The following is a 144,179-nucleotide window of genomic DNA, read 5'->3' on the forward strand; positions in this document are numbered from 1 at the left end:
ATTAATCAAGGTATTGAGTGCAGGAGTCAAGAAGTTCTGATGCATCTCTATAGAACTCTGGTTAGGCCACATTTAGAGTATTGCGTGCAATTCTGGTCACCTCACTATAGGAAGGACGTCGAGGCATTAGAGAGGGTGCAGAGGTGGTTTACCAGGATGCTACCTGGATTAGAGGGCATGTGCTGTCAGGAGAGGCTGGACAAACTTGGGCTCTTTCCTCTGGAGCAGCAGAGGCTGAGGGGTGATCTGTTGGAGGCGTATAAAATTATGAGGGGCATAGATAGGGTGGACAAGCAATATCTTTTTCCCATTATTGAGCGATCCAATACCAGAGGCCATGCATTTAAGGTGAGAGGGGGTAGGTTCAGAACAGACGTGAGGGGAATGTTTTTTACTGAGACAGTGGTGGATACTTGGAATGCGTTGCCTGATAGGGTGGTGAAGGCAAACTCATTGGGGGCTTTCAAGAAGGGCACATGAATGAGAGGAAAATGGAGGGATATGGGCAATCTGTAGGTAGGAGGGAATAGCTATGTTGGCACAACATTGTGGGCCAAAGGGCCTGTTCTGTGCTGTACTGTTCTAAGTTCTACGTCCAAGGGCTGTTAATATGAGCTCACAGCTAACTGGGCTGTAGCACTGAGGGTGCCCTTACTCTCCAGAATGTTTCTACCGAATATCTTCCCATTCATGGACCAGTCCCTCTGGGGGACAGGGCGTTGTTGAGGGAGGTTGTGTGTGGGGCTTTGGGGCACTGGGATTTGGCAACAGTAGAAGGTTCACATCAATGCAGGATCTGGAGGCTGGGGCAGTGGTGGGTGTGGGCTGCAGGGTGTGTGGCGGGTGGAGGGGACTGAGGAAGTACAGAGTGCAGGAGGTGGATGGGGGGCAGTGACGGGGTGAGGGAGCATTGGGGGTGTGTGTATGTGTGAGTCGTAAAGGTAGATGGGGGTTAGGGGTGAGTTCTGTGGGGGGGGATATGTTGTGTTGGGGTTGGTGTGGGGTTAAATTGTATCGGGGCGAGTTCTATGCGGAGGGTGTGGGAAGGGGGAGGTGAATAGTTTGGGCAATTTTGGGGTGAATCTTATCAGGAGTGTCGTGTGGGAAGGTGACCTGTGGGGTGATGTGGGAGTGGGGTGGTGTGGAGGGTTTGGTGTGGGGGGGGGGGTTGGGGTGAGGTGAAGGTATGGGATGGGGGGTTCAGTTGTGGGGTGCTTTATTCAAGGGGTGGGCGTGGGTGGGATAGGGTGGCAAGTTGTGTGTGGGAGATGGGACAGAAGGTAGGTTGTGAGGGAGTGGTTGTACTGCGGTGTAGGGCTGTGTGATGGGACAGAACCGTGTATATGGAGGGGGGAGGTGAGGGTACAATGTGGCTGTGATGGTGGGGGAAGGGGTGTGGGATCGTGTGGGATGGGGGTGAGTTGTGTCGGGGGTGCACTGTGGGCATTGGGTTGTGTCAGGAGGTGTGCGGACAGTGTGGTGTGTGAGGGTTATGGGGACAGTATGGTATGTGAGGGTTATGGGACAGGGGCTGAGTTATGGGGACGGTGTGGTGTGTGAGGGTTAGAGATGTGGAGTACTACAGCATGGAAGCAGGCCGTTCGGTCCAACTTGTTTAGGGTATCCTGCACTAGGACCCCCAAGTCCCTTTGCACTTCCGAATTTTGAATCTGCCTGTTTATTTCTTCTTCGAAGATATCTTTATTAGTCACATGTACATTGAAACACACAGTGAAATGCATCTTTTGTGTAGCGTGTTCTGGGGTCAGCCCGCAAATGTCGCCACGCTTCCTGCGCCAACACATTTCTCAACATTGTATCTCCTCTGCCATTTCTTTGCCCATTCTCCTAAACTGTCCAAGTCTCCCTGCAACCTTCCTGATTCTTCAACGCTTCCTGCTCCTCCACCTATCTTGGTGTCATCTGCAAACTTAGCCACAAAACCATTTATTCCATAACCTAAATCATCGATATGGTGTAAAAAGAAGCGGCCCTAACACCGACCCCTGTGGAAAAGACACTGATATATTATGGAGTCACCAGAAACAGCCTACTTTATTAGTTATTGTACAAGTTAGAAATGTATTAAAGACTTGGGCCTGTGAATAATTTATCACAGGTAATTGACCATGAATATCAAGATAAAGGTTTAAATTTTCCCCTCCTGCTCTTAAGGCAGAGTTCAGTCTACAGCTAAAAGTGCTTCAGTCAACTTTATTGCTGTAATTCTTATAACTGAGATGTTTTCAAGGGGGTCAGACGGTGCAGAGGCAGACCCTTTGGCCCACGAGACTGCACTGACCATCAAGCAGACATTTACAGTAATCTTTTTTTTATATAGTCTCCTCATCAACTCACCCGCCTTCCCCACATTCTGCCACTGACCTACACACTGGGGGAAATTAACCCCCCAACTCGCACTTTTTAGGGATGCGGGAAGAAACTGGAGCATCCGGAGGTAAGCCACGTGGTCGTGGGGAGAATGTGCAAACTCCGCACAGGCGGCACTGGGGGGGGTGAGGATTGAACCCGGGTCAGTGGAGCTGCACGGCAGCAGCTCTACTGGCTGCGTCACTGAACATAACATGATTACCTTTACCTCCAGGTCAGAATTTGAATGAGAAAACAGGACCACAAAGTTAATTATTTCTGGTTTACTGCCTGTGTCATATGCAACTTAGCAGGGAGGCAGGGAGATTAGGTGAGCAAAACATGCTGGTGAGGGAAAGGGATACTGACACTAACACACGAGCAGGAGAGAGGAGCAGTGATAACAGGCGCTCAGAATGAGCACTGGATAGGGACAAAAGGGAGGTGGGAGAGGGCTTTAACCAGTGAAACAAGGTTGATGTCCAAGAGATGTAACAAGTATAAATGAAACTGGGTAAAAACAGCACAGAAAAAACTAATGGAGCACAAAAGTAGCCAGAGAGTAAATAAAATTAAACAACAGTTGGATAAAGATATATGAAAAGATAAAGGGAAAGGAATTGCTTTTAAAACTGAAATGAGTTAATAGGAACGTACGTGATGTCTGTAATAAAACCCGTGACTGAGGCAGTGACACGTTGTGAGGAACCAGATGTGACCGGGATTACTCAGACAATAGAGAAAAACCAGAGCTGGGGTTTAAACATGAGGTTAAGCAAAGAAAGAGAGAAAAAGGGAGGATTAGATGTAGTCAATGGGGATAACACAACTTGTTCAGTTCTGACCAAGGATCTCTGACCTTGAAGCATTAACTGCTTCTCTTCCCACAGATGCGACCTGACCCGCTGAGGGTTTCCAGAATTTTCTGATTTTGTTTGAGATAACACAATGGTTGGAGCCAAAGGAAAACAATTCACGCAGAGCTCGAATCCATGTGAGTGGAGAGAAGCCAGAAGGAGTGTCCTTGTTCACTTTGCTTTCAGACTCCGCTTCCAAGTTTCCCCGGACTTCACCTGAGACATTTAAACAAAATAGTTCCTCTAAAGTTAGCCCTGTTTCTCCACAGCTGTTGCCTGACCAGATGAGCATTTCTAGTTTTAATTCCGTCAATGGCGAAACACACGGTGAAATGCATCTTTTGCGTAGAGTGTTCTGGGGGCAGCCCGCAAGAGTCGCCACGCTTCCGGCGCCAACGTAGCACGTCCACAACTTCCTAACCCGTACGTCTTTGGAATGGGGGGTGGAAACCGGAGCACCCGGAGGAAACCCACGCAGACACGGAGAGAACGTACAAAGTCCTTACAGACAGCGGCCGGAATTGAACCTGGGTCACTGGCGCAGTAATAGCATTACACTAACTGCTACAATATCCTGCCTGCCCCTAAAATTTTCGGATGAAGAATAGAAGAGGATAGAAGAAGAGCAGAAGGATGCTGGTCTTGAATTATTCTTCAGTCAATAAGCAGAAGATCTTGCCATTATTTTCTTGCTGTTGGTGGGATGTTGCTGTGCATAAAATGGCTGCCGTGTTAATGGCTGCAAAGCTCCTTGTGAAGTTCTGAGGCACAGCAGATGTTAAAGTTCCATTTTAACTCTAAACTCCTGAAACTTTACTGGGCTAAAATCTCTTCACTTTCCTGGAGTATGGTTGGCTGTTCATTGTTTCACCCCAGTCACCACCCTTCATTGGGGTTCTTTTTTTTTAACCCTTCCAGTATAGCTGTTTCCCATTTCCTCCAAATCTCCACAGGGTCCCCAGTCCCCATCACAGCCCAGTGTTGGCAGGCTGTCCCTCCGCCTCAACCTCAGAACATCCAGCGCTGAATGTTTCAGAAGGCAGATGGTGAGGCTGCTGCGGGAGATGACCAAGTCCCTGGAAATTGCATCATCTTTGCTAACAGATTGAGCAGGTAAAACCACATATTTCATCACTGTCTCAGACTGGTTAAACCGTAATTGCCTCCCAAGTGAAACTGAATTCTCACTTGAGATCTCAGACATCTCAGCACTGCCTGGTTATCCAACTAAATGGATCATCACTATGGATGTATATTGTTCCGTCCCTGTTGTATGCACATTGAGCTTTACTTTGTAATGAGGAGATGTAGGCCAGTGGGTTTAACTAGTTATAAATTCAGTAGACTCATAGAGTTATACAGCACAGAAACAGGCCCTTCGGCCCAACTCACCCATGTTGACCAGCGTGCCTTCTTCAGCCAGTCCAATTTGCCCACATTTGGCCCATATCCCTCTAAACCTTTCCTATCCACGAACATGTCCAAATGTCTTTTAAACATTGTACTTGTACATGTGTGCCAGTGCACTCACTGGTGCAGGAGGGGATCTTTCTGGCGAGTATACATGTGTTTGGTGGTAACGTGTTGGTTGCCTTGCTGGAGCACATTGTTGGCTTTTCTGCTGTATATTGGTACGGTTATTACGGTGTTCCTGAGTATCAGTGAGCTTTAAAGGGGTAAGGCTGGTGAGTGTTGAAATAGAATCACAGAGTTGTACAGCACGGAAAGAGGCCTTTCAGGCCATACGCGTCCATGCTGACCAAGATGTATATTCAAGCTAATCCCATTTCCCAGAATTTAGCTCATATCGCTCTAAACTCTTGCCATCCATATAACTGTCCACATACTTCTTAAATGCATCTAATATACCTGCCTCAACCACTTCCTCTGGCAACTGGTTCCATCTATCTACCACTCGCTTTGTAAAAAAGTTGCCCCTCAGGTTGTCATCATGGCCCACCGTAGGAGGCTGTATCTCAGATAGCAATGAGTCGGGGTACAGGAAGGAGATAGAGAGCTTAGTGACATGGTGTCATGACAATAACCTTTCCCTCAATGTCAAAAAAACTGGTCATTGACTTCAGGAAAGGGGGCGATGTACATGCACCCATCTACATCATGGGTGCTCAGGTCAAGAGGGTTGAGAGCTTCAAGTTCCTAGGAGTGAACATCACCAGTAGCCTGTCCTGGTCAAATCATGTAGATGCCACGGCCAAGAAAGCTCACCAGTGCCTCTACTTCCTCAGGAGGCTAAAGAAATTCAATATGTCCCCTTTGACACTGACCAAATTTTATCAATGCACCATAGAAAGCATCCTATCTGAACGCATCACAGCTTGGTATGGTAACTACTCTATCCAAGACCGCAAGAAACTGCAGAGAGTTGTGGACACAGCCCAGCATGTCACTGAAACCAGCCTCCCCTCCATGGACTCTGTCTTTACCTCTCGCTGCCTTGGCGAAGCAGCCAGCCTAATCAAAGGCCCTACCCACCTGGGTCATTCTCTCTTCTCTCCTCTCCCATCAGGCAGAAGATACAGGAGCCTGAGGGCAAATACCACCAGGCTAAAGGACAGCTTCTATCCCACTGTGATAAGACTATTGAATAGTTCCCTTATACGATGAGATGGACTCTTGACCTCACAATCTACCTTGTTGTGACCTTGCACCTTATTGTCTACCTGCACTGCACTTCCGCTGTAGCTGTGACACTGTATTGTTATTGTTTTTACCTGTACTACATCAACGCACTCTGTACTGACTCAATGTAACTGCAGCGTGTAATGAATTGATCTGTACGATCGGTATGCAAGACAAGTTTTTCACTGTACCTCGGTACAAGTGACAATAATAAACCAATACCAATACTGGTTGGCCCATTATAGGAAGGATGTGGAGGCTTTGGAGAGGGTGCAGAAGAGGTTCACCAGGATGCTGCCTGGATTAGAGAGCATGAGCTATAAGGAGAGACTGGACAAACTGGGGTTGTTTTCCCTGAAGCAGCGGAGGCTGAGGGGAGACCTGATAGAAGTTTATAAGGTTATGAGAGGCATAGATAGAGTAGACAGCCTGTGTCTTTTTCCTAGGGTCATAATGTCTAATACTAGAGGGCGTGCATTTAAGGTGAGAGAACTCGAAGCTCTTTCCAGTTTAACCGCATCTAAAACTCCCAACACAATGAGCTTGTGAATTTCCTCTCATGCAACACTGAATTTCTTCTCATCTGTCCTTCCACAATGGGTTGAAACGCTGCGAATCTCAGTGGGTCATGCAATGCCTGTTAGGAGAGGAATGGAGTTAACATTCTGAGCCAATGAACTTTCATCAGAATCTAACCAATCAGATTATCAGAAATGATGCTGGCAAGTGGAGCATTTGTCCCACTGAGCCGGCATTGTTGGGGGCTGTAGCAATGGACGAGCTGAGGGAGTGGAGCTGGGCAATGTTACGGAGGTTGGCAGTGGAGACGATAGTTGATCAGAAAGTATTCTCAGTGCAAAATAGGGCAGCAAGTTTGAGGACAGTTAATGCAGCCTCAATTATCAACAAAATGAAGTAACGTGTGGACTGTGAATCAGGAAATTTATCTACACAATAATACTGGAGGAACTCAGCAGGCCAGGCAGCATCCGTGGAGAAAAGCAGGCGGTCAACATTTCTGGTCAGGACCCTTCTTCAGGACTGAAGGTAGGAAAAGGGGAAGCCCTATATATAGGAGGGAAAAGCAGAGCAGTGATAGGTGGACAAAAGAGGGGAGGCGGGGTGGGCACAGGGTGGTGATAGGTAGATGCAGGTAAGAGATGGTGATAGGCAGGTGCGGGGGAGGAGGGGAGAGCAGATCCACTGGGGGGTGGGTCAAAGGTAAGGAGAGAAAACAAAAGGGGTAGAAAAAAAGAGAGGCTAGGAAAGGGAAGAAAAGAAGAAGCATGGCTGGGGGGCAATGTGGGGATTATTTAAAGTGGGAGAATTCAATGTTCATGCCGTTAGGCTGCAAGCTTCCAAGACGGAAAATGAGGTGCTGTTCCTCCAGTTTGTGCTTGGAATTCTCCTGTCAGTGTTGGAGGCCGAGGACTGACATATCTGTGATAGTGTGGGAGGGGGAGTTGAAGTGACTGGCAACGGGGAGGTGCAGGTCGCAGTTACGGACAGAGCGCAGGTGTTCTGCGAAACGGTCACCTAGTCTGCGTTTGGTCTCACCAGTGTAGAGGAGGCCACACTTGGAGCACCGAATGAAGTAGATGGTATTAAGGGTGGTGCAGGCGAATCTCTGTCTCACCTGAAAGGACTGTTTGGGTCCCTGGATGGAGGTGGTATAGGGGCAGGTGTTGCACCTATGATGGGGGCAGTGGAAAGTTCCTGGGGTGGGAGCGGGATGGGTGGGGGGGGACGGGGGAGGAGTGTAACTAGGCAGCCGCAGAGAGAGTGGTCCCTGCGAAAGGTAGAAAGGTGTGGGGATGGAAGATATGCTTGGTCGTGGGGTCCTGTTAGAGATGGCGGAAGTGGCGGAGAATGATGTGTTGGATACGTAGGCTGGTAGGATGAAATGTGAGGACGAGGGGGACCCTATCGCTGTTGGGTCTGGGAGGGGTGCTGTAATTTATCTACATCTCTAACCACATGTACCTATGCAAATCAATAGAGATAAGTCATTGACCCAATTGTTAATCTGTGAAGAAAGAGTTAACATTGGAGAAACTGTTTCATTCAAATGTCTTGAACCATTAAATGTTTGGAAATGTACTGTATTTTAAAGGGCAGCTGCACAGAGACTTACATTTTGAGCAGATAATTACTTTCAGTAACTGTTTTCATAATTTCACCACCTCTTCCTGTAGTTCTGTCACTTCTGTTTGTTTTGATTAAACCCTCAAAGGGGCTTCCCCAACCAATCCCCACTTCCAATGACAGGTCAAACCAAAGCCCACCTTTATCTTTCAATTTTCAGCACATTGAAAATATATTCAATTTTCTTTCTACCCTTCAATTCTTGTATTTAAAAAAGTTAAACAACTGTCTCAGGAGCACTTTAGATACACTGTGTGTGATCAACTGTCTCTATGGGTGAAGTTGGTCAAAATAAGTCTTTCTCTGAAGTGGGTCTCTTCTGGGGGAATTTCTCTATGGTGCACCACTGGTCCTAGGAGGGCATCACTCTCTCTCGACTGGGCTTGCTGAGTCTGCTCCCACACCTTTCCTCAGATGGAGTGGAGTAGGAACTCCATCTACTCAAAGAAGTAGGAACGGTGACCAGGGAGAGTATCTCTGACACTGTCTTTCTATGTCTATAGAGTGGGGCCGGTCTAGAAGTTACACACATACTCTCTCTCTGGGTGCAACTGGGTTGGCCTAGGAAGGTTTCCCCATCATGAGTCCCCCTATGATCACTCCCTCTGGACCTGCCCTACTTCAGGGGAACGGGCAGAGGTTTCTCTTTTTTTTGAATGGAGTTGGGGGGGGGGTCAAGGGGACCCCCTCTCTCTCTTTGGAGTGGGACCAGCCTAGGGGAGACTTCTCTCCCTCTCTCTCTCTGGGTGCAGCAGAGCTGGTCCAGGAGAGGTTCGTCTCTCCTTGACGAGCCTCCTTCTCCCTGGACTGGGTCAGGGGGAAGACACAGAGGTCTCCCCAGTTTGTACATGGAGTAGGGGTGGTCAGGAGGGCAATATCTCCCTCCCTCGGTGGGAATGGGGTGGGACAGGTCAGGGAGAGGCACCTCTGGCCGTGAGGGGGCTCCTACCGCCTCACCCACCATTTCCAACACTCTCCATCCCTCACCCCCAGGCCGACTGACCGCCATGATTGATGCTGGCGGGAACCGGCTGCCCTTCGACCGAGCTTCACTTCCGGCGTCCGGGCTGCGGCCAATCAGGTCGCTCCACGAGCCGCTAAGCGGTGATTTAAGCGCCTGCGCGGCCGGGCGCTTCCTTCTGCCCCGTCCGCTCGCGTCGCCGCTGCCACGTTCCCGCCCGAGGAGCCCCGGCCTCGCCCGCCCGCCCGCCCGAGGAGCCCCGGCCTCGCTCGCCCGCCCGCACTCACCGCCGTCCAGTCCGCTCCCGCTCCGCCATGTGGCCCGTGCGCCTGCTGGGTCTCGTCGCCTTGGCCCTGGCCGCCGACATCCCCGAGGAGGACGACGTGCTGGTGCTGAAGAAGGACAACTTCGAGGAGGCGCTGCGGCAGCACCGGCACCTGCTGGTGGAGTTCTGTGAGTGCGGCCCGGGGGGAGGGGGCAGGGTGGAGAGGGGAGGGGGCAGGGACAGGCCCGGGGAGGGGGGAGGGGGCAGGGACAGGCCCGGGGGGGTGGGGAAGGGTGGAGGGGGCAGGGACAGGCCCGGGTGGGAAGGGTGGAGGGGGCAGGGACAGGAGGGGGGAGGGGGCAGGGACAGGCCCGGGTGGGAAGGGTGGAGGGGGCAGGGACAGGAGGGGGGAGGGGGCAGGGACAGGCCCGGGTGGGAAGGGGGCAGGGACGGGGTCCGGGGGGTGTGGGGTGGAGGGGGCAGAGACGGGGGGGGGGGGTGGGGGTGCGGGGGAAGGAAACGGGTGGGGGTAGAGTCACGGGGGCCTACCACTGGCAGGGAGAGGGGATGGGGATAACGTGGTGTCCCGGGCCTGAGGGGTGGGTGGAGTGGCGGGACAGCCCTGCCCCGGGAGTCGGGTCACTCGGTGGGGTTCAGTTGTGAAATTAACCACTGCATTGCTTAACTAGTTAAGTTAGCGGCGAGTAAGCTAGCTTCCCCCCCCCCCCCCCCCCCAAACTTTAAAAGCAGATGCTCATCTCCCTGGGGTGACCAGAACCGAGACTCGTGCCTCCCACCACGGGGCCGCATGGCGCTGCTTCCAGCTGGGCTGAGCTGCAGTGTTTTGTCTTTCAGTATGGTGACGGTGGTTAAGTGGAGGCTGTGGTTATGGCAGCTGCTGTCCGGCTGGAGTAGGGGCGTCTGTGGGGGTGCCCATGAAGCTTTCGCTGTCAATCTGACCGTCTCTTTTCAGACTCAAGGTTTATTAAAGAGGTGTTTTTCATGGTGTTCTGATATTTCTTTGCATTGTTTGTCTGCATGCCTGGGGGAAGGGCCTAATTTGGGAAGGGCAACTAAATGATACTGGATTTTTAAAAATGAGGCATATGCTGGAGATGCTCAATTCTCTTGGGATGTGAAGGAAGAGAGATTTCGTTAGAACCGAGCTGATTGCGTTTTTAATTCAACAGTTCTGCATTCTTCCCATACTCGGAATCTTAATGCTTCCTTGTGGTTCGCATACAATGCATTTGCGCCGAGTCGCACGTACTCGCAGCGGGGGGGAAGCTGTCGGTGTAAACGGGAGGGACCGGGCTAATTGATAGCTCGAGTTGTCCACTAGCGATTCGCAAAAATGGAGGGGGCGGACGTTCTGCAGCAGCTTTAAGTTGACGTGTGCGAAGACCAGTGGCTCGCTTCCTTACCCTCGGATTCCTTGGCGATTGCGGGAGGGTGTGTCCCTCTCGGCTCCAGTGTGCTCCGAGTTTGAATTGTGCCAAGCTTTCTCAGAAACCGCAAGAATAACGCATGATTTGAGACGTTAGCCATCCACACTTCAATGATAAACCGACTGTCGATTAATTTGAAATATTGGTTAATTGGTTACTGTAAATTTATCTCCATTGTAGGTTAAGGGGTAAGGGATCGATATTGTTACTCGGAAACTTGTCACCGCCTCGATAAACTGGCTTTTGTGATAGGCGATACGAGAATGTTTGCCTTTTAATGAACTTTAGTGCTGGTGAATTGAGGATGGAAAAATCGAACGAAGGTGTTTAAATCAAGGGTGTATGTTCATGGGGATACTGAGGTCTTAACTGGCTTCAAGCTTGCATTTATAACAACTAGCCCCAGTGATCTGTTAACTTTAGTTTGTTAGGGCAGTCATAGTGTACGTGATTAAATCATAGTATACATGATTTAATTACCTGTCAGTTTTTGAAGTGTGCTTGGGTCAGTTATAGACCATACATCATAAGGCGACCTGGATACTGCTCCAAACTGGGGAAGAGATTTGATCTGTTGCTCTGAAAGTACTTGCTTTCTGACTTGTGGGGTTGTCTTCTGGGCATATTTTGTAACCTGGAGTTCTAGTGCCCTGACTGCTCAAGCAGCAGCTATGTACAGTTGTTGAAAAGTAGATGGTTGTCCTGCCCTGTTGAACAACAAATCACTTGAATTAGCAAGCCCATCGTTATAAGAAGCTAACAGTTTTGGGCAGCAGCCACCAGGTTGTTTGCAGTGACTTTTTTGTGTAGAAATAAAAAAAACTTGATATAGTATAAACTGTTGGAGCGGCTTTAAAATAGTTAAGTGCGAATAAGATTATTGCCTCTTCATTGGTATTGGTTTATTATTGTCATTTGTACTGAGATACAGTGAGAAGCTTGTCTTACAAACTGTACAGGTCAATTCATTACAGAGTGCAGTTACATTGAGTTAGTACAGAGTGCATTGAGGTAGTACAGGTAAAATCAATAACAGAATACAGAGTAAAGTGTCACAGCTACAGGGGAAGTGCAGTGCAGGTAGACAATAAGATGCAAGGTCACAAGCAAGTAGATTGTAAGGTCAAGAGTCCATCTTATCGTATAAGGGAACTGTTCAATAGTGTTATCACAGTGGTATAGAAACTGTCCTTGAGATTGGTGGTATGTGCCCTCAGGCTCCTGTATCTGTGGGTTGTATATTTTAAAGTTTGTCTCAAAATCAAGTAGCATTCAGGAGAAATACTTTACCCAGAGGAGTTGGAATAAGGAACCTGCAGCAACTAATTTTTGAGTAGTGTAAATTCATTTAAAGGAACTCTCAAGATCACAAGATAAGGGAGCAGAAGCAGGCCATTCGGCCCATCGAGTCTGCTCCAAGGAAAAGGGAAAAAGAAATGGGGTGGGGAAAAAAAGAGAGAAAAAAAAACTATTCTAATCCCATTTGCCAGCCTTATCCCCATATCCCTTGATACCCTGACTATTTAGATATCTGTCTATCTCCTCCTTGAATACCCCCACTGATCTGGCCTCCACTGCTGTGCGTGGCAAGGAGTTCCACAATTTCACCACCCTCTGGGTAAAGAAACTTCTCCTCATCTCTGTCTTGAAACTGTACCCTCTAATTCTAAGATTGTGCCCTCTGGTCCTGGACACGCCCACCAAGGGAAACAGCCTAGCCACATCTACTCTATCCTTACCTGTCAACATTTTAAATGTCGCTACGAGGTCCCCTCTCATCCTTCTGTACTCCAGCGAGTACAGTCCAAGAGCCGACAAACGCTCATCATACTTAAGCCCTTTCATTCCTGGAATCATTCTCGTAAATCTCCTCTGAACCCTCTCCAACGTCAGCACATCCTTCCTAAGATGCGGGGCCCAAAACTGCGCACAGTATTCCAAATGAGGCCTCACTAGCGCCCCGTAGAGCCTCATCAACACTTCCTTACTTTTATACACTATACCTCTCGAGATGAATGCCAACATAGCATTCGCTTTCTTAACCACCGATCCAACCTGGTGGTTAACTTTTAAGGTATCTTGTACGAGTACCCCCAAGTCCCTTTGTACTACCGCACTATCAATCTTCTCTCCTTCTAGATAATAATCTACCCGCTTATTTCTACTTCCAAAGTGTACAACTGCACATTTCTCAACATTGAATCTCATCTGCCATTTCCTTGCCCATTCTCCTAAACTGTCTAGGTCCCTCTGCATTCTTTCTATTTCCTCTATGCTCCCTACTCCTCCACTTATCTTGGTGTCATCCGCAAACTTAGCCACACAACCATTTATTCCATCATCCAAATCATTGATGTACAAGGTAAAAAGGAGAGGCCCCAACACCGACCCTTGCGGCACACCACTAGTAACCGGTAACCAACCAGAACGAGATCCTTTTATTTCCACCCTTTGCTTCCTGCCAACCAGCCAATTCTCCACCCATTTTGCTACCCTGCCCATAATTCCATGACCTCTCATCTTATTAATCAGTCTCTTGTGAGGCACCTTATCGAAGGCCTTTTGAAAGTCTAAATACACAACATCTACCGCCTCTCCCTTATCCACCCTACCTGTGATTTCTTCAAAAAACTCCAATAGGTTGGTCAGACAGGACCTCCCCTTCACAAAACCATGTTGACTAGGTCCTATCTTGCCTTGCGCCTCTAGGTATTCGGTAACCTCCTCCTTGAGGATAGACTCCAATAATTTTCCCACCACTGACGTCAGACTAATAGGTCTGTAATTGCCTTTGTGCTGCCTCCCACCTTTCTTATACAACGGAACTACATTCGCTACCCTCCAGTCCTCCGGAACCATGCCAGAATCTATCGATTCCTGAAAAATAATCGCCAACGCCTCCGCTATCTCCACAGCCACCTCCTTCAGAACCCGGGGATGCACCTCATCCGGTCCGGGAGACTTATCAGCCTTAAGCCCCTTTAGTTTTCCAAGCACCTTCTCCCTATTAATTTCAATTGAACTCAGCTCCAATTCGTGAGACTCCTGACTAATGGGCACATTGCTTATGTCCTCCACGGTGAAGACCGATGCAAAATATTCATTCAATTCCCTTGCCATCTCACTATCATCCATTATAATACCTCCTGCACCGTTATCAATTGGTCCTATGTCAACCCGTGTCTCTCTTTTATTCCTTATGTATTTAAAAAAACTCTTAGAATCCTTCCGAATGTTGTCCGCCAGCTTCCTTTCGTAACTCATCTTTGCTTTCCTAATGACCTTCTTAGTTTCTCTCTGCAGATTTTTAAAATCGTTCCAATCTTCTGTTTTCCCACTAATTTTTGCTACTTTGTACGCCGCCCCTTTTGCTTTTATTTTATCCTTCACCTCCCTCGTTATCCACATCTGTGCCTTTTTTCCATTCAAAACCTTCTTTTTTCTTGGAATGTATCTGTCCTGCATTGTCCTTATTTCCTGTAGAAATTTCTTCCATTTTTCCTCTGCTGTCCCTCCAGCTAACTTACTCCTCCAATCAATTTGGGCCAACTCATCTCTCATACCTTTGTAATTTCCCTTATTCCACTGAAATATCGATACACCAGTTATCAGCTTCTCCTTCTCAAACTTGAAACTAAACTCAATCATATTGTGATCACTTGTTCCCAGTGGTTTCTTTACCTTTAGTTCCCTAATCACCTCGGGTTCACTACACAGCACCCAATCCAAAACAGCCGATCCCCTGGTGGGCTCCTCAATAAGTTGCTCCAGAAAAACATCCCTTAGACATTCCACAAACTCACTCTCCTGAGTACTACCTCCTTGCTGCATTTCCCAGTCCACCTTCATGTTAAAATCCCCCATAATTATCTTCACATTGTCACTCTGACATGCTTTTTCTATCTCAATCTGCAACTTATGGTCCACTTCCTGACTGCTGTTCGGGGGCCTATATATGACTGCTATTATTGTTCTTTTACCCTTGCTATTTCTCAGCTCCACCCATAAGGATTCCACCTCCTCTGACCCAATGTCCTTCCTTTCTATTGATTTTATATCGCTACTAACCATCATGGCCACACCCCCCCCTCTGCCTACCCTCCTATCCTTCCTATATACTGTATACCCCTTGACATTCAGTTCCCAATCACATCCATCATGAAGCCACGACTCAGTGATTGCAACGATGTCATATTTATTAACCTGTAGTTGTGCCACTAGGTCATCTACTTTATTCCTGATGCTACGTGCATTTAAATATAGTATGTTTAGACTGGTATCTGCTATTGATTTTATTGTACCTCTATTGATCAGCAGATTATCCTGACTTTCTACCTGTCCATCCTTCTTACTATCTTCGCTACCTACTATCTTAGACCTGTTGATGAGTGGCAAGATAAGGGCACAGGAGGTCTTCATCCTGTCCAATCCCTACTGGCTTTGTTTCCTTCAAGTGCTGTGATTGAATTGTGTCTGCATTCCTTTAAGCTCTGCAGGCTGTAATTGCTTGCGAAATGATTCTGATTCTTTTGGCAGTCATGAAGTAGACAAGAGAAGGGTAGTGGGGTGCAAAAGGATTAGTGAGTACAAAGTACACATTTAACGTCTTCAGTGCAGCACTTCAAATTTGGGTGTGATTATGGGTGCCATCAAATGAAAGGAACATTCTGAAAAGTGGGAGTTCTCTTGCCAAGACCCTTGTGTGATGAGCAGTCTCATTCCTGTTTCTAGGCAGTGTTAACCAGATGAAAAAATGCCACCCAGATGGATATAATGGTCTGTCTGGTAATTGAATAAAGGAAGCACGTATGCCATCTCTTGCAATCACTTTGCTCATCTCATTGGTTTCCATGGATCAGATGGCTTTCCTCCTGATGGTGTGCTGTTGACGTGGAGGACTGCAATCCCCTGGTTATTTTTACTGTAAGGATCAGGAATTAGTGCGGCTTTTCCTCTAGGATGAGGCCAGTTGTTCTGGGAGAGGTCCCTTTAATCACAACAGATTTGGGAAATAGTTGGTGCTGAACAGCTTTGACCCATGAAGTATTAAATTTTAGCCATTTTTAGGGTGGTGCTTCTGATGCTAAATTGTTTCCTATTTGCAAATGATCATTTGAAGGGTAGGGTGCAAAATAACTCCCATGTGGTAATGAAGTTGCAGACATCTAAGTGATTCTATGAATGTGATCTGTGAGCTGGAATGAGGGGAGATGTGAAAGAAGTATATAAAATGAAGGAGTTGGATAATGGGAGACTCCTTGGGGTCAGACTAGAAGTCATATTTATCAAAGGGGAAGGGATTCAAATGACACAGAACTTTTTACATGTGATGGTAAGATATGGGAGCAGAATTAGGCAATTCGGCCCATCAAGTCTGCCCTGCCATTCAATCATGGCTGATTTTTTTTTCCCAACCCCATTCTCCCACCTTCTCCAAGTAATCCTTAACCTCCTTACCAATCAAGAACCTATCAATCTCTGCCTTAAATGCACACAATGACTTGGCCTCCACTGCTCTCTGTGGCAATGAATTCCATAGTTTCACCACCCTCTGACTGAAGAAATTCCTCGTCATCTCAGTTTTAAAGGGATGTCCCTTTATTCTGAGGCTGTGCCCTCAGGTTCTAGACTCCTACTATTGGAAACGTCCTCTCCATGTCCACTCTATCCAGGCCTTTCAGTATCCTAAAGTGGTTGGAATCTGGAATGCTCTGCAGTCTCTACTGTGTCCTTAAGAGGGTATTAGACTTTTTGCATCACATCAACCCTTGTAACAGTGCAGGACTGCTACTGTGCTGTTTTCGTGGGCTGACTGAAGATGGCAGAGAGACCGGCACACTTCATTTTAAGGCACTGTTCATGAATGGCTAGATTAAGCAACATTGGCACATCAAATACAGAAGTTGTGTGGTCCAGAATAATAAGCACATTTCAGCATACCTAACTGCCATTTTTCTAGTGTTTATCTTTGAGTTTCTGTGGTTAATTATTGCTTTTGCTGCAGCTTTTAAAACTTTTCCTGTTGTGCATATATTTGCATTGCCCAGGAAGAGTCTCCTTCCCCCCCCCAAACTTTGGGTCTTTTCATCACTGATCCAATTGAAAACTTGCCCCCTGACGAGTTACCATTTGCAGTGATAATGATTAGGTTGTATGTTGTGTTATCATTTTTTTAGTTCTCAGATTAAGTGACTAGTGGTGGATGTGCCATTAGGATACACTGGTCCATGGTGATTTGGCTAAACTTAGGTTAGGCCAATAGTAAGGGCACTATCATTGGTCATGAGGGAGTCATCTGGTACCTTGGCCCCTGTTCTGTCTCGACAGTGCATGGGTATAGCTGCCCATTAAAGATGGGCCTGATCTTTCAAAGGTTGGTGAAAGATGTTTCCTGATTTTAAAAAAAAGCATCAGAGCAGTGGGGGTACCAAACATCCACCAATCTTGAGGGGAGAGACACATGTAACAGCAGGCTTTGCTGCCAGCTGCTTTCAGGAAGGTGAAAGTACAAAGCCAGTTCTGGTACTGAGTGGCATTTTATGGTTGCATTGAAAATGTCATTTTCTCAGAATCCATTGTTAATTACTTGGCTGCAGTTGCTTCTGGATTTATCAGCTACAGGGAACTGTCTTCTGCATTGGTTGCATTGCCTGGCCAACTGCCTCAATCTCTTCATTGATGGTTCTTGTGTGTGGTATGGTGGTGTAATTTCTTTGGCAGCTATCTACCTAGCACAAGCTTGTTTGTAAAAGATCATATTAAAATGATTCTTGGTAAGAGGATGTGTGATTTGGGATCAATGGTTGCAGGTGTCAAGGCATTACAAGCTGCTTGTGCCTCTGGAGTATTTTCGGCAGCTATTTGAATTGAGCTGAATTTGCAGTGGTTGGGAAGCATGAGCACTCCAGTAATATTGGGAAGAATTAGTGCTGGAGGGTTAATCAAAATGCATATGCTAGAAATCTAAAATAAAAACAGTGCTTGAAATACTCAGCATAGCAGACTGCATCTGTGGGAAGAGACTGTTAACATTTCAGTTCGGAGACCCTTTGTCAGAACTGCTGAGTATCTTGTGTTTTTATTTTAGTACAGCAAGGTAACTTCGGCAACAGTGTGTGGATGCTGTGGCTGTTTTGAGCAATTGCTGCACTAACTGAAGATCCTTTCCAGCCTTGTCTGCAGTTTTGTCTTGTTAGAAACTTGGGGTATTTTCTCATTTTCAAGTCCATTCCAATTTCATCTGCCCTAGATTTGGCACTGGTGGAAAACTATGAATGCTGTATTAGAGATTTGCCTTCGTCATTGGTGCTAAAGGGAACACTGTGCAGCAAGTTTTTCACCAACATCTTTTGATAGTGCTAGGGGTTATCCAGCAAGGAGCAGATATGATACTCTTACTTAAGAACGGTGAACTTCAAGAAATTTCAACAAGCTTCCTGCACCACATTTCTTGCAGTTTGCAATGACAAAGCTTTGTAGTACCAAAGGAATGCCCTGCTGTAGGGATGCAAGTGCTTGCCTGTCTACACCTACATTTCACAAGACAAAGGAGCAGAAGTAGGCCATTCAGCCCATTGAGTCTGCTCCACAGAAAAGGAAAAAAGAAATGAGAAATTGGGGGGGGGGGGGGGCAAAACAAAAAACCTAACCCCAATTTCCAGCCTTATCCCCATATCCCTTGATACCCCGGCTATTTAGATATCTATCTATCTCTTCCTTAAACACCTCCAATGATCTGGCCTCCACTGCTGTACGTGGCAAGGAATTCCACAAATTCACCACCCTCTGGCTAAAGAAATTTCTCCTCATCTGTTTTAAACCTGTACCCTCTAATTCTAAGATTGTGCCCTCTGGTCCTGGACTCACCCACCAAGGGAAACAGCTTGACCACATCTACTCTGTCCAGTCCTTTCAACATTTTAAATGTCTGAGGTCCCCTGTCATTCTTCTGTACTCCAGTGAGTACAGTCCAAGAGCCGACAAACGCTCATCATATGTAAGACCTTTCATTTCAAGCTGTACCATGTTGCTGCATGATAGCACAGTCAAGTTTCCTTAAAAAAAAAATTAATCTTTTCAGCCTAAAAATCTGGCTGAGTGCTGTTTGAGTTCAGCAATATTGCTGCACCATTTCTGTGAAACCGTTCTAGGAATTGATAGCTATAACCTGGAAACTAACTTTCAACCTATTTGCATCTTTGTCTCTGTCCTGCTCCTGAATGTGAAATGGACAATTTTCAAATTCTTTGGCTTTTGATGTGTTCCCAATGTAAGCTTTTCTCATGCAAATATTTTAACATGGGTTTGGGAACTTGCACTGGTGGTGGTGAGATGCGCTGATGGTGTTTGCATTTTAAACACTGGAGTATGTTTGAAATTTAGTTTGGGTGACCCTGAATTTTAACTCTACATTTGCTGGTTCTCCCTACAGATGCCCCCTGGTGTGGACACTGCAAGGCTCTTGCTCCAGAATACAGCAAAGCTGCTGCAAAGCTGAAAGAAGAAGGCTCTGAGATCAGACTGGCAAAAGTAGATGCCACTGAGGAATCAGACCTGGCACAGATGTTTTCAGTCAGGGGATACCCAACCATTAAGTTTTTTAAAAATGGAGATAAGAACAACCCAAAGGATTATGCAGGTATGGAAAATTTCTATTGTAATATTGCAGTAAATACACTTAGAAGAAAGCTGTACTATCAATATTTTAAAAATGGTGAAGGAGCCAATTTGAGTCATTTCATTTGAACCAGTTCTACTTCCCCTAGTTGGTCTGTCTCCATCCCCCACACCATATGCTCTGGCTTGTTAAATACTCATCAGGCACTTTTGATGCAAGATTTTTGCTTCCATCTCTCAGTTCCAGTCCCCAGACCATTCTATGGATGAGAACATTTTTCACAACTCTCCTGCTTCCAATTATCTGCCTCCAGATATTGACCTCTAAGGAAGTGGACCCTAATCACCCCCTCTAGGCTGATTGTAAGTTTATACACTGAGTCCTCCCTCAACTAAAGTAAACAACCTTTTGCCTAGCCAGTCCCCATGTAACTAACATTCATTGACCATGCAACTTCCTGCCACGTCTCCTCTATGCTCAATCTTGTGTCATCAGTCTTTTCCGCAATGTGAGCAGAATTGTATGCCATACTTGGCAGTCACTTGAACCAAAAGTGGTTCAATTCTGCTGGGGTATTGCTTCGACTTATAAAGTGTGCAGTTCCATGACATACAGCATCATGAAAGCTGACTCTGCTGGCTATCAACCACTTATCTACACACCAGGAACAATTTAGAGGGCAATTAACCTGCCACCTAGCAAATTGAGGTGAAACCCAGACAGACAGATGAACTCCACACAGACAGCACTGGAGATCAGGATTGAATGCCGGTTGCTTGGGCTGTGAGATGGCAGTTCTTCTAGCTGTGCAACTGGAGTCCCAAAATGTATGTTCCTTCAACAGTCTTAAACTGTCAATACTTTCTGCAGATGTTCCAAGGTCCCCCTCTCTTTTTCCATATACTGTCATTTATTCATCCCCTTGCCTGATTTGCCTTCCCCAGATGTCTTGGACTTCTCTAATTTTCCTGCCATATTGGACCTCCCAAATCAACAACTTTGAGGACATGGGTGGCAAGCTCACGAGAACATCACATACAGGTTGCCCTTCAGATTGCACGAGGTTCTGACCTGGAAGTGTATGGGTGTTTGTTTATTGTTACTGGGAATATCCTAGAACTTCTGCTGCCTTCTTCCTTGACACAATAGGTTGCCCTCGATGACTCCTTGTTACCACAGAATTCAGCCATTAGTCAGACTTTACCCGTGTTGAATGTGATTCTTTATTGATGTACTTTTTCTAAATGATTTGTACTGTTTTGTTTTTCAATAATCCTCTGATTAGCAAATTGGAGTTACTTTTCACTTGTACAAACTACTGACAGGCCAAGATTTGGCCTTCATTGTCCTCGTGTGGTTGTGTTCTATTGGCAAATTATGTCCCAAAATTGTACTGAATCCTTGCCCTGAAGTGCATTTGCTTTGTACTTGCTCATTTTGCTACTATAATTTGAGGGGGAAATTAGTGGTTATGTACTGTTCAGCTTTCTGCTGGCTAGAGCTGTGGTACTGCAGGAGTGTGGTTAGTTTTTGTTCTATACTTTAAGATATTAAACTTGGGTTCAGTTTTCTTCATTGTGGGTATGCATAGTCTCTGGGTCAATATCCTCGATTGCCTTAATTTTGCAGTCTGGGTAGCAAATTCATACAGACGTTTTGTGCTTCCATTGATGGGGCCTTTCATTTCTTTGCTGCTGGGTCACACTGGTGCAGATGTAGTTGGTCTACATGAAGACAGAATATTTTGATGTTTCCTTTCTAACACTCAACTGTTAAGATTCCTTCAATCTGATAACTTGGTCAAGATTGAGTCTAAATTCTGACTTTAAGACATTCCATATTTGAAGCTAAATTGTATTTTGGTGCAATGTAAAGCTTTAGTTTTGATCTGTTTGATTAGTTCTGGGTGGGAAAATTTGTTCTTGTGGGTTTCCTGTAGACTGTCTGTGACTGAAACTGAAACGTAACACTTCCTTAACCTACAGAAGTCTGATGTAAAACAGTCTCTGGTCAATAACTTTACTGGTTTCTCTATAAATATTTGTAATGTATTTATAGAAATTCTCTTCTGCAGTGATGAAAGAAACTGGTCTTTTTCATCGGTTGAGTTACTGCCTCTATCACTCAAATTGTAACCTTGGTGTCAACACTTGAGTAATTTGCATCCTGATCCCTGCCTTAAAACCGACTAGTCTAGAGCAGTGCTGTTTTGAAATGCTTTTGCAACAGGGATTTCTTGCTGAGGATAAATGGTAAACTTTGTTTAGACTGCTGCCTGTACAGTCAGTTTGTTGCATTGGTCAAAGGTGAAGCAGTACCCCAACAGACACTTATTGTCCCATCTGTTTTGTAAAGGGCAAGACTGAGCACAGGCATTGTTCAGATGATTAAAAAGCAAGAAGTGGCAAATACAAGAAATCTGCAATTAAAACAAGGTGCTTGAAATGTTCATCAGGTTGGGTAGCATCTTTAGCTCGATCCTTCAGTTGAAAGCTGCTTCAGATGCTGCCTGATCTGCTGAGTACTTGGAGCATTTGTTTCCCTTTAAACCTCCACAGTTGGTGACTGTGGCTTTTTGATGGCAGAGACCTTGCACTGATACTCCTCACCAGTGCCCAGTTGTGATTGGTGAGTTTTATGTTTGCTGAGCCCTAGGAGATCTGCAATCTGATTTGCCAAATGAGCTGTATTGCCTTTTTGTGACACATCTCGCCAGTTCAGTGCTTTTACTGATGTATACACTGTGGACTGGATTGACCTTGCTCTGTTTGGCCATCTAAAGTTTAGGGTTCTTTGCCAGCTGACCCTTGAAGTCCTGGTCTCTCCTCCCCCTTCTTTCCCCACCCCCCACCCCCAACTCCTCAAAAGAGTAGCTAGGTGAACATCAAACTCAGATTTATAGGGAAGCTGTGCTATTTTTAAACTGGCCTTTAAATAGTGTACTTTTTGCTTTGGGCTTAACCAGCTAATGATAGTTAGGAGCCACACAGGCTGCTGCTGTGGCTTCAGGAACCCAACTCTAGTGCAATAATTTAATGATCACTGTCTGAGAATAGACTGCTGTTTGCAGAGATGTATGAGGTGGCTGGTTTTAACAGAAGGTACAATTGCATATTTCTGTGTAAATGTACACCACTCAAAATGCTAATGACAGAAGTAGCTTTATGGGGAGTCATGAATTTTGCCACTGAAATCTGTAATTTAAGAGATTATAAACTTGGAATTTAACAGCTCACATCTTCCATTAAAATCCCAACCACGATGATTAAAGGGTCTGGGGGTTGCAGCCAATTTACACTACAGTGAATCTGTGGAATTAGCAGTGCTAACAAACCATTTGGTCCAGGCAGTTCCAGCTGGTGTTTGTGCTCCATAGCAACCTCCCTTTACATAGTTATTTCATCTACCCTGATTAGCATATTCTTAAACTCCAATTCATAGCAGATTTTAAGAATAAACAGCAGTGGAAGAGACAGGCAGAAAGGTAATTCAATGGATCCTGTCATCTTTTCACTCGGTGTATCAGTGTTGTAGGTTATTCCTCCAAAGTGCAGACTGCACTAACCTAGTGCAAAGCAACAAATGGCTTTGGGGACCTCAGTGGGTCAGGCAGCATCTGTTTGAGGGAAGTGTACAGTTGATGTTTTGGGTTGATACCCTTCATCTAGGCAGGGAGATGGCCAGTATAGAGAGGTGAGGGGAAGGGGTAGAGGAAGAACTGGCAAGCGATAGCATCCAGGTGAGGAGGGGTGGTAGGTGATAGAGGACAGAGTGGAGATAGTGACAGTTGTGCTAGTCCTGTCTCTGCATTGCACTAGTCTAGTGCTGTTTATCTCTGGGTTTGAAGGTAGTTGTAATGAGATTAGTTTATCCCATGAAGAACACAATATTGGATTCAGTCACTTGGTTATTGAGGAAAGTACAATGCTTACTAGTTTAAAGCAAGAATTGAGAACTAGAGGAACAGGAGTAGTTAAAATCTTGTCCATTGAGGTGTGCTCTGCCATTCATTATCACTCACTTCAGCTCCATTGTCCAGCACTATCCACGCCTCCCTTGATTCTCTTGATATCCAGAAATCTCTTCAAATAAGTACAATGCCTTTAAAATGTTTGACTCTCTTTAGCTGGAAGACAGCATGAAGATATTGTGAACTGGCTGAAGAAACGCACTGGACCTGCAGCAGACACCATCACTGAGGCAGATGCTGCTGAGAAGCTGGTGGACTCCTCTGAAGTGGTTGTCATGGGGTTTTTCAAGGTACTGATTATTGCTTCAAGATTTGTGAAACATGGACAAGCTAATGCAGCTCTGCCACAGTGAGGGCGCTATATAATGCTGGTAAGGGAGCTGTACTGTTACTAGCTACCTGTTTGTGTGTGGTGTACGGTAGATTCGGTGTCTGTTAAGCTGCCATGTGCTTGAATCATTTTTACAAGCCGCTAACTACATTTCCCACAACTGTCTTTTCATTGGTCAGGAAATGAATACTGTCTGTGGGGAGAATGGACTAAAGTATTATACAACACATACCACAAATGCAGTTGGATATACTAAACTGGACAGCTTGACTTGCTACTTAGCACGTAGGATTGTTTGTGTAGAATTGTATTGGTATTAATGTCTTGTACAACTTCAACATATCTCAACTCCTGTATTCAGTGCCCTGATTTATGAAGGGCAATGTGCCAAAAGCTCTTTACAAGCCTATGTATGGATCTGGAGGAAATAGCAGAGGTACTTAATGAATACTTTAGTATTCACAATGGAAAAGGATCTTGGTGATTGTAGTGATGACTCGCAGCAGACTGAAAAGCTTGAGCATGTAGATATTAAAGAGGATGTGCTGGAGCTTTTGGAAAGCATCAAGTCGGATAAGTTGCCGGGACAGTATGAGATGTACCCCAGGCTACTGTGGGAGGTGAGGGAGGAGATTGCTGAGCCTCTGGTGATCCTTGCCTCATCAATTGGGACAGAGGTTCCAGAGGATTGGAGGGTTGTGGATGTTGTTCCTTTATTCAAGAAATTATATTCCAGTGAGTCTTACCTCAGTGGTTGACAAGCTGATGGAGAAGATCCTGAGAGGCAGGATTTATGAACATTTGGAGAGGTATAATATGATTAGGAATAGTCAGCGTGGCTTTGTCAAGGGCAGGTCCTGCCTTATGAGCCTGATTGAATTTTTTGAGAATGTGACTAAACACATTGAAGGAAGAGTAGTAGATGTAATGTATATGGATTTCAGCAAGGCATTTGGTGAGGTATCCCATGCAAGGCTTATTGAGAAAGTAAGGAGGCATGGGATCCAAGGGGACATTGCATAGTGGATCCAGAACTAGCTGGCCCACAGAAGGCAGAGTGGTTGTTGACAGGTCATATTCTGCATGGAGGTCAGTGACCAGTGGTGTGCCTCAGGGACCCTTACTCTTCATGATTTTTATAAATGACCTGGCTGAGGAAGTGGAGGGATGGGTTAGTAAGTTTGCGGATGACACAAAGGTTGGAGTTGTTGTGGATAGTGTGGAGGGCTGTCAGAGGTTACAACGGTATATAGATAAGATGCAAAACTGGGCTGAGAAGTGGCAGATAGAGTTCAACCCAGATAAGTGTGAAATAGTTCATGTTGGTAGGTCAAACATGATGGCAGAATATAGTATTAATGGTAGGACTCTTGGCAGTGTGGAGGATCAGGAATCTTGGGGTCTGAGTCCATAGGATGCTTAAAGCAGCTGCACAGGTTGACTCTGGTTAAGAAGGCATACGGTGTATTGTCCTTCATCAATCGTGGAATTGAACTTGGGAGCAGAGATATAATGTTAGTTGTATAGGACCCTGGTTAGACCCTACTTGTAGTACTGTGCTCAGTTCTGGTCGCCTCACTACAGGAAGGATGTGGAAGTCATAGGGTACAGAGGAGATGTACGAGGACGTTGCCTGGATTGTGGAGCATGCCTTATGAAAACAGGTTGAATGAACTTGGCCTTTTCTCCTTGGAGTGATGGAGGATGAGAGGTGACCTGATAGAGATGTATAAGATGATGAGAGGCATTGATCGTGTGGATAGTTGGAGGCTTTTTCCTAGGGCTCATGAAATGGTTGCCACAAGAGGACACAGGTTTAAGGTGCTGGGGAGTAGCTACAGAGGAGATGTCAGGGGTAAGTTTTTTTTACTCAGTGGTGAGTGTGTGGAATGGGCTGCCAGCAGCGGTGGTGGTGGGGGGTATGATAGGGTCTTTTAAGAGACTTTTGGATAGGTACATGGAGCTTAGAAAAATAGAGGACTATGGGTAACCCTAGTAATTTCTACAGTAGGGACATGTTTGGCACAATTTTGTGGGCCGAAGGGCCTGTATGTGCTGTAGGTTTTCTATGTTTCTATCTACTTGTGATGCCACTTTTAAGGAACTGGATGTATTTCCAGGTCCCAATCTTGGTGTCATCTGCAAAATTGCTGATCCAGTTTACCATATAATCATCTAAATCATTAATATAGATAAAAACAATGGACCCAGCACCAATCCCCAGCACACCACTAGTCATAGGCCTCCAGTTAGGGAGACTACATCTTCTACCACTCTCTGGCTTCTCCTGCTAAGCCAATGTTGAATCCAGTTGGCTACATCATCCTCAATGCCAAGCGACAACCTTCCGGACCATCCTTCCCTGTGGGACTTTGTCAAAGGCCTTAAAGTCCATGTAGACAATGTCCACTGCCTTGCCTTGATTAACCTTCCTGGTAACCTCCTTGGGAAAACTGGTTAGACATGACCTACCATGCACAAAGCCATGTTGACTATCCCTAATCAGACTCTCTCTATCCAAATACTTGTATATCCTGTCCCTTGGAATACCTTCCAGTAATTTACCCGTGACTAACATCAGGCTCACTGGCCTATAATTTCCTGGCTTATTTTTAGCCTTGAACAATGAAACAACACTAGCTGTCCTCCAGCACCTTGCCTGCAGCTAAGGATGTTCTAAATATGTCAGGGCCCCTGCAATTTCTGCACTAGCCTCCCACGAGGTCTGAAGGGACACCTTGTCAGGCCCTGGGGATTTATCCACCTTAACTCACCTCAGGACAACCAGCATCTCCTCTTCTATAGTCTGGATATGGTCCATGACTTCTCTACCCTTTTGCCTCAGTTCTATAGTCTGTGTCTGTCTCCAGAGTAAATACTGATGCAAAAATTTCATTTATGATTACCCCCATCTCTTTCTGCTGCATGCATAAATGACCATACTGATCTTCAAGAGGACCAATTTTGTCCCTTGCTACCCACTTGCTCTTAATATAGCGATAGAAACCCTTTCTTATACTCATGGCTCATTTGATCCTAACTGCCTACACCTGATATGCACCACCTTCTTTACCAGGGTCTCAATATCCATCAATAACCAAGGTTCTCTAAACTTTTTATTCTAACAGGAATGTACAGATTCTGTACTCATAACATTTCACTTTTGAAAGCCTCCCACTTACCAAGCATCTCTTTGCTGGAAAACAGCCTATCCCAATCCACATCTGCCAGATCCCTTCTGATGCCATCAAAATTGGCCTTACTCCAGTTTAGAATTTCAACCCAAGGACCAGTGCTATCCTCCATGATTATCTTGAAACTAATGGAATTATGATCACTAGATCCAAAGTGTTCCCCCTACACACATTTTTGTCATCTGCCCTGTCTCGTCCCTAAGAGAAGATCAAGTATCGCGCTCTTTCTAGTTGGGACCTCTACATACTGATTAAGGAAACTTTCCTGAACACATTTGACACGAACTATCCCATCCAATCCCTTTACAGTATGGGAGCCCCAGTCAACATAGGAAGTTAAAATCACCTATGTCACAACCTTGTATTTCTTGCAACTGTGTATCTCCACAAATTTGTTCCTCTAAATCTTATTGACTACTAGGAGGTTTACAATATAGTTCCATTAACATGGTCATCCCTTTCTTATTCCTCAGTTCCACACATTGCCCCAGTAGATGAGTCCTCCAGTATGTTGTCTCTGAGCACTGCTGTGACACTTATCTTGAGTAATGCCACCCCTCCCCCTTTAATACCTCCCCTCTATCATGTCTTAAAACATTGGAACCCTGGAACATTGAGCTGCCAGTCCTGCCCCTCCTGCAACCAGGTCTCACTAATGGCTACAATATGACAATTCTATGAGCTGATCCATGCTCAAGTTCATCTGCCTTTCCTACAGTGCTGCTTGCATTGAAATAAATGCATCTCAGAACGTTAGTCCCACCATGATAATCGACTAGTTGTTTTCTGTATTTGCTTGTAGGCTTAACATCTGCTTTTCCCCACAGCCTCCCCACTTGCTGCTGTGCCACTCTGGTTTCCACCCCCCTGCAACTCTAGTTTAAACCCCTGCCCTGAGCAGCACTAGCAAACCTTCCTGCAAGGATATTGGTTCCCCTCCAGTTCAGGTGCAAACTGTCCTGTTTGCACAGGTCCCACCTGCCCTGGAAGAGCCCAATAATCCAAAAATCTGAAGCCCTTCCACCCCACCCCGCACCATCTCCCTAGCCATGTGTTAAACTGCACTATCTTCCTATTTCTTGCCTCACTAGCAATCCTGAGATCACCACCTTGGAGATCCTGTCTTTTAACTTAGCACCTAACTCCCTGAACTTGCTTTGCAGGACCTCATCAGCTTTCCTGCCTACGTCATTGGTACTGATGTGGGCCATGCCTTCTGGCTGCTCGCCCAATTAGCTTATCAACAAGACTTGCTCTGTTAACTCCTTCCTGCTCTAAAGTGCTAGGTTATAACTAGTCAATACAGCGGTGTTACTTGGATCTTTGTTCTGATTCTAGATGTATTTACAGTACTGGATTAGGCATAAGCAGGTGGCGCATCTTTCATTGAATAGAAATGGGACCCATGGAGCTATCTTTCCAGCAAGTTGACTAAGTTGTGGCAGGAGGTGAAATGGGTAGTTCTGAGGGTGGTGAAGTTTGGAATGGTGACCTGGAGAAGGCAGTATAATTTGATCATATAGATTTCCCCTGGTCTTATGGCAGTGTCTGCACTTCCCCCTGAAAGAAGAGGTCAGATTATGGAGGATCACAATTTGCTAAGGATTTGTTGCTTTCATTGTTAAGGATTACATTCATTGCTAACTCTGCAAATTAAAGTTCAAATATCAGTACACCCAGCAGTTGGAATGTGAAATCATTGAGGCTCCTCTCCCTGCCTGCAGTGTATCCATCTTTAGATTCCCCCATTTGCAATATATGGTTAACTTCCCACTGTACAAGAAGAAATGATCTCAAGTGATCTGAGACCAGATGATTGGATGTTTCAATGCCTGGCGGGCTCCCCTTAGGCTCCTGCTGACCCTGCAGTCTAACTGATCAAATTGGATCCTTTGTTCCTTCTACTTGCCTCACCCCCATAAAGTACACAATGCTGTCCTATTATGGCCATGTTCTTTTCTGGCAACCCCTGGAGTCCTATCATTCCCATTTGCAAATTAGTATCTCCTATATTAGCCTTCCCACTTCCCACAACCTATGTTCACATTTTATGCAGCAAAGCCTTATTTCAGTGTGCACTAGTGTGACACCAACTTCTTGCCCGTCCTGAGGACTGAGCTTTGCATAGTCACCTATCCTCTTGCCTGGGTTTCCCTTGTTCACTGTTTCTCTTGCTGATCTGGGTGGAGTTAAGTGGATGAGTGATGGTTGATGTGGGCTGAAGGGCCTGTTTATGCTATATGACTGTGACCTGATTAGATTACCCTGGCTTTAGTTTGTCAGAGCAAATGGTATTGGTATTTGGTCTTGGTTTATTATTGTCACTTGTACTGAGGTACAGTGAAAAACTTGTCTTACAAACTGATCTTACAGGTCAATTCATTACACAGTGCAGTTACATCAAGTTAGTACAGAGTGCATTGATGTAGTCCAGGTTTAAAAAAAACAATAACAGTACAGAGTAAAGTGTCACAGCTACAGAGAAAGTGCAGTGTAATAAGGTGCAAGGTCACAACAAGCTAGATCGTGAGGTCATAGTCCATCTCATTGTATAAGGGAACTATTCAATAGTCTTATCACTGTGGGGTAGAAGCTGTCCTTGAGCCTGGTGGTACGTGCCCTCAGGCTCCTGTATCTTCTACCTGATGGAAGAGGAGAGAAGAGAGAATGTCCTGGGTGGGTGGGGTCTTTGATTATGCTGGCTGCTTCACCAAGGCAGTGTGGGGTAAAGACAGAGTCCAAGGAGAGGAGACTGGTGTCCGTAATGCACTGGGCTGTGTCCACAACTCTGAAGCTTCTTGCGGTCTTGGGCAGAGCAGTTGCCATACCAAGCCGTGATGTATCCTGATGGGATGCTTTCTATGGTGCATCGGTAAAAGTTGGTGAGAGACAAAGGGGACAAACCAAATTTCTTTAGCCTCCTGAGGAAGTAGAGGCGCTGGTGAGCTTTCTTGGCCATGGCATCCACGTGGTTTGTCCAGGACAGGTTGTTGATGTTCACTCCCAGGAACGTGAAGCTGTCAACCCTCTCGACCTCTGCACCATTGATGTAGACTGGTGTATGTACACTGCCCCCTTTCCTGAAGTCAATGACCAGATCTTTAGTTTTGTTGACATTGAGGGAAAGGTTGTCATGACATCATTCCACTAAGCTCTATCTCCTTCCTGTACTCTGATTCATCACTGTTTGAGATACAGCCTACAATGGTGGTATCATCTGCAGACTTGTAGATGGAGTTAGAGCAGAATCTGGCCACACAGTCATGAGTGTATAAGGAGTAGAGGGCTGAGGACACAGCCTTGAGGTGCACCAGTGTTGAGAATAATCGTGCTGGAGAAATTGCTGCCTATCCTCACTGATTGCGGTCTGTTTATTAGAAAGTCAAGGATCCAGTCACGGAGGTGTTGAGTCCTAGGTCTCGGAGTTTGGTGTGTTCCTCAATGTATCCTCAGCCTTGAATCTCTTGGCTAGCTGGGTAAATTTTCAACCTTGTTTGGTTCCAGTCTGTGCTACACAAGTCTTTTCTGTTTATTTTCCAGGGGTGGTTGTTGTGACATCCATGTTTGCAACTTTGTTCCCTGTGGCTATTGTGTGAATACCTGTAACAGTGTGGGTGTGCAAATGTCTGCGTGGGTTTCCTCCGGGTGCTCCGGTTTCCTCCCACATTCCAAAGACGTATGGGTTAGGAAGTTGTGGGCATGCTGTGTTGGTGCTGGCGTGGTGACACTTGTGGGCTGCCCCCAGAACACGATGCAAAAAGATGTATTTCACTGTTTTGATGTACATGTGACCAATAAAGATATCGTATCCTCACTTTAATTGGGACAAGGTAATATTTGTAGGGTTTGTGTATGATTTGAGTGGAATTCAGTTGTCTGACAAAACCTTCTGTATTTCAGGATCTGGAAGGGAATGATGCCAAAACATTCCTTCAAGCTGCAGAGGCCATTGACGAGGTGCCCTTTGGAATCACTTCTGATGCCGACATCTTTACCAAGTATGATGTGAAGGAGGATGGAGTTGTCCTTTTCAAGAAGGTAAAAGGCACTTGATCGAATGGGATTGGGCTGTAGCTTAAGTTTTGAGCAATTTTTACCTTAGCTAGGTTTGGTTGGCAGCTTTCAATCTGAAAATTTTGAACCCAATACACACTGACTGTGACCTGATTGCCACTAGTTGGCAGTAAGCATTGCATATTGCAGACTATGACTGTTGAAAATTTCATTAATTCAGGTTTACCAAAGCATTCAGCTAAATGGATATCATTAGGGGTGCTTTACAGTGGTACACCAAACTGAAGGGATGCCCAACAGCCCAAATACACTTGTAAACTGCTGCATAAGTTTATGAATTCTCAAGTCTACAAAATAGTGGCCATTTCCTTCTGCAGTAAATGCTGTTGAGCTTGGTAGCTGGTCATTGATGCAAAACTAGAATTGCTAAAATTGAGATTTCTTTCTATTATAAGAATATGGGGTGTCGGGCAGGATGGGCATGACCTTGGAAATAGTGAGGGTCATGTCAAACACTTAAGTGTGCTGGGAGTCCAGGGCACTCAACTTGTTCTCAAAACTAAGGGGATTTTCTACTGTTGAAGGATTTGGAGCAAAGATGCACATCTGGAATGATCCAATTGCACAGCAGAAAGGGGCTGTGACTTTCCTCTGTCCTTCACTATAACAGGTGGAAGCACTTTTTAAAATTTTATTTACAGTGTGGTAACAGGCCCTTCTGGCCCAACGAGTCCGCACTGCCCATCTTAAACCCAAATTAACCTACCCGTACATCTTTGCAATGTGGGAGGAAACTCTCGCAGACACAGAACGTACAAACTCCTTACAGTGGGAATTGAACCCCGATCGCTGGCGCTGTAATAGCGTCGCGCTAACTGCTATGCTACCATGCCGCCAGATGCAAGGAGGTGCATTCCTTGAGCCAGCACTTAAAGCAAGCATCCTTCCCTTTCCAAGTGGTTGCACTAATTCCGAGGTCCATGACTTCAGTGGCAATGTAATGGGTGGCAAGGTAAATGATTGTGTCCCATCCTGGATCCTAATGCTTTGAGACACAGCACATCTGTATCCACTCGTCCGATTGGTAGCTTTAGTCCTAAACCACTTGCAGTTTGAATAATTCAGACCTGTTGATTCTTTCTTGGAAGTGAGTTAATATGTTTGGAATGTGACTTAAAAGCCAAGATAATTGTTTGTAACCATATCAAAATTCCCTCCCAGCAAAGCTATTGAATCTAATGTACAGCTGTTAATACAGGATTAGATTGGGCTGAGGAGCTGGAACCTGTTACCAGCAGATGGCAGTACTTGAATATTGAAGGAATGTAGGTTTGCTCTGCCTACAGTGCTTTAGAAATCACTGCAGTGCAAATGCACAAGGTTTTGATTGCAGGCAATTTCCACCCTCTCCCTGGGATTTTGATCTAAGGAAAAGTGCTTAGAAATTTTTCATACTTGCATACTAGTGCACTTAATTGCTCTTGGCTTTTGAACCCTTACCACTTGTACTGAAATTCTAAAGGTGACAACCCTATCAAACTTCATACATTTTACATGTGATCTTTATTGGATCGCAGGTAATTTTTGGTAACCATTAGTGATTCTAGTTTCTGGAATTGACTCCAGAAGATAGTGTTGCATGGTGCTGTGCATGTCTCCCAGCAGCATATTTGCTCTCTCTGCTACATAAACTTGTCCCCATCCTCTGCAACCCCCATCAGTGTAGGGAAAAGAGTGCAGGAGCCTCTGTGCAGATAGATGTACTGTACTATGCATTCTACTGAGGCTAATGCTCTAACTCGGGTTGCTCTTATTGAGTATTTGAACTCTTCCTGTGCTGTAGTAAGATTTTTGTGGCATGGTGACACAGCATTAGTGGTGCTGCCAAACACTACCAGCAACCTGGGTTTAACTCTGTGGAGTTTGTACCATTCCCTCTGACTGGGATGCTGCAGTGCTCTGGTGTCCTCCTGCATTCCAATTACTTGCTGATTGGTTGATTAGCTGCTGTAGATTGCCCACTAGGGTAGCTGGTGGAATGGGAGTTGATGGACATGAGAGAATAGGTTACAGGGAATTATGTTGAAGAGGATGTGTTCTCAATGCTCAGCTGGCATAGACTTGATGGACTGAATGGCCTTTACTTTAGAACATCTGAATCAATAAATGTGGGGAAAGTAAAGCTGGAGATGTCAACTATGGCAATACTGCTGCAGTGGGCTCAGGGTTTTCAAGATGAAGGCCTGAAATAACTGAAATTTGAAAGTAAATCTCTCATTTTCATGTGCTGTGCTCAATTAAGAGTTGCTTCATGTTACTTGTAAGTTTAATGAGAGCTGGCTGTGTTTTACCTGTGGTTGGTGTGTGCCTTTTTATTGTCTGCTTCTAATGAGGACATTCCCTGTAACCAGGAGCTGAAATGGCTCTGGGTGGTGCAGCTAATTAGCTGAGTGCTGATGTTTAATGCAGTCGCTGCTAATTGCAGCTTGCTCTGAGGCAATTAGTGGTGAGCAATAGTTGGTTATTTACTTCCAGAGTGTATTGCTGAGTTTTTGTCCAAGTCTTCAGTGTGGGGCCCAATCCCTTGCCTGCTGCTTTGTCTTGTGGGACTTTGTCTCCCTGCCATATTGAGTTATGCACTTGCCCGTTAGGTTTTGGCAGGACGTTCAACTCTGCAGTTGCTTCATTATAATTTTAAGTTCCCCTGTGGGTGATGGAAGGCAGAAAGAAGTGAGACATTGTGAAGTCAGTACCCGTTTCCAGAGCTTTGAATCGGTTTGACTTGTACTCGCCGATTTCTCTAGCTGTACAAATTCAGAAACTTGGGCAAAAGATTGATTGCTATGAATCACAAGGGTAACATGATGTGATGAAATGCACAGATGTAATTTGAAGGAGGCCATGCTTGGAGGGTCCTGTTACCGTCTGCTATTGCATTTTCATTTTCTAATTGAAAACCTGATAATTGTTTCTTGTCTATTGTGGCCACGTTCACTTTGATCTCAGGATTAAGGTGAAGGATGCTGGAGTGCTTGTTCATCCAGTTTTCGTCTAGGTGAAAAGGCCGTGAAAGTGATCAACTAGCACCTTGAGGTTTGTTTGCGATGTAAACTGTTGCAAATGATTAGGCCGTCGGAGAACTTTCTCATGTGGCATAATCTGCAATTTCTTCTGAAACAAATACTATGTGCTGAAGCCACTGTACTGGGTCTGGTGCTCTAGAGCTCCTGTGGAGTTTTGCCCTTGAACCATCCCTGGGAAAATAGCTGGCGTTCTTTAAACACACTAATTGCAGAATGTGTAAAGGGCCAGTATCATGAGTGTTTATTTTTAGAGCTTCAATGAAATTTGTGCCATCTTAATCACTGGTGCTAAATCTGGTGATGAGTGTGTAATTTCATGCCTCCTTATGAATTTGCACCTTTAAAGTGGATTGGTGTACTACAGAGATGTGTTGATCTGCTTAATTTCCCTTCTAAACTGGGGAACCAGAGCCTATAGATAGAATGCTGTTTGTTTTTAATGGGTATATTGTTTAGGGTATTGTGTAGAAGTGATAAATAATCTATGCAGGGTGAGGAAGTTTTTCCTTCATGGAGTAATATACAAGCATGGGAAAGTCTAAATCATTCTGATTTTGCAGGAATCCCTTGAGTGGAAACTCGTCGATTTTAAACTAATAATCATTGTAAATTAAAGTTCTGCAAGTTTGCATCTGGTTCAGTTGAAGTCCTTGGTCAATGCCCAAGTCTAGTTCTCTCAATTGCTTTAAAGGTGTATGGTGTAATCTGCAATTCTTCTGCTGAAGCAAGGTGTGTGAGAAGCCTGCAGAAGGGAGTTAACTAGAACCATTTGTTTCTCGTTTTGTGTTTTGGGGCAGGTGATTAGTGTGTGTTCTCGCCACCTCCCCTCCCTCAACTTCTCACCACACCTTCCCCAACTGGAAGTGAAATTGGAAAGCTGCCTAAAGTGATCCCATGGGAAGTTGAGTAGCTTTAATTGTCAACAGCTGCAGGCTGCATTGTAATAAAGACAGTTAATAGACTCTTTCCCCCAAAGCCATGCTGATGTGTATGCTCCACCTGTCTCCTATCCTTGATCTAATCCCATCCACTCCACACATCCTCTTGTTTATCTAGCACTGCTGTTGACCTTACCTACTTGCAGTAACTTTCACGTTTTGTCCATAATTCGCTGTAGATTTATTAATAACCAGCTTGTATTTGTTAGAGTTCTGTCCTTGCCAGCAAGAATTTTGGTTACTGGTTTTTGTGTAAAATCGCCACCTGCAAATCCCTATCATTTCCTTTTGATTTAGCAGACCATTGTTAAGAGGTTAGAGGGAAGTCAATATCTGATGATTACTGTTACAAGTGGCATTTCATGTGCCTTTGTGTTCTTGGGTAGTGATGTTTTTCTGTAGCAATCTACAGTGATCAGTGGTGACTAGGAGACTACATCTTTGTGTGCCATACTTTGTGGGTGGATTTAAAACAAGTGTTGGGGATGCAGGGAGGGGAAGGAGGTAATGGATATTGTACAGGCTGCAGGGAATATTTTTCAGCTTCCAGAATAAAATTTGGCTTTTGAGACTGATAATTTGGGGGATAATTTGGGGGAAATACAAACACTGTTCTCAGTTCTGGGATTTTCAGTCCTATTGACCCAATGTCCATGCCTGAGTTTGTGCTGGTATTGGAAGAAACAGGTGGCGTCGTCATGGCACAGGACCTGTCATTTGGCCTGTCAAGTTGATGCTGGCTCCTTATAAAGCGGTCTTGTTTTCCTGTTCTTTTACCAGGCCTGTAAATTATTTTCAAGTGCCTCTCAGATTCAATTTTGAAAGCACCAACTGCTTCCATTACAATATGTTTGAGATAATTATCGCTTTGGATTTTGCATTCCATCTTTTGCCTATTAATTTGTTGGTCTTTAGAAGCTCTGAGCTCCATCAGATCTCTGCTGCAAGGAAGTAATCAGTCTCCGGGGCAATCTTGTAGCTGAAACCCCCCCCTGGCGTGTGGGGAAGATGACTGCTGTTTTGACATGTTGCCAGACAGGTGGATGTACCTGTTGGGATGTGCACTATTTTAACTGTTTTGCTTCTCTTCCAGTTCGATGAGGGTCGTAATGTCTATGATGGAGAAATTACTAAAGACAATCTGGTGGAATTTATCAAAAACAACCAGCTGCCTCTTGTTATAGAGTTCACTGAGCAGGTAGGCAAATAAATTTGAACTGTTCCTAAAACCATGTCCTGGCACTGAGCTGCAACGGAGGTGGGACAGATGTTGAATGTTACACATTTTTCTTAAGTTGGTTATGGAGACAGTTACTTGACGAGTGACCTTTATCTCCATTGTGCCTTTTGGCATGGTTAAATGCATTTGGAAGAATGTAGGGATAGTGGTGTCTTTGTTATGTTAATAGGCTAGAAGGGATTGGTTTATTATTGTCACTTGTACTGAGATAGTGGAAAAACTTGTCTTGCATACACTCGTACAGATCAATTCATTACACAGTGCATTGAGATAGTACAGGTTAAAACAATAACAGAATACAGAGTAAAGTGTCACAGCTAGTACAGGTAGCCAAGGTGCAAGGTCATAAGGTAGATTGTGAGGTCAAGAGCCCATCTTATCATATAAGGAGTCAATAGTCTTATAACAGTGAGATAGAAGCTGTCCTTGAGCCTGGTGGTATGTTCCCTCAGTCTCCTGTATCTTATCCCTGTTGGGAGAGGGGAGAAGAGAGAACTGTCCAGATGCTCCAGAGATGAGTGTCGGCCCAGGGAGATGGCGTCTACTTGTAGACCTGTTCTGGCGATGGGTGAATTGCAGTGGGTCGAGGTTTTCCGGGAGGCTGGAGTTAATGTGTGCCATGACCAGCCTCTCAAAGCACTTCATTCTGTACCATCTGCTGGCATGGATTACGATGGTGGCTGCTGGAAAGTTTGGAGTTGAATGTAAATTTAGAATTAAAATGCTGGTAGCGGTGACCAACTATATAGTTCCCTGAAAGTGACACAGGTAGACAGGATGGTGAAGGCATTTGGCGCACTTTGGCAGGGCTTTGAGTACAAGAGTTGGGATGTTGTGTTACAGCTGTACAAGATATTGGTGAGACAGCACCTGCACTATTGTGTGCAGTTTTGCTCACCTAGTACAGAAAGGATGTTTTTAAGCTGGAAAGGGAGCAGAAAAGATTCACAAGGATGTTACTGGGACCGGAAGACTTGAGTTACAAGGATTGGTTGGGTCTTTCTCTGTGGAGTGAAGGAAGCTGGTTGACTACAGGTGTGTAAAATCATGAGGGGCATAAATAAGGTGAATACTCAGTCCTTTTCCCAGAGCATACTAGCTTAAAACTAAAGGGTATAGATTTAAGGTGAGGGGGAAAAGATCTAATAGAACATAGAACAGTATAGCACAGGAACAGGCCCTTCAGCCCACAATGTTCTGCTGATCCAGGATTCAGTCCTTCAGGACCTCACCTGCGGCTAGAGAGGACCGAAAGATATTGGTCAAGGCCCCAGCAGTTTTGTCTCTTGCCTCATGTACCTGGGGTATATCCCATCGGGCCCTGGAGACTTATCCACCTTAATGCTCTTTAAGAGACCAAAACTACCTCCTCCTTTTATCTCGTATGCCCTGGCGTATTAGCATGCTCCACACTGATCTCCCTGTCCTCCACATCCTTCTGCTTGGTAAATACTGATGCAAAGTAATTAAGGACATCACTCATATTCTCCTCTTCCGAGCACATGTTCCCCTCCTTTATCCTTGAGTGGTCCTACCTTTTCCCTAGTTATCCTCTTGCTCTTGATGTACTGTATGTATGGAATGCCTTGGGATTCTCTTTAATCCTACTTGCCAATGACTTTTCATAGCCCCTCCTGGTTTTCCTAATTCCCTTGAGTGCTCTGTTTGATCCTAGCTTCCTAAGCTTTACATAGTTTTACATAGTTTTCCTTTTCCTTGACTAAATTCACCAACTCCCTTGACATCCAAGGTTCTCTTACCTTGCCCTCCTTACTAGAACATCCCTGTCCTGTACTCTGCAGCTGGTCTTTAAACACCCTCTGCATGTCAGATGTGGACTTGCCCAAAAACAGCTGTTCCCAATTAATTGTCCCTAGTTCCTGCCTAATGCTCTTGTAATTTGCCCTGCTCCAATCTAATACTCTCCTGCAAGTTCCATACTTATCCTTATCTATGGCTATCTTAAAACTTAAGGAGCTGTGATCACTGTTCCCTAACTGTTCTCCTGCTGAAAGGTCTGTCACCTGGCCAGGCCCGCTACCCAACACCAGGTCCAGTATGGCCCCTCTTCTCATTGGACTATCTACATATTGATTTAAGAAACTCTCCTGGATGCACCTAACAACTTTTGCACTGTCTAAAGCCTCTTGCACTAAGGAGGTCCCAGTTTATATTAGGGAAGTTGAAGTCCCCCACAATGACAACCCTACTAATTACACCTTTCCCTAATCTGTTTGCATATGTTCCTCAATGTCCTGGTGGCTATTTGGCAGGATCTCTAGTATAATCCCATCAGAGTGATTGCACCTTATTTTTGATTCTACCCATATAGACTCGGTGGATGAGCCCTCCATTATGTCTCCTCTGAATGTAGCTGTGGTATTGTCCCTGATTACTAGTGTAACTCCTGAGGGGCAACTTTTTCCACACAGGGTAGAAGGTACATGGAACAAGCTGCCAGAGGAAGTGGTAGAGGCAGGTACAATTACAGTATTTTAAGACATTTGGGCAGGTCCGTGGATAGGAAAGGTTTAGTGATATGGGCCAAATGCAGGCAAATGGGACTAGCTCAGGTAGGCAACTTGATAGGCATAGACAAATGGGGCTGAAGGGCCTGTTTCTGTGCTGTATAGTGCATACTGCTGGATTATCGTTGACTGACCTGGTTCCCTGATGCCCTTCAGGGAAGGAAATCTACCATGCCTGGTCTAGCCTGCAACTCTAGAGCTTGGACTATCAGGTGGGCGGTAATTGCTGCCATCGCTGGTGACATCCACATCCCATGAGCAATTAGTCCTATTTGACCCTTGAAAGATTGAAGATTTGGAGTATGTGCTGCCTTGTGTAACATCTAGATCTGGAGCCAGAGATGTGGGTTAAAAGGAGTTCTCTATTTGGAGATGAGAAACTTAACCACACAGGGATCTTTGAAAATCTCTGCCTCTGGATGCTGAGTCACAGTACTTCAAGGCTCCAATTGATGGACTTTTGGGCACTTGAGATTTGGGTGTGAGCTCATGGGAACAGACTTGATGGATGTGCTGTGAGCAATGGATCGGGCTTAAGGACTACCTATTTTTTATTCAGCTGTGTTGGTATTGGTTTATTATTGTCACTTGTACTGATGTAATGAAAAACTTGTCTTGCATACTGATTGTACAGATCAGTTCATTACACAGTGCAGATACATTGAATTAGTACAGAGTTCATTAATGTAGTACAGGTAAAGACAATAACAGTACAAAATGTCACAGCTACAGAGTGCAGTGTAATAAGGTGTCAGGTCACAACAAGGTAGATCGTGAAGTCAGTCCATCTCATTGTATAAGGGAACCATTCAATAGACTTATCACAATGGGGTAGAAACTGTCCTTAAGCCTGGTGGTACATGCCCTCACGCTCCTGTATCTTCTACCCGATGGAAGAGGAGAGAATGATCTGGGTGGGTGGGGTCTTTAATTATGCTGGCTGCTTCACCAAGACAATGAGAGGTAAAGACAGAGTCCAAGGAGGGGAGGCTGGTGTCTGATGGCTGGGCTGCGTCCACAACTCTGCAGTTTCCTGTGGTCCCGGGCAGAGCAGTTGCCGACAGTACTTGGTCCTTGGAATGTGTCAGTAGATGCCTAATTAAATGACGATGAATAAGGTACAGTGAAAACTTTTCAATTCTGAACAATCTCTTCTGGGTTCTTCTTGCAGTCTGCCCCGAAGATCTTTGGTGGTGAAATCAAAACCCACATGCTACTGTTCATCCCCAAGAGTTCACCAACCTTTGAGGACAAATTGAGCAACTTCAAGACTGCAGCAGGAAGCTTCAAGGGCAATGTAAGTGAGAAATCTTTGACTGGTAGAAAATTTTATCAGTGGCTTAAGATGCCAACTTTGAAGGAAGTCTTCAACACATGGCTTCACATTTTGAGTATGTAATCCAGTCAGATTTATTCTGTCATTGTGCATCTGGTGTTGATGTGAGGTTGTCCACTCTGCTTTTGAGAGCCTGTTGTAAATATTAGTGTGCCTGGATACAAATTGTATTCCAACAATATTGAGGCAAAGTGAAACCTCAGGTGTACAGAGCATTGTCATGTCCTGTCCTGTCCTGGAGCACCTCAATTTGGCTGCCAAATCTGAGATGCAGTGAAGGCAGAGATTAGTGTTATGGGGACTGGGTTTCGTACTAGCTTTGTGTTCCCTTGCAAGTGATATGGATATGGTATTTGAAATTAGTCACATTACATGGCAAGTGCTAATTTACTTCAGCTGATTAAATCTAAGATGGTCATTGTTTAGAGCTTGTCTGTTTAAGAATGAGGTGCCTGTTCAAATCTGGATGTACATACACATTAATCCAAGTCGTGGGCTGTATTGAATGAGCCATCAGCAAAGTTTGTAGGATCCTAGTATTCACTAATTCATGCATGGTGTAGGGGTAGTCATGTTGTATTGGTACAAAACCTGGATTAGGCCACAGCTGGAATACCATCCATTCTGACCACCAAACTTTAGGGTTAATATAAGTGTTCCGGGAAGAGTACAGACAGTTGACTGGAATCTTTCCAGTACAATTACACAAGGCAAGCTGTGGTTCTTGGAGTAAAGGTTGCAGGGAAGTTTGATAGTGGTGTATCCTGGTGGGTTCAGGTCGATGAAAGCAGTGTACAATTGGCTTGAGTTTAAGAATGCGGGTTGTTCTTTCTGCCAACTGATGTTTTTTTTTCTCAACTTTCCTGACAGGTTCTGTTCATCTACATTGACAGTGAAGTTGAAGACAACCAGAGAGTTCTGGAGTTCTTTGGCCTGAAGAAGGAGGAATGTCCTGCTATTCGTCTCATCACTCTTGAGGAGGAGATGACCAAGTACAAGCCAGAGACAGAAGACATCACAGTGGAGAATGTCAAAGGCTTCTGCAACCAGTTCTTGGAAGGGAAGCTGAAGGTGAGGCCTGTTATCAGTTGCAAAGTACTCTGTGTGAAATAGTTGCCCTAATGTAAAAAGAAACTTGATAGTATAGGACTTGGAGAAATTGAGGTCCTCCTCGGGTTAAAATAGGACTTGGAGAAATTAAGGTCCTCCTAGGGTTAAAATAACTGACCTGCAGATAGCTCGTATGAGCATTCAGAAGACCAGTGGGATGAATTTCCTGGGAGCTGCAGGTATCTTCTGTGGTGCGGGAACTCTGTTTGTGGCATTTCGTTGCATCTTGCAGAGAAGTCTGGTTTAACTACATGTTGCCCTTGGCCTGTGTTTTCATACAAATATATTGCTGGGCACTGAACTTCTGACTTGAATTGTTCAGGTTATGAACAGTCCTCAAGGACATAACCCTGTCACAAGCTAGGGAGGAACTGTATTTATGCAATTGAGAAGTGGGCAAACACTTGAGAATGGAATTCAAGGGGTGGTTTCAGTGTGAGCCAAAACTGAGTGTCCTAAAGGTACACCCAGGATTGGGTCATTTTCCCTCTCATCGCAGGGATGGTGCTCTGGTGCACATTGGAGGTGTTGGCAGAACCTTCTGAGTGCTCAAACTGGAATAATGCCATGACCCCAGTTTAACAACAGTCATCTTGCAAGTCTAAGCAGAAAGTACTGGCTGGACCAAGCACATGAGGCCATTTCTAATGAATGATGGACATTGATAGAAACACAAAGCAGCCTAGATCGAACTGGGGGAAACTTGCATTAGGGAAGTATGGATCCACAGTACTGAGAGCCTGGATGAAGCAAATTGGTTTGAGGCCAGGATAGAATGAGCTTTATGATTGCAAAATGCAATTTAAATTCCAGATAAAACTATTTTATGTGCAGCGATTTGTTTACCTTGTGTTTAAAAGTGCATTCCTGCTTCATTGGGGTGTAGTTTCCTAATGTAAAACCACAGACTAGGGAGTCCTGAGGTCACCCATTCTCTAGAGCAGTTATCGTAAATGGTGCTAAGTGCATTCATTTTGGTAAGTGCACTTCAGGTCAATAAATAAGGCATAAAGGTCGAGAAATGGGCACGGAATGTGATTACCCAAAGAAATGAGTGGTGTGATTTTCGTTTTTGCAGTGTGGTTGGGGTCTGGAATGAACTGTTGGGAGTAGTGGAGGCAGATTCAATTAATCCTTGAAAAGGAGCTGGATAGGTTTGCTGGGCTAAGAGGGTGTGGAATTGGGGCTACCTGAATTGTTCTGACATTGAGCTGATATTTATAGGCCAAATCTGCAACCTTTGAGGTTTTGTAGTGGCTTGTATGTAAACTTGAACTTAATATTTTGAAATGTCAAGCTAATCAATGACAATTTTATCTGTTTAGCCTCATCTCATGAGCCAAGACATCCCTGAAGATTGGGACAAAACGCCTGTCAAAGTCCTTGTTGGCAAAAACTTTGAGCAAGTTGCCTTTGATGAAAAGAAAGATGTTTTTGTTGAATTCTGTAAGTTCGTCAAGAGTTTGAGCTTTAATCTTATTTCTCTTGAGCGGGATCCTTGCATTGTTCAGTACACTCCTGGAAAGCCCATGACCCCAAAAATTTGCTAGTCAACTTTTGGTCCTGAGCTCCACCTTGTAGCCCTCAAAATGAGTGCTGGTTGGTGTAGAGGTGTGAATGGTGAAGTAGAATCCAGTGGAGCTCCAGTGTTATGAACAGAGATTGTATTAGCATTAGTATAAAGTTTGTACCATTTCTAAATTTGGGGATTATGCATTGTGTGTAAAACATCTGCTTTTGCTACCCAGATGCACCATGGTGTGGTCACTGCAAACAGCTGGCTCCTATCTGGGAATCTCTGGGAGAAAAGTACAAGGACAATGAGAAAATCGTCATCGCAAAGATGGACTCTACAGCCAATGAAATTGAAACTGTGAAGATCCACAGTTTCCCGACACTGAAGTTCTTCCCTGCAGGCTCCGAGCGGAAGGTGAGCAGAGTGTCAGGAACCTTGCTATCAGCAGTGTGATTCAGCAACCATGTTATTGCCATTGGCTCCTGTGCAGAAGGGATGACTTTGGATTCCTGGCAGTTTCTCTGCAGGCCTATTTAAACCACCATTCCAGCCATAAATAGTTCAGACTGGATGTGACTGGCTTTGCTGGAATGAGGCGGTCTGTTCCTTATTTAGAATTGTGAATTACTGAAACTTGTCCACCAATTCTGCTGGTGTTCAATATTTTAGAGGGTGAACATATAAATTGACGTGCTGTAAATGTGTCCCAATATTTAACCATGCTTTGAATAGTTAGAAGTTGCTTCCTTTTGATTTGTACTATGATCAGATGCAGCTCAATGCTGTTACAATAAGGATTTAAATGGGAACTGGAATAGCCCATCTGGCTGTTCGAACCTGCTCCACTGTTCATCACAGTCATGGCTGGTCTTCTACCTCTGCCATTTTGTGCACTACCTCTGTACTCAATTCTCTCATCCTGAAATCCATGATGTGTTCTGAGTGACCTCAGTGACTCAGCCTTTGGCCCTTTGGGATTTGGAAATCAAGATTCACCACCCTCCTGAGTGAAGAAATTTCTCCTCACGTTGTAAATAGCCTTTCCCTTATTGTGAGACTGACCCCTGGATCTAACATCCTGCCTGCGTCCAACATATGGAGCCTCCTTGAGAATGTTTCAGTCAGCTCTTGTTCTTCTAACTCTGGGTGGGTAGATGGGGCATTTTCCTCTCCCCTCTGGTTCTGGTAAACCTATCAGTCCTGGAACCAGTTTAGTGGATCTTTGCTGTACTTCCCCCATGATGTACATCCTTGGGTAGGGGGACCAAAATTCTGCATATACTTGAGGTGAAATCACACCAAGGCCCTGTATAATTGCAATAAGACATCTTTACGTCAGTACTCAAAGACCTTGATAACAGCATATGATATGCCTTCCTGATTGCTTGTTCCATTTGCATGTTGCCTTTCCTTGACTTGTGGACAGGGAACACCCTGGGTATCATGGGCCCTTGCCAACCTTAGTGTTGGTGTTTGGAAGCCTCAATGCATCAGACCCTTGTTTCTCTGGGGAAAACTGAGTTGGAAGTGATGTTCTGATATGCAATCTAGTTTGTTTACAAACATTAGCAATTTAAAGCAGTTATCTTTAATCTTTCCTAAGCATTCAAAGCATCATATGCAGTACAGCAGTAACTTGAAAATTCAAATGCTTAATTTCTTCATGAAACATTCAATCTGATTTATATTTGCAGGTTATAGATTTCAACGGTGAGAGAACACTTGAATCATTCATCAAATTCTTAGAGAGTGGAGGGACAGAAGGAGGTACTGCAGAAGAGGTGAGTACCACATGGGATTATTAAGCATTGCTGCATTGATTTAGTTGGTCTGGGTGGTCACTGTCAGCTGGGAACTTTAGGGGGAAGGGGTGGAGGTGCTCCCATGGTAACCAGGGCCTGAAACATGACAAGGTGAGCAGAGCATGGAGAGCTACCTTGTATTCCATTGATAATCTGTGGGAAGCATGGTTTAAGTAACCCAAGTCCTTGGCCAACCATTGTCCAAGTTAGGGGTGCTGCCTCCTTTACCGTGCCTAGAACACAGAGCAGTACAGCAGAGGCACAGGCCCTCCAGCCCACCATGTTGTGCCAAACTAATTAGTAGTTAAACACCTAACTAAACTAATCCCTTCTGCCTACATGATGTCCATCTCCCTCTGTTCCTGTTCCTATCTAAGAGCCTCTTAAACACTATTGTATTTGCCACCACCCCTGGCAGCACATTCCAGGCACCTGCCACTTTTTTTGTTTTTAAGAAAAAAACCCTGCCCTGCACATCTCCTTTGAACTTGTCTCCTCACCTTAACTGCATGCCCTCTAGTATTAGATATGTCAACCCTGGAGAAAAGGATACCAGCTGTCTACCCTATCTATGCCTCTCATAATCTTAAACTTCTATCAGGTCTCCCCTCAGCCTCTGCTTCAGGAAAAAAAAAGTCCAAATTTGTCCAACCTCCTTGTAGCTCATGCCCTCTCATCCAGGCAGCATCCTGGTAAACCTCTTCTGCTCCCTCTCCAAAGCTTCCACATCCTTCCTATACTGGACCTGCTAAACAAAAGATCATGGCGATGCGCTCCCTCCATTTGTGTTGAAGTTCATAAGTGCCAGTTGACACCAGAAACCTTTCCTGATGCATTTGGAGTGTGACTCCCTTGCTCGTGAAGAGGAAGTGTATTAGCTGACCAGTGAATGTCTGGCAATAGCCTGATTATCAGGAGTGTGAACCTTGATGGGTTCTATCATGCAGCTTCATTGCTCTCTGCTGGTAGCCCCTTGTGTTACGCAAGTGGGGACAATGTCCCATTGGAACTTGAAAGCAATCCTTTCGTGCTGCAGATACACATACTACGTGTAAATAGTAACCTGTCTCTGGACCTCCATCCACTAGATGAACTGTGGGCAGTTCCAGTGTAACTGTTCAGGCTTAGAGGTGTTTAGATTGAGCCTTGTCCTTTGTGACTTGGGGTTTTGCCTTAACATAGAACAGTACAGCACAATATAGGCCCTTCAGCCCACAATGTTGGGCTGACCTTTAAACCTCGCCTAATACTATCTAACCCCTTCCTCCACATATCCCTCTGTTTTAAATTCCTCCATTTGCTTATCTAGTAATCTCTTGAATTTGACCAATGTACCTGCCTCCACCACCACCCCAGGCAGCACATTCCATGCCCCAACCACTCTCTAGGTAAAAAAAACCTTCCTCTAATATCTCCCTCGAACTTCCCACCCATTACTTTAAAGCCATGCCCTCTTGTATTGAGCATTGGTGCCTTGGGAAAGAGGTGTTGGCTGTCCACTCTATCTATTCCTCTCAATATTTTTTACACCTATCATGTCTCCTCTCATCCTTCTCTAAAGAGTAAAGCCCTAGCTCCCTTAGTCTCTCCTCATAATGCATGCTCTCTAAACCAAGCAGCATCCTGGTAAATCTCCTCTGCACCCTTTCCAATGCCTTCACATCCTTCCTATAATGAGGTGACCAGAACTGGACACAATACTCCAAGTGTGGTCTAACATTGTCAGGAAGTGGCTGGGAAAGCTGAGTTTCACAGGAGTATTTTCAGTAAGTTAGCTTTGGCGGCTAGGAATGCCGCTCGTCATTTGGTGCTGTCCTGTTTTAGCAAGTGATGTCTGCGGATGCCTTTCCCATTCCAGAATACTTCTAGTGTTGGTGGGTGTTTCCTGGAAAGAGGGGTGGGGTGGTGAGGAAGAGGCTGATGTAATGCTGTGAACAGCTTGTGGTCTGGAAGCTGCCATCATCTCACACCACCACCTGTTTGACAGGACCTTGAGGACCTTGAGGATGAGGAAGGAGAGGATGAAGACACAGATGAAGAGACAGATGATGAAGCTGATCATCTTAAAGATGAATTATAAAGAATTGCAACCAAAAACACTACAGCTTTTTGTACAATTCAAAATGCAGTAAACATGAAATATTTGACATCAAGTCTGAGTTGATAAAACCAGGGAATATACAACCAATTGTCGGTGCACATTGTGCAGTTGTCATCAATTTGTTAATTTATTAGGGATCATCATCCTTAATTGTTCAAGCCACAAACTGATATCTATATTTGGGACTTTTTTGTTTCCTGTTACTGATTCATGTAATGTACTTTTGTACAGATTTTTAACTTGTTTGTATTAACATTGTCTTTGCCTGGTGATGGATGGTTTTCCTGCACTTGTCTGAGTGCCTAAATAGAGGTGAGTGAACTAGAGGCCACTGCTTTTGGGGGGGAGGGGGGGGTGAAATTTGGGGAGGGGGACCTTTGGAATTGTTCAAAAGTAAAAGGAAGAGGCATCTAGTTTTACAACTCAGGGACTCTTCTGTTTGTGTTTTTTTTAAATCTGGACCCAAGATTAGCTTTTGTTTTGTTTTGAAGTGGGTGGGGAGGTAGGGATCACCACACAACAGATGGAGCATTGGGGTGAGGGCTTCACCAATGAGTTGTGCAATTCTTCAAGCATTCCAACGTGCTTAAACTGAGGCAAAGATTTGGTGGCCAGGATGAAATTAAAGAAAGATTAAACTTTTCCATTCTGAGACTTCTGTTTGCATTTTGTTGAGCTGGTTTCTCTGCGCCCTTGAGGGTATTTACGGTTGTGGAACCCATGCTGTGTGTGAGGCTAGTGCCTAAATGGTGTCCTGACTGGGTGGTGGCCCTGGAGTCCGGCTTTCCCCAGTCCAATGGTTCGAATGGAGCTGCATTAATTGAAGGTCTGAGTTTTGCATCTGATAGTGATCTCAATTTGATCTGTTCCTGTCCTAATCTGCACATGTGGCCTGTGGAGTTTGAAATATCAACAGCAGCTGATATTAACTCCACTCACCTCCACAAGGGTAATTTTCAGTAAAGGCAAATAACAGGCCATGTCTTGGATGTGGGAGGGAATGAGTGGGTGGGGAAAGACCTACAGAACATGCGAACTCGTACACTCTGCCACAGTGCGTCACTGCTGAAAGTGAAATGTACAAACCTGAAATCTACAGATTTTGCTTTTCACTATGCAGGCTGTCTGTGTAACAAGGTGACTCAGTTTGTCAATACTTGATTTTTGTCCATGAGTTGGAAAATACACAAATCCCCTGATACCATAACACTGCCACAGCATTATATTGAATGGCATCGAAAGCACAAGACTGAAACCACAATTACTAAAAGTGGAGAGTGAAGCAAACTCATTCTGCTGTTCAAAGGCACAAATGTATGTATGTCAGACCTTTGAATTTAATAATATGGGAGCTCATTCAGGTGTAGTTGGGTGTTTGTAACCACATCCCCAGCTGGCATTCCTTGGAATAACTGCTTTGGTAAGCCGCTTTCTGCACTTTGTAACCACCTGAAGTTGCTACTGCAGATGCTGGAGGTTGGGGCACTGGGCACAAACCTATCACAGGGTCTGAGTAGCCTTGTGCTCCCATGAAGCTGATGGGATTGGCCAGAATCCCTCCAGGACTCACTGCTGTGCATGAGGATGTAATGGTCTCTGCTGCACAGTGGGGCCTGTGAGGGTTTGGGAGAAGGGTTGAAGTGGATCTGAGCCACTATTTTCAGTATACACCTGCCTATAGTTCCCAGAAGGCTCTCTGAAGTTGTACCCTGTCCAGTCCATGTGGTGGACACCTGATACCAGCTGTTGGCTGGAGTCCACTACTGTGGACTTGATGTTCTAATCTGCTGTCAACAGTTTCTCCTCCAGCTGATGTTTCTACTTCATTTTTCCTTTGACGCGGGTCATTCAGCCTGTCTGATCTCTGCTGGCTCTAAGCAATCCCACCATTCCTGTTCCCCTAATTTCCCTGTAACCAGTTGCCTGTCAATTAATACCCCTGCTTGTTCCTGTAAACATCTACACTACAGGTAATTTATAACCGGTTAGTCTAGTTAACTGCAGGTCTCTGGAGTTTGGGAGGAAACGAGCATTTGTGGGAGACCCACGCTGTCAAAGATCACCCGCACCCTCCACACAGCGCTGGAGGTTAGAATCATCGCAGTGAGGTAACAGCACTGCCTACAGAATCGTTGAGCAAGCTGCTTTACTACTTATGTCTGATCAACTACGGAGTTCCAGATGAATTACTGGGTGCCCAGAATTTCCTTGCTGTATTACTGCTGAAATCATTGTCACCTATTAGCCCATCGAGTTTGGACTATTTTTGAAGCATCATCACTCCTGGTACCTGCTCAGTGTTATTTTCAATGGGAGCCTTTAAATCTCATCTGCTATGCGGGACCCATCCACCAAATCTTCTGGTCCATCTCACAATTCACTGTTTAGTCAGCTGTACGTCTGAGAATTGTGCCTTGTACAGCTGTTAACATTGAAATTGGCCTTGATACTGGAACCTCTGCTGCAGACTTCTGTCCGATTAAAAACCACCGTCCACTGTAGGTTTCCTGGCAGTTTTCTATCGCTGCTCCTGACCCTTTTTACCGCACGATCTTCCATCTTAATGACATGCCTATTATACAGCACCTTTTGAAATTTCATGTGCACCACATCAGCTTCGGTTCCTGCCCTGAAAAGATCTCTGAAGTTAAATGTGGTTTGCCTTCCGCACTTGTCCAGCTGGCTGCTAACTCCGCCCCTGGTTCTTGTCTCTGATCTCCCCACAGCTGAAGTTGAGGCTGGGTTCATCCGTTGCCATTTTTGAACGAAGATGTAACATTTGCAATTCTGCAGCCATCAGCCACCGCTTCTGCCCCTGCAGATCTCTGAGAGGGTCTGCAATTCCTGTCTACTCCCACCAACCAAGGAAGCATCCAGTCTGGACCAACTGTGTGATCACTGCCAGTCTTCCCTGTACCGCCATCGCCCACTACTTCAACCACCTTTGAGAACCTAGAACACCACAGTACAGGCCCTTCGGCCCACAATGTTGTGCAGACGTTTCATCCTGCTCTAAGATCTATCTAACCCCTCCCTCCCACATAGCCCCCTATTTTTCTATCATTCATCATTAAACACGAGCAGCATCCCCTTGGAAATCGATGTAAAGTGCTTATTTAACCCCTTGGCCTCCATAAGTAGATCTTGCCCCCTTTGAATCTCCAAGAAGCTGAGGAGGTGGAGACAGAAGATTTCGAAACTGACATCCTAGGGATGAATTATGGAGAAATTCAACTAAGCACAACACGCTATGCTTTTTGTCAAATTCAAGAATGCAGTAAGATGTGAAGTATCTGGGCATGAGCGAATATCTCGTCGTGCAGCTGTCGTCAACGTGTTAATTTGTTAGGGATCATCATCCTTCGTTGCTGACGCCACAAACTGATTTCGAGACCTGGGACTTTGTGTCCTGTGCTTCCGTGCCAGGACTTGTAACTTGTTTGTGTTAACATTACGTGTTTACCTGCTGATGGATGGCTTTTCTGGCACTTCTGTCTGAAATGAACAAAGCGGGAGGAGATATTTGGTGGCCCCACTTCTCTAACGGTTTACATGTATATCGAATATTTTTAAATTCCCTTTTATATTTCTCTCTCTCTCTCTCCCTCTCCCTCTCTCCCTCTCTCTCTCTCTCTCTCTCTCTCTCTCTCTGCTCCTCCCTTGTTTACTCGCCCTATGACCAGTCTGATTCCCACTCGTTCTTTCAACGCTGACATCCGTCACCTGCCCTTTTACTTTCTGGTCTATTTTATTTTTGGTTTTGGTTGTCCAGGAAGGTTTGAATGGCTTGAATATTTCTACCTCTCTCCGCATGGGGTTCAGTAACGTCCCATCAAACATATTCCTCGACACTGTACGCCTTTGCCACAACTGCCAGCGGGTACTTATTCCCATCAGTGCAGGATAAAATGAATTATTGGAATTGTCAAAACGATATTACAACCAAATAACATTAATTTCAAACCAAACGTTGTGAAATGACTGCTTCCAACTGCGACGTCCAGGTTGTTATCCCCAGGATGTTGCAGAGACCTGGAATCAAATCTGTCAACGGTAGTCTTGGTATTGGAATTGGTTTATTATTGTCACTTGTACCGAGGTACAGTGAAAAACATGTTTTGCATACAGATCAATTCATTACACACTGCATTGAGGTAGTACAGGGTAAAAACAATAACAGAATACAGAGTAAAGTGTCACAGCTACAGGGGAAGTGCATTGCAGGTAGACAATAAGGTGCAAGGTCAAACAAGGTAGATTGTGAGGTCAAGAGTCCATCTCATTGTATAAGGGAACCGTTCAATAGTTTTATCACCGTGGGATCGAAGCTGTCCTTGAGCCTGGTGTTATGTGCCCTCAGGCCGTGTGATCCCTCACCACCCCCTGTGCTCCGAGTAGCAACACATTTGCTCTTCTCCGTAACCGGGTGAGGTAAATCCCCACTGCTGTCAACATGTCCCTCGGAGCACATGAGCCACGGCCGCGGGGAACACACATCGCTTAAAGTTAACCTTGTGCGTAACCGGAAAGAAATCTCCTGGTGTCGCAACACAGAAGTGGCTCTTTGCTCATGAGTCTCCCACCTGTCACCTAACCCTATCAACGCAAACTATTTCCCCCGTGTTTACCCACCTCTCTCTGTCTGTGATGCGGCGCTGAGTTCCACATTCTAACCGCGCGGAGAGGACGCCTGTCCTGTTATCCCAGTCTGACTTATTGACTTTTATTTATGGTCTTGGCCGCCTTCAAAAGTCTACATTTCCCCTCTCAGACTCCAGCTATAACCTCTCGCTTCTGGGATTGATCGAGCAACTTCCTGCACCTTATTTGATTATTTCTGTTGCAGTGTTGGAACCGGAATATTTCACCGTCCCTCCCAGTATCCTGTGGAACATCAACATAACTTCCGAGTCCCACCCCACCGGCGATGTGCCGCCGTGCTGTGCCCAGCTGATGTCCTTGTCTGTTGCTGCTATTGGTGATGCAGAGCTCCCTCCCCGTGTCCCGCCGCCCCTCCACCACAAACCAGTGGGTGACCCCCGAGTTTTACAGCAGGGAAACAGTCCCATCTCGGGGGGGAGGGGTCACCCACTTTCTGGGAAATTAATGGGTGGAGGGGTGGAAACTCGGGGCTCACCCACTTTACATGCCGACCCGAGCCAATCCCATTGGCCCAAATCCCTCTAAACCTTTCCTATCCCTGTACCTGTCCAAGTGTCCTTCTAACGCTCTAATTGTACCCGCCTCCACCACCTCCTCTGGCAGCTCCTTCCGCCCTCTTGTGTGGAAAGAGTTGCCCCTCAGGTCCCCATTAAACCTTTCCCCTCTCGCCGTCAACCTTCCCCGTTCCCGTCAGTTACAGGAAACTTGTTCAGGGTCACTCAGAGGGGGAGTTACAGAGAATGACTGCGCACAAACCAATTCGGTCCGTCCCATTTTCGTTAGTATCAGCTTTATTTTTAATTCCGGATCAATCTGTTAACTCTTTACCTTCCACAGCTATCAGTCCAGTAACTTTTTTTCCTTATACAATATAAACTTTATTCATGATAAAAGACAAACTATATACAATTACAAAACAGTGCAAACCTTTACATTCTTGTACAGATTATCCACTAGTGTTGCCTTTTTATATAGAAAACAGCGCTGATGCCACACGTGGCTCCCTGGAAACTACCCGGTCCCGTATTTACAATATTTAGGGGCTTTCTCGCCTGTCCCCACCCCTCCCTCTCCAGTGGCAGAAGAACCCTAAACTGTAGTCCTTCCCCACCGAGCCTTTGCACTGGGTGCGCCCAGCTTCAGTGCGTCCCTCAGCACGTACTCCTGCAGCCTGGAATGTGCCAGCCGGCAGCATTCCCCTACGGACATCTCGCAGTCCAGTGACTGCCCATGAACTCGCCCCGACTCCCGCGTCCTCGGCGTGCCCCCAAAATGTACCCACAGGCCTCCTGCCTCTGTACCGGGGTTTATGTCCCCCTTCTCGGCATCGGCGAGTCGTTAAATGGTCTCTGAGATGGAACGGGGAGAGGGGACATTCAAAGCTCAAAACCAGGACCCGGCAGATCATGGCAGCGGTGGTGCAGCGGATATCATCACCGGATTAGTAATAGAACATAGAGCACAAGAACAGGCCCTTCGGTCTGCAGTGTTGTGCTGAACTAATTAAACTAGTAATTAAATACCTAACTAAACTAATCCCTTCCGCCTACACAATATCCATCTCCCTCCATTCCCTGCACATTCATCTAAGAGCCTCTTAAATGATTCTATCGTATCTGCCTCTGCCACTACCCCTGGCAGCACATTCCAGGCACCCACCTCTCTCTGTGTAAAAAACCTGCCCCCTTTGCACCCTAAATGCACGCCCTCTGGTATTGGACATTTCGACCCCGGGAAAAAAGATACTGGTTGTCTATCTATGCCTCTCATAATCTTCTATCAGGTCTCCCCTGAGTCTAGATACCCAGGCTAATCTAGACACCCAGGGCTAATCTAGACATCCAGGGCTAATCCTGACACCCAGGGCTCATCTAGACACCCAGGGCTAATCCAGACACCCAGGGCTAATCCTGACACCCAGGGCTAATCCAGACACCCAGGGCTAATCCTGACACCCAGGGCTAATCCAGACACCCAGGGCTAATCCTGACACCCAGGGCTCATCTAGACACCCAGGGCTAATCTAGACACCCAGGGCTAATCTAGATACCCAGGGCTAAATCTCAGGGACCTGGTTCGAATCCCAGCACGGCAGATGGTGATACACTCAAATTCTGGAATTGGAATGAAAATCACCGCTGTAAAAACCACTCTGGCAGCGAAAGCATGGGTCACCTAGAGAGACATCACACACACACTCTCATTCTCTCCAGTTGTCCCTCTCTCTGTGAACCTGTCCAATTCCGGTGAACACGTTTCAACAGATTATCAGCTGATTAGAAAGGAATCGGGGATAATAACCATTGTGTGTGTCAGAAAACAACACGGATCCATGTAGGTGACACCAAAAAACGAGCGAGTATCCTGAACGAGTGAAGATTTGTGGACACAGTGACCTTTGGACGATCAGGAACAAACTTGTCTCAATCACCGTCTCTTGGTCAATCAATCTGGCCTCACGGGTATCACTTGCGCACCTTCTCAGGTGGCACTTGGATGGGATAAACAGCCCAAAGCCCAAAGCACGCCATTCGGCCCAACCAGTCTCTGCTAGCCATTATGCCTCATCTAAATCCATCAGCAAGACCCTCCCTCTCCTTCCCCCTCACACACTTTAAGGAGTGTTAAAGTGCGTCGGCATCATTCGCTTTTTCCACACTTGCAGTGAGTTCCACGTCCACAGGGGAGAGAAAGTTCACAATTCCCTCTTGGATTTGCTCTAACCGTGGCTTTCAGTACACGTGGGCAAAATCAGGGAACAAACTGAACTGTAAACGGGCACGGTTGCAACAACGTGAAACCAGACTGGGAACTTGCAACGTAAGGTCATCCCCGGGGTCTCGGTTGCGATAATCTAATGATGCCGCAGAACCTTGCGACATATCAGTCAACTCAAGGTCACCCAGCCAAGCCTAGCGGCGCGGCCAACGGTCCTGGAAGCAGCGAGGTCTAATGGAGAGACGAGAGCCTGCAGAAGTTGGGACGTGGAGAGACACGATCTGCTGGGGGAACTCAGCGGGTCGAGCAGCATCTGTGGGGGGGGGGGGGGGGGGGGAGAGAGAGAGAGAAGGAACTGTCGAAGTTTCGGGTCCTGATGCGGGGTTTCCATCCCATAAATCGATCACCCTTCTCTCCCGCCCCACCTCGCCCCCCCCCCCACACACACACACACAGATGCTGCTCAACCCGCTGAGTTCCCCCAGCACATAGTCCGTTGCTGAGTCCAACATTCTTGCCATGACTTGTTTGGACATCCAAGGAGGGGGTTGAATGAACGATTCCCTCCCCCCCCCCACCACTATCCTTAACCCCCTACCGTCTGCCCCTGATCAACCAGGAGAGATGCTGCCAAATCTTGGGCCACGCCTCGGGCTCGCTTGTACACGCTACATAAATGCAACTGGTGTCTCTTCAATCATTTCCTTTAATGGACCATTCTGTAATAAGCCCTTCCCTTCACCCCCCCCCCCCCCCGCCTCCTCTGCCCAGCGGCTGAGGTCGAGGAGTGAGGGGGTGGGACACACGGGAGCCGCCCCGCTCAGTGAGACAAGGTTCCCATAAATAGAGCGGACAGCGGTATATAGGGAAGTGTGTCCGAGCGCAGGACAGTTCTCGCCGCCGACCGGAGTGCCCCCAGTCTCCACGTTATCCTGCTTCAGCCCGACCCGTTCGCCATGAAGTATTATTCCACTCGGGCCAGGTACGCGGCGGCCCCCGCCAGCCTGAAGCCCAGCCGTGCCGTCCGCTTCCCCAACGACATTGTATTCCAGGATCACATTCGCCAGGGAGACCTGGAACAGGTCGGGCGCTTCATCAGAGCGAGCAAGGTCAAACTGGACACCATATACCCATCCGGTGAGTCTCTGATCCGGGGTGTGGGAGCACCCTCTGCCCTGGGGTGAGGGAGCACCCTCTGTCCCTTGAGGGAGGGGAGGGGTGAGTGAGCACCCTCTTGAGGGGGAGGGAGGTGGAGAAGCCTTTGGTTGGAGTGATCCTCCCTCCGCCGAGCTGGTGGGAGAGGGGCCCTGTTCGTGGGTGGGGTGGGTTTGGGGGGGGTGGGTGAAATTCCCTGGAGGGTCCCCCCTGTCCTTGTGGTGTGGGAGGTCCCCGGGGGAGATGGGGAACCCCTGTCTTTGTGTATGTTGGGGGGGGGGGATCAGGGTGAATGGGGGGGGGGGGGGTGGAGAGGCACCCCAGACTTGATACTAGAGGACATGCATTTAAGGTGGGGGGGGCAAAGTTTAAAATGGAATGTGCGGAGGAAGTTTTTAACACAGAGCGGTGGGTGCCTAGAACTGGCTGCAGGGAGTGGTGGTGGAGGCAGATACAATAGAGGCTTTTAGACGGGCAGGTGAACATGCAGGGGTGTAGCTCCTGTGCAGGCAGAAGGGATTTAGTTTAATTTGGCATCATGGTCAGCAAAGATATAATGGGCCGAAGGGCCTGTTCCTGTGCTGTACTGTTCTATGTTGAAGAGACCCCCTGTGTTTTGGGAGGGGATGGTGTGAAAGAGACCCCTTGCCCCGGTTGACTCCCTCTATCCTTCCTGCAGTGTTGGGGGTAGGGTGAGTGTTGGTGGGATTTGGAGAGAGTTCCAGTGGATGAAGACCCTCCTGTCCATCCGGAGGGACTGGTTGTGGGGAGATAGCCCCTGTCCCAGTTGGCGTAGTTGAGGAGGGTCTCCTGACCTGTGTGCGGAGACTCCTCACCCACCAGCAGGGCAGGGTTGGGACTCTGCTCTTTGCTAAAGGGGGTCGGGCAACTTTAAATCTAAATTATTTACCATCCCTGTAACGTGAGTTGGGAAGAAGAGCAATCTGCTGCTGCATTTGTAGAGCACCTTTACCCTCGCGGGATCGTTGTGGAACAACGTCTGACAGCCAGCTGCAGTAGGGGGTGAGGGGGAGGTGGATCCGAGGGGTAAACTTCCAGGAACAGGTTTCAAGGAGGGATCCCAGAAGGTGCTGCCCCCCGTGGAAGGGAAGGGGTGGAGTAGGTTCCAGGGGCAGGGAGAGGGGAACAGCTTTAAATGCACCTTCACCTGGGAGTCACTAATTGTACCAGAGCACTGTCACCTTTCTGCTGACCTTTATACCAGACCTCTGGTAGTAAATGTTCCTTCATGCATCTCCTTGCATTAACTTGGATCAGGGTACCTTACAGTAGAACTTCCTCAACTTCAATATCACGGAGTGACTTTGGCACTAAACCCTTCTGTGATAACCTCACGATTGATCCTGCCATGCTGATTGGTTCCATAGTTCAGTACAACACAGGGACAGACCCTTATTGAACGGTTCCCTTATGCAATGAGATGGACTATGACTTCACGATCTACCTTGTTGTGACCTTGCACCTTATTGCACTGCACTTTCTCTGTAGCTGGGACACTTTACTCCGTACTGTTATTGTTTTTACCTGTACTACCTCAATGCACTCTGTATTGACTCAATGTAACTGCACTATGTAATGAATTGACCTGTGCGATCGGTTTGTAAGACAAGTTTTTCACTGTGCCTCGGTACGTGACAATAATAAACCAATACCAGTATCTGTACCAAATTAAACTAATCCCACCTGCCTGCACACAGTCCATAGTCCTCCATCCTCTGTCTATGCATGTGCCTGTCCAAATACCCCTTAAATGTTGCCGTCGTAGCTGCCTCCACCACCTCCCCTGGCAGCATGTTCCAGGCACCCACCACCCTCTGTACAACAAAAACTTGCCTAGTAAATCTCCTTTAAACATTCCCCCCCCCCCCTCACCTTAAAGCCAGGTCCTCTCGTATTTGATATTTCCACCTGGAGGATAGGTCTCTGACTATCTAACTGGCTGATTCCCCAATCGGTGCCAAACTTGACCAGCTACAGATAAGATATTTATCTGAAAACAAAGATAATTTGGTTTGTTTTAATTCCAGGAATGGCAGCTCTTCATGAGGCCGTCCTCACGGGAAACCTGGACTGTGTGAAACTGCTGATCAAGTACGGAGCTGACATTCATCAAAGGGACGAGAATGGCTGGACAGCCCTCCACATGGCATGTAGTGACGGACACACTGAGATCGCAAAGTAAGGACGCACTTCACCCCGACGCTGGCAATTGAACGTCAACGTTTGAAGCAATATTTTTTTTAAAGATCTACTGTGGGAGCTTAAGTGTGGCTAGCTGTTAGTTGTTCATCCTTAACTGGCTCTTGAGAAGGTGGTGTTGCAGTCATATGAGGCATTCGACATGGAAACAGGCCCTTCAGCCCATCAAGTCCATGCCGACCATTGACCACCCATTTACACTAACCCTGAATTAATTCCATTTTATTCTCCCCACATTCCCATCAACTCTCCCCCAGACTCCACCTCCCGCTGACATACTGGAGGCATTTTACAGCAGCCAATTAACTTGCCAGACGGTGGGGTTTTTGGAATGTGGGAGGAAACCAGAGCACCCGGAGGAATCCCACGCAGTCACGGGGAGAATGTGCAAACTCCACACAGAGCACTGGTGGGGGGGGGGCAGTCAGGATTAAGCTTGGGGTGTTGGAGGTCTGAGGCAGCAGCCCTACTAGCTACACCACTGTGTTGCCCCAAACCTGGTGACGACACTCCCACAGAGCAGATGGGGAAAGAATTTCAGCATTTGGATCCAACATGAAGGAGTAGCGATGTACTTCCAAGCTGGGACAGAGTGCAACGAAGAGGGGAACCTGTCGGTGGTGGTGTTCCCAGGTTGCCTGCTGTCTAAGGTGAAAACGTACCCACGTACCTGCCGCCCTTGTCCATCTAGGTCATGGGCTTGGGAGATGCTGTCAGAGAAGGCCAGATATGTTCCTATCCATATCACTGCCTCGGTGCCTGTGATGCTGGGCTTGGTTCACTGGGTCACAGAGGGCAGTCTCTGTGATGGAACTTCAGGGTTGATTTGAGCACTAGATCTGGGCTGACTCTTCAGCGAATTACCGAGGCATTCCTGAAATTGTAATTTTTTTCAGATCTAACTTCACATTGAAGATCTATTGACCCTTGCCCTAGAATATCCCAGAGGATTATGTAAAGAAAAGCATTGGATTTTCCCTAGTGTTCCAGCCATTATTTGTTCCTCATCCAGCACCTAACCAAATTGGTCATCATCATAGTGCTATTCACAGGAGCTTAATGTGTATCAGTTGGTTTTCTGCATTACAGTAGTGACTTGGCTTCCCTTTGGGATGTCTCAAAGGTGCTTATATAAATTACATTCTCTCCAAGCCCTGGCTTTATTCGTATGGGTGCAGAAATGGTTATTTCCTTATTTAATTGTTCTTGCATCAGTGTTTCATTTTGCCTTTTGCCCTCCCAGGTACCTGCTGACTCAGGGAGCCCAGGTGGATGCGCTGAACGATGATGGGGAGCTGCCTGTCGACCTGATTGACCCTGAGGACGTCGAGCTGCAGGTGCTTTTCGGGCCCCGAGGGGCTGTTTGATGAGGTCCCTGAAATCATGCAACGTGATTCTTTGGCTGAGGTCCCGACCGGACCAAATCTTCAGCTGCGGATAGTAAACACCAAGTGTACTGTGATGGTGGAAGGGAAGGAGAACTTGGGCAAGGACCTGCGCTGCTCCCCTGAGCTTATTCCCTTGTGTTTTTTGGCTTCACCAATGCCGTTTCTTCAGTAATTTTACATGATTTTATCAAAAAGTTAATTTTAAAGAACATTTTCACAACAAGGATTATTGGTCAAAATTTCAGACTTCCTGCAATGGTGTTTAGGACTGACCACTGTGGCAGCTCATGGCTATATACTGACAAATAACCAGTCTTACATGCATTGGAGTCTTAACTTGTGGCAGTTCCATTGTAATTTGTATTACTTAAATAATCTCACTTATTCCAGTGTGAAGTTTTAATCTTTTTGGTGAAGAATGTTTACTGAATTTTAAATACAGTTTACCAAATATATTTGCTATTTTCTCCCAAGCCTTTCTACTTGCTTGTCCCTTCAACACACTCCTCAAAACCTTCCTCCTTATCCACACATTTGTCCCAAAAAAACCTTTCACCGCCAACCTCTGTCTGATTATTCTCCTGTAAAGCAACTTGGGATGCTTTACCAGATGTTGAAGTCATTGTTATGAATACTATTGTACGTACAGGACCATGCTTTGTATATTTATAAATGAATAAAGTTCTACATTTTGTTATGAAGAGTTGTAAAAGTTGACTTATTTTATCGGCTGTGTGCTTTCAATGCTGTTCCCAGATTGGGTGAAGCGTCAGTCAAGCCCACATTGCTGTAAATGACTGGGATTGATTACATGTGTATTTAACTATCCTCTAATCACTGTGTTCTGCTTTTATTGGGAGATGTTACAGTAGTTCCTGCCATTAGCTCTGTTCCCTCTGTGTTCTGTGTAAATTCTCCCAGACCATTAAATACTCTGATTTCTGATTAAATTGACATCATTTGCTGCAGAATCAACTGTTTCCTGTGAACCCAGGCATGTAGTCCAACCCATTGGATGGGATTGTGTTGGATACAATGAGATGGACTCTGACCTCACGATCTGCCTTGTTGTGACGTTGCACCTTGTTGCACTGCACTTTCTCTGTAGCTGTGACACTTTGTACTGTTATTGTTTTTACCTGTACTACCTCAATGCACTCTGTACTAACCCAATGTAACTGCACGGTGTAATGAATTGACCTGTACGATCGGTGTGCAAGACAAGTTTTTCACTGTATCTCGGTACAAGTGACAATAATAAACCGATACCAAAACCAATAGAGGCACCCTGCATTTAGCATCTTGCCTTGTATCTGACAGCTCAATGTCTGCTGAGAAGGGTGTTCCCTCATTGCCTGTACTTCTGTGTCCCTTTTATAATGAAAGGTGTGGTGATAAATCTCAGTTTTCCCTTTATTCATTTCTATACAGCCTGTGTACTGAACTCTGCTGGTTCTAAAGAAAGCAACCTCGAGTCTAGGCAATCTCCGCACAACTACATAGAACAGCACAGCACAGTACGGGCCCTTCAGCCCACAATGTTTTGCTGACCTGTATTAACCTACTCCATGATCAATCTAACCCTTCCCTTCTACACAGCCCATAACCCTCCATTTTTCTTACATCCATGTACCTATCTAAGAGGCTTTTAAATGTCTTCATTGTCCCTCCAATTCAGCAGCCTTGACAGGATCGCTGTAAATCCCCTCAGCACCCCCCCCCCCCTCATAGTTTGCCTGCATCCTGTTCCTGCTCCTTGCATTCTATATAGGTTCCACTTTGTCACTTACGTGGCCTCTTTTGACACAACTCCCTTCAAGCACGTACCACCAGACTCAAGGACGGCTTCTATCCCACTATTATCAGACTCTTGAATGGGCCTCTCATATGCTAAAGATGAATTCTCGATCTCCCAGTCTACCTCATTGTGGCCTGTACACTTTATTTGTTTACCTGCACTGTAACTACAACTCTATACTCAGCATTCTGTTTTCTGTTACTGTACTTATGTATGTTATGTAAGGCATGATCTATTTGGATGGCATGCAAAACGAAACAAAACAAAACATGATAATAATAGACCAATACCGAATGGTTGGACAGAACCCAGCCCCTCAATGCCCAATGGTGGCAGGACCTTAGTCTGTGGTCCTACTCCACAGACCCTTTGCATTGGCTGCACCAAGCATCAGTGGGTCCCTCAGCACGTCCTCCTGCACCCTGGAATGTGTCAGTCGGCAGCATTCCCTTACGGATTTCTCGTCGTACTGGAAGACCCTTAAGTTTCGGGCCAACCAAAGTGTGTCTTTCACTGAGCTGATGATCCTCCGGCAGTCACTGACAGGAAGGAAAGAGAAAAGCTTACATTTATATAACGCCTGTCACAACTCAGTCTGTTCAACCGCTGGAAACACCCCTGGCAGGGTTCCACAAATAGCAGTGTGCTAACGACCGCACAATCAGTTCTAATAACTCTGCTGATAGGAAGCAGCTGGATTTCTTCTGTATGTGGTGATGGTTTCACACTGGGGGGGCTTCAACTTAACATCCTGTTCAGAAGATAGCACCTTCCAAAGCCAAACACTCCACTGGTACTTTTCCCTTTAAGTCCTTTTTGTTTGGGATCTGGGCAAAACCAACATATATTGTCCACCCTTAACTGCCTAAAGAAGGTAGTGGTGAGCTGCCTTCTTGAACAGTTGCAGTCCTTCTGGTGAAAGTGTTCCCACTGTTAGACCCAGCACCAATGAAGGAAAACCAATACGTTTCTAAGGTAGGAAGAGCGTGAGACTTCAAGAGGAACCTGGAGGTGGTGGTGCTCTCCATTTGTCTGAAACCTCTGTCCTTCTAGGTGGTAGAGGTCACAGATTTGGGACGTGCCATTGGAGTAGCCAAAATCCTGGTGCATTTTGTAGGTGGGACGCATGCTATCACTTTGCCGTCAATTGGGAGCAGACTGCTTGTCCTGCAATTAATTGGGTTTTATCAGTCCTACCTTTTGTAAGCAGGACGTATCTGGGCAACTTTCCTCATTGTTGAGTCAGTGTTGTAATTGTACAGGGACAGCTTTTTGCTAGTGGCATGGTTTGCTCTGGAGTGCTACAGTTTGGATGTTTTCAGCTCCCATAAGCCCTGCTGTCCACCCTGGTCAGCACAGTTCCTCCGTGTGTGGAGTTAATCAACTGGTTCAAGACTGGCTTCTGTGAGAGTACAGATCTCCGGAGGAAGCCAGGATGGTCGGTCCACTTGTTTGAATGTGGACGCTTTTACTGACGACACCAAAATTGGTGGAGTCGGAGATAGTGAAGAAGGTCGAAAGAAGATACAGAAGGCTGTAGATCAGCTGGAAAGTTGGGCAGAGTGATGACAGTTGGAATTTAATCCAGACAAGTGTGAGGGAACACATTTTGGGATGTCAAATACTAACAGGACAAAGAGTAAATGGCAGCGACCTCGGGAGTTTTGGATGTATTGGTATTGGTTTATTATTGTCACTTGTACCGAGGTACAGTGAAAAACTTGTCTTGCATACCGTTCGTACAGGTCAATTCATTACACAGTGCATTGAGGTAGTACAGAGTGCATTGAGGTAGTACAGGGTAAAAACAATAACAGAATACAGAGTAAAGTGTCACAGCTACAGAGAAGTGCATTGCAGGTAGACAATAAGGTGCAAAGTCAAACAAGGTAGATTGTGAGGTCAAGAGTCCATCTCATTGTATAAAGGAACTGTTCAATAGTTTTATCACCGTGGGATAGAAGCTGTACAGAGGGACCTTGGGGTGCAAGTCCACAGCTCCCTGAAAACAGCAACACTGGTGAAGAAGGCATTTGGCATGCCCTCCTTCATAGGCTGTGGACTATAAGAGTTGGGACGTCACGTTGTGGCTGTACAAAACATTGGTCAGGCCACATTTGGAGTATTGTGTACAGTTCTGGTTGCCACACTGCAGAAAGGATGTGGTAGCAATAGAGAGAGTGCAGAAGAGATTCACTGAGCGTGCAGAGGAGATTGTCTGGAATGGAGGGCTGTAGTCATAAGGAGAGATTGGATAGGTTGGGTTTATTCCCACTGGAGCGTAGGAGGCTGAGGGGTGACCTTACAGAGGTTTATAAAATTATGAGGGGCATAGAGAAGGTAGACAGACAGAGTCTTTACTCTAGCATGGGAGAGTCTAAAACTAGAGGGCACAGGTTTAAGGTAAGAGGGGAGAAATTTAAAGGAGATTTAAGGGGCAAATTTTTTCAGAGGGGGTTGATATATGGAACAAGCTGGTAGGGGCAGAGACAATAACAACGTTTAAGAGACATTTGGACAGGTACTTGGATGGGATAAGAGTAGAGGGACATGGGCCTAATGCAGCCAAATGGGATGATGGTTGACAGGCATCATGTCCGGCATGGATGGGTTGGGCGGAAGGGCCTGTTTCTGTGCCCTACAGCTCTATGGACCTGGCTTACACGGGTTGTTCTCCAGGATTGTGTGCTCAGGTTTCTGTATCATTGACGCTACTGCACAGGAGACCATTCAGGCCATTATATCCTGAAAAGAGCTGCTGAGACTGATCCCACTTCTCAGTTTTCAATCCACGCCTCCCCCATGAGAAATGACAGCAGGAGCAGGCCACTCGGCCCCTCAAGCCTGCTCCGCCATTCAATAAGAACATGGCTGATCCAATCCTGGCCTCAGCTCCCCTTTCCCGCTCTCTCCCCTTACTTGACTTCCTTGAAATTCAAATATCTGTCAACCTCCACCTTGAATATAGCGTCCTAATGCCATAGAGTGAGACAGCTTGAAAACAGGTCCTTCGAGACCATCCACACCAATCCTACATTAATCCCACATTTTATTCTCCCCACATCCTCATCAACTCCCCCAGATTCTACCGCTCACCTACACATTGGGGACAACTTACAGCATCCAATTAACCTACCAATAATATATTCAATAACTCTGCCTCCACACCTCTCTGGAGTAGGGAATCCCAACGATTCACGATCGTCTGAGAGAAGAACTTCCTGTGCATCTCCAGCTACAGTGGGCGGCTCTTGTTCTGGAACTATGCTCACTAGCTCTAGATACCTTCCCTAAGGGAACATCCACTCTGCCCATCCTCTTAGATGTCTCAGTAAGATCACTTCTCAAAGCTCCAGTGGGTATCAGCCAAATCTTTCCGTCCAACATCCAATTCAATGAACCTTCTCTGCACTACCTCCAAAACAGGTCTATCTACGTTTAACAGGCATTTATATAGACACATGTACAGGGCAGGGAATTGAGGGATATAGACCACATGCAGCCAGATGTGCAGTTTGAATTGGCATCAATTGGTCAGCACAGACATTGTGGCCGAAGGGCCTGTTCCTGCGTTCTATTATCTTGTGCTACCTCAATGCACTGTGTAATGAATTGATCTGTACGATCGGTATGCAAGACAAGTTTTTCACTGTACCTTGGTACAAGTGACAATAATAAACCAATACCAATTCCAATAACCTTCCTTAGGAAGTCTCCAAATTTAAGGCAGATCAAGGTACATAATGATAGTTCCAGCCCCTACTTCCCTTTCTGGCAGTGAGTTCCAGATTCCCATCTTTTGGGTGGAAAGTATTTCCTCACCTCCCCTCTCATCCTCCCACCAATTTCATCTCCCCTAACTAACTCAGTTCCTCTCCACCACCTCTCTCATTTAACCTCCCTTCTGCCTCCTCCGTTCCAGAAGAAGTGACACTGGCCTGGCCACTCAGAAAATTTCCCCAGCTCTGCCAACCTTCTCGTAGATCTCCTCAGAACCCCCTCCACGCGCCCCCCCCCCCCACCCAAAGCAGGAACTTTTTCTGATTCCGGAGTGGGCCTCCAACTCCTGGACTTGGAGGCAAGTGTTGATTCCATTGAAGCGACAAGGCTTATGTAGTGCCATGCCGCCAGATAGAGGTGGGCTGACTCAGAGCGCTAACGAGGGCAGTTAAAGCCTGCGGATCACTGCGGCAGTCAGGGACATGGCAGAGGCTATGAGGTAATCTCTTGGCAGGCAGTAGTGGCCTCTGGAATGAAACTGGAATACAGTTCTCTATAATCCCCGCTTGGCTGCTGGCCTTGCTAATGGACAGCTCCCTTGTAACTCACATGTAAAACCGTCATCTTTGTGGAACATGGAGGCTTCAGGTTTGGACTAAGGTTGCTAATTGTAGCAGTCGCTGAGGCAAGTCATTGCTTATCATTGTCACATGTACCGAGATACAGTGAAAAGCTTTTGTTTGCGTACCTAATCACTTCCATAACTAAATACATCGGCATAGTGCAAAGGAAAACAGAATGCAGAATATAGTGTTGCATTCACAGAGAGAGTGCACTGCAGGTAGACAAATAAAGTGCAAGGGCCACGACGAGGTAGATCAGGAGATCAAATGTTCAAGAGTTCATCTTTTAGCTCATGAGAGGTCCCTCAAAGAGTCTGATAACAGCAGGATAGAAGCTGTCCTTGAGCCTGGGGGTACGTGTCCTAACGGGAGAAGGGAGAAGAACGTCCGGGGTGGGAGGGGTCCTTTATTATGTCGTCTGCTTTCCCGAGGCAGCAGGGAGTGTAGACGGAGTCAATGGAGGGGAGGCTGGTTTGTGTGATGGACTGGGCTGTGTCCACAACTCTCTGCAGTTTCTTGCGGTCCTGGGCAGAGCAGCTGCCATACCAAGCCGTGATGCATCCGGATAGGATGCTTCCTATGGTGCATTTGTAAAAATTGGTGTCACTGGGGACATGCCGAATTTCCTTAGCCTTCTGAGGAAGTAGAGGCAGAGAGGCCAGACTGAGGAAGGTTGGTAGACCTCCTCGACTGGACCAGGACAAATTGTTGGTGATATTTCCACCTAGGAGCTTGAAGCTCTCAACCATCTCCAGAAAGTGACAACAAGGCTGGGGCTTGATTGAGGTGTTCTCCTGATTGGAATAGCAGGTTCATACAAAGCCTGTTCCATGGACTAATTTATAGCTGATTTTTCTGTGCTTCATTCAGCTTAAAAATACTTAAGAACAGATATTTTTAATTCATGCCTTTAACCATCACCCAGTATCTCAAGGAGCAGGGACCTCTAGCCTGAGCTCCCGTCAATATTTATCGGTCAGACAGCATCACTGGAACAGATGAGAGACGCAGGAGACTACAGGTGCTGGAATCTGGAACAACACACAAACTGCTGGAGGAACTCAGTGGGTCAGGCGGCGTCTGTGGAGGGAAATGGACAGATGAAGGGTCTTGACCCGAAACGTCGACCATCCATTTCCCTCCACAGATGCTGCCTGACCTGCTGGGTTGCTCCAGCAGTCTGTATTTGTTTTTGCATTGGAGCAAGTCATCTGGACAATATCGGGCTGCTGTTTCGGGAGCTTGCAGGGCCCCAAGGCTCCTACACCACAGCTTTTACTGAGCCCAAGTGATCTTCCGCTAGAAGATGATGATTAGTTTATCAGGAATCTCACACAGCCAGGTAGTCAATGCCAGTGGCATGTCAGGTCGACGTTTCAGGTCGAAACCCTGCATCAGGACCGAAACATTGACTACTTCTTTCCCCCCCACAGACGATGCTCAACCCGCTGAGTTCCTCTGGCAGATTGTTTGTTGCTCCAGATTCCAGCATCTGAAGTCTCTTGTGTCTCCACCTATCACCTACCAGCCCCTGTCTCACCCCTCCTTCTCACCTCTATACACCGGCCATCTCCCCTCCACACTCTCAGTCCTGACCCAGGATTTCGATCCAAAATGTCGAACACCTCTTTAACTCCTCGGATCTGTCTGACCCGCTGAGTTCCTCCAGCAGTTTATTTTCTGCATAATATGATAGTGTTTTATACAAAAAATGAAACTGATTCAATTCAATCAGAAACTAGGATCTTAAATATAAAGCAAACAGTGAAGACATGAAGCCTGAGGTGGCTGCGGCAGATCGGGAAACCATTAAAATGTATTTCAGTAACAAACAATGGCTAATGTTTAAAGAACCACTGTATATTTTGCAAGGGGTAATACACTGGTATTATAATATAATGCACTGTACTGCTGCCACAAAACAACAAATTTCACGTTATATAAGTCAGTGATAATAAATCTGGTTCTGATCCAGAGCAAACACTCAGGATAGAGATGAGAAGAAATTTCTTCAGACAGAGTTAATGCGAGTAGGTTCTTTCCACCTAGATTAGGAGAGATAAGTACGAGAGGACATGGCTTTAGGGTGAAAGAGGAAAGGTTTAGGGGGAACTTCTTCACTCAGAGAGTGTGGAACGGGCTGCCATCTGACGTGGTAAATTTTAAGAATAAGTTGCATGGATATATGGAGGGGAGAGGTCCGGAGGGTTATGGACTGGGTGCAGGTCAATGGGACTAGCGGAATAAAGTTTCGGCACAGACTAGAAGGGCCGAATGGCCTGTTTTCTGTGCTGTAGTGTTCTATGGTTCTATGGAGGGTGGTGAATCTTTGGAATTCTTTTCCCAAGAAGGTTGTGGAGTTCCTGAGTGTAAACAAGACAGAGACCAATAGATGTTTAGATATTAAGGGAATCAAGGTAGACAGGTTTAGTGCAGGATAGTGTTACTGAGGTAGATGGTCAGCGGTGAATCGAGGAGCAGGTGCTGGGGGCTGGGTGATCTGCTTCTGATGTTGGGTTGCAATTGAACAGGTTCGTGAATTTAACAGACTTGGGCAATCCAGCGGACACATCGTTAAGGAACTCTGACTCGGAGATTGCATTTTGCTGATATCTTGATCTTAAATGGTTCCGTGTTTGTGGGTAAACAGTGAGCAAGGAGCTGTGCGTTTGCGTTGTTGATTCAATCAGCGATGTGCAGTCCCAGGGATAGTTTCATGCAACACCTCCAACTCTGTGCCCCATTGACAAAGTGGAGTGGCCATTGCCCCTAGCCACACTGTCAGAGGTGTGGGATAAAAGCAAAACGCTGCAGATGCTGGAAACCTGAAGGGAAAATAAGATATGATTTCTTTATTAGTCACATGTACATCGAAACACACAGTGAGATGCATCTTTTGTGTAGAGTGTTCTGGGGGCAGCCCGCAAGTGTCGCCACGCTTCCGGCACCAACATACCATGCCCACAACTTCCTAACCTGCACGTCTTTGGAATGTGGGAGAAAATCCACGCAGACACGGGGAGAACATACAAACTCCTTACAGACAGCGGCGGGAATTGAACCCAGGTCGCTGGCGCTGTAAAGCGTTGCGCTAACCGCCACACTACTGTGCCTGCCCGAATTAGGAGATTCTGGAAATATTCCCCAGGTCAGGAAGCATCTATGGAGAGAGGAACAGGCCTGTGATCCTTTATTAAACTAAATTGTCAGAAGATTATTGACCTGAAACGTTAACTTGGGTTCCTCTCTCCAAAGAGACAAACACGGACAAGAGATCCGAAATCCAGGGGTGGGTTGAGAGCATCTGCCTGTGACGTCAAAGCAGCATTTGACAGAGTGAGACATTGAGGGCCCCTGTGGTACTGAAGTCAATGACCACTGTCCTGAGACGGACCAGGATCTGAATCAGTCTTGACCCATGAACTGAGGCATCCAAGGTCAGGTGTACCGCACCATTTCACACCACACGTCACCGTTTCATCTCCATTCCTGCCAGAAACCTTCAGGCAAAGATTCTGGGAAGATTTCACAGAAGTTATACAATTTGTGAGGAGATTCTCCACTGTTTTCTCTCCACTTATTACTAACCTGGTCCTTCTTCATACCAATGCTGGTGTCGAGTTCAGATAAGGCATGATGCTGATTGGCTGTCAGCTCAATCACCTGGGTGTAAAATCTCCTACACTCCACCTGCAGCAGGGCCGGGGTCCTGGGGTCCACCCGTGAACCACCTCACCAAAACGAGTTATCTCGTTGCTGCTTGTGGGATCCAGTCGACCATTGTATTCCTTACATTCCAGCTGCGACTACATTTCAAGAAGGGCATCATTAGCTGTAAAACACTCCGGGACTTGCCAACGTTAAGAAAGGAGGTATAAACATATTGAAGGACATAAGAAATCAGGAGAGGCCATCCTGCCCATGGAGTCTGCTCAATGGTGCATCAAGACCATGGCTGCTCTTCAACTTCAGTGCCATTTCCCAGCACTGATTCTCTAACCATTTAGAATGAATACAGTGACTGAGCCCTCTCTGCCTTCCAAAGGTTTACCATCCTCTGAGTGAAGACATTTCACCTCGTCTCTCTCTCTCTCTCTTTCTCTCTCTCTCTCTCTCTCTCTCTCTCAAGTGTCCTACTCCTAATTCTCAAACAGTGCCCCCTGGTCATGAGTCCCCTGAGTCAGAAGAAATTTCTTGCCTGCATCCAGCCTGTCGAGCCCTGGAAGAATTTTGTAAGCTTCAATGAGATCTCCTCTCATCCTTCTAAATCCTAAAGAACACAGTCCCAGTTCACTCAGTCTCTTGTGGTATGGCAAACCCACAATCCTTGGAACCAGGCTGGCGAATCACTCACAGGTGTTCCTATTGCCACTGGGTCCGAGGATCTGGAAAGCAAAGCGATTGGGCTGGGAGCTCTTGGCGATCGGGAGCAGGGGGAAAATTCAAGGGAGAGGAAAATCCAGCGGGGATCTGAGTAGTGTAAATCTGGCAGTAAGGGCTGGGATTTGGAGAGGGAGACAGCTGTGAAATGGCTGTTCAGAGACACCCACGGAATGCGCTGCCCTCCCATCATTAAACCGGCTCAGGCGAGCTACCAGGCAACGAGATATTTGCTGTGACAACGTTGCATCACCGAAGCCCTTGTTGCAGCTGCTTGTCCAGCTAGTCCGCCGTTCCCAGTGACTGACACCCGGAACTCTCTCGACATTACCAGGTGCCTGAAATAGACTGAGCCACACAGGGTGAGTAATTATTTCACCGATGGGGAATCATTTTGCATTGGGAGAGAGGGCATCCCTTCCCCTCAGACCTTCCATTGGATGTACTTCACTGTTAAAAGGGGGAAGCAATGGAGGCTGGTGCCAGTGTGGGGCACACACTGCTTTCACCACAGTGCCTTAAAAGGTGTGACGTTTGAGTTCAATGGGTACCCCTGCCCCCTGTCTCCTTAAGCCCAGACAGGAGGGTGGGTGGGATGTGGATGATGAGGCCCCACAACCCAAGCCTGACCCTGGTATTTATAGACATAGTTTCCAGTTGAATTCATTGGATGGCAGCCCTGTCTGGGTCTCTTATTTTGGTCCTTCCCAGTTGGTGGCACTGAGGCCAACTGTGCTCAGGACCAGGCTGGGGTCGGCAGGCCAGCTTCCTCCACCCCCTCTCCCACCATCATCAGGAGAGCTTTTGCCTCTGTCCATCATCCTGTAACTTCTGAGAGTCAAAAGAACTGCGGAATTTGGGAAAACAGAGAGCGCTGGAAAAACACAGCAGGTCAGGGCAGCATCCGCGGAAGGAGAAACAACCTGAAGGGTTGCAGACCCAAAACGTTGACTGTTTCTCTTTCCCCAGATGCTGCCTGACCTGCTGAGATTTTTCCAGTGTTTTCTGTTTTTAATTCTGTACCTCCTCCTGCCCTTTCAGGGAATGAGGCAGCCTGTGCCTGAATGCAGGAAGAGCTGGGCAGAATTTGGGTTGATCATCCACCATCGAAGATCCCCGCCACCCGGACCATGCCATCTTCTCGCAGCTCCCACTGGGCAGGAGGTACAGAAGCCTGAAGTCCCACACCACCAGGTTCAGGGACAGCTACTTCCCTTCAACCATTCGGTTCTTGAACCAACCGGCACAACCCTAATCACTACAGTTTAGTGACACTATGACCACTTTTATCACTTTGCACTACGATAGACTTGTTTTTTTTTCTAATTGTGTTCTTTCTTGTAAAAATTGTGTATAATTTATGTTTTTCTTGTGAATGCTGCTTATAAGATAAGATATCTTTATTAGTCACATGTACATCAAAACACACAGTGAAATGCATCTTTTGTGTAGAGTGTTCTGGGGGCAGCCCGCAAGTGTCGCCACGCTTCTGGCGCCTACATAGCACGCCCACAACTTCCTAACCCGTACGTCTTTGGAATGTGGGAGGAAACCGGAGCACCCGGAGGAAACTCACGCAGACATGGGGAGAACGTACAAACTCCTTACAGACAGCGGCCGGAATTGAACCCGGGTCGCTGGCGCTGTAATAGTGTCACGCTAACTGCTACACCACCACTGATGCTACGTGCCTGCGATGCTGCTGCAAGTAAGTTTTTCATTGCACCTGTGCACACATGGACTTGTGCATGTGACAATAAACTCGACTTTGACTTTTGATAAGCAGTAAACAGCAATCCCTGCCCACATGTGACCATCTCCAACAAACACATCCCTCCAATGTCAATGTTTCAGGTTGACAATTCCTTCCTTCCCACAGATGCTGCTCGACCCGCTGAGTTCCTTCAGCAGATTGTTTGTTGCTCCAGATTCCTGCATCTGTGGTCTCTTGTGTCCCCATATCCCTCTGATATCCAGTTCCATTCCATTGTTCAATTCCCCCCCAGCAACAAGCTTGAGCAGAAGCTATTTAAGGTGAGCGGGGGGTAGGTTCAGAACAGACATGAGGGGCATGTTTTTTACGCAGAGTGGTGGATGCCTGGAATGTGTTGCCTGATAGGGTGGTGGAGGCAAATTCATTGGGTGAGTGAGAGGAAATTGGAGGGATCTGGGCATTCTGTAGGTAGGAGGGATTAGCTATGTCGGCACAACATTGCGGGCCGAAGGGCCTGTTCTGTGCCATACTGCTCTATGTTCTAAACTGCTCTCAGTCTCGATACCAGAAACAAGAGCAGATTGGAGGGTAGGTACCCAGTGCCGCCGCTGGCAGGTTCCCCTCCAAGTTGCCCACCACCCTCACGGACTCACGCAGCATGGAAACAGACCCTTCAGCCCAACTCGTCCATGCTGACCAAGTTGCCCAACTGAGCTAGTCCAATTTGCCTACATTTGGCCCATATGTGTCACTTGGAAATATATTGCCATTCCTTCAACACTGCTGGGTCTAAGTCCTGGAAAAGTCTTGTGTGGATACCATTACCATACAGACTGCAGTGGATCAAGGAGCTAGCTCACCACCACCTTCTCAATGGCAATTAGGGATGGGCCATAAATGCTGGCCTTGCCACTGACACCCAGACGCTGTACATGAAAAAAGGTAGTTCAGTTGAAGAAGCAAGGACAAGCTTCCTCTGGGAAGGATACTGCTCCTGCATGAGTAGCACCCTTCACGACATGGGGTTCGTAGATAAGGATTAGACAACTTGGAGAGAGACAGGAAGATGCCAAATCCAATCAGTAAAAGGGAAGCTTCTGAAGGAGGGGTAAAATCAGGATGCTGCCATTTTGTCAGCCCAGAAAGATATAGAAATTCTGCCTATTTTATATTCTGAATTATCTACTATGTAATGAAAATTTGTCTAATATGAGGTAACTTTCTGCTTTAAAATGTATTGGAGGAAACTACATCTTAATTTGTTATATCCATGAGGAAAAAAAAAGCTACTTCTGTGCAAAGTCATTGCGTAACTGAGTGGTTGTCTGCTGGTAACCCTGGTTGTGGCTTCAAGTCCCACAGATTGAGCATAACAGTCCAGGGGGTACTCAACTACAGCAGTGTAGAATGATGCATAAGGAAGAAATCTGTATTGTGATGTTAAACTAAGACCCTGGTTTATGTGCTCAATTCCATGGTGTTATTTTGAAGAGATTCTGGGGTGCAGTGGGGTCGTTCTTCTGATCAATATTTATCCTGTTAAAAGAGACACTCTGGACATTTTCACATCGTCAGTTGTGGGATCTCACAGAGTGTGATTTGGTTGCTGAATTCGCCAAATTAATACAGCATTGGAACTTTCATTGTACATGACAGGCTTTAAAAAAGCTTTATGATACTGTAAAACAGATTCTATAACTGCTAGGGTAAACAATCAATAGTTAATGCACTTAGAAGTTCTGCTTTTATCCTTCATTTTTAGAAAAAAAATGAGATCTGAAACAGTTCTCTGAACCAAACTCCATCAAGCCCCATAACCACTGCTGACAGCAAAATACTGGGGCATTAGACAGTGGACGAGCCTCTCCTGCTGGGAACCTGCTGCAAGTGCAGAGACAGACAGCACAGAGCAGAGCTGCAATAATCCACGCCACTTCAGATTAGGCCACTGTTTTCATGCAATCCGCACAGTACGGCAAGATTTCTTAAATGGAGAATAAAACAGCTGCAGAATATGGCGAAAGTGAAGTTTCTCTGACAGGCCAGTATGTCAGTGGTGAATGGCCCTCAAGGGTGTGTGTTCCAATGCCACTCCTGATGCCTGAGCGCAAAAATCCGGGTGAGCTGTTCAGTACAGCAATCAAACCGAAACTACGTAACCCCAGCAACAGTAGTGACTTCTGGATCTTTGTGAATTCAAATTCCATCATTAATAGTAATTCAGTTAATTAAATAATTTGGATTTTAAAAAAAAGATAAACTCCTAATCTATGCATATTTACATATGGCATAGATATATAATCCACACTTTGCTGATCTCATAAAATATTGTGGTAAATATTGTCTCATCAATTACCTGTGGTAGCCACAGGCCAACGAGAGTAAAGATTAAGATAAGATTTCTTTATTAGTCACATGTACATCAAAACACACAGTGAAATACACCTTTTGGGTAGTGTTCTGGGGGCAGCCTGCAAGTGTCGCCACACTTCCGGCACCAACATAGCATGCTCACAATTTCCTAACCCGCACGTCTTTGGAATGTGGGAGGAAACTGGAGCACCCGGAGGAAACCCACACAGTCACGGGGAGGACATACAAACTCCTTACAGACGGCGGCTGGAATTGAACCCGGGTCACTGGCGCTGTAATAGCGTTACGCTAACCACTACACTACCGTGCCAGGGTTACAACATCTGGTCAATGGTTAGCACACACTTCTGGAAAACATGTGTGGTCATGTAAAAACGAGAGGTTATTCAGCTCTTGAAGACATTCTGTTACTTGTGGAACACCAGGTGGGGGAGGGGGGTGGGGGGGTGGTGCAGGGTGGCGGGGGGGAAGAGGGGGGGAAACGAGACCATTCTGGCCCTGAGGATGTTCTGGCGTTCAATTCCAATGTGGCTCCATCTTGGTCAATAAGGTCCTGACAACAATCATTAGTGTAGGAGTGGTATAATTGGGTGGTTGGTGGTTGGCGTGGACTCAGTGGGCACGGGGGAGTCTATCAGTGAGAACGGTGATGAAGATCACACAGGAATTCTGAGAGGGGGCTCCGTATGCTGAAGGCTGAGCTCAATGGATTTCTCTGAGGAGACACAGGACCGGCCCTGATCTTGCTGAATGGAGCAGGCTCTGGGAGGTTCCTATTTACATGATGCTCTAAGCGAGGACTGGAGCTGGGGCTCACCCTGCCTGGACAGATCAGCCACGCACTAGAGTGACTGGTGGACAGGCTGGCGGAGTGAGCAGCTGTTCTGGAGCAACCCTTTGGCGCATCGTGCCCTCTGGTGCAGCCTCTGACTCCAGTGCGACCTGTGTGACCCTCTCCCTCTCACTTCCATACACCGGCTATCTTCCCTCTACACTCTCAGTCCTGACGCAGGGTCTCGACCCGAAACACTGACCATCCTTTTGCTTTCACCAATGCTCCAGATTCCAGCATCTGCAGTCTTGTATCTCTGTGAAGTGTTTGCTCCCCACATCTGTTAGCTCCACTCCTCTGCCCTTCCCGTCTCACTTGATCTCCAACCCTTTCCTCTTCCCTTCCCCTCCACCTTCCCTTTTCCCATCTGTTTTCCCCTTATTTTCTTGCTTGACAATTCCCCTCCGCGGACTCCCCCTACACTTCCCGCTGCCTCAGGAAAGCAGCCGACATAATCAAAGACCCCTCCCACCCCGGACATTCTCTCTTCTCCCCCCTCCCATAGGGAAGATACAAAAGCCAGAAAGTGCGTACCACCAGGCTCAAGGACAGCTTCTATCCTGTTATAAAATTATGGATGGTTCCCCAATATGATAAGTTGGACTCTTGACCTCCCAATCTACCTCATTATGACCTTGCACCTTATTGTCTGCCTGCACTGCACTTTCTCTGTAACTGTAACGCTTTATTCTGCATTCTGTTATTGCTTTTCCCTTGTACTGCCTCGACGCACTGATGTGATGAAATGATCTGTATGGATGGCACGCATAACAAAGTTTTTCACTGTACCTCGGTACATGTGACAATAATAAACCAATTTACCAGCCTGTCAGGCAGCATCCATGGAGGGAAATAAACAGCTGACATTTCAGTCAGGACCCTTCATCAGGACTCAAAGTCACAGTCCTGATGAAGGGTCTCGACCCAAAATTTCGACTGTTCATTTCCCTCCACAGGTGGTGCCTGACCTGCTGAGTTCCTTCAGCATTTCGTGTCTGTTGCTCCAGAATCCAGAATCTGCAGAATCTCCTGTGTCTCCAATTTACCAGTCTGGAGCTTTGACAGTTTCCTTCCATGTCCCAGAGAAGTGCTGGCAGGTTAACTGCCCACTGTGACTTCCTTCCCTCCCTCCCTCCCCTCCCTCCTTCCTTCCTTCCTTCCCTCCCCCCTTCCCTTCCTCCCTCCCTCCCTCCCTCCTTCCTTCCCTCCCCTCCCTCCTTCCTTCCCTTCCTCCCTCCCCGCTCCCTCCTTCCTTCCCTCCCCTCCCTCCTTCCTTCCCTTCCTCCCTCCCCGCTCCCTCCTTCCTTCCCTCCCCTCCCTCCTTCCTTCCCTTCCTCCCTCCCCGCTCCCTCCTTCCTTCCCTCCCCTCCCTCCTTCCTTCCCTCCCCTCCCTCCTTCCTTCCATTCCTCCCTCCCCGCTCCCTCCTTCCATCCCTCCCTTTCCCCTCCCTCCTGCTTTTCCTCCACACCCTCCTTCCCTCCCTCTTCCCCTCCCTCCCCCTCCCCTCCCCCCCTCCCCACACCCTCCCCCCACCCCTCCTCCTCCCTCCCCCTCCTCCCCCCTCCCCCCCCCCCTCCCCTCCCCCCTCCCCTCCCCCCTTCCCCCCCCTCCCCCCCTCCCCCCCTTCCCCCCTCCCCCCCCTTCCCCCCCTCCCCCCCCTTCCCCCCCCTCCCCCCCTTCCCCCCCTTCCCCCCTTCCCCCCCTTCCCCTCCCTCCTTCCCCCCTTCCCCTCCCTCCTTCCCCTCCCTCCTTCCCCCCCTTCCCCTCCCTCCTTCCCCCCCCCTTCCCCTCCCTCCTTCCCCCCCCTTCCCCTCCCTCCTTCCCCCCCTTCCCCTCCCTCCTTCCCCCCCCTCCTTCCCCCCCCTTCCCCTCCCTCCTTCCCCCCCTTCCCCTCCCTCCTTCCCCCCCTTCCCCTCCCTCCTTCCCCCCTTCCCCTCCCTCCTTCCCCCCTTCCCCTCCCTCCTTCCCCTCCCTCCTTCCCCCCCCTTCCCCTCCCTCCTTCCCCCCCCTTCCCCTCCCCCCTTCCCCTCCCCCCTTCCCCTCCCTCCTTCCCCCCCCTTCCCCTCCCTCCTTCCCCCCCTTCCCCTCCCTCCTTCCTTCCATTCCTCCCTCCCTGCTCCCTCCTTCCATCCCTCCCTTTCCCCTCCCTCCTGCTTTTCCTCCCCTCCCCTCCCCTCCCCTCCCCTCCCCTCCCCTCCCCTGACGCGCCCCGGGCGCGCGAGCGAGCGAGCGAGCGAGATGCGGCGACGATGACGTCACTCGGTGGGCGGGGCCGAGGCGGGAGCGCGCTTCGCCGCCGCCGCCGCCGCAACGGCCTGAGGGAGCGCGGGGCTCGGTGAGGAGCGGAGCCGGAGCGGCCGCGATGACCAGGTGTGTCCCGGGCCTTAGCGCCGAGCCCCGGGCCCGCGCTCCGCCCGAATCCGCGGCCGGGGGTGTCGGGAGATAAACAATAAACCAGCCGCGCAACGGCGGCTTCCTCCCGAGGCGCAGCCCGGCCCCGGCCCCGGCCCTTCCCCCGGCCGCTCCGCTCCCCGGGCCCGCTCCCCCCCGTTACCGGCCCCGCTCCCCCCGCTGATGCCTCCCATTGTTACCCGGGCGGCAGCGACTCCAGCGCTGCGCCTCGCTGCTGGACACCTGCCCCCACCACCCCCCCCCGCCCAACTCCCCCCACTGCCCCCACCCCCCCCCCCGCCGCCCAACCCCTTCCCCCCTGCCGCCCAGCTCCCCCCCCCCGGCCGCCCAGGTCACCCCCTCCTCTTCCCCCCCCCCTCCTCTTCCCCCCCCCCTCTTTCCCCCCCCCCGGCCACCCAGCCCCCCCTCCTCTTCCCCCCCCCTCTTTTCCCCCCCCCCCCCGGCCACCCAGCCCCCCCCTCCTCTTCCCCCCCCCTCCTCTCCCCCCCCCCCCCCCGGCCACCCAGCTCCCCCCCTCCTCTTCCCCCCCCCGGCCACCCAGCTCCCCCCCTCCTCTCCCCCCCCCCCCCCCCCGGCCACCCAGCTCCCCCCCCTCCTCTCCCCCACCCCCCCTCCCTCCCAGCTGCCCAGCACCCCCCATCCCTCCCGCCGCATAGCTCTCCCCACCATCCTCGGCCACCTAGTCACACTCCTCAGACCCCGGCCCCTCCCTTGTGCCACCTTCTGCGCCCCCTTCCCCATGGCCTCTTCCCTACTCCTGTGGTTTCCTCTGTACAGCCCCACCGCACTCCGTCCTGCTCCCACACTCCTTTTTGTCCCCATGCTGGCTGAACTTCTGTTACCAATCTCCTCCCCATTCATTTCTTAGAGTCGTGTCTTGTGCACTTTTGCATTCCAATATATTCCATATTTTACTTGTGCATTAATTTTTTTTAACCAAAGCACCTATAACTGTTGCTTTGGTCTGTTGTGCTGTGTATGATTCATGGCTGTTTTTCCATCTGTCTTTAATTTAAGTGTGAAGGCTGCAAGAATTGTTTCTATGCATATGGCGATTGGAATATAGTATGCCTCACTGCATTGTACTGTGGAGCCAGAGGAAGCATTTAAAAGGAGTGATATTCTTAGAAAAACATGAAAGCACGTGGGGTGGAATGAAACTGGTGCAGAAAACAAACTGCTGGAGGAACTCGGCAGGTTGAGCAGCATCTCTCGGGGGAAGGAATTGTCAATGTATCGGGCTGGGACCCTGCATCAGGACTGAGTGGAGAGGGAAGATAGAGGAGATGGGGAGGGGTGAGACAGGGGCCAGTAGGTGATAGGTGGACCGAGGAGGGGTGAAGGCTGGCGGGCAGAAGCAGCCAGGGTGGGAAGGGGTGGAGTTGGGAGACAGGCAGGTGGGTGATAGGTGGAAGCAGTCAAAGGTGAGACTGGTGGGGGAGGGGACATAAAGGGGTGAGAGCATTAGAGAGCTGAAGGGCAGGTTGACCTAGATTAGGTGGGGGCGGGGGGTGGGGGGGGGCACGGGGAATACGGTAGATGGAAGCAGGAGGGGCAGGAGACATAAATGGGTGATTGGGGGCTGGAGCAGGTGTATGGCAAGGGAACAAAATTGGGAGACCCAGAGGTGGATTTGAAGGAGAGAGAGGAGGTAAGGGTTTCCTGAAATTGGAGAATTCAGTGTTCATACCATTGGGTTGTAGACTACCCAGGTGGAATATGAGGTGGTGTTCTCTCAGTTTGTGTTGCGCCTCACCATGAGGGCAGACAGGTTGGTGTGGGAATGGGAAGGGGAGTTGAAATGGCATGCAACCGGGAGCTTCGGATGGCTATTGCAGACAGAGCACAGGTACTCTGCAAACTGGTTGCTTGGTCTGTGCTTGGTCTCACTGATGTAGAGCATGCTACATCGGGAGCACCGAATGCGGTTGACAAGGTTGGAGGCATGCACGTGAATCTTTGCCTCATCTGAAAGGGCTGTTTAGGTCCCTGGATGGTGGTGAGGGAGGAGGTCCAAGAACAAGTGTTGCACCTTCTGCGGTTGCAGGGGAAAGTGCTTGGAGTCAGGGAGTCACAGAGAGAGTGTGCTCCCTGCGGAAGGTGGAAAGGGTTGGGGAGGGGAAGATGTGGCTGGTGGTGAGATCTTGGTGGGATGAAGCGTGTGGAGGCTAGTGAGGTGAAAGGTGAGAACCAGGGTAACTCTATGTTCTGTTTGGAGGGAAGGTGGATGAGAACAAAGGTCCAGCAAACAGAGGAAATGCAAGAGAGGGCTCCATCAGCCACTGTAGAAGGGAGGTCGTGTTTTCAGAAAAAGAACATTTCAGATGTCCTGGAAAGGAAGGCCTCATCTGGAGAGCAGATGCGACAGAGAAGGAGAAAGGGATGGCATCTTGCAAGAGACAGGATAGGAAGAGGTGTAGCCAAGGTAGCTGTGGATTTATAGTAAATGTCAGTGGATAGTTTGTCTCCTGAGATTGGAAATAGAAATCCAGAAAAGGGAGAGAAGTGTCGGAAATAGTCCAAATGAATTTGAGACCAGGGTAGAAAGCAAGACAAGTTTTTCACTGTACTTTGCTATATGTGACAATAATAAACCAATTTACCAAGTTAGTAGTGAAGGCGATAAACTTGATGAGTTCCACATGGGAATAAAACTGGATTGTTGGATTCCGAGGAATGTTGTGCTGCTTGGACTCCTGCATTGAGATTTGATGTTGTAAGATTAGCAATGGATATGCATGGAAAAAAAAGTATCACTCCTGTAGTATTGGACATTCATTCTATCGTGCATTAGTGGAGCTCATGGTTACTGCTGAGAACTCTTTCAGGCTTTCGGAATGGTCTCTCAATTTTTGGAGTAACCTGGACCATGTGGGCAATGCTTCATGTTAGCTATTGTTGCTAGGGGAAATTGATCTGAAAATGGATGGAGTTGCTTGTGATATGTGAATCTGCAGATGTGTGAAATGTTAATTCTTTGTCTACCTGAACCATAGTAGCACCCAGTGGGACTGTTCATGCATGTGTGTCGTATGATGTGAATATACGTTATACTAGCACTGGTGGTTGGGCTCATGGGTGCATTTGGAGGTGGTGTATTTAATTACCCAAGAAATGTACAGACTTATTTTCCACTGTAGCAAAAGGAAAGTAACCTGATGATGACAACAGTTTTACAGGAAAAAGAGCTACAAACATATGCATGCTTCTGCTTAATATCCTTATCAATTTTCTCTCATTATTAACTTGCTTTAATTAATTTTGGTTCTATTCTGTGCTTCTTGTACCTCCATCATCCCAGTGCCACTCATAAGTCCTTTCCATCCTTTTCAACTCAATATTGGCTTTAATTAATTATTTCTTTTTACATTTTTGACTGTATTCTCCTCATAACATAGCAGTACCACTGAGAAATTGCTCAGTTTTAATTTTCATGTTCTCCTCCTTTCTCTGTGGTATGTTCCTCACTTCATTCATGCAACCATTTGTAAATCACTGGTTAGGCCACAGCTGGAATACTGTGGCCAGTTCTGCACACCTTAGGAAGGTTCTTATGGCCTTGGTGCAGATGCTGTTGGGGAACTTGGTAACACGGAGATTGTTCCTCTTGGGAGAGAGCAGGTAAAGTGCCAATTTCAGCAGAAGCGGTTTTGATGGTATAAGAAGGGAGAAAGTACTTCCACTTGGCAGATGGTCAGTAACCAGAAAGAATAGATTGCCAAAGGGCCAGAGCAGGTTGTGTTTTTTAATTTCGGTGCTTTATAATCTTTAATTCACAAACTGAAAAGGTGGTGGAAGTAGATACAATAACTTTCAAAGTGGAGTCAGATAAATATTTGAAAGGGAAACAATACTGGACTTTAGGTAAGGGGGATAGTTCTGTCTGAGCTAGGACAGGCGCGATGGCTGAATAGTTACATTAATTTTGCTTTTTTTATTTCAGTAAATAAGTGTACCTTAAATGTAAAAGAGATCTAGCAACTTCACACTTCCCTCCCCCCACCTTACTCCATCTGTCTTCTTTTCCCTGTTTCCCTCTCTCTGTCTGCCTCCATCTATCATTCACCTGCCACTGTCTCCCGACTCCACCCCCGCTCACCTCCCCTACCTGCCTGTCATCTTGCACCCTTCCTCAATCCACCAATCACATCGGACACTTTTCCCACGACTCCGCTTCTCCTCTCACCATGTCTGCGTGGGTTTCCTCCTGGTGCTCTGGTTTCTTCCCACATTCCAAAGATGTACAGGTTAGGAAGTTGTGGGCATGCTATGTTGGCGCCGGAAGCGTGGCGACACTTGCGGGCTGCCCCTAGAACGTTCTGCAAAAGATGCATTTCACTGTGTGTTTCGATGTACATGTGACTGATTAAAAAAAATCTTATCTTTATATTGGCCATCTTGCCCCTCTGCTCTCAGTCCTGAAGCAGGGTTTTGACCTGAAACATCAACCATTCCTCTCCTACCACAGATGCTGCTCGATATGCTGAGTTCTCTCAGCCGATTGTTTGCTGCTGTGGATCTCCTAGCAACAATCTTATCCCCTCACACATTTCCTTGTACTGTTTTAGTCTTGCAATCTGATCTTCTAAAAATCCTTATCCCTGTCTATTCTGAACTCTTTTATACCATATAATGAGTACTTTTATCTTTATAGATCAGTAATATCAACTTGCCTTATTAATTCCTCCTCATTAGCTTGAGGCAAGTCCATTATTGACTCTCTACATTATATACCGGTGAAATAAGAACACCAAAGTTGAGAAGAATCACCTGTGGCCAATCCTGGGTAGTTCAGACAGAACACACTAAGAGCTGATTTACTATCTGAAGTAATTGACGAGGATATTTAAAAATGTTTAATGACGCTTTAAGTGTGGGAATGACTTCCCTCAAATTAGAATCTATTGAATTTAACAATAAGCCTTTGTTTTGTCAGCTGTTAAACTGTAGTATTTTGACCATTCATAATGAATAGGCGTGTAAAGCTTCATTTAACATCAATGTAAAATGGACTGGATTATACTGCATAAATAATTGTGAGGTTAACAATGCTGAAAAATGCTTTAGATCCATCAGCAGTTTATGAGGCTACTAAGGTGAGGTTGATCTAGAAGGTATCTGGAGTGCTCTAAGCTGTGTGAAAATAGCATCTCAGTGTCTGATTCAAATGTATGGAGTGGTGTGTTCCTGTATTTGCCTCGGTTTAAACTTGCTATAATAGATTATGACATTTTACAGCCCAGCCTGTGTGCCAAGCAATCTGTGGAGCTGAAAACTGATTTCACAAGAGTTGTTTCTTGTTCCTTCAGCTTTCAGTTAAGCATCACAGGAGATTTAAAAAAATATTTTTGACCCAACTCATTTTCTCTTTTCACATTGTACCTGTTTGCCATTGAATTTGCTAGATTGGCACTATGCTTGCACATTAATGAGTCTTCAGTCTGATTGGTTAGGGAGATGGTGCTTGGCCTGTTCACAGGAACATGATGCTTTGTGGAGGGTTGGCAGTGGTTTGCTGTGTTTGCAAGTGCACGCCTTAATGGTTAGCCCATTTATCACTGCTCAGCTGCAAGTCTCTGGATAGTATAAAGAACATATGACATGAATTAGGAGCAGGAGTAGGCCACTTGGTAATGTCGATATCCACCCTTTACGGAAAAGAGTTCCAAAGACTCATGACGGTCTAATAAGAGAAAAATTCACCCTCATTTATCTAAAACGGGCAAGAATTAAAATAAGCAATGGAAACACAAAATGCTGGAAACATTCAGCAGGTCAGGCAGCATCTGTGGAAAGAGAAACGGTCAACGTTTCAGATCTGTGACCCTTCAGCAGAAAGTGTGTTTCAAATTTTGATCTTTAATGATCTGAATGAAAATTTTATTGATTTTGTTTAAGAATAAAACAAATGCATGGCTGGGATTGTTTGCTTTTCCTTTGAGATAATACATGCTATAATTTACAGCCATTTAACAAGTTCTCTGGATTTATAAATTCTAATCAGAATATTAAGTAGATTAATCCAATTAATTAAGGAAGGGACACTGCAGTTGTGCCTTTCACTTGATTAACATTGTAGGTAGGCTATTTCTCTGCTTACCTGTTTTATTTGAGGGAATTTGGGTAATATTGTAAAATAAATTGGTGAACGTAGAGAATTGTAATTGAATATTGCTGTTTGTGAATGAATTCCTATCCATAGAAGGCTGCTTTGTGCACTGTTGCTATGGTGATGGGGAACAGGTTACTCCTGTGTGCGTGATTGAAAGGTGAATGTTTGAAGCATTTGGTGATCGTATCTGATGTGATTTCCTCATTAGAAGGGTCACTTCATTTTGGAACCAGTTTTTCTGCCTATTTCTAAACTAACAAGTCCAAAATTAGGCAAATTGCACCATTGTAACATCAAGAAATCACAACTTGCATAAATTAGTAATGCTTAGTGTTACAAATTATAGTACTGTTCCTCCTCCCCATCTTGTTTGTAATTTCCAAATGCTTTACAACAGTAAGAACTGTTCCAAAGTGCCTCTTGAAATTGTAAATGAGACGTTTGAGTTTGTGTTTAATATTGAAACATGGGCTTTATAGCAAGTTTAACAATTGCGTAGTCAGAGTCTGAAAGACTTTTCATCCACACTGTTATCTGCTGCAAATCATTTGCATAGAAAAGCGTTATGTAAAAGAAAGCTAACACTTCCTGCACGATACCAGGTCACTTGTGTTCACAGGTTGCTGTGCTGCATGGAAAATGTGTGACTTCATTCTGTGGAGGGCCATTTTGTATTAAAGTTGTTTTCACTGGCTTGCAATATGTCATGGTCTTTCCATTTTTTTGATTCTTATCACAAGAACTTTCCAACTCAAAGTATGGCAGCTTTCCTCAGGTATATTTGACTATAAACATGTCATGTTGGAAACTTAACTTTCAAAGTTAGCAAAACCATAATTTAAAGGGTTGATTTTTGGATATATTCCTAATTAAATCAAGAGCCCTTGAGATCAGATAGCTGGAGAATTTTTATTTCCTGCCTAAACGTGATCCTAATCTCTCTCTCAGCTCACCCGCATCAAGGATTGTTTATAATGGCAAACGAAACAATGGACCACGGTCTCCAACGAACACCGCACCACAGGAGATTTATACACCAGCACATGAGGAAAATGTCAGATTTATACATGAAGGTACGTTGAGTTTGGTGTGAAGAGCATTAACACCTGGCTGGGTACCGTCTTACTCTCAGTAAATAGAATCAATATTGCAACCTTGTGTGGGATTTTACTTTCCAGTATTCTGCCTTACTTTTGTACTCGAAGAGAAACGTACAGGCAATTCCAGCAATATTGGGTAATGGAAATTCGCCCTTATGGAATTCTCAAAGCACTACCTAAAAATCTGAGATATGGAGTAAAATTCACTCCCCACTTCCTAAACCCTTTCCGAATCCATGAGCCTTGCGCATCAGAGAAGGCACCTTGCAGGTGAAGAGCGCAGCAGCGCTGCACTCTGAGACCCCGTCCGCGTGTCCCCGGGCTGCAGAAAGCGTGGCAAAGGAGGGGCTCAGCTGTGACTGCCGACCCAATCAATGCAGTGACGTCATGTCCAAATCTTATTGCCCCACAGTATTGAGTAACCGAAAATAAAATTTGGCAAAATTTGTTGTTTCTTTTGCATGAATCTTGTGTATTCTGCACCTCCCTCCCCCCCCCCCCCCCCCCCCCCCACGGAGTCTGAGTGTTGGCCTCCATTATTAAATGATGGTGGTGGGTCACTTTGTCCTCGCTGGAGAGCACATGGCTTAATATGAGAGAAAAACATCCTGTAGGAATGCATCTCCATTTATAACATGGGACTCAATGGGAAAAGGGGGTTTACGTTACAGAAGATTGTGACCCGGACGGTTTTTTTGAGGAACGCAACCCCTCCGTGACACGGGGGTCGCCTGTAAGTTAACATGAATTGTTGAATAGCAGCAGATATTATGGGGGGAGAAGAAAGGCTATTTAAAAGGATTGCTGGTGGCTGCCTGTGATTCATCCTGATGTTGGTGCAGGGAATTTTTGGTCCTTTAGTTCAGTTCCTGCAGTAATTTATTTGGCATTCCTTAATTCATAAGTGCACGGGTAACAAAAACTGAATTTGACTTTACCATAGTAACCATTAGTTAGGTTATTGAGCAGAAGGAATTTGAGAGTGGTTTCTGAAGAGGCGGTTTGTCTGTGCCTGACACGCATGGGGCTGTGTCCTTTTGCGTGGTGTGGAGAGAAAGCACGGAGTGAGGAGGGCCTGGGCTTTCCTCGTGGGGCAGGTCAGGAAGTGGACGTCCCTTTGTTAGAAGCCTGGCCATGGTATTTTGCCCTCCCTGTGTCTTTGCTCATATGTTCAGTTAATAGTTCGTCTGCTGAAACGTGTTCTCTGATCTGATGTATTTCAGAGTGCTTCTTGGCTGCCTCTTAGCTACAATAGTTCCCAGCTGTCAAACTGAGCCATTTACTTGAGCCCCAGTTTAAAATGGCTCATGCACTGTTTCCCCAAAGGACAAGGCTAGCTTTGTTCTTGGCTTCTGATAGAGATACTTGGATTAACTACAGACATTGGAGCAAAATCTAAAACTGTAATTTTGGCATTAAATGCTCGGGTCCCCATGCTCTTGGAATCTGCAAACCAATAACCTGTGGTTTCATCGGAAATGAGTCAACAGCTGCCACCCTTTGCTTTAATACGTGTTGCCTGCTTCTCTTCATAGATAAATACCAAAAGTACACGTAAACACAAAATACGACAGGATGTGCATTGTGTACAGAGATCTGTATTACTTGGAGATTTTTGTCCATCCTTCGTGTGATGTCTTTTTGAATAATCCTGTTCTGCTTTTTAGCTATTGCATGTTAAGAGGTATGTTTGGACTTTAAATGACTTGTGTGTTTGCACTGCACCATCACAACTTTATATCTTGTAGAGAACTCCATGAAGTTACGTGGTCCACGCTTGCTTAAGGCCTTTAGGAGTTTGTGGTTAAACTCTGGCTCTTCCTGCCAATAGCAACTTTGTCAATTGGAGTGCCTTGCACAAGGACTGTTAATACACATTATGTTGACAGATGTGCTATTTCATTCCTCTGCATTTTTTTTCTGTTCATAACAAAGATTAGTGATTTATAGCCTTGTAGAATGGATCTGAGGCCCTGTAGGCAACTCCCTGTCCCAGCAGTGGGGCTGTTTAATATTGATGCGAGACAGATGGCAGTTGTGGCTTCTCAAAAAAACAGTTTAAATGTCAGTGGTTAATCAAGCAAAAAGCTAAACTTAAACTAAAGGAGAGAACTTCCTATTAGAAACTGTAGCCTCTGAGATAGTGATGAATCCATCCATGCATAAAGTTTGGAGCTTCTAACATTATTCTAATAAGCCAAGAGGATTCTTTTAATGACATACTCATTGAGTAGCCATGGGCTTGAATTAACCACAAATCATCTTCAATTGATTTAAGGTAAATACAAACAATTAGGAAAGTTATTCTGTGATCGGGTTACCACTTGAAAAAAATATTGTTGACATTGTAGCTTGAACTATTCATCTACATAATTGTATTTGGTTAAACACTGACAATAGAAGAGCAAATGTAGGACTCCCTGAGGCTTGTAGGGTCATAGAGCAATACAGCATGGATACAGGCCTTTTGGCCCAACTTGTCCATGCTGACCAAGCTAGTCCCACTTGCCTGCATTTGGCCCATATACCTCTCAACCTCCCCTATCCAAGTACTTACTGTAAAATTATTTTTAAATGCTGATACTGAAATTCAAAAACAAAATTCCGATTTATTTCTAAAATTGGGAAAATTAAATCAGAGGATGAGGATTTAGCCCATGAGTTTGTGTTTGAAAGGAATACAACAGGTTGCATTTCATTTTGAGGTAATCCAAGAAACATTATGGGTAGCTGCGCGGGCAAAACACAACCCTCTTTGGAAATGTATAGAATGGTCCCATCAGTTTTCCATCTGCGTGATATGTGGTTCTTGTTTGCAGCTTGGCAGTGTGTGGAGCGAGAGCTGAGGAGTCAGATGTCAGGAAGCGAACGAGGACCTGTCCAGTATGTAGAGAAGAATCCAAATCCAAATCTGAACAGTGAGTAATGCAGGGTTGGCAAGCTGCGGGGAGAATCCACCAGCACAGGTTCAAAGTCTTCTCTATAAACCACTCACCTTTCAATTGCCAATTACTTTTAGAAAGTATTCTTCCCTTCCCTTCCTTCCCTTCCCTTCCCTTCCCTTCCCTTCCCTTCCCTTCCCTTCCCTTCCCTTCCCTTCCCTTCCCTTCCCTTCCCTTCCTTCCCAGGGTAAATAAGTTTCAGAAAGCAACAACCAATCTGCTGGAGGAACTCTGCAGGTCGAGCAGCATCTGTGGAGGGGGGGGAGGGTGGAATTGTTGACGTTTCAGATCGAAACCCTCTATCGGGACCGAAACGTTGACTGTTCTCTCCTTCCACAGATGCTGCTCGACCTGCTTTAGTTCCTCCAGCAGTTTGCTTGTTGCTCCACATTCCAGCATCTGCAGTCTCTTGTGCCTCTAAGTTTCAAAGAGAATGTTTTGGCTATAGTGCAAAAAAGATTATTATTCATGCTTCAAAATACCTCTCAACACTAGTAATTTCCTGAAGGGAAGGACTGGTTTCTTTTGTTAGATTCTCATATGAATACATCTGGGGTAGTTTGGCTTCTTGGAAAAAGTAGCTGGCCACTGATGAAAGTTGTTTCAAATTGTATTTGCCCTTATGTTTTGGTTGGATGATTCCAAGATAATGTGGTGATGATGATGAGTTTGAAATTAAGTCATTGCTTTATGACAAACTCGGTTTTAAAAAAAAAACCCAGCCTATTAAGATGGTAGAGTGCATGGCAGCACTGTGGGCCACAAGTCTGACCAACTATCCTGCTTCAACAGACAGGGATTCTTTGTCTATGGATTTGGCAAATTCTGTGAAGGACATTAATTCTGGCTGCAAGCTCTTTAGTCCTCTGTGCTAATAAGCTGTGCTTCTAAGCTGGTTAAAGTCAGCAGTATCCCTGCATGCATGTTGGCAAGCACTGTTTAATTGTGATTTTCTCAGCAGTTGGCTTGGAGGCTCTTAGGTAGTTTGATCAGTTCTTAACTTAGGGAAAAGAAAAGAAACAGCTGGAACTGAGGAACACAATGTGGGAAATTCGTTGCAGCTCCTTCAGGGTCTGTGTGAAGAGAAAAGATGAGCTATGGTACAGTTTGAATGCCCAAAAGATCACAGCCCGTCTTGCATATTTACAGGTACTGACTGAACTATACAACCCCAGCATTTTCCCTTAGTGGTTTTTACATGTGTCATACACTGATGATTTGAAGAAAAAATATTGGGAAAGCACAAACATTATTTCTTCAGGCTTTCTAAACCATTCAATATACAACCCCTTATTGCTATATCTGTTACTTTATTTATTGAACTTTATGTATGGGTGGCGATGTAAGGCTTTGTGATTGTACCATTTGATTTCACTGGCACTGTTTTAAAAATCCGGCAATCTCCTTATTTCCTTTGTACAAGAAAACCTTGTTATTATGCATGGGTATTCGATGGTGTGATCTCAGCCCTGGCAGTATCTCCTTGTGCTTTCAAATACTCAGATTTTAATGGCTGTTTCTCTGCATTTAAATAAATAAATCATCACAATTTTTCAATATTTTATTGGTTTACCCACTGCTCCAGGCCATTAATTCAGATGCAGTTTCATTAGATATCGGAGCTGATAAGATGGTGGATCTTTGTTGATGTTGTGGGTTTATCAGTCGATGTGAATTTGCTCCTTGGCTGGCTTCCAAACAGGACCTTGTAAAGAACAGCCTGTGTAACCAGAACAGCAACAAGGAAAGCAACTGCTGTAAATCTGAAAGAAAAACTTAAAAGACTTGGTTTTGAATTTGTCTCCACAATCCATTTGTCTGTGACCATCTTCACTCAGAGTACTTGTTACCGCTCTCTTTCCTGCACACAACTACCATTTGCCAAACAGATACCAGTCCCTAAGTCGCTTTATTTGATTTTCAGATTTCACACCTGTTGATCTGAGTGACCTGAAGAAGAGGAGTTTGTCAGATGCTAAGAAATCTTAAGGGATGTTGTTGGCCGTGTTTGATCTTTCCTTCAACATCCCGCTGGAGCTTCCTTTTTGAAGTTTGTTTTCTTTCATCTTTGACTTGGAGAGGAATCCGGAACTGCCCACTTTCTTCCACAAGAATGGATGCCTGTCAGTTCCGTCCAACTGACGCGAGGATGCATGCATTCAGCATGTCAACAAAAGTTCGTCGACGGTGCTAATTTTAACTGATTTTGTCCATCTCTCTCTCTCTCTCCACCATTGCTGTCAAGAACTATGCTCCATTTGACAAATTAAGGTCACGACTCACTCCTGCGTTTAGGAGGAGTATAATGCCCCTGGGAGGCATGTCTCAAACCTTACATACTGGGCTCAGATTGTATGGTTTCCGTCATTTACTTGGCCCTAGCTGCCAAGCTGGGTCTCCTGAATAGTCCTGTTTAGAGCTGGTGGAGGGGGAAGGGGAAGAGTCTGCCTATTGAATGGTCCAGAAACCTTAATGACTAAGATTTGTTTGTTTTAAAAATTCCATCTGCACAGTTCAAAGTTGGCAATGGACTTGGCAACTGGTAAAACATACTGACTGATTTGCACAGACCCAGTACTGAAGTGAGGAAAATAAAAGCCCAACTTAACTGACATGACTGAAAGCAACGAGCTGTGTGATAGGATTGTATAACAGAGCAGTTTACAGGCCACAAATTTGAGTCATCTTAGGTTTATATTCCAGAGATTACTTTCAAATTAGTCTTAATTTTTAAAAAAAAATTAATAGTGGAGTTTGGTTGGTGATGGTGGGGGAGGAGGAGGGGCTGTGGAGAGGATAACCTTGTGTTTTTTTTTAATTTTGTATTTCTACACTCCTCAACACATGACCAACATTGTCAGGGTGGCTGAGTGGAAATGTAGACGTGTCAGTGATGGCTCAGCATGCTCGATGTCTGATATCATCCCTTCCTCTGGTCTGGCGCTGTGTGTTCTCCAGGTATCACCGATGACATGGCAGAGCTTGCAAGGATTCCAGCAGGTGGGTTTGAATGGCCTGTATCATCAGGCCACAAATCCATAAATATTCTGATGGAAAGTGGGCACTTGACTGCCTAGAAACCCGGGCAACTCCTAGGTGTCCTCTAGTTTCTGAACAGTTTGTGGGTGACTCTCCTGCAATGCAAGTCTTTCATCAGAAGCTTCCAAAGTAAATTTTTTAACCCCTTCAGCTGCATCCTGGTCACCAAAAGGTGCGGGCTGCAAATTGTTTTTAACGTTGGCAACCTGTCTAAGTGAAGAATGATATATTGAAAAGCTACTCTGTCTGTACTCCACTGTAATATGGACACATCCTATTTAAGCTGAAAGGATGGTGTTTGTTAGAAGAATTGTATAATTTAGCAATCTTCCTGATGTATAAGTGAGGGAGGAATTGTAAATAAAACTTGACTTCATTTGTGAGTCCTATCTGTGTGCATGTTGTTAAAATAGTGATTTGTATGAAAGTCCAGATAATCCTACAAAACCTTTAACACAAACGATCTGCTGGAGGATCTCAGTGGGTTGAGCAGCATCTGGTTGGGTGGGGGGGAGGAATTATCAATGTTTCAGGGACCAGATGCTGCTCAAACTGCTGAGTTCCTCCAACATTGTTTGTTGCTCCAGATTTCGGCATCTGCACGCTCTTGTATCTCCAAAACCCTTTTAAGGCTGCTGCCTACAGTACAGAGGGAATGCCTACTGCATCCATGCTAGGGGTTTTTAAAATAATGTTGCATGACCATATTGTACCATAAATGTGCGCGGGGAACAAGGAAGCAGCCCATTAAACCGCAGTGGCAACGTTCTAATCCGCTTGCGCAGATGGCCGCCACTGGTCAGGGTGCACATGGCTGGCCGAATGGACTATTTACATGCTGTATGGCAACTTTTCAAAAGAAGGTGAAAGACAGAAAAGGGCATGGAGATGAATGGGTAGGTTGAGGATGAATCCCCAGGCTTGTGTGGGGATTCGGTCACTGATAAATGGAATTGAGGGAAATGCATTTTATGAAGATATAACAGAGCAGAAAGCTACAGGAAGGTGAAGGGATAGACGACTCAACCTTGCTCATGATCGGGCCAGTCTCAAAGTGAAAAGAGAGTTTATTGTCAGATGCACAAGTCCACGTGTGCACAGGTGCAATGAAAAACTTACTTGCAGCAGCATCACAGGCACATAGCATCAGATAAGCAGCATTCACAAGATAAACATAAATTAGACACAATTTTTACAAGAAAGAACACAATTAGAACAAAAAAAGTCCATTTTAGTGCAAAGTGATTAGCATAGTGCCGCTAAACTGTAGTAATTAGGGTTGTGCCGGTTGGTTCAAGAACCGAATGGTTGAAGGGAAGTAGCTGTTCCTGAACCTGGGGGTGTGGGACTTAAGGCTTCTGTACCTCCTGCCTGACAGTAGCTGCGAGAAGATGGCATGGCCTGGATGGTGGGGATCTTTGGATGTTGCCTTCTTGATCCAGCGCCTCCTGTAGATACCACCGATGGTGGGGAGGGATGTGCCCGTGATGTATTGGGTTGAGCCCACTACTCTGCAGCCTCTAACATTCCTGCGCATTTGAATCGCTGTATCAGACTGTAATGCAACCATGGACCTTGGAGTTAACAGATACTGGCAAGGGGAGAGCCAAACCAATTTGGGGGTTTGGAGAGCAAGTGTTCAGTGCTCCAGGGGATTAGCCCACAAGTGCAGAAAACCAGGTATTGTGGGGAGGGAGAAAGTTAAAGTGAGCTTTAATGTGCTCAGAAATTCTCTGAGAGGAGCGGCTGGTTAATATACCGTGTCCCAAGATCACAAGAAATAGGTTTCCGCCCCTCGAGCCTGCTCTGCTGGTCAATACCACTATGCCACTTTCTTGCAATAGCTCCATATCCTTTGAATATCTTAGAAATTCATGGATTCTTTGGATATTGTCTTCAGTATGTTCAGCACTGAGCTCCCACAGCCCTTTTGGGTAGAGAGTTGCAAAAATTCACTACCTGTGTGTGTGTGTGAAGAAATCTCTTCTCTGTCCTGAATGGCCAAACTGTTTTTAAACTGTGACCCCAGGTTCTAGGCACCCCAGCTGAGGGAAAATCATCCCTGCATTGCACCTTATCAACCCTCTAGAGAATTGTGCTTGTTTCAATCAAATTGTAATGGAAGAAGGTGATTGAAGGGATGCTTTATTAATCATTTATATTAACCTCTGGGTTGGGAAGAGGTGACAAGGGAAGTGGTTCAGATTTACAACAGGGTGTAAAGGAGATGATCCCTTAGAAATTACTCGAAGCAGCTGCCTTGTCTGAGGGAAGGGGTAGGGTGGTATGAATTTGGCTTCTGCAGAAGAAATTTAGTCGAGGAGTTTAGATCCATTTCACAGTGAAAGAAAGAAACATTTATGTCAGGTGTTTCACAGCATTCCTAATCATCACTTGTAAAGACTTGAAATGCTAATTGTTTCTCCTGACCTGCTGATTGTTTCCAATATGTTTTTATTTCAAATCATTCTGCAATCTAAATCATGTGTGAAGTGGAATAACTCCTGTAGGAAATGCAGCATCTGATTTGTTGAACAGTGAGCAACCAAAACAACGTTATAACGACTGGATATATTTTTGAAGTAAGATTTGATCGAGAAGTACTGAACAAGAAGGAAATTTTCCATTTTTCAGCCTTGTGCCATCGGAGTTTTTACATACACAGGAGAGCAGGCGGGCCCAAGTTAGTGGAAAGACATCGCTGCTGGATCCCTGCTTTGCTGCATCAGAAAGACAGCCCAAGTACTTGTGCTCAAGTGTCCTCTGTGACATTTGGAACCCCAAACTCTACTCAGTCACGTGCACCTGCCACCCAGCTGTTGTGTGGAGTGGAAAATGGCCAGTATGGTAAGTTCTATTGCTGTTGAGCTCACTGAGGGGGTTTAAAGTTTAAACAGCTACTTTTTCTTAAAAGGTTCGAGGCCACTTTAAGATCAAAACCAATTGCACAGCATTAGTTGGTTTTGTCGTTTCGCTTTGGCGGTAATGAGCTAGAGGCACAGGCCTGAAGTGGGATGGGCATCGCTGCAGAGACATCCAGTGGTGATTCAGGAACTTCAGGTGGTGATCACGTCTGCAGGTCAGAAGTCCAGCCTTTCGAGCTCAGCGCAGACTGTTATTTTCAGTCAGCAGTTCTGCTACATCCATCTTTTGTTCCTTATCCCATTACAGTCCCCTTTCACATTGCAGCATAACCCCTTTCCTCATTTAAAATCTACTGCCTTCCTTCCTTGTCACACCCCTTCGCTTTTGTTAGTTCCGTGCCCCCCCCCCCCCCCCCCCAGTCCTCTGCTTATTTAAGCTCTAATTTCTGGTCACCAGCCTCTGTTTCCCTGTTCATGGGTGCTCCCTTTCTTTCTGTGTGTTTACAGCAGGTTTTATTACAGCAATGGGTGATATGGCCCAACCGGACAATGCAGATGGTCAACGCAAGCCTCTTCCCCTATCTCTGAATGTGACCCATCAGCACATACCCTGAACAACACACAAAACGCTGGAGGAACTCAGTGGGTCAGGCACCATCCGTGGAGGGAAATGGACAGTCGATGCTTCATCTGGACTGAAAGATAGAGGGGAAGTGGTCAGTATGGTAGACCAGTAGACTAGGACTGGGTACTAGCTGCACCACTGCTGTCTACATAATGTTGATTAGCTACATTTAAATTCCCCAGCTGCTATGGTGGGATTGAAAGTGTCTCTGGATCATTAGTTCATGTCTCTGGATTATTGGTTCAGTAATTTAATTACTTTTGAGCTACCATTCCTTTAGTAGTGCTAAATGGGACCACCTCCAAGCTCCCTTTTGGATCACACCCCATCCCGACTCAGAAATAAGTCACTGTTGCTTTATTGCCTAAACTAATTTCTCATTTATTTTTCATTTCCACCCCCATAAAACATCGAGGGACATTTTTTTTGCCATTAAAGGTATCATAACAATGGGTTGCTCTGAAATGGATAGATTGTACACAATTTTTCTTTCTCTTTCAAAGCCAACCAAGCATACACTTTTCACTGAATGTATAAAAAACATAAATTAACTGCCAAGGTTGCAAGATGATAAATTGCTGCTAGTTATATACTTTACCACTATAATTAAATCTCTGCAGTTAATTGGAAAAGTCCCATTCGCTTTCACATTAAGTTTAGCTTTAAGGTATTTAATTGGTGTGGTGTCAGAGCAGAGTGTTCCTAACCCAAAGGTTTTAATTAAGCTTGGTTTTAGTCCAGGTAACAATGCACATTATTCAAAACACATTTACTTTATCCTGATGTGTGCTCTGTTACAGTCACACTGCGATCAAAGTAACTTTTGCAATGAAACAAACATTGTATGACTCATAATTTGATTTAAATAGTGCCAGCCACAGGAAAGCTATAATTTAATTGTAAAACTGAAAAGGTTATTGTTTTGAATGAAGTGACTTTGAATTGAAATTGCAGGCTTTAATTTCAAGATGCTAGAAGGTTTCCAATAGGCAAAAAGAACACTTGACTTATTGATTATTGTGCTTCATAATGTAATTAACAAACTTGTGCAGAAAAGTAATTGATGGAACTTTAACAACTAAAGTTGAACTAACCTGCCCCCCCCCTCCCCCCCAGCCCCCCAGCCCAAAACCCAAATCCCAAATCAAATCCGGATTAAGAGCGAGTTTGAGTGACAGTACAGTTAGAACTAAATTGGACCAGTTGCTGTGCTCCATCTGTGGAAGACCGCTTCCAGCTTTCATAAATGAGAAAGCCAAGGAGAAGGGTTCACTGCATAGAGACAAAAAACCAACCTGCTGGAGGAACTCAGCCGGTCGGGCAGCATCTGTGGTGGGAAATGGACAGTCGATGTTTTGGGTTGAGACCCTTCCTGTGGACAGAGACCATTGTCATAAAAGGCCCAGCAAAGGTTAATTAAGGTGGCACCTTGACCTGGCTGTAACTTCCAATGTCCTACTTTCTCCAATCAGTAATAATAAATACAGCAACAAATAGAAAACAACAGAATGGTGCAAAGGTTGTAGAGATAAAGAATTCTTGTCATGGCCCTTGGACCTTATTTATCTACCTGCACTGCACTTTCTCTGTAACTGCTACACTATATCCTGCATTGTGTTTTCCTTTTTTACTACCCCAATGAACATAGAACAGTACAACACAGTGCGGGCCCTTCAGTCCACAATGTTGTGCCGACCTATATAAACCTTATCCACATTCTATCTATCCCCCTGTCTACTTCACCTCCCATAACCCTCTATTTTTCTTTCATCCATGTGCCTAGCTAAGAGTCTCTTAAATGACTCTATCGTATCAGCCCCTACCACCCCACCGGCAATGTATTCCAGGCACTCACCACTCTCTGTGGGGGAGAAAAAAACCTACCTCTGCCCTCCCCCCCGAACTTTCCTCCACACACCTTAAACAGGTGACCTCTAGTATCGGCCTATTGGCCATTACCGCCCTAGGGAAAAGATGCTGGCTGTCCACTCTGTCTATGCCTCTGATAATCTCGTATACCTCTATTGTCTCCTCTCATCCTCCGTCTCTCCAAGGAGAAAATCCCTAATTTGCTCAGCCTCTCCTCATAAGACGTGTTCTCCAATCCAGGCAGCATTCTTGTAAATCTCCTCTGCACCCTCTCCGAAGCTTCCACATCCTTCCTATAATGTGGCAACCAGAACTGAACGTAATATTCCAGATGTGGTCTAACCAGGGTCTTATAGAGCTGCAACATTACCTCTCTGCTCTTGAACTCAATCCCCCGGCTAATGAAGGCCAGCACACCGTACGCCTTTTTAACCACCCTATCAAGTTGCACGGCAACTTTGAGGGATCTATGTACTAGAACCCCAAGGTCTCTCTGTTCCTCCACACTGCTAAGAATCCTTTCATTAACCATGTACTCTGCCTTCAAGTTAGAGCACATCTTCACACTTCTCCAGATTGAACTCCATCTGCCACTTCTCTGCCCAGCTCTGCATCCTATCAATATCCCGTTGCAATCTATGACAATCTTTTGTGTTATCTACTACGCACCAACTTTCATGTCATCTGCAAACTTACCAACCCACCCTGCCACTTCCTCATCCAAGTCATTTATAAAAATCACAAAGAGCAGGGCTCCCAGAACAGATCCCTGCGGAACACCACTAGTCACTGACCTCCAGGTTGAATACTCCCCTTCTACAACCACCCTCTGCCTTCTGTGGGCAAGCCAATTCCAAATCCACACAGCCAATTTTCCATGGATCCCATACCTCATGACCTTCTGGATGAGCCTACCATGGGGAACCTTGTCAAATGCCTTGCTAAAATCCATACCTACCACACCCACCACTCTACCTTCATCAATCTTTCTCGTCACAAACTCTATTAGGCTCTTGAGGCACGACCTGCCCTTCACAAAACTATGTTGACTATCCCATACAAGACTGAGTCTCCAAATGCTCAAATCTTGTCCCTAAGTATCCTCTCCAATAGCTTGCCCACCACTGACATAAGACTAACTGGTCTATAATTCTCAGGATCATCCTTTTTATCTTTCTTGAACAATGGAACAACTTCCATTGCCTTCCTCCAATCCTGTGGTACCACTCCTGTGGCCGGCAAGGACAGAAAGGTCAGCGTTAATCTCTTCCCTTGCTTCCCATAGTACCCTGGGGTATATCCTGTTCGACCCCAGGGACTTACCTACCCTAATGCTTTTTAGTAGCTCCAACACTACTGCTTTCTTAACCTCAACATGCTTCAACACATTTGCCTGTTCGACACTAACCTCCCCTTCGTCTAAATCCCTTTCCTCGGTGAACGCTGAAGCAAAGTATTCATTTAGGACGTCCCCTGCCTCCTTCACCCCCAGACACATTTTTCCCCTGCTCATCCCTGAGCGGTCCTACCCTCACCCTCGTCACCCTCTTGTTCCTCACATATGTGTAGAATGCCTTTGAGTTTTCCTTAACCCTACTTGCCAAGGCCTTCTCATGCCCCCTTCTAGCTCTCCTAAGTCCCTTCTTAAGTTCCTTCCTGGCTACCTTATAACTCTCAAGAGCCCTGTCTGATTTTTGCTTCCTAAACCTTAAATAAGCCTCCTCCTTCCTCTTGACTAAACCTTCCACCTCTCTTGTTAACCATGGTTCCTTCAGCCTACCATCCTTTTCTTGTCTCAGTGGGATAACCCTATCTAGAACCCCATGCAAGTGTTCCCTAAGCAATCTACACATTTCTGCAGTGCATTTACCAGAGAACACCTGTTCCCAATTTGCACTCCCAAGTTTCTGCCTAGTACCATTGTAATTTGCTCTCCCCCAATTAAATACTTTCCCATATCGTCTGCTCCTATCCTTGTCCATGGCTATGCTAAAGGTCAGGGAGTTGTGGTCACTATCCCTGAAATGCTCGCCCACCAAGAGGTCCGTCACCTGACCAGGTTCATTGCCTAGTACTAGATCCAGTATGGCCTCTCCTGTAGTCGGCCTGTCCACAAACTGTGTCAGGAATCCTTCCTGGACACACCTGACAAATTCTGCCCCATCTAAAGCTTTTGCACTAAGGGGGTGCCAATCACTATTAGGGAAGTTGAAGTCACCCATGACAACAACCCTGTTATTTTTGCACCTTTCCAAAATCCACCTACTTATCTGCTCCTGGTGGCTATTGGGGGCCTATAGAATATTCCCAATAGAATGATCGCTCCCTTCCTGTTTCTGACTCTCACCCACACTGATTCAATAGATGATCCCTCTATGATGCCCTCCCTTCCTACAGCTGTGACACTATCCCTGATTAGCAATGCCACTCCCCACTCCCCCCCCCCCCCACCCCTTGTTCCTCCCTCCCTATCCCTTTTGAAACAGCTAACCTCTGGAACCTCAAGCCGCTCCTGCCCTCGCGGCAGCCTAGTTTCTGTAATGGCCACAACATCGTAGTTCCATGCACTGATCCGTGCTCTGAGTTCATCACCCTTATTCTTAACACTTCTTGCATTAAAGTAAACACATTTCAATCCATCTAACTGGCTGCATTTATGCCCCGTCCCTTGCCTATCCTTCCTCACGTTCTCTGCACACATTGCATCTACTTCTACACCAACTGATCCATCAACTAATCTCACACTCCGGTTCCCATTCCCCCTGCCAACCTAGTTTAAACCCTCCCCGACACCTGCAGCAAACCTGCCCGCAAGGACATTAGTCCGTCTTGAGTTCAAGTGTAACCTGTCCCTTCTGTACAGGTCGTATCTACCCCAGAAGAGATCCCAGTGATCCACAAATCTGAACCCCTGCCCCCTGCACCAACTCTTCAGCCATGCATTTATCTGCCTCATCCTCCTATTCCTTCCGTCCCTGGCGCACTTACATATGTAGGGCATGACCTGATGGGATGGCATGCAAACAAAAGTTTTTCACTGTATGTCAGTACACATGACAATAATAAACCAATAACAATAGATTGAAAAATCATACAACCTGGTTTCATTCACCTTGGCCCACTGAGTCCACACCGACCATCAGACACCCACTTGCACCAATCTGAACATTTTCATTAACTCCCCTCCAGATTCTCCCACTCACCCACACGCCAGGGGCAATTTACAGCGGCCAATCAACCTACCAACCTGCAAGTCTTTGGGATGTTGGAGAAAAAGTGTGTGAGAAAAAGGGCACAGAGTAGAAGTATGGCTGGGGAGAGAGTAGGTCCCCTTAGAGATCAGCAGGGCTGCCAGCGTCTTGAGCCACAGGAGATGGGTGGGATTTGTAACAAATATTTCTCCTTGGTGTTTACTGAGGAGAAAATCATGGTTGCTCGAGATAAGGGAAACTAGTGGAGATGTTTTGGGGGAGATTTATATTACGGGGGGAGGTATTTGCAGCCTTACAGCGCATTAAGGCAGATAAATCCCCAGGGCCTGACCGAGTGCTTCGTCAGACTTTGTGGAGATATTTACTTCATCGTTAGCCACTGGTGAAGTTCCCGAAGACTGGAAGGTGGCTAATGTCCTTCCGTTGTTTAAGAAGGATAGCAAGGACAAGCCAGGGAACTAAGACCCAAGAAAGTCTAGGTCTGGTCTTCGGAGAATGTCTGTGAGAAGCAATGTGTCAGGAGGAAAGGGGGAAAGATTGGGAAGAGGGGAGATAGAGAAGCCATTTGGAGTGAAGCATAGGATATTATGTTGAATGACTTCAGGTGTCATTCAGAATAAAAATCCAAGCTAGGCGAAGGGTCTCGACCTGAAACGTCGACTGTCCATTTCCCTCCACAGATGCTGCCTGACATGATGAGTCCCTCCAGCAGTCTGTTTTCTAATCAGAATAAAACATTGCTCTGGTGCCCAGTCCCTCGTCTGTCGAGGGTGAAAGAGCTCGGAGTTCTCACAGGATAGCCAGACTGTTTTCCTTGAACTTTGTGAGCAGTTGAATAAGTCACAGTGGTCGTTTGAAGAGCTGTGTCCATTGTACCGAGACCATTGGAATTTGTTGCGGCTGCAGTACCAGAGATTGGCCTCCAGATGTCAAGAGGGAGCCACTGCACCATCTGCTGTTAACGCAGCAGCTTCAGGCTGTTGGGGAGCCATTACAATGCAAAGCAGGACTTTAATGTAAAGGGTAAAGACCTGGTGCCCAAGTCAGCACTAAAGAATCAGTCCAAGGTGCCACATGCATGCGGGTTGAGCTGCAGCTTGACTTCCTAATGTTTTTGCTAATACCACTGCATACCACATACCCAGCACACTAGGGGCCTCTCCAAATGGACTAGATTAAACTTATTGTTGCTGGAATGTGGGGATCAGGGGCAAAGGCAACTTTTTTCCTTATCGTTTCAATTGCTCTGAATGTGGTGGTGAGCTGCCTCGTTAAACTTGCTGCCTGTGTTCCAGCTGAGCTTCCATAGAGCCATTGGCTGGGTCCATTTACCTTCAGAAAGTCATGGATTGAATGGAAAAATGGAAGGGGAAGAAAAAAAGATTACAAGAAAGTTCAAATAACATTTGCAGCTGTATAATACAAACAGCAAGGTACAAGAATACAACAGCTCCCACATACTGGAACAGGAAATGTGGTCAGGACACGTTACCCGTACTTGTCCCTCGCGGAGCGTCTTCCTGTCTGGTTATGGAGGCTTCCCACTGGATACTTTCTCTGAACCTTCTGAATTAATCAGGGATAATTGTCTAGGGCTGTTGTGCTTGTCTGGCAGAGTGATGTTTTGATGTGCAGTCAGCGCTCGGATCAAATGAATTCATTGCTTCTGTACACAGTGGATTGGCCAACAATAAGTGTGGCTTCAGTGCCAAGTACTGATGGAGAGGCAATTCTACCCCATGGTCGTACTGTGGATTGTGGAGGACCCCCTGACCTTATCCAGAATGTATAGAGGCAGGAGGATTCCCCTTGCAGCATTCCTGATTTTCGTTTGAGGAAAAGGTTCCACTGTTGCTTGAAACTAGGTGGCAGGAAGAGGAGAGAAGAGAGCTATTCAGCCACAGGAGGCATCATCCTCCAGGGATCAGTGGAAACCTGGGGTGCTGTGGTCAGGCAGAGTCACCATCGGAGAGAGGAAGCTGGCTTAGGAAGACAGGGCAGCTGAGGGCGACAACGAGTGGGTACGCACTTCTGATCTCCTTCTCTGCAGAGCTGGAGTGACCAACTCTGGGTAACTGGTGCAGTGGCGGGTGGGGCATGGGGTAAGAGTGGGTCTGCCAGCTGGATGAAAGGGAACAGGTGGATGTTCTCTCCCTAGATTTCCAGAAGGCTGTACCACAATGAAGGTTACTGCAGGAAATAAAAGCTTGTTGTCTCACATACACAAGTCCACGTGTGCACAGGTGCAGTGAAAAACTTACTTGCGGCAGCATCACAGGCACAGAGCATCAAATACACAACATTCACGAGAAAAACATAAATTACCCAAGAACAAAAAAACCTGAAGTCCATTGTAGTGCAAAGTGGTCATAGTGCTGTACAGAGGCAGTGATTAGGGTTGTGCCGAATGGTTCAAGAACTGAATGGTTGAAGGGAAGTAGCTGTTCTTGAAATGATGGCATGGGACTTCAGGCTTCTGTACCTCCTGCCCGATGGGAACTGTGAGAAGACGGATGGTGGGGATCTTTGATGGATGCTGCCTTCCTGTTGGCAGGGATGGAAGATCGGCCGGCTAACAGGTAACAGAGTGGGTCGTAAATGTAACGAGTGGTGTGACACTGGATCGGCGCTGCAGCCCTGACTTGTTACCACCTGTCGAAGTGACTTGGACGAAGGCAGTGAAGGGGCGGTTGCTGAACTCACTGGTGGCACCGAGGTAGGAGGCAGGGGAAAGTGTGAGGAGGCTACAAAGGGATGTAGGTGGTGAATTGAGTGGGCAAAAGTAGTAGGAGCAGGGGCAGACCATTCGGTCCTCAAGCTTGCTCGGCCATTCAATATAATCACTGCAGATCCAACCACTCACCCGCCCTCAGCTCCCTTGTAGTTGAAGTAACCGCCAGTCTCCAATCTGAACTCATTGGTATTGGTTTATTATTGTCACTTGTACTGAGGTACAGTGAAAAACTTGTCTTGCATACCGATCGTACAGGTCAATTCATTACACAGTGCAGTTACATTGAGTTAGTACAGAGTCATTTGATGTAGTATAGGTAAAAACAATAACAGTACAGAGTAAAGTGTCACAGCTACAGAGAAAGTGCAGGGTAGGTAGACAATAAGGTTCAAAGTCACAAGGTAGATCATGAGGTCATAGTCCGTCTCATTGTATAAGGAAACCGTTCAATAGTCTTATCACAGTGGGATAGAAGCTGTCCTTAAGTCTGTACATGCCCTCAGGGTCCTGTATCTTCTACCTGATGGAAGAGGAGAGAAGAGAGAATGACCTGGGTGGGTGGGGTCTTTGATTATGCTGGCTGCTTCGCCAAGACAATGAGAGGTAAAGACAGAGTCATTCAATGACTCCTCAGCTCTTCGTAGCAGGGAAATCCAAGAAGTCACGATCCTCTGAGGGAAATTCCTCCTCATCTCCATTCCAAACGGGTTACCCTTTATTAAGAAACGAATTCTAGATTCTCCCACTAGAGGAAACAATGAATTAGTTTATTATTGTCACTTGTACCGAGATACAGTGGAAAACTTTGTTTGCATGCCAGCTGGGCAGATCATGCCGTACACAAGTACATCGCGGAAGTAAAAAAGGAAACAGGATGCAGAATATAGCGTTGCAGTTGATGAGAAGGTGCAGTGCAGGGGGACAAATGAAGTGTAAGGGGCCACGATGAAGTAGGTTGGGAGATCAAGAGCTCATCATTTAGTATAAGAGAGCTCCGTTTAAGAGTCTGATAACAGTGGGATAGAAGCTGTCCTTGAGCTTGGTGGTTCATGCTCTCTAGCTTTTGTACCTTCTGCCCGACGGGATGGGAGAAGGGAGAATGTCCGGGGTGGGAGGGGTCCCCGATTATGTCGGCTGCTTTCCCGAGGCAGTGTCTCGGCACCCACCTTGTCAATCCCCTCAGAATCTTAGATGTTTCAATAAGAGCATCTCCCATTTTCCTAAACTCCATTGAGTATTGACTCAACCGGTCTTCATACCCCTTCATTCCCAGGACTCGAACCAGTGAACCTTCTCTGCACAGCCTCCAATGCAAGGATATCTTTAAATATAGAGAGCAAAACAGTACACAGGACCCCAGGTGAGGCTGAGATCTTACTGATTGATGGAGCAGGCTTGGAGTCCTACAGCAGCACCCTGCAAAGTTGCATCAACACTTCCCTAATGTGTGTACTCCACAGCCTTTGCGATAGAAGCCAACTTCCAATTACTCTCTTGCGCCCAGTTGCCAAGCCTCATTCCTCTGTGCCACAACTTTTTATAATAACTGTTCATTTAAATAATAGTTTTCTTTTTCCTTCTTCCATCGAAAGTGGTTAACCTCACATTTTCCCACAGTATGCCTAATCTGCCAAACCCTTGCTCCTTCACTTAACCTTTCTGTAAGCCTTGCAGGCTGTATGAGTTCTCCTTACAGCAGTACTCTCAACTGCTTTGGCTACAGCACACTCAATCCCTCCATCCAACTCTTTAATGAAAGCTTCAAGTTCCAAGGTGTAAATATCACCAATAGCTTGTCCTGCTCTAACCATGTAGACACTACAGCCAAGAAAGCACAGCGATGCCTCTACTTCCTCAGAAGGCTAAGGAAATTCGGCATGTCCACGTTGCCCCTTACCAATTTTTATAGGTACATCGTAGAAAGCATCCTATCCAGATGCATCACAGCTTGGTACGGCAACTGCCCTGCCCAAGACGGCAAGAAATTGCAGAGAGTTGTGAACACAGCCCAGTCCATCACAAAAACCAGCCTCCCCTCCATTGACTTTCCCGCTGCCTCGGGAAAGCAGCCAACGTAATCAAAGACCCCTCCCATCCTGGTCATTCTCACTTCTTCGCCTTTCCATCGGGCAGAAGATGCAAAAGCTTGAAAACACACACCAAGCTCAAGGATGGCTTCTCTCCCGCTGTTATGAGATTATTGAACAGAACTCTTGTACAGTAAAAATGAGCTCTTGATCTCCCAATCTACCTCATCGTGGCCCTTGCACTCTATTTGTCTACCTGCACTGCACTTCCTCTGTGACTGCAACACTATATTCTGCATTCTGCTATTGCTTTTCCCTTTGTACTACCTTGAAGTACTGATGTTTGGAATGATCGGTATGGACGGCATGCAAAACAAAGCTTTCATTGTATCTCATTCAAAACGATCTTGCTCGGACTGGAGGTTATGAGAGACTGGGATTGGCTGGGGCTTTTTTCCCTGGAACATCGGAGTGTGAGGAGTGACCTTATAGGGGTCTGTAAGATCATGAGGGGCATAGATAAGGTGGATGGTCAGTCTTTTTCCCAGGGTAGGGGAGTCTGCAGGAGAGGGCATGGGTTTAAGGTGAGAGGGGAAAGATTTAAAGGGGACCTGAGCGCCAAGTTTTTCCACACAGAGGGCAGTGGGTATATGGAACGAGCTGCCAGAGGAAGTGGTTGAGGCAGATACAATTACAATATTTAAAAGACATTTGGACAGGAAAGGTTTAGAGGGATATGGCCCAAACACGGGCAAGTAGGACTAGCTCGGGTAGGCATCTTGGTCGGCATGGATGAGTTGGGCCGGAGGGCCTGTTTCCGTGCTGTTTCACACTCACACTCTGATCTGAGTACATGTGACAATAATAAACCAATTACCAATGACCTAATTTGGGCTTGGTTGGCAGCGGTCAGCGTGGACGTGCAAGGTGGAAGGGCCTGTAACTCTGCTGTATTGGTCTATGACTCGCTTCCGCTCTGGTTCTCCAGGTTCTGAGAGGGCCGATGTGGGCAACAGACTCTGCCACCAGTGGGCAGGAGGTGCTGAATGGGGAGGGAGGGTGGGTGGGTTGTTTGGGAGGTGGTCCTGTGTGCTCCTGTCATCCTTTCCCAGATGCTCTTCCCCCACGAAGCGGTGAGGGTGTTACATCTTCTCACAGAGACTTCGGGAATGTCCTCAAATCCCTCCCCGTAACCTCTTGCTGGGACGGAGCTGGGAGTAGGGTTGTGGGAGTCTGGTGTACTGACCACATGGCTTCCGCTTCCCTGGAATTGGCTGAACGTACTCTGATCCTTGGGGATTCAGCCTGGGAGAGGTCACTGACGTCTGCTTGCCTGTCCCGCCAGGGGATTTGGAGGATTTTGCGGAGATGGTGTTAATGGTACGTTCCCAGTAAACACAGCCCAGTCCACCACAAGCTCGTCACTTCCTTCCATCCAGACCCTCTTCACCGTGCGTTGCTTCAGGAAGGATAACAGTATCGTCAAAGATGCCTGCCACCCTGGCCAATCCCTTTTCTCTCTTCTACCTTCCGGGAGAAGTCAAAGTCAAGTTTATTGTCATATGCACAAGTACATGTGTGCACAGGTGCAATGAAAAACTTACCTGCAGCAGCATCACAGGCACATAGCATCAGATAAGATATCTTTATTAGTCACATGTAGCATCGAAACACACAGTGAAATGCAGTCTTTTTGCGTAGAGTGTTCTGGGGGCAGCCCGCAAGTGTCGCCACGCTTCCGGCGCCAGCATAGCACGCCCGCAACTTCCTAACCCGTACGTCTTTGGAACGTGGGAGGAAACCGGAGCACCCGGAGGAAACCCGTGCAGTCACGGGGAGAACATACAAACTCCTTACAGACAGCGGCGGGAATTGAACCCGGGTCGCTGGCGCTGTAAAGCATTAGGCTAACCGCTACACTACCGAGCCTGCCCGTGATACAGGAGCTTGAAAGCCCAGACTTCCAGACTCGAGAACAGCTTCTTCCCCACTGCTGACATCCTCCTTCCGGGGGTGCTGCCACATTCTCGAACCCTTAACTCTATCTCTTCTGTTATTGTCACTGGCATTTCTTTTTGCCTTTCTTCAGTTTGGACTAACGTACTTTGCACCATCCTGTTGTTTTTGCGCTCGTCACTGTATTTTCTGTTACATTTATTATTATCATGTGTACTATTTACTCTGTGAACTACACGAGCAAAGAATTTCATTGCACCCTGGTGTATATGACAATAAGTTAATCTGAATCTGCAAAGGATCGCTGCTCTCGCAGTGATTCCTGGTGGCCACTGTGCGGCAGCAGCGGCATGCTCCTGCAGATAGTGCCACTGACTGAACTGTTCTGGCAAGTCCGGCCATTGGGGCAGCTTTATTACAGTGGAGGGATGTGTTAGGGACGGGGTGAGGAGACCATCTCTCCCCAAACCGGATGCCAATGACCCGTTATCTAGCCTGCAGCCGTCCAGGGGAATTCGTTGGTGGGGTGGGAGATCCTGGTGAAGTGATCGGGACACACCCCCTTGCCCTCTAGGATTTCACATCAGTAACGGTCAGAAGTTGCCGTGGGCTGCCTACCCCCTTCCCCTGTCCGGCAGGGCCTGGCTGGCCCTTTACATTGGAGGCCAGGCCACTGAGGGTGATTCAGGAAGCACTGAGAGTCCCAAATGCCCCCTCTCTCTGAGACTGGGTGCCACTGAAAATGACATAACTCTGGTTGAAAGGTTTATGTTTGGGCAAGGTGGGAAATCCACTGAATGGATGCGAGTGGATGGAGTTACGTGAATTGATTGGCCCCTTCTGTCTGCATTTATATTATTGGCTACCCCATGTCCCTGGCTTTATATCATTGGCTCCCTCTTGTCCCTGCGTTTACGTCATTGGCTCCCTCCTGTCCCTGTGTCTATATCATTGGCTCCCTCCCGCCCCTGCGTCTATATCACAGGCTCCCTCCTGCCCCTGCGTCTATATGTCTATATCATTGGCTCCCTTCTGTGCCTGTGGTTATGCAAATCACTGGGAAGATGGCTGGAATCTGGGAATTAGGGTTAAGAACCCCCCCCCCCCCCCCCCCCCCACTGTCTGACTTTACATTTTCTCCTTTGATCATAGCGTTTCCCCCCTCCCCTTCTTTCTGGGATTCTGGGAGTCACTGACACCCTTTGTCCGTGAGAAGTGGGAGGGGCGAGCTGGTAGTGGAAGGGATAGAGGGATATGGGATTGGGAGGGTCGGGGTGGGATTGGGATACAAGGGCTGGGTTAGGGAGTGTAGGATGTGGAATTGGGAAAGTCAGTGGAGGATTGGGATTGTGAGAATCAGGGGGCAGGTCAGTCAGTGAATGAATCAGTCTCACTACAGAACGAGGCAGTTCAGAAATCCCGGACTCCATAACTGGAAAAGTGGGAGCTCCCTGCAACGAAGCCTAATACTCATGGAAACAGAAGCGGATTGAGGCCACCTTATCTACACAGCTGAGTTGTAAATAGAATTCTCCACAGAGGTTTACTGAATAAATTATCTTCTGAGAAGCCACACTTATCTTTCCGAAAGTGATAAGGACTGGAATCTCGGCAGAGTGGAGCTCGCCTGTTGTAATTGCCAAATTTAGTCAGGAAAGCAATCGGTCTGACAGCAGCCTGCTCCAGATTGTGGTGGGTGCTGGGCTTGTGTTGGGGGAGAGGTCCCTCGTTCAGACTTCAAGTAGTACAGAGGGACTGGGCCAAATGCTGTAAGAATGGATGGAATGTTAGAGAGCAGAGGGTGAGGGGGGGGGGGGCCTGTGGTGATTGTGGGTTGAAAGGTCAATTCAGTCATTCTGTAATGATTTCCAGCCTTCCCCATCATTGGATTGGCCCTTGAGGTGATTCCCAGATCTGGGCTTCGGGAATTCGCTTCACATTCCCGTCACTCTCCCTGAGTGCAGCTGCGACGACCCTGATGACCACCTTCGTGTGCAGCTGCATCAGGCTGTGTGTGGAACCAAAGTACGTGGGGCACCAAGTGTCACTACGTGCCGAGGTTCTGCCTGTCCCCGGTGTTGTGAAGGATGGGCCTGGCCCCATTGCCGCACAATGTCCCAGTCAGCTGGACATTGTCACACCACCTGTCCTTCGTGGGAGAGTTCTTCCAGACCAACACTGTGGAACCGCAGGACCATCAGGCAGTGGTCAGCCGGGAACGTCCTGCAGACACTGCGCGGACAGGAACTCGATGGATTGCTGTTGGGTGGTTCCCTGAGCAGACTGACCAAACCATCTGGCAGAATACCCCATCACCAGAACTCACCAATAAACACCAAGACCTCGCTTGGCTGTCGGTGAGAGGGGCCCTTTCTGTGCAGTTGGAAGTATCACTCCCAACCGCACGCTGCGCTGGGGACGACTGCGGTGGGGAAGAAACAGTCACCCACCTCTTTGCAGCCTGTGGATTTGCTCAGAGGGTGTGGAGACAGATGCGAGGGTCCGTGTCCCAGTTCATCCCCAGCAGCTGCGTGATGCAGGACTCTTTGATCTCCAGGCTGTTCCTGGGGACACCACACCGAGACAGACATCAAGCGCTGCTGGAAAATCATCAACTCGGTGAAGGACGCCCTTTGGTCTGCCCGAAACTTGTTGGTCTCTCAGCACAGCGAGATGTCCGTGAGGGAATGCTGCTGACTGGCACAGTCCCGGGTGCAGGAGGTCCGTACTGAGGGGCGCACTGAAGCTCGCTGTAGCTCCGTGGGGAAGGACCACAGTCTGGGCTCCTTCTGCTACAGACGCGGAGGGGCTGAGTTAGGTGGGGAAGCCCCTCGAACAACGAAATAGGGCTACGACCTCAGGGCCACATGAGTGGCAATGGTGCTATGGTTTTAAAAAAATAAGTTAACACTACTGAATGTATTGACCATGAATGTAAAAGTTTTGCACTGTTTCTTCTTTTATGTATATATTTTTTGTTAAGAATGAAGTATATATTTGAAATAAGAGCTCTCAAGAATCTCAACATCCAGGATAAGGTAACCCACTTGATTGGCACCTCATTCACCTCCCTGAACATTCACTCCCTGCACCGGCAGTGGCCGCGGTGTGTATCGGTTACGAAACACACCCCAGTGATTCACCCAGGCCACTCCGACATCAGCTCCCAAACCCATGACCTCCATCACCAAGAAGGACGAGGGTTTCGGGCACACGGGGAACACCACCACCTGAAGGTTCCTCTCCAAGCTGTACAGCATCCCAACCTGGAAGCACATCATCGTTCCTTCACCGTCACTGGATCCTAATCCTGGAACACCCTCCCCAACAGCACGGTGGGAGCACCTTCACTGGAAGGACTGCAGCGGTTCGAGGAGCTGCTCACCACCACCTTCTCAAGAGGCAACGAGAAAACCTCTGTCCATAAACCCGTAGAAGTTACTGGAGATAGGTAAATTGGTTTATTATTGTTATATGTACTGAGGTACAGCGAAAAACTTTGTTTTGTGTGCCACCCATACAGATCATTTCATCACATCAGTGCACTGAGGTAGTACAAGGGAAAACAATAACAGAGTGCAGAAAGAAGTGTCACAGCTACAGAGAAAGTGAAGTGCAGGCAGACAATTTTGGGGAGCATTCAGTGGTCTTCTAACAGTGGGATAGAAGCTGTCCTTGAGCCTGTTGGTTTGTACCATCGAAGGAAGGTGGAATGTTCTGCCCATCAGCACTGTAACTGGGGATGGAGACTGCTGGTCTGAACTTCACCGTGCATCCTGAAGGAGTAGCTACTTCCAGCTGGGCAGAGGGGAAATGGCTCCTCAAAACACCTTTCATTGCAGCAAGTGATCTCCACTGTTGGTGACAGACTCTGATTTGGCTGCGCTCCTTGTCTCCCTGCAGGCAAATGTGTGTGGAGTCAAGTCCGCGCTCTAGGTCGGCCAGTGTCCCTTGCCTTTTACAAACTCAGGAGCTCCCAAAGCATCACTGCAGCCAATGTAGGACTTCTGAAGAGTGGTCACTGCTGTAACGTAGGCAACAGAGCAACCACAGTGCTAACTCCCACGTGAAGTAAGAAATCTGTTTGATTGATGTTGGTTGAAGACAGGATACTGGCTAGGATACCGGAATGACTCACTTTCTCCTTGAGCATTACCGTGGGATTGTTTGCATCCAGATAACAGAGCAGGTGGGGTCTCAGTTCAGTCTCTCATCTGTACCTCTGAAAGTGTGGCATTGTTAGAGGCTGGACAAACTTGGGTTGTTTTCTCTGGAGCGCTGGAGGCTGAGGGGAGACCGGATAGAAGTTTATAAAGTTATGAGAGGCATTGATAGGGTAGACAGTCAGAATCTTACATCCGGAGTTGAAATGTCAATTACCCGAGGGCATCGATTTAAGGTGAGTGGGGGAAAGTTCAAGAGAGATGTGCAGGGCAGGTTTTTTACACAGAGAGTGGTGGGTGCCTGGAACAGGCTGGCAGGGGCAGAGATGGAGGCAGATACTATAGTGGTGTTAAACATGTGAATATGCAGGGAATGGAGAGATATGGATTATGCACAGGCAGGAGAGATTTTGTTTAATTTGGCATTGTGGGCCTGTTCCTGTGCTGCACTGTTCTGTGTCCCATCACCAAGTTTGTACAAGGGGAAAGGACTCACCATCGACCATACTCCAACTATGGGGTTGAGCTGCGTACAGCAAGCTGTATTGCTTCATTGTGAAACACCATGACCTGATTTGGACATGTGTGACACAGTGTCGGACAGACCCAACACCTCCAGTGGTTTCCTCGCCCAAAGTCAGTACGTCCACCTGTGAGAGGTGTCAGTGTTCATCCAAGGGCCCTGCCTGACTGTTACTCAGGAGGTTGTTCCTGTCCACATGGGAACCCACCACCACAGACAGGATGTCTCAGCCAAAGATGCCATTAAGATGGAAAGAGTGCAGAGGAGATTTACGAGGATGTTGCCGGGACTCAAGGGACTGAGTTACGGAGAGAGGTTGAGCAGGCTGGGACTTTATTCAATGGAGCGTAGGAGAATGAGGGGTGATCTTATGGAAGTGTATAAAATTATGAGGGCACAGATAGGGTGAATGTGCACAATCTTTTTCTCAGGGTTGGGCAGTCAAGGACAAGAGGGCGTAGGTTTAAGGTGAGAGGGGAGAGATTTAATAGGAACCTGAGAGGCAACTTTTTCACCCAGAGGGTGGTCAGTATATGGAACGAGTTGCCAGAGGAAGTGGTTGGGGCAGGTACATTAACAACATTTAAAAGGTACTTGGTCAGGTACACAGATAGGAAAGGTTTAGAGGGATATGGGCCAAATGTGGGCAAATGGGACAAGCTTAGATGGGAATCATGGTCAGTATGGACCAGTTGGGCCGAAGGGCCTGTTTCCATGCTGTGTAGCTTTATGACTCAGTGACTCTTTACCCCTGAACTTTGTTCATTGGGTCAGAATCAGATATAAAATGTTAGATCTGATTCTGACCCAATGAACAAATTAAAAAGCCAGAAATTAAGATTCAGTTCTCTAGCTCCCACTGGGGAAACATCTACCAATGAAAGAAAGGAGAAAGGGAGCCAATCAGAGCAGTGATTGGAGAGCATGTGAGTAATAGAAGCATTTGCTCTTTCCTCTGACAACTACACCCCAATAGACTTAGAAAATGTATTTCTTTCTATGACTGTATTGACAGACCTACAGACCCTGCACCCTCAAGTGATGCCCCTTCCTCGGAAAGCTGCACGTATCTGGCAAGGAAGGGCTCATTCCCAAAAACAGCAGCAACAGGAGGCCTGATCTGGGAATGGCGAGGGAGGCTGCTTCCTTCAAACTGCAACTGCCCCCCCTGCAGAGGATTGGAAGGGCACTTCTGTTACCCACTTTCCAATTGTCACTTGTAAAGTTTCATATTCCATAATCATATTGAATGGCAGGACAGGCTTGAGGGGCCGAGTGGCCTACTCCTGGTCCTATTTCCTTGTGTTCACCTCTGCCTTGCGCCCACTCATCAGTGAACAATAAGCTGGCCTTGTTATAAAAGCAACACCAGGCGTGGACTTTGAATCAGAATCAGGTTTATTGACATATGTCGTGAAATTTGTTGTTTTGTGGCAGCAGTACAGCGCAAGACATAAAATTTACTATAAGCTACAAAAATAAACAAATAGTGGAAAAGAGGAATAACCAGGTAGTGTTCATGGGTTCATGGACCGTTCAGAAATCTGATGGCGGAGGGGAAGAAGCTGTTCCTGAAACGTCGAGTGTGGGTCTTCAGGCTCCTGTATCTCCTCCCTGATAGTATTAACATGAAGAGGGCATGTCCCGAATGATGAGGGTCCTTAGTGATGGATGCCACCTTCTTGAGGCACAGCCTCTTGAAGATGTCATCGATGGTGGGGAGGGTTGTGCCCATGATGGAGCTGGCTGAGTCTACAACCCTCTGCAGCCTCTTTCGATCCTGCACATTGAAGCTTCCATACCAGGCAGTGATGCAACCAGTCAGAATGCTCTCCACTGTTCATCTGTAGAAATTTGCAAGTGTCTTTGGTGACATACTAAATCTCCTCAAACTAGAGCCGCTGATGTGCCTTCTTCGTGATTGCATCAATGAGTTGGGTCCAAGATAGATGCTCGGAGATGTTGACACCCAGGAACTTGAAGCTGCTCACCCTTTCCACCGCTGACCCCTCAATGAGGACTGGTGTGTGTTCTCCCGACTTCCCGACTTCCCCTTCCTGAAGTCCACAATCAGTTCCTTGGTCCTGCTGACGTTGAGTGCGAGGTTGGTGTTGTGATACCACTCCAACGGTCGATCTGTCTCACTCCCGTACCCCCCCTCATCGCCATCTGAGATTCTGCCGACAACAGTGGTGTCATCGGCAAATTTATAGATGGCGTCTGAGCTGTGGTTGGCCACACAGTCATGAGTGTAGAGAGAGTAGAGCAGTGGGGTACGCACGCATCCTTGAGGACTTTGACTGGTGGGGTTAGACTTCTGGATGAAGGGAACGGGGAAGATTTGACCAACACCAGTTTGGCTCCACAAGTTCCTCTTGGCTCTCATTTCGAGCTGAGGAGGGAGATCTGTCATCAGCAGGTCACGGGCCGGTGGACTTGTCTCTTTGTAAATGAGCCCATGAATAGACCAGTTTCTAAACCAAATAGACAATAGTTCCACCAGTCCACTCAAATGTCCTAATCCCCTCCTCATCTTCAACTCCCTCCATGACCCAGCCCAGTTGACAGCCCATGGTGCTCAGATCTATCATCACTCTTACTTACATAGAACAGTACAGCACAGGAACAAGCCCTTCAGCCCGCGATGTCTGCGCCGAACACAATGTCAAATTAAGCTAAATCTCTTCTGCCTGCACATGATCCACATCTCCTCATTCTCTGCATAGTCATGTGTCTGTCTAAAAGCCTCTTAAATGCCTCTTTCATATCTGCCTCCACCACCACCCCTGGTAGCCCATTCCAGGCACCCACCACTCTCTGTGTAAAAAAACTTGCCCCGCATATCTCCGTTAAACTTTCCCCCTCTCATCTCAGATGCATGCCCTCTGGAATTAGACATTTGGACCCTGGGAAAAATATTTTAAATGTTTACATTATCTGTGCCTCTTGTAATCTTATAAACTTCTATCAGGTCTCCACTCAGCCTCCGCCGTTCCAGAGAAAACAACCAAAGTTTGTCCAACCTCTCCTTATAGCTCATACTCTCTAATCCAGGCAGCATCCTGATGAGCCGCCTCTGCACCCTCTCCAAAGTCTCAACATCCTTCCTGTACTGGGGCACCCAGAAGGGCGCACAAAACTCCACGTATGGTGTTAATGCAGATAGGAGGCCATTCAGCCCATCATGTCCATGACAGACCCTAGCAGGGCAATCCCATACGTTTCTGGAGCTGTGGGTTAGCAGTGCTAATGGCTGCACCATGCTGCTCTCACTTTATTCCCAGCTCCCTCTCCTGATCTCTTGGGCAGCTTGGGTGTTCCCCAGTCCCACACCAGGGGAAGGGGAATTAAATCGGGAATCAGGTAAGAGTAGAGTGTGGAAGGTGGTGTTGAGTGGTGCTGGGGAGGAGCTGAGATTTGAAGCGGGTGCAGGCTGTATCAATCCCGGAGTGGACACACATCCAGAGCAACCGGGAGGGAGGGATCCAGAAGGCCAGGTTGCATTGACTTGTGGGCACCCAAGTATAAAAGGCTGATGTCTTTGGGGGGCATAAAATAATGGAGACAACTAATTGGGTAAATTAGAGAGAAACGGCTCCCCGGTTCGAAATTGGAGCCAGGCTACCAGGTATGACGGGGACCTCTTCTCCATCCAGGCAGCAGTGCGAAACTAGGACTCTCTCTCCCAAACACCGTGTCCAGCGCCTAAACCCTCCCTCCTCTGATAACTCTCTCATCTTGCGAAAATCCAGAAGACTATCAGGCCGAACATGATAATGGACATTCCTGAAATTGTTGGGAATAAGATAGTCAAATATAGTTATGGTATTTCCAGTGTCCAGCAGAATTGTGCTTGCTTGTCTCACATGATGTTTGAAGGCATTTTCAAGATTCTTCTTATACTGAGTGGCAGAGAGAACCCGGTTGTAAATTGAAGCAGGAACATTGAATGGAGAGGGGCAGGTTACGGTGAGTGATTTGACAGACATTCCTTGCCACTATTCACTTCAAGAACTTTGCACAAAAGGGCGAGATGAAAAGGTCAGTGATATTAATGAACGGTGGTACCAGCCGTGTGTCTCCCCAACCAGAGGACTGGCAATCACATGGATGAACAGTGAGGAAGGCAATAGGATGATCTAGGCTCAAGTCAGATGCAGAAACAGCGAGAAGGACACAGATTTAAATTTCAAAAATGTCAAGGTACAATTGACTACCCATAGGAGATGGACTTGCAATTTCATTTGGAGACACAACGGTTTCTTCCCCTCTGCCATCAGATTTCTGAAGGGTCCACGAATCCATGAACACTACCTCGTTATTCCTTTCTTATTGCACTATTTATTTATTTTTGTAATTTAGAGTAATCTTATGTCTTTGCACTGTACTGCTGCTGCAAAACAACAAATTTCTCATCATATAAGTCAGTGTTAATAAATCAGAAGAGACTGCAGGTGCTGAAATCTGGAGCAACAAACAAACTGCAGGAACTCAGTGGGTCAGGCAGCGTCTGTGGAGGGAAATGGACAGTTGATGTTTTGGGTTGAGATGCTTCATCTGCACTGAAAATACTGGTCAATTGTTTAACATTTTCTTTGGAGGGATGGGGAGGGTCCTCAGAGTTTGGAAAGCAGTGATCCAGTCTGTCCTACAGTAAGCAGAGCTGAAAAGCCTGAAACATGTTTCAGTCTAAAGAAGGAACGAACACAAGTACACCGCAACACTTTCACTGATTCAGTGTGATGATCTGAAAGAGAAATGAATAGAACCGTTCCTGAGTGAGCCACAGTCTTGCTGCCAATTCACTATTTAGGATTTAATCCAAGTGAAGCAATCCCACCCCTAAATAATAAATTCAGGATATCAGATGCACATCAAGGCAGAACTCCTGAAAAAGTTTAGGAAAGAGTCAAGTGTGAGTCATGAGAGTTGGAACATAGTTGAAGAGGTACAGCATTCATGAAAAAATATTTTCAGCAAACCTTTTCTTTGCAAGTCCAAAGCACAATACCCAGCAACACGTCTTGGCAAGGTGCAAGATGTCAGCTTTTTAGAATTGACCAGCTGTTCGGCGTCCCCCACCACCACCCATCCCCAAAGTCAGCCGAGGGGTGAGTTCATCTCCCCCAGTGCGGGATTGACTAACCTAAGGGGGAGAACTTACCCTCAAAAATCCTAATCACTCCCAGCGATGCCCCTGCCACAGAGCTGAGGATGCCCCTTGCCTCTCCCCTCTCAGTCCTGATACACGGTTTTGATCCTTTCCCCCCACAGACGCTGCTCGACCCGCTGAGTTCCTCCAGCAGCTTATTTCCTTCTACAAATTCCAGCATCTGCCGCCTTGTGTCTCCAAGCCACCATTAGGTTAGATCCAGATTCTGGTGGAAATATTTGAGAGATGACGTCAGTAATGAGTGAAGGTTGGGGTAGCCCATGTGTCCCATTCACTTGCTCCATCGCTTGGCCAGCTAATGCCATTCCTACCTCATGTGGCTTCCTGCATTCTCATTGAAGCTGGCGGACTTAGAACGGAAAAACGCCCAAAGGGTTCACACCCTTCCCTAGGCACCGACCTCCCTCATCCCCTCACCTCCTCACCCTCTCACCCCCTCACCCTCTCACCTCCTCACCTCACCACTGACCTCCCTCACCCCCTCACCCCCTCACCCCCTCACACCACCAACCTCCCTCGCCCCCTCACCCTCTCACCCCCTCACCCCCTCACCTCACCACTGACCTCCCTCATCCCCTCACCCCCTCACCCCCTCACCTCACCACTGACCTCCCTCACCCCCTCACCCCCTCACCCCCTCAGCTCACCACCAACCTCCCTCGCCCCCTCACCCTCTCACCCCCTCACCCCCTCACCTCACCACTGACCTCCCTCATCCCCTCACCCCCTCACCTCACCACTGACCTCCCTCACCCCCTCACCTCACCACTGACCTCCCTCACCCCCTCACCCTCTCACCCCCTCACCTCACCACTGACCTCCCTCACCCCCTCACCCTCTCACCCCCTCACCTCACCACTGACCTCCTTCATCCCCTCACCCCCTCACCTCACCACTGACTTCCCTCACCCCCTCACCCCCTCACCCTCTCACCCCCTCACCTCACCACTGACCTCCCTCACCCCCTCACCCTCTCACCCCCTCACCTCACCACTGACCTCCCTCACCCCCTCACCTCACCACTGACCTCCCTCACCCCCTCACCCCCTCACCCTCTCACCCCCTCACCTCACCACTGACCTCCCTCACCCCCTCACCCTCTCACCCCCTCACCTCACCACTGACCTCTCACCCCCTCACCCTCTCACCTCACCACCAACCTCCCTCGCCCCCTCACCCTCTCACCCCCTCACCTCACCACTGACCCCCCTCACCCCCTCACCACTAACCTCCGTCACCACCTCACCTCACCACCGACCTCCCACCCCCCCACCACAAGACCTCCCTCACCTCACCACCGACCTCCCACCCCCCCACCACAAGACCCCCCTCACCTCACCACTGACCTCCCTCACCCCCTCACCCCCTCACCCTCTCACCCCCTCACCTCACCACTGACCTCCCTCACCCCCTCACCCTCTCACCCCCTCACCTCACCACTGACCTCCCTCACCCCCTCACCCTCTCACCCCCTCACCTCACCACTGACCTCCCTCATCCCCTCACCCCCTCACCTCACCACTGACCTCCCTCACCCCCTCACCTCACCACTGACCTCCCTCACCCCCTCACCCCCTCACCCTCTCACCCCCTCACCTCACCACTGACCTCCCTCACCCCCTCACCCTCTCACCCCCTCACCTCACCACTGACCTCTCTCACCCCCTCACCCTCTCACCTCACCACCAACCTCCCTCGCCCCCTCACCCTCTCACCCCCTCACCTCACCACTGACCCCCCTCACCCCCTCACCACTAACCTCCGTCACCACCTCACCTCACCACCGACCTCCCACCCCCCCACCACAAGACCTCCCTCACCTCACCACCGACCTCCCACCCCCCCACCACAAGACCCCCCTCACCTCACCACTGACCTCCCTCACCCCCTCACCCCCTCACCCTCTCACCCCCTCACCTCACCACTGACCTCCCTCACCCCCTCACCCTCTCACCCCCTCACCTCACCACTGACCTCCCTCATCCCCTCACCCCCTCACCTCACCACTGACCTCCCTCACCCCCTCACCTCACCACTGACCTCCCTCACCCCCTCACCCCCTCACCCTCTCACCCCCTCACCTCACCACTGACCTCCCTCACCCCCTCACCCCCTCACCCTCTCACCCCCTCACCTCACCACTGACCTCTCTCACCCCCTCCCCCTCTCACCTCACCACCAACCTCCCTCGCCCCCTCACCCTCTCACCCCCTCACCTCACCACTGACCCCCCTCACCCCCTCACCACTCACCTCCGTCACCACCTCACCTCACCACCGACCTCCCACCCCCCCACCACAAGACCTCCCTCACCTCACCACCGACCTCCCACCCCCCCACCACAAGACCTCCCTCACCTCAGCACTGACCTCCCTCACCCCCTCACCCCCTCACCCCCCCACCACAAGACCTCCCTCACCCCCTCAACCCCTCACCACCAACCTCCTTCGCCCCCTCACCCCCTCACCACTGACCTCCCTCACCCCTCACCCCCTCACCACTGACCGAAGCAGAACAAGCTGCCTCTGAAACCTGGACACAAGAGACTCTGCAGCTGCCGGAATCTGGAGCAACACACACACAAAATGCTGGAGGAACTCAGCAGGTCAGGCAGCATCTGTGGGGGGGAAATGAACAGTTGATGTTTCAGGTCGAAACCCTTCATCTGCCTCTGAAACCTGCCCTGTTCCATCTGCTTCACCAGCCTGACAAACAACAACTGACATTTATTGCTTCCTGGTATTCCACAGATCTTCATTTCTATAGCTGCTTTCACCTCTGTTTCCAGACATGCCAGAGTGCCTTTCTACCAATGAAGGAGGGTTCTTGTTATGTAGGAAACACAGCATCCATTAAGTGCACAGCAAGCTCCCACAAAACAGGTCTATGATGACGACCTGACATTTGCGGCAGGGGGCTGCTTTCTAGAACGTAGAATATTACAGCGTAGTACAGGCCCTTTGGCCCACGATGTTATCACCATCTTTCCGAGGCTTCCCCAATGCCACAGTGAAGAGTGAGCCTAGATTTCCTGCTCATGTCCCAGGTTAGGGCTTGAGCCATAGGCTTCTGACTCAGCAGAAAGATTGCTCCCACAGCCAATCCTCAACCCTATGGGATCTGTAATGAAGAGATGCCCTGGCCTTGAACTCCTCTCTCCTCATGGAGACCCTTCAGCCCATTCAGTCCGTGCTGACCATTAAACAACCATCTACACTAATCCTGGTTTATTCTCCCCACCTTCCCATCAACTTCCCCAAGATTTTAACCACTCACCTACACACTGAGGGTGCGGGGGGGGGGGGGGGGTGGTGGGGGGGTGGGCTGGAGATTTGCAGCAGTCAATTAACCTACTGACCCACACATCTTTGGGATGTGGGAGGAAACCGGAGCACCCAGGGGAAACCCACGCGGTCACAGGGAGAACGTGCAAGCTCCACTCATCTCCTCCTGAGGTAATTCTGGTGGGTCTGCCACAGGGAGGGGGATAACCTTCGGCACTTCTCTCACCCCCTCCACCCCAGGCCTCTGCGCCTCCTCACCAGACTGTTGACGGCACTCCTGTCCCCACCGCAGAGTCGGTTCAATTCCACCAACCTGCCAAGCTGGTGGCAGCAAGAAGGAGCCCAGCTGCAGACAGGAGTCACTGCTGTGTTGCGAGGAGAAAGGGAGAAGGCAGGAGAATGGGGTTGAGAGGGAAAAATAAAGCAGCCATGATTGAATGGCGGAACAGACTCGATGGGCCGAATGACCTAATCCTGCTCCTGTGTCTTGTGGTCTCTTGGTGGAACTCTCTGTTCTTCAGCCTTCTTGGAAATAAGACCTTTTCCTCAGGAAATAAGACCTTTATAGATTCATAGAGTTATACAGCATGGAAACAGGCCCTTCGGCCCAACTTGTCCATGCCGACCAAAATGCCTGTCTACTCTAGTCCCATTAGCCTGCATTTGGCCCATATCCCTCTAAACCTTACCTATCCATGAACCTGTCCAAATGTTTGTTAAATGTATTGTAGCCACCTCCAACACTTCCTCTGGCAGCTCATTCCATATACCCACCACCCTCTGTGTGAAAAACATGTCCTACAGATCCCCTTCCTGGAGTTAAAAGCCTATAAAGCAGCAATTTACCAATGGTTGTTTCTACAGCCAATGCCTACAACAGGGTGGAACTGTAGGTTGATAGAAACAGCAGGAGCCTCCTTTATGGAATCTCTCATCAGTTTTTATCCCACTCATCTTATTTTAAACTGGTTCCAGACTGGTGTAGCACTGGGATTAATTTACAGTGGATGAATTGTCCCTGGGAGAATGCTCCAGAGGTTTCCTCAAATAGTACTGGACTCCACGGGTTAAATTACTACACTGACTGGAGCTGTATTCACTGGAATTAATAAGATTAGAGACTGAATTGATTAAAGTTTTCCAGATGTTTAGGGGAGCTGACAGGGTAGAGGGTGAGAAACTACTTCCGATACTTGGGGAATTTGAGACTTGGGGATAGTGTCCAAAAAACTCGGAGCCAGTGTTTTTTGGAGTGAGACTTCTAGGCAGCGTCGGATCTGGTTATTTTCGAATCCTCAGGTTCTTTCAGGAGTCCAGGAATGAGTTGTAAACAACTTGGTGCTTCACAAGATTTTATTGGAAAAGTTTAAAACAAAGAAGCAGTCACAGAGCACATGGCACTAGTTTTACTACTAGGAGATGAGCCGAGACGAAAGGAACTATAGATGAGCTAGGGCCAGGAGTGTGGGGTGGGGGCAGAGAGTGATTAACAAAAAATGACACCTTTTATACCTGAGATAAGAGCTCAGCTAACAATAGTCCAATCAGGAAACCTATTAGATACTCCTGGCCAAACCAACCAATGAAAAAAACATATATTTACCTGATGGACGAACCAATAAGCTAGGAAGTGGCCATTCCTTGTGCAGCCACTTGAGGTTATTAAACACTATGCATGTTAAAAAACTAATTAAAACAGTCGAATCCAACAGCAGAGAGTGTGGTTGGTGTTTGGAACTTGTCCCTGCTGGGACTGTTGTTAATTTTAACTCTGAGATTGATAGATCTTTGTTAGCCAAGAATGTTATGGAGGGGAAAGGGAGGCAGGTGGACCTGGGCCACATTGAGTGGGAGAAGCGTTCAAGGATCGTTGAGCTTTACGTGCCCTGAAGGGGTTGGGTGGATGGTGGGGAGAGGGGTGCTTAGAAAGGAGCCTTGATTCCTGGCACTCAGGAGACACAAGAGATGGCAGCTTCTGGAACCTGGAGCAAGAAACAAACTGTTGGAGGAACTCAGCGGGTCAGGCAGCATCCGTGGAGGGAGATGGTCAGTTGACGCTTCAGGTCGAGACCCTTCATGTGGACTGAGAGATAAAGAGGAGATAGTCAGTGTAAAGAGGCGAGGGGAAGGAGTGGAGACAGAGCTGGCAGGCGATAGGTGGGTCCAGGTGAGGACGGTGGAGGAGGGGAGAGTGCGAACAGCAACCCAGGCTGGGAGGTGATAGGTGGAGGCGACACAGGGCTGCAGATGGTGGGGTAAGATGGGAGGGGAAGGCGAAGCATGGACGGTGGGGAGGGCAGATGGGGACAGTGGGGGGGGGGAAGGGGTCCATTGGGAGGGGTGAGGGGCAGATGGAGAAAGAAAGGTCGGGGGGGCTGTGGGGGCTAGGTTGACCTTCCAAAATGGGGATGAACAGGAGAAGGCCATTTGGCCCATCATGCCTGTGCCAAACCATCTATTTGGACTCCCTCCCTCCTCCTCTATCCCCCTTAGTCCTGAGAATGTTTTCCTTTTCTACATATCCAAAACATTTTTACTCTAGAAGATGTTTCCACCCTGCTCCCCGCCAGTTATTTATCTAGTCCTGCCGTCCATCCTGTTCCTGGGTTCCTCTGACAGTGGCCCAGCGTTGCTGTGGGACACAATCCATGTGAAAAACCAACTTCCACCGCTCCCTTATTGGAAGCCCAGTGACACTGACCCCAATGTTCACGGCTCAGCATGCGTTCCAGTGGTGAGGTCCTGGCTCAGCCGAATGTTTCTGGGCAAACTCCACGACCTTGAACACACCTGGTCCCGGGACTGGGGAGTTGGGGGTGGGAGGGGGGTTTCATTAGATAATCATAGAGCCATAGGATCATACAGCACCAAAACAGGCCCTTCGGCCCAACCAGTCCATGCCAACCAAGATGCCCCATCCAAGCTAGTCCCATTTGCCCACATTGGGCCCATAACCTTCTAAACCTTTCCCATCCATGTACCTGTCCAACTGTCTTTTAAAAATTGTGTAAAAAAGTTGCCCCTCAGGTTCCTATTAAATTTTTCCCCTCTCACCTTAAACCTATGCCCTCTAGTTCTTGATTCCCCAACCCTGGGGAAAAGACTGAGTGCATTCACCCTATCCATGCTTCTCATGACTTTATACACCTCTGTAAGGTCACCCCTCAGTCTCCTACGCCCCAAAGAATAAAATCCCAGCCTGCCCGACCTCTCCCTATAACTCAGTCCCTCGAGTCCTGGCAACATCCTTGTAAATCTGTTCTGCACTCTTTCCAGTTTAATCACGTCTTTCCTACAGCAGGGCGACCGAAACCGCACACAATACTCCAAGTGCAGCCTCACCAGTGTCCTGTATCCAGTATCTGGAAGCAGAGCTGGGGTGAGTGCTGGGTAGGAGTGGATACGGGGGCTGGGGTGCCCAGAAGACGGGACAGGCAGGTTTGGCAGCTGGGACCAGGACAGATTGGCCATCCCACTGCTGAATTGTGTGCCCTGGTCTGGTCTTACCCCCTGAAGGACAGGTGCATTGCATATCTGTTCCAGTCCATCGAGCTGAGACTGAGCCCAGGTCTCAGAGCAACTGAGTCTGGGCCAAGTTCTGGCTGTGGCTCAGTGGGTAGTGGCCTTGCCTCTGATTCAGATGGCTGTAGGTTCAAGTCTCCTCCAGACCCTTGAGCATAACTTCTCCAAATGTGGTCTGGCCTGATGTTTCTGGATGAAATACGAAAGGAGACGCTGTCTGCTCTCAGGCTGAGGTGAAATGTCCCATGGCGCTATCTCAAAAGGGAGTTCCCCTTAGTTCTTGACCGATATTTAATCCTCAATCAACATTGTTACAAAAATACAGATGTCCACCTTAGTGTTTGTGGGAGCTTGCAGTGCACTTATTGGCTGCTCCAGTTCCCATATTTCAACACTTGAAAAGTACATCATTGCCTCTGAAGCGCTCTCTGAACTCCTGAAGGAGATGTGAGGGATGCTATAGAAATGCAGGTCTTTTATCTTTCCATCAAGATCAATCCCTGTCCCACTGAAGAACCCAAGTCCTCACCTACCTCTGCTACTCCCCCAACAGCAGTGCAGTAAATACGAGTCTGTTGCTAAGCCTGTTTGTTTGCATCTAAATACGTCATGTGTCCTGTGCAGGCAGAGTTAGAGATCGGGTCAGGAGATAATGTTTGCAAGGAGTTCAAGTTCAAGTTTATTGTCACAAACATACATACACAGGGTATAAATGCCACGAAAGTTAGCTCTTTGCAGCAGCAGCACAGTACGTTACAGACATGACAAAACATGTTAACATCCTCAAATTAACATACAGGAGCCTGGAGACCCACTCTCGACATTTCAGGAACAGCTTCTTCCCCTCCGCCATCAGATTTCTGAACGGTCCATGAACCCATAAACTCTACCTTGTTATTCTTTCTCTGCACTATTTATTTATTTTTGTAATTTATTGTCATTTTTATATCTTGCACTGTACTGCTGCTGCAAAATGACAAATTTCATGACATACGTCAGTGATAATAAACCTGATTCTGATTACACATAACTTACACATACATTACAGTTCACTTGCAGAGAACAAACCGCTGGGGTTACTCAGCGGGTGGAGCAGCATCTGTGGAGGCAGAGGGATGGTCGATGTTTTGGGTCGAGACCCTACCTCAGGACTGGATGCATCAATCCAGCACCTGCAATCTCTTGTGTCTCCACTTTACTACTCCTTTGCAAATTCTCCCCAGAACATGCCGACTTTGATTACATTTCACATTCCCTGACAGTCTGTAACTGCACCTATAATTCCGGGGAATGTAATTCCATTAACCCATCCTGATACTGAGGTAATGGGATCAACCTACCAATGGCAAGTTAAACCGTCACTGCATTTAGCCTAACATTCCCAACAAAGCATTGTGAAACCGGCCAAGAAGACATTTGAAACTGTGTTGGAGGACAATGCGCTTAGAACAGGCCCTGATCCCAGTTAATCTGCTGAGTGTTTCCAACACTTTCTGTTTTTAATTCACTTTTAGACTAATGTGTTTCCGCAATGATTCTGTTACTCACACTGTTCTTGCTTGTGGAGGTGTCTGCTGTTGAGTCAGAGTGGGTCTGGTGGGAAGTAGAGGGTTGCCTTGTCTCCTGAGGACTGTCCCTGAGGACAGAGGAGTCACGCATGCTTCTGGGAAATACAGCGTGAAGAACTTCTCCTGATAATCCACAACCATTGGATAGGTGCAAGGTGTTACATTTAGGGAAGACAAATCATGGTAGGACATTCACAGTGAACGGTAGGGCCCTGGGGAGAGTTGTAGAACAGAGGGACCTAGGTGTACAAGTACATGGTTCCCTGAAAGTGGAGTTGCAGGTAGACAGGGTGGTGAGGAAGGATTTTGGCACACTGGCCTTCATCAGTCAGGGCATTCAGTATAGAAGTTGGGATGTTACGTTACAGTTGTACAAGACATTGGTGAGGCCGCATTTAGAATATTGTGTTCAGTTTTGGTCACCCTGCTGTAGGAAAGATGCTGTTAAGCTGGAAAGAGTGCAGAGGAGATTTACGAGGATGTTGCCGGGACTTGAGGGACTGAGTTATGGAGAGAGGTTGAGCAGGTTGGGATTTTACTCATGGGAACGTAGGAGAGTGAGGGGCCATCTTATAGAGGTCATGAGGGGCATAGATAGGGTGAACATGCACGATCTTTTTCCCAGAGTTTGGGAACCAAGAACGAGAGGGCAGAGGTTTAAGGTGAGAGGGGAGAGATTTATTGGGAAACTGAGGGGGGATTTTTTCACCCAGAGAGTGGTCGGTATATGGAACGAGCTGCCAGAGGAAGTGGTTGAGGCAGGTAAATTTTAAATTTTATTTACAGCGTGGTAACAGGCCCTTTTGGCCCAACGAGTCCACGCCGCCCATTTTAAACCCCCAAATTAACCTACCCGTACGTCTTTAGAATGTGGGAGGAAACCGGAGCACCCGGAGGAAACCCACGCAGACACGGGAGAACGCACAAACTCCTTACAGACAGCGACGGGAATCGAACCCCGATCGCTGGCGCTGTAATAGCGTTGTGCTAACTGCTACGCTACCGTGCCGTTAACATTAACAACATTTAAGAGGTACTTGGATAGGAAAGGTTCAGAGGGATATGGGCCAAACACAGTCAAGTGGGACTAGTTTAGATGAGAATTTTGGTCAGCACGGATCAGTTGGGCTGAAGGGCCTGTTTCCATGCTGTATGACTCTATGACTCTAATAAAGAGAGAGAGGAAATCTTGTCTGTTGGGGAAAGGGCTTGGGCTATCGATGGGAACCTGTGGGCTGCCTCGTGCTAGTAAATCCCAGTGTCCATAATCCCACTTTCTCCCCACTGATGCCAAAGCAGGTGAAGTTGTTCTCCAGGAATTCATCGCCAAGGGACCTCTGGTGCTGGGGTCAGTAAGTTGGGAGACACGGCAGACATTTGCTGCCGCTGCTTGGAATGATCTTGTGACGAGGAAGTTGAGAGTTAGTGTGACCCTGACCATAATGTAGATAACGTGGGCAAAGGTCTTTCTGCAGAATGTCACATATTGAAGTGGTGACAAGCACTTGAATCACCAAGGCATAGAAAGCTGTGGTCCAAGAGCCAGTAGGTGGGTATCTGTTGGTCAGCATGGACCACTTGGGCTAAAGGGCCTGTTTCTGTGTTGTGTGACTCTGCCTTAGGAAGCTGCAGGTCTGTGGGGGAGTTGGTAAAAGTATTTCTGTGGTGTCTTCTGAACATCTCAAAGTGTTCTCTGTGGCCCGTGAAGTACTTTCAACAGTATCTGGTCACTGTTGTGATGTGGAGAAACTTTAGCAGCCAATCAGTGCACAGCAAGCTCCCATAAAAAGCAACGGGAAAGGTGACCAGAGGATCTGTTTGCTTAGAGATGTTGGCTAGCAGATAAATTTTTGGCCAGCATGTCGTTCAACGCCTCCCCAACCACACCAATCCGCAGAAAAGATCCACAGGACTCTTTATATCCCCCTGAGAGGGCTGGGAGAGCCACAGACTAACCTCTCATGTGGCGGTGCGGCGCTCCCTCTTTCTACCTGGCACCTTGAACCGCTGCAGTCCGTAAGGTGTGGGCACACACACAGTGCCGTTAAGGAGGGAGTTCCAGGGTGTTGACCCAGCGACGGTGAAGGAAAGGCGATATATTTCCGAGTCAGGATGGTGTGTGACTCAGAGGGCAACTTCCGGGGGTGGTGTTCCCAGTACTTTTGCAACCCATGTCCTTCTGGCTGGTAGAGGTGGTGGGTTTGGAAGGTGGTGTCTGAGGAATCCTGGTGAGTTGCTGCAGTGCGTCCTGTAGATGGTACAAACTGCTGCTACTGTGCGTTGGTGATGGAGTGAGTGAATGGTGGCGGATTAAGCGGGCTGCTACGTCCTGTATGGTGTCGAGCTCCTTAAGTGTTGTTGAAGCTGCACTCATCCAGGCAAGACTAACAGTGTCACAGTGGATGGTGCATCCCTGCAGTTCTCTGTCCCAGAGGATTGTGAAGGCTGGAACATCGGAAGCATTGAATGAGGAGGTAGATAAATTTTTGAAACATCGGCAGATTGAGAGCTCTGGGGATCTGGCACAGAGGAGATGAGGCCAGGGGTAAATCATATTGAACAGCAGGGCAGGCTTGAGGGACCGAGTGGCCTACTCCTGCTCCTATTTTCATTTTCCCTCCGGTTGCCCACACCTGCTGAACTGGGACCCTGCCAGCCCTCTGTTCCCCCTCTGTGACTCTTGAGAACAGGACAAGCACTTCAGTAGAAATGCTGGGCAGTTATATTCAGGGACACTGGCCTCTCTAACCCTCACCTTGTGATGCCGTGTGATGCTGATCAGCCGACAGTAACTCCGTGCATGCCGATGGACATCATTCACTCTGATCTCACTGGCCTGGAGGGTTCTTCAAAGCTCCTGGATGCCTGGGTAGTGACTGGTGGGGGTCTAATTCCCAGCCACCCATCGCTGAGTGTTCCAACAGAAGCCACTGCGCCCTCGGGCGAGATGGCAAGCAGGCTCCTGGAGACCCAGAGACTATCCAGTGCCAGCTCTGATGGATGTGCCTCTCCTCACCTTGTGTCTATTGTTGGGGCTCAAAGCTCCACAACTGAAGGATCCAGTGGGTCACATGGCATCCAGTAATGTTTGTAGGTAAACACAAGTGTGTTGATTACAGGAGTCCTGTTTGTGTTGCATTCCAGAACTTTGATACAGGATATGTTTATATCTACACAAAGGGGGAGACTTCAGTGTCAACGACAAGCACAGAAGAGATCAATTTCTCTCAAGGCCGTTGCCCACCCAACGTCAGAGCTCCCTTATTTACTCCACTCCATACTTGCAAGGCTTTGTATTTCATTCAGGACAGTTGCCTATCGCCAAGGGCCGCCTCTGTTACCTATAGCTCATTGCCAAGTGAAGTTGGGTCTTCCTCAGCCGTCTTTCTAGCCAGAGCAGGGTCAGTGATGTGTAACCACGCTGTAATTTACATTTGGAGCAGGGGCAATGAAGAAAACCCCTCAGTAAAACAATGAACCTGTTGGGCATGTTCAGTGAATTCAAATTCTGAACTTAGTGGACTTGAATGTGTCCTTGGGTTATGGATCCACAGTGCAACAACGATACCATCGGACCCTGTCATGTCAGTTCGAGCTTATTGTCATGTGCAGAAGTACGGTGAGGTACAGGTACAGTGAAACAGGCTAGTGTAGCGGTTAGCGTAATGCTGTTACAGCGCCAGAGACCCGGGTTCAATTCCGGCCGCGTCTGTAAGGAGTTTGTATGTTCTCCCTATGTCTGCATGGGTTTCCTCCGGGTGCTCCAGTTTCCTCCCACATTCCAAAGACGTACAGGTTAGGAAGTTGTGGGCATGCTATGTTGGCGCCGGAAGCGTGGCGACACTTGGGGGCTGCCCCCAGAACACTCTGCACAAAAGATGCATTCCACTGTGTGACTAATAAAGGTATCTTATCTTATCTTATTATCACAGGCACGTAAGTACAGACAACACACAGAACATAACTCGTACATAAATTACACATAAAATTATACCATACAGTGAAAAAAAAGACTGAGGAAAAGCAAGATCTCAGTGCAAACAAAAACCAAATACACAATGGAAGACAAGTCCCTGGCAGTGCAGAAGGTGGTCCATAGTGTTCCGTTGCTGAGGTAGGGTTAGGGTTGTGCAGGTCTTTTCAAGAACCTGATGGTTGTGGGAAAGTAGCTGTTCTTGAACCCGGTGGTGTGGGACTTCAGGCTTCTGTACCTCCTGCCTGACGGTAGCTGCGAGAAGATGGACGGTGGGGATCCTTGATGATAGATGCCCCTTCTTGAGGCAGCCCGTCCTGTAGATGCTGTCGAGATGCTGTGACCCTGACCCTGGCATTCACTTTTGAAGGGAGAGGCCTGACTTCTGCCACGTCCCAGCAATAACCACTTGTTGCTGAGCCTAAATCTGGTGCACACTGCCAACTCCAAGCCGGATATATTCCCAGTGGTTTCATTACATCTCCCATTTATTTATGTGCTCACAGGATTCATGAATCAGAGAGGCTTTTAATAACTTTTAAGTAGCTTCTTGGCCACCTTTTTTTTAAAGTTCAGGTTTATTTTTATTAAACTCCCCCAGCGGGATTTGAACTTCTGTTGTTGGAGCAAAGCTGCAGAATTCTGGCTGCTGGTTGTCTGACTTAACCATTACGTGACAGGATTCATCCCGGCTTGGTACGGCAACTGCTTGCCTGTGACTGCAAGAAACTGCAGAGACGCAGCTCAGCACATCACGAAAACCAGCCTCCCCTCCATGGACTCTGTCTACACTTCCCGCTGCCTCGGTAAAGCAGCCGACATAATCAAAGACCCCTCCCACCCCGGACATTCTCTCTTCTCCCCTCTTCCATCAGGCAGAAGATACAAAAGCCTGAAAGCATGTACCACCAGGCTCAAGGACAGATTCTATCCCGCTGTTATAAGACTATTGAACAGTCCCCTAGTATGATAAGATGGACTTATTATTATGGATGTTATTATTTGGTGGCCTATAGACAACTCGCACCAGTTATTGTTTCCCTTTACTATTTCTAAGGGCAGGCACGGTAGTTTTTAAAATTTATTTTATTTTATTATTTTAAATAATTTTTTTTACAGCGTGGTAACGGGCCCTTCCGGCCCAACGAGTGTGACCGGCCCATTTTAAACCCAAGTAAACCTACCCGTACGCCTTTGGAATGTGGGAGGAAACCGGAGCACCCGGAGGAAACCCACGCAGACACGGGGAGAACGTACAAACTCCTTACAGACAGCAATGGGAATCGAACCCCAATTGCTGGCGCTGTAATAGCATTGCGCTAACCTCTACGCTACTAGCGGTTAGCGTAACACTATTACAGCGCCAGTGACCCGGGTTCAATTCCGGCTGCTGTCTGTAAGAAGTTTGTACGTTCTCCCTGTGTCTGCGTGGGTTTCCTCCGGGTGATTGGATTTAGCACTCAGGTAAACGTTTTTTTGAATCTCTTCATCGATGTGACCAAAACCCTTCTGCTTTAATTTGTGTCTTCTCTTCTGTCTCCAACTGCTGTTTTTTAAAGTAATTGTTATCTTGACAATTTTGTTCTGCACTGTATCACAGACATTTCCTCGTTCCTCCCTCCCTACCTACCCATCTCTCACTGGAACATGTTTTCTTGCTTTTCCAGCTCTGATGAAGGGTCTTTGTCCCCACCCACCCTCCTCCGCCCCCGCCCGAACCCCCCCGCCCCCATGTTACTGAGAACTACCAGCGTTCTCGATTTTTGTTTCAGGTTTGCTACATATGCAGTTTTTCTCACTCTTGCATCAGCCCCCAGGAGTGAGTAACGTTACATTGAGCCAATGCCCTTGGCCGGGTACCAGATAGTGAACTGAGGCCAGAAAGGGCCCCATCTGTAAAGGTGAAAGTTCGGTCTTCTGGAAATTCGTTCTTGGAATGAGGCTGTTTCCGCTAACACCGGCATCCGTAGCCCACCTCTCGTTGGATGTTCTTAAACTTTCATCAGGACTCAAGGCCATAGTTGGTCCTGTGAGGTAAAAGTATAAAATAGTGTTTGTTGGAAAGGGAGCAGGTACTTAAATCAGCCCAGAGTCATAGAGTTGCAGAGGGATACAGCAGAGAAACAGGCCTTTCAGCCCAACAAGTCCCTGCTGACCAACAACCACCCATTCACACTCATCCTATACTGACCCCTCTCCATAATCTAACTTTACCAGATTCTACCACTCACCTAGATTAGTGGCAATTTACAGCGGCCAATTAACCCACCAACATAGAACACTACAGCACAGTGCAGGCCCTCAATGTTGTGCCGACATTTTATCCTGCTCTAAGATCTATCTAACCCTTCCCTCCCACATAGCCCCCATTTCTCTATCATTCATGTGTCTATCTAAGAGTCTCTTAAATGTCCCTAATGTATCTGCCCCCACAACTTCTGCTGGCAGTGCGTTCCACGCACCCACCACTCTCTGTGTAAAAAAACGTACATCTTTGGGATGTGGGAGGAAACTGGAGCACCCGGCGGAAACCCACGCAGACACTGGGAGAACGTGCAAACTCCTCACAGACAGCGCCCGAGGTCAGGATTGAACCTGGGTCTCTGGCGCTATGAGGTGGCGGCTCTACCCACTGTACCACTGGGCTGCCCACCATTGTAGCCAAATGGGTATCACTATGGTTAGGATCTCAACAGGTTGTGTTGGTGACAGACCTGTGAGTGTGAAAAGCTACAACATTATAGAGACAGAGCAACAAACAATCTGCTGGAGGAACTCAGTGGGTCAGGCAGCATTTGTAGAGGAAAGTGGACAGTTGACGTTTCAGGTCGAGACCCTTCACCTACAGATCTTGAGCACGTAACTATGCTGCTGTTACCTGCCATCAAAATGCTGCCTCTCTCTGGTGCCAATTTGTGCTATGAAGAATTTTTCAACTTTGCAGGCCTCCCCAGGCTCTGTGAAGGAGTGGTCCAACTTTTCCCATTTGTTGAGCTTACCCCAATGTCCTTTGAAACTTCTGCAAGTGCTGGGGGAAGAGAGACTCATGACAGAAAGAATTAACCACTCAGGATATTTTTAGCCGCGGGAGACTCAGGAGTCTGGTTTGCGATGTGTGCACTTCCGCCTTTTGTTCCTGTTGTCGTTGTCCAAAGGTCTGGAAGAATGGGAATGTTCTTTGCCGGGAGGGGAAAAAACTTCTTTTCTGACTGGTGGGGTTTGAAGGGATATTAATTGCCTTTTTGTCGGAATGAACTGCTGTGTTCCTTTAAGCACGTACTATGTGAAAGAACACACTTCCCAGATCGTGCCGGGTAAACACAGTTAAAGTAATGTCAACACCGGCTATCATGGAGCCACAGAGGCCAATGTATTTCCTCAGCCGTGTGTTTACAGGACCGTCAGAACCATTACATCATTTGCCTCTCACGATCCATCACTGTCGGACTTGCTACTGATTCTAACCTCTCTCCGACTCCGTGCGTGGAATCTGGCTGATTCGCAAGATGGCTTTGGAAATTCTTTCTCAGCTTTCATTAATCACCGAGTTTTGCTCCTGAGCCAGCTGGAAAAATAAAGCACAGGGCGCAGAATGTCGGAGAGTGCTGTGGTGTACGGTGTGGGTGGGGCAGGACAAAGGGGGAGAGGTGCTGTTTTATTGCCAGACCTGCTGTGTTCTGGGCAAATCCACCTGCACCCTCTGTTTTTGGGAACCCACTCCAAATCTTGGTGTGGCTCTGGGGGAAAAAAACTTGGAGGTAAACAGTGGGCCAACTAATTGGTAATTAGTTTATTATTGTCACATGTACCGAGATACAGTGAAAAGCTTTTGTTTGCACGCCATCCAGACAGACCATTCCATACATAAGTGCATCGAGGTAGTGGAAAGGAAAGCAGAATGCAGAATATAGTGGTACAGTTACAGAGAAAGTGCAGAGCAGGTAGACAACCAAGGAGCAAGGTAGATTGGGAGATCAAGAGTTCATCTTTGTCATAGAAGAGGTCCGTTTAAGAGCCAGTGGGATCGAAGCTGTCCTTGAGCCTGGTGGTACATGTTCTCGAGCTTTTGTATCTTCTGCCTGATGGAGGAGGGGAGAAGAGAGAATTCTGGGGTGGGAGGGGTCCGAGATTATGTTGGCTGCTTTCCCGAGGCAGTGGGAAGTGTAGAGAGAATCAATGGAGGGGAGGCTAGTTTGTGTGATGGACTGGGCTGTGTCCACAACTCTCTGCAGTTTCTTGCAGTCTCAGGCAGAGCAGTTGCCGTACCAAGCCATGATGCATCCAGATGGGATGATTTCTCTGGTGCATCTATAAAAATTGGCGAGGGTCATCGGGGACATACTGAATTTCCTTCAATTAGCATATCGAAAAACGGGGGAGATCTTAAATGGAGACACAAGTCACTGCAGATTCTGGAATCTGGAGCAACAAACAATCTGCTGGAGGAACTCAGCGGGTCGAGCAACATCTGTGGGAGGAAAGAAGGGTTCCTACCGGAAATGTCGACAATTCCTTTCCTCCCACAGATGCTGCTTGACCCGCTGAGTTCCTCCAGCAGACGGCTTGTTGCTGGGGGAGATTTTAACCCTGGTTGCTTGGCCAGAACTAAACCAGTGCGTGGTTAAAATCTGACTTCCCTGAACAGGCACCTGCTGCAGTCCCTCACTAAGCACGGGATCTAGGCAACAAGGAACCGACTGGGAAGTCCCACATCCTTCCGCATCCTTTTCCAGAGCAGCTGTTCAAGGCAAGGTTTGTCATTCCCGTTTTCCGGCAGGACTCATGTTGAGAGAACTGTCTGATTATCATGGGCATGATAATGGGGTGGGTTTCTATGACAGGAAATAGGATTTACTAAACCCACCCCCAGCTCCGTCACCTACTCAGTGTGCAGCCCTGTGACTGGTCCTGGATGGAACCCTTGTGGTAAAAATTAACCACCCTCAGTCCTGATGCAGGGTTTCAACCCGTGTTTTTCAACCGTTTCAGGGTGCCAACAATTCCTTCCCTCACAGATGCTGCTTGACCTACTGAGTTCCTCCAGCAGATAGTTTGCTGTTGGTAAAAATTAACCATTTTTTTCTGTGCTGCATTAGGTACTGGATTCTGGTCTTGCTGCTGACAAGGTTAGAGCTGTTAACCATTTGTACAAGAGAAGGCATACGTATGGCATGCTTGCCTTTATTAGACGAGGCACTGAGTCGGGAAGTTATGTTGCAGCTTTATAAAACTCTAGTTTCGCTGCATCTGAAGTATTGAATTCAGTTCTGGTTGCCCCATTATAGGAAAGACGTGGAGGCTTTGGAGATGGTGCAGAGGAGGTTTACCAGGATGCTGCCTGGATCAGAGGGCATGTGCTATAAGGAGAGGCTGGACAAACTTGGGTTGTTTTCTCTGGCGCGGTGGAGGCTGAGGGGAGACTGGATAGAAGTTTATAAGATTATCAGAGGCATAGATAGAGTAGACAGCTGGTTTCTTTTTCCCAGGGTCAAATGTCTAATACTAGAGGACATGCGTTTAAGGTGAGTTCAAAGGAGATGTGTGGGGCAAGTTTTTTTACACAGAGAGTGGTGGGTGCCTGGAACGTGCTGCCAGGGGCGGTGGTGGAGGCAGATATGATAGAGGCTTTCAAGAGACGCTCTGAGACAGGCACATGAATGTGCAGAGAACGGAGGGATGTGGACATTGTGTAGGCAGAAGGGATTAGTTAGGCATTTAATTACTAGTTTAATTAGTTTGGCACACCATGGTGGGCTGCAGGGCCTGTTCCTGTGCTGTACTGTTCTAAGATCTATGACAGTGTGAAAATCGAACAACAGCAGACACTGGCACTCTGACCTAAAAACACAATTTGCTGCAATCACTCAACAGGTCAGGAAAAAGAAACAGAGTTAACATTTCAGGTCAGAGACCTGTCTTCAGAACTGAAACGTTAACTCTGCTCCTCTCTCCACAGGTGCTGACTGACCTGCTGTGTTTCTGTCCCTTTCTGTCTTTGTTTCAGACTCTGAGCACCCAAAGTATTTTGCTTTTATGAGAAAAATAATTTCACATTTCAACAGAAATAATATGTTTATGCAGCACTTTTAATGTAATGAAACATCAGAGAGTTACCAAACTACAGTTGACACCGAGCCATGGAGGGAGGTGATCATAAGACGGAGGTTTTATGGAGAGTGTTGGAGGAGAGAGACAGAGAGACAGAGAGACTTAGGGAGGGAATTCCAGAGCCGGTGAAAGCACGGCTGCCGTACATGAGTGATTAAATTCGTGGAGCTGGTGGAGGGATTTGAAAATGACGTTAAGAGTTCTAAAACCAAGGGGTTGCTGGGCTGTGAGGATTAGGCTTGAAGGCTGACCTATTGTTTAATGTTAAACATTCCGAGGATAGTGGGGTCTTTGTTGTGTACGCTACGCGAGTAAATCTTGTCCCGTGCAGAGCTTCTCCCCGGACAGATGGAGTGTACTAAATCTCGGTTTACAAAGTTACCGGGGACATTGATAAGGTAGATGTTAGGAAGGTTTTCTCCATTTAAGTAAAACCAGAGGGCATGGGCTTAAGGTGAGGATTAAGAGGGGATCTGAGGAAGAACTTTTTCACCCAGAGGGTGGTTGGAATCGGGGATGCATTTCTTGAGGAGGTGGTGGAGCCAGAATATTAAAGAAGGACTTGAATAGCCAAAGCATGGAAGGCAACAGACCAAGTGCTGGTAAATGGGATGAGTGCACACGGGTATTTGAAGTAATTGGCAGAAGGACTGAAGGGGAGATGAGGAGAGATGTTTCCATCTAGAGGGTGGTGTGGGTCTGAAACTCCCTGCCCAAAACCCTCAGCCCATTGAAACCGTACCTGACGAGCTGTGGCCTGCAGGGTCGTGATGGGGTTGGGCTTTTCGACAGGCACAGACATGATGGGCCAAATGGCCTCAAGTCAGGTCATGTTTATTGTCGTGTGCACAAGTCCGGTGAGGTACAGGTACAATGAGAACCTTGCTTGCAGCAGCATCACTGACATGTAGCTACAGACAACACAGAATATAAATTATGCATCAATTATACAAGACCATGAAGAGAGACAAAATATAGACTGTGCATAAAACAAGACCCTAGTGCAAAAGAAAATACACAATCAAAGACAAGTCTATGGCAGCGCAGGAGGTGGTCTGTGGTGTCCCGTTGTTGAGGTCGAGTTAGGGTTGTGTAGGTCGGTTCAACAACCGAATGGTTGAAGGGGAGTAGCTGTTCCTGAACCTGGTGGTGTGAGACTTCAGGCTTCTGTACCTCTTGCCTGACGATAGCTGCAAGAAGAGGGCATGGCCTGGATGATGGGGATCCTTGATGATAGACGCCGCCTTCTTGAGGCAGCACCTCCTGTAGATGCTGTCAGTGATGCGGAGGGCTATGCCCGTGTTGGACCGGGCTGTGTCCACTACTCCCTGCAGCCTCTTGGGTTCCTAGAATATAGAGTATAGAACAGTACAGCACAGGAACAGGCCCTTCGGCCCACAATGTTGTGCTGAACTAATTAAACTAGTAATTAAATACCTAACTAAACTAATCCCTTCTGCCTACACAATGTCCATCTCCCTCCATTCTCTGCACATCCATGTGCCTACCTGAGAGCCTTTTAAACACCTCTATCGTATCTGCCTCCACCACCACCCCTCTCTGTGTAAAAACCTTGCCCCGCACATCTCCTTTGAACTTCCCCCTCTCACCTTAAGTGCTTGCCCTCTAGTATTAGACATTTCGGACCCTATGATGCTGTGTGTTGGAATTGCTGTACCAGGCTGTGACGCAACCAGTCAGGATACTTCAACAGAGCATCCGTCGAAGTTTGTTAAAGTGTAGTCCTCCTGTTGTGTAGTAAATTTGCTCTGATTCTAACTGCGCTCTGCTCTGCTGTCCTGGGCTCTTTGTGCACCATTTCCCAGTGCACAGGCTGAACCAGGTGCACATTGAGAAAACTGAGTTAAAACCAGACAATGTTGGAAGCACTCAGCTGCCCCGTTCTGGGTGTTCTGGGACCCAGGTCAGTGTGGGAGTGGGGCAGAGAATTAAAGTGACAGATGACTGGAGGCTCAGGGGCACTCTCACGGACTGAACGCAGGTGCTCTGCAGAGCAGTCACCCGACCTGCCAGTGCAGAGGAGCCCACATCGTGGCCACTGACTGATACACTGCATTGGCAGAAGTGTAGGTGAATCGCTGCTTCACCTGGAAGGAATGTTTGGGTCCCTGGGTGGTGGGAAGGGAAGGGGGGGGGAAGCGGAAGGACAAGGGCTGCATCTCCTGTGGTGCCACGAGTGGGGCAGTGGTTGCTGGAGGTGGATGACCTGGGAGCTGTGGAGGGAGGTGGCACCTTCTGTGATGGGTGGTCCCTTCCCAGGCCCCGAAATGGCTTGTTGCTAACCTCAGCTTTTTAGCACAGCGGCATGACCTGTCCAAAGGTCAAGGAGTGGTTGCTCATTAAGCTAAAATCCCTTTTGCTCAAGATGTTTGTCGTTTGCTGAGTTAAACTTCTAACCAATATTCCCTGCTCAGCCTCTCCACATAAACAGGAGAATGATGGGGTCCATGTTTGCTTCATTAAACCCTCCAGTCCCCTGTCCTGGAAATGTGGCTGAGAAAACATCACAGGCCGATGGTGTCAACTGTGTGAAAAAGCTGTCTAAATGTTAGAAAGCAGTCAGGGTAGGGGGTAGGGAATGACAGAGAGAAGGGGTGACAGAAAGAAGACCTAGAATTCATTCCTCAGCCTTTGGTTTTTGTGACGGACGACCTGTTCATCTGCAACTTGTTGGTCTGACTTTTTAGCTTGTAAGAATGTACTTGTGTTTGGAAATCCTTTGTAAGTTACAAGTCATTTTTAAGAATTACTTATTAGAATTAAACGTGTAGTGTAGCAGTTAGCATAACGCTATTACAGCACCAGCAACCTGGGTTCAATTCCGGCCACTGTCTGTAAGGAGTTTGTACGTTCTCCCCGTGTCTGCGTGGGTTTCCTCCGGGTGCTCCAGTTTCCTCCCGCATTCCAAAGATGTACGGGTTAGGAAGTTGTGGGCGTGCTATGTTGGTGCTGGAAGCGTGGCGACACTTGCGGGCTGCCCCCAGAACACTCTACGCAAAAGATGCATTTCACTGTGTGTTTCAATGTACATGTGACTAATAAAGATATCTTATCTTATCTTATCACTTAAAATAAAATAAACTGTGTTTAAACTGCTTCATTAGCTGGAAGTATCTTCTCCTTGGTTGGCAGGAGGGGCCCACCACTAGAAAGAGTGATTATTGACAGCTAGACTAAAGTAGTGAAGTAAACTAGTGTAGGTTGACACAGTATAATCTCCCTATAGTGAGGGTGCTGGTACACACTTATGCCAGATAGAATTTAAAGTCTTGACTTAAGTTTAGAGCTCTCGGACGGTACACTTCACATTGCTGAGGGAGGAAGCTATAACTGGTGAAGGGATCCCATTGAAAGTGGTGGCCATTGTAGAATGGGGGTGGAAGGGGAAGACAAGGGAACCCCCTGACCTTGGCTGGAGGAGAGGGGGGGCGGGTGACGATCGAGCTGTGGATAGCAGAACGGTCATGGTTGCGACCCCTGTCAGCAAAGCCTCAGTTAAGGAAGAAGGAAGTCATCTCAGAAGCAATGATGCGTGAAGTGTCATCATCAGAACAGATGAAGCAGAGCTGTAAAAAGCAAGTGGCTTAAAAAGTGTCTGAAATCTATAACGTTCTTTCACTTTGGGTTACGTATCATATCTGTCACTGTAACAAGATGTAATGCATATCGAAAGGGGAAAGAGCTGGAAGGTGGTTTAAATCCACGGTCATCTAATTATAGTTTCTTTAAGGAGCTATGTACACACTTCAAGTGTCTTAATGAATCAGCCAAAGTAGTAGTGAGTATCTGTCATGTGTGAAATTGTACAGATACTGACAGAAGCCCCAGTTATCAGTCCGCTGTCTGTCCACAGGGTCCCTGAACTGACCTGTGGTCTGTTTCGTGGGTTAAAAGGGGTCTTCCCCCATGGAAAGATTGACTTCATGACCTTGCACAGAGTATCATAGAAATCGGAGCATCAAAGAAAATTTGTAATACTGGAGGCCATTAGGCCCATTGTTGCCGTGCTGGTCAAAAAGTCAAGGCAAGTCGTCAAGTTTCTTTTCATGTGCACAAGCGCGGTGAGGTAGAGGTACAGTGAAAAACTTGCTTGGGAGCACATCACAGGCACAATAACACACAGAAGATGTTATACATAAATTATACAAGACAGTGAAGGAAAAAGGTGTACAAAACAAGATATTTGTACAAAAAACACACACACAATCAGAGACTAGTCCACAGTAGTGCAGAAGGTGGTCCGTAGAGTTGCGTTGCTGAGGTAGGGTTAGGGTTGTGCAGGTCGGTTCAAGGACCTGGTGGTTGTGGGACAGTAGCTGTTCCCGAACCTGGTGGTGTGGGACTTCAGGCTTCTGTACCTCCTGTCTGATGGTAGCAGCCACTCAGCATAAGTCTGGCTGAGTCCTTACCCCTACAGGTGACGGCTGGTCAAGTCCCCAGCCAGGTACTGTGTAAATGTGATGAGGGTCTCCCTCCCTTCCAAGCTCCCTGTGGGCTAAGTGCAGGTGTTCTGCAAAGTGGGCGGCCAACCTATCTTCGGTTTCTCCAGTGCAGAGACCATCGAGCCCAGTGCTCTGCCTAGTGGGAAGGGAAGAGGAGAAAGGGCCAGTGTTGCAGCTCCTGCAGTTGCATGGGAAAGTGTGGTGAGAAGGGGAGTAGTCAATGGGATGGAAGAGAGAACCAGGGAGTTGAGGAGGGAAGAGTCCCTTTGGAAGTCTGAGGGGGAAGTGGTAGATTCCCATTGGAGAGGGCGGAAATTACAGAGAAGGGTGAAACCATTGTTCCTCATCTCCCATCTAATCCTCCTTCCAACTACCTCCTTCAACTCTGTGGTGGGGAAATAGATCCTTCCTATTTACACATGTCCAGGCCTCTTATGCTCCTCGGCTGAGTCTTCCCTCAATATCCCCCATTCTGAAGGAAACAACCCTAGTTTATCCAATCTTCCCTCAAAACTACAACTTTCCACTCCTGACAACATCCCTACAAATATGCCCCCTCGCCACACAATCCCATCTCTCCTGTAACGCAGTGACCGTACGCAGCACTCAAGCTGTGGTCCAACCAAGGTAGGCTTTACCCTGCCTGTATGTTGAAGTGTGGCTTCTGGTGAGTTTCAGACACGTACACATGACACCAGAAGACCAGGAGGTATAGGAGCAGAATTAGGCCATTTGGCCCATCGAGTCTGCTCTGACATTCAATCATGGCTGATTTTTTCTATAACCCCATTCTCCCCATAACCCTTAACCCCCTTACCAATCAAGAATGTATCAATCTCACCCTTAATTACACCCAATGACTTGACCTCCACAGCCCTCTGTGGCAACGAATTCCACAGATTCACCACCCACTAGCTGAAGAAATTCCTCCTCATCTCAGTTCTAAAGGGGCGTCCCTTTATTCTGAGGCTGTGCACTCAGATCCTCGACCCTCCCACTGATGGAAACATCCTCTCTACATCCACTCTACCCAGGCCTTTCAATGTTCAGTAGGTTTCAATGAGATCCCCCCCTCATCCTTCTGAACTCCAGTGAGTACAGGCCCAGAGACATCAAATGCTCTTCATACGTTAACCCTTTCATTCTTGGGATCATTCTTGTGAACCTCCTCTGGACCCTCTCCAATGCCAGCACATCCTTCCTTAGATATGGGGCCCAAAACTGCTCACAATACTCCCAATGCGGTCTGACAAACGCCTTATAAAGCCTCAGCAGGACATCCTTGCTTTTATATTCTAGTCCTCTTGAAATGAATGCTAACATTGCATTTGCATTTTTTACTACTGACTCAACCTGCAAATTAACCTGAAGGGAATCCCGCACTAGGACTCCCAAGTCCCTTTGCATCTCTGATTTCTGAATTCTCTCCCCATTTAGATAATAGTCTACACCTTTAATCTTCCTACCAAAGTGCATAACACCACACTTCCCTCCTTCCACACTTCCCAGTAAAAGCTACAAAAGGACCTTGCCTTTTTATAGCACCCGTAATGTAGTGAAGTGTTGCACGATATAATTCACAACAGCATTATCAGACCGCAGTTCACACTGAGTCATGTAAGTAGATACAAGGACAAGTGACCAAAAATTCAGTCAAACAGATCGGTTTTAAAGGAGCATCCTTAAACCTATCAATCTCTGCCTTAAATACACCCAATGACTTGGCCTCCACCGCCCTCAGTGGCAACGAATTCCACAGATTCACCGCCCTCTGGCTGAAGAAATTCCTCCTCATCTCTGTTGTAAAGGGACGTCCCTTTATTCTGAGGCTGTGCCCTCGGATCCCAGACTCTCCCACTGATGGAGGTGGAGAGGCGGAAAGGTTTGCGGAGTGGTGTGGAGGGGATTCCAAAGCTTCAGTCCTTAATGGGGGAGTGATTAAAATTGTGATGTCGAAGAGGTCAGAACTGGAGGAGGGCAGAGATCAGCAAGGATTGGAGAGAGAGAGAGGGATTGAACCTCAGGATATGAAATTGAAAGGACTAGCTGATGTGCTCATCATCTCTGCAGTGAATCCAGCCCAATCCATCTGTATGGAGACACAGGTTACTGCAATCCCAAGCACAAGATAACCTGTGGGAAGAACTCAGTGGGCCAGGCAGCATCTGTGAAGGTCTCGACTTGAAACATCGACCGTTCCTTTGCCTCCACGGATGCTGCCTGACCCACTGAGTTCTTCCAGCAGTTTAGTTTTTGTTTCAATCCAGCTGTAGTTTGATGCTCGAAGGATTAATGGTTTATTTCCTGAGCTGAGGCTGTCACTGTAAGACGAGGGCCAAGCTGAGAGCTCTCCGCAGCATTAATTGGATCTGAATTATTATTTGTTTAAGAAGTACATTACATACAGTGATAGAGCTAATACACAAATGTACCCAATGTGTGTGGCTATATCTAAAGATATCTAATGTCATAGATTAATACAGAATGGATACAGGCCCTTCGGCCCAACAAGTCCATGCTGACCACAGTGCCCACCCAGCTAGTCCCAATTTCATGTATGTAGACAAAATGGACACATTTGGATTTATCCCCTAGACACAAATATTGAATTGAATTGGTTTATTATTGTCACATGTACTGAGGTACAGTGAAAAACTTATCTTGCATACCGTCCATACAGATCATTTCATCACATCAGTACATCGAGGTAGTACAAGGGAAAACAATAATAGAATGCAGAATAAAGTGTCACAGTTACAGAGAAAGTGCAGTGCAGGCAGACCATAAGGTGCAAGGTCATAATGAGGTAGATTGTGAGGTCAAGAGTCCATCTAATCATATAGAAATATAACCTAAATAGACTGATAATTCAATTTACACGGGTAAAACCAACAAACCATAACCAAGATACAGGACTATCTGCAACATTAAAAAGATACATACAGATATACCAAATATACTGAGGTATGCTGACCACAGACAGATAAATCTGAAAGACATAGATATTTAAGAGATTCTTAGATAGCCACATGAATGATAGAGAAATGGGGGGCTATGTGGGAGGGAAGGGTTAGATAGATCTTAGAGCAGAGTAAAATGTCAGCACAACATTGTGGGCTGAAGGGCCTGTACTGTGCTGTAATGTTCTATGCCCAATATATATTTACAGATAGACCCAATACACTGGGTAGTTGTCCAGTAACAGATACCACCCACTGTGCAGACACACGACAGGGAGAGAAGTATTGCTGGTTGGAGAGAGACCAAGACAAACCCTTTGAAATATCCAGCTGCAGGCTGTGGCCATGGGACGAGCTGATGATTTTGGACAGGCAGTTCAAACACTGGTCCCTCGGACATGAGGAGCCATGATGTGGGCTGCATCCTTTCCCTTCGGGACTGGGCCACAGCTTTAGGAACAGCTGCAATCAGTGCTATTTGAAGGAGAGTGAGCAGCAGGGCTGCAACAGACAGGGGCAGAGGGTGGGGCTGTTTCAGCACTGACAGCTGAGACTAAAGGCATTCCAACAAACGGAGAAAAAGGTGTAAGGTCTGAGAGTAGAATTAACATCAATGATCCCTTGGGAATCAGTGGGGCTAACAACCAACAGCTATGTCCTTTAGCTCCTGCTTTTCCATGGCCAACATCAGGGAAGGGGACAGTTTGATTATTGTCCATCTCCCACTCCTCAGCCGGAAGGTAATGGATCACCCTTTACCAGGTAAATTGGCAGATCACCATGGGCCAATGAAATGGAATCACTTGAATAAACCCTGTACCTCAGAAAAACACGGTAATGTGCCAATTTTTATCAAAACACAATAGAAAGCATCCTATCCGGATGTATCACGGCTTGGTACAACAACTGCTCTGCCCAGGACTGCAAGAAACTGCAGAGAGTTGTGGACACAGCCCAGCACATCACGGAAACCAGTGTCCCCTCCACGGACTCTGTCTATACTTCTCGCTGCCTCGGTGAAGCAGCCAACATAAGCAAAGACCCCACCCACCCCGGACATTCTCTCTTCTCCCCCCTCCCATCAGGCGGAAGATACAAAAGCCTGAAAGCACGTATCACCAGGCTCAAGGACAGCTTCTATCCCGCTGTCATAAGACTATTGAACGGTTCCCTAGTACGATAAAATGGACTCTTGACTTCACAATCTACCTCGTTATGACCTTGCACCTTATGGTCTACCTGCACTGCACTTTCTCTGTAGCTGCTACACTTTATTCTGCATTCTGTTATTGTTTTACCTTGTACTACCTCAATGCACTGTGTAATGAATTGTTCTGTACGATCGGTATGCAAGACAAGTTTTTCACTGTACTGTGGTACAAGTGACAATAATAAACCAATACCAATTCCAATTCCAATCCATTGTTTCAAACCATTGAAATAATGGTATGCTTTAGTGATATAATTGGAATGTCTAAGGCCCTAAGGTGGAGGGGAGTCCACCCCTTAAAGAGCTTATAGAGTCAATTTGATCGTTTGCCTCACATCTCTGGTGACCTGGGTCCAATGCACCATAGAAAGCATCCTATCTGGATGCATCACGGCTTGGTACGGCAACTGCTCTGCCCAGGATCGCAAGAAACTACAGGGAGTTGTGGACACAGCTGAGTCCATCATGAAAACCAGCCTCCCCTCCATGGACTCTGTCTACACCTCTCGCTGCCTCGGTAAAGCAGCCAGTATAATCAAAGACCCCACCCACCCCAGACATTCTCTCTTCTCCCCTCGTCCATTGGGCAGAAGATACAAAAGCTTGAAAGCTTGAAAACACGTACCTCCAGGCTCAAGGACTGCTTCTATCCCACTGTTATAAGATGGTGCTTGCACCTTATTGTCTGCCTGCACTGCTCTTTCTCTGTAACTGTAACACTTTATTCTGCATTCTGTTATTGCTTTTCCCTTGTACTACCTCAATGTACCGATGTTGTGAAATGACCTGTCTTGATGGCACGCAAAATAAAGACTTCCACTATATCTCATTACATGTGACAATGATAAACCAATCCCGACCTCCGCTGCTGTCTGTGTGGAGTTTGCACGTTCTCCCTGTGACCGTGTGGGGTTTTCCCTGGGTGCTCCGGTTTCCTCCAACACCCCAAAGATGTGGGGGTTGGTAGGTTAATTGGCCGCTGTAAATTGCCCCCAGTGTGTGGGTGAGTGGGGCAATCTGGGGGGAGTTGACGGGAATGTGGGAAGAAGTAAATATGGGATTAACGTAGGATTGGTGTAAATGGGTGGATGATGGTCAGCACGGACTCGGTGGGCCGAAGGGCTAGTTTCCATGCTGTGTCCCTCTGTCACGTCCCTGCTTTGGAGAACTTGAGTGTAAAATCTGCACAGGATCTTCAGCGTGTCTCCAAGAATGCTGAGCTGTTGAAGTGGGTCCAGTTCATTCTGCCAACTGGGTCTAAAATATCCCCATGAAATTTATCGGATGATCTGGGGCATTCTCCCTGGTATCCTGGACAACACTCATCCCTCAACCTTAAATTGTCTCCTTGTCATTTGCATTGCTGTTTCTGGGATCTTGCTGTGCACCGATCAGCCAACGTGTTTCCTACATTGCAATGGGGCAGTTTGGGATGACTGGCTCTGCCAGGAATGTCCGGAGACTTTCCCAGATGGAAGTGCGGTCACAGCAGGGATTGTCCAGGTTGCAAGGTCCGTGTAGCCACCCCCTGCCTCCTGAGTGTGACCTTGTCAAAGGGAATGTCAACAGCCCACCAAGGGGGAGGACAGCCCTGGGTAACCCGACGAGACGCACGCAGTGACAGGATGGGGAAGAGAAGGAGCTCCAGGGAGGAACTGCCCGGAAACACCCAGCAACCCAATGAATAACCCTTGGTGCAGGTGGGCAGGAAACCGATGGTTCCCAGTGGCCTGAGCTGTCCCGGCCTGGACGTTCATTGGTCTACTACCTCTACCTCTTCCTCCAGAGCGGCCAATAGGAAAGTTGGTGAATTGGTTTATTATTGTCACATGTACCGAGGTACAGTGGAAAACTTGTCCAGACAGATCATTTCGTTACAACAGTACTTTGAGGTAGTACAAGGGAAAACAATACAGAGCGCAGAGTAAAGTGTTAGTTATAGAAAAAGTGCAGTGCAGGCAGACAGTAAGTGCAAGGCCATAACGAGGTAGATTGTGAGGTCAGGGGCCCATTTTATCAATCTAGGGGACTGTTCAATAGTCTTCTAACAGCGGGATAGAAGCTGTCCTTGAGCCTGGTGGTACGTGCTTTCAGGCTTTTGTATCTTCTGCCCGATGGGAGGGGGGAGAAGAGAGAATGTCCGGGGTGGGTGGGGTCTTTGATTACGTTGGCTGCTTTTGCCATAAATGCCATAAGTGGGCATTTTTCCACTCCCGGGCAGGCTGAACTCCTCAGTAGAGCTCCCTCACCGTCTCAATGGTTTAAGCAGCGCTGACCACCGAGGGCATTT

The 144,179-nt window shown here is 47.2% G+C and overlaps 3 protein-coding genes and 1 long non-coding RNA gene across 4 annotated transcripts; 3 read left to right on the forward strand and 1 right to left on the reverse strand.

The window, feature by feature from the left end:
• Positions 1-9,130: 9,130 nt before the first annotated feature.
• Positions 9,131-47,120, forward strand: p4hb (prolyl 4-hydroxylase, beta polypeptide). Its single transcript, XM_052032716.1, has 11 exons — positions 9,131-9,426; positions 19,118-19,324; positions 23,430-23,563; positions 30,699-30,836; positions 35,927-36,031; positions 39,773-39,898; positions 40,808-41,008; positions 42,373-42,493; positions 42,796-42,977; positions 44,258-44,344; positions 46,353-47,120. Exons 1-11 carry the CDS (start codon positions 9,288-9,290, stop codon positions 46,443-46,445), a joined length of 1,533 nt encoding a protein of 510 aa, XP_051888676.1. The 5' UTR covers positions 9,131-9,287; the 3' UTR covers positions 46,446-47,120.
• Positions 47,121-54,749: 7,629 nt separating this feature from the next.
• Positions 54,750-59,232, forward strand: LOC127579977 (protein phosphatase 1 regulatory subunit 27-like). Its single transcript, XM_052033088.1, has 3 exons — positions 54,750-54,983; positions 57,050-57,200; positions 58,465-59,232. Exons 1-3 carry the CDS (start codon positions 54,803-54,805, stop codon positions 58,586-58,588), a joined length of 456 nt encoding a protein of 151 aa, XP_051889048.1. The 5' UTR covers positions 54,750-54,802; the 3' UTR covers positions 58,589-59,232.
• Positions 59,233-76,265: 17,033 nt separating this feature from the next.
• mcrip1 (MAPK regulated corepressor interacting protein 1) lies at positions 76,266-90,050 on the forward strand. Its single transcript, XM_052032974.1, has 4 exons — positions 76,266-76,420; positions 83,523-83,647; positions 86,494-86,592; positions 88,541-90,050. Exons 1-4 carry the CDS (start codon positions 76,413-76,415, stop codon positions 88,603-88,605), a joined length of 297 nt encoding a protein of 98 aa, XP_051888934.1. The 5' UTR covers positions 76,266-76,412; the 3' UTR covers positions 88,606-90,050.
• Positions 90,051-108,384: 18,334 nt separating this feature from the next.
• Positions 108,385-126,207, reverse strand: LOC127579919 (uncharacterized). The gene is made up of 2 exons (XR_007957745.1): positions 125,931-126,207; positions 108,385-109,227 (listed from the first exon to the last, which is right to left on the reverse strand). It is a non-coding gene; the product is annotated as an uncharacterized LOC127579919 (long non-coding RNA).
• Between the last annotated feature and the right edge of the window lie 17,972 nt (positions 126,208-144,179).

This window comes from Pristis pectinata, chromosome 18, assembly GCF_009764475.1.
Source record: "Pristis pectinata isolate sPriPec2 chromosome 18, sPriPec2.1.pri, whole genome shotgun sequence".
Lineage (NCBI taxonomy): Eukaryota > Metazoa > Chordata > Chondrichthyes > Rhinopristiformes > Pristidae > Pristis > Pristis pectinata.

Coding starts and splice junctions, on each gene's coding strand:
- mcrip1 (XM_052032974.1), top strand. Junction 83,648..86,493: donor TGTCAGATTTATACATGAAG/GTACGTTGAGTT, acceptor TCTTGTTTGCAG/CTTGGCAGTGTGTGGAGCGA. Junction 86,593..88,540: donor TCCAAATCCAAATCTGAACA/GTGAGTAATGCA, acceptor TTTGATTTTCAG/ATTTCACACCTGTTGATCTG.
- LOC127579977 (XM_052033088.1), top strand. CDS start 54,803: ATGAAGTATTATTCCACTCGGGCCAGGTACGCGGCGGCCCCCGCCAGC. Junction 54,984..57,049: donor GGACACCATATACCCATCCG/GTGAGTCTCTGA, acceptor TTTTAATTCCAG/GAATGGCAGCTCTTCATGAG. Junction 57,201..58,464: donor GGACACACTGAGATCGCAAA/GTAAGGACGCAC, acceptor TTGCCCTCCCAG/GTACCTGCTGACTCAGGGAG.
- p4hb (XM_052032716.1), top strand. CDS start 9,288: ATGTGGCCCGTGCGCCTGCTGGGTCTCGTCGCCTTGGCCCTGGCCGCC. Junction 41,009..42,372: donor TCTTGGAAGGGAAGCTGAAG/GTGAGGCCTGTT, acceptor TTATCTGTTTAG/CCTCATCTCATGAGCCAAGA. Junction 44,345..46,352: donor AAGGAGGTACTGCAGAAGAG/GTGAGTACCACA, acceptor CCTGTTTGACAG/GACCTTGAGGACCTTGAGGA.